Source organism: Artemia sp. Qi Xiang Cuo, chromosome 1 (assembly GCF_049724085.1).
Source record: "Artemia sp. Qi Xiang Cuo chromosome 1, ASM4972408v1, whole genome shotgun sequence".
NCBI classification, from domain to species: Eukaryota; Metazoa; Arthropoda; class Branchiopoda; order Anostraca; family Artemiidae; genus Artemia; species Artemia sp. Qi Xiang Cuo.
In genome coordinates this window covers 69,171,165-69,315,343 of record NC_142794.1, presented here as the reverse complement: position 1 = coordinate 69,315,343, position 144,179 = coordinate 69,171,165, and the positions used below count along the sequence as shown (strand labels likewise).

The 144,179-nt window shown below is 36.1% G+C and overlaps 3 protein-coding genes, 1 non-coding gene and 1 pseudogene across 6 annotated transcripts; 2 read left to right on the top strand and 3 right to left on the bottom strand.

The window, feature by feature from the left end:
* Positions 1–13,246: 13,246 nt before the first annotated feature.
* Positions 13,247–25,961, top strand: LOC148956659 (protein shuttle craft-like). Its single transcript, XM_089086531.1, has 6 exons — positions 13,247–15,810; positions 16,668–17,539; positions 18,538–18,691; positions 22,281–22,704; positions 23,893–24,537; positions 25,613–25,961. Exons 1-6 carry the CDS (start codon positions 14,061–14,063, stop codon positions 25,758–25,760), a joined length of 3,993 nt encoding a protein of 1,330 aa, XP_088942657.1. The 5' UTR covers positions 13,247–14,060; the 3' UTR covers positions 25,761–25,961.
* A 2,654-nt stretch (positions 25,962–28,615) lies between these two features.
* LOC148956658 (translocation protein SEC62-like) lies at positions 28,616–107,551 on the bottom strand. Of its 3 annotated transcripts, none has more exons than XM_089086506.1 (8): positions 107,487–107,551; positions 91,125–91,248; positions 83,889–83,997; positions 69,678–69,927; positions 57,230–57,426; positions 37,512–37,698; positions 35,919–36,091; positions 28,616–29,701 (listed from the first exon to the last, which is right to left on the bottom strand). In XM_089086506.1, the coding sequence occupies exons 1-8, from the start codon at positions 107,526–107,528 to the stop codon at positions 29,593–29,595; spliced, it is 1,191 nt and encodes a 396-aa protein (XP_088942632.1). In that variant the 5' UTR covers positions 107,529–107,551; the 3' UTR covers positions 28,616–29,592. The 3 variants fall into 3 exon arrangements, with proteins under 3 accessions (XP_088942632.1, XP_088942641.1, XP_088942646.1); XM_089086515.1 differs by lacking the exon at positions 107,487–107,551 and adding an exon at positions 101,229–101,373; XM_089086520.1 differs by lacking the exon at positions 91,125–91,248 and having other exon boundaries at positions 107,487–107,502.
* A 693-nt stretch (positions 107,552–108,244) lies between these two features.
* LOC148956657 (protein CFDP2-like) lies at positions 108,245–109,351 on the top strand. Its single transcript, XM_089091635.1, has one exon. The coding sequence runs from the start codon at positions 108,245–108,247 to the stop codon at positions 109,349–109,351; it is 1,107 nt and encodes a 368-aa protein (XP_088947761.1).
* A 5,385-nt stretch (positions 109,352–114,736) lies between these two features.
* Positions 114,737–114,929, bottom strand: LOC148956656 (U2 spliceosomal RNA). The gene has a single exon (XR_016142558.1). It is a non-coding gene; the product is annotated as a U2 spliceosomal RNA (small nuclear RNA).
* A 657-nt stretch (positions 114,930–115,586) lies between these two features.
* On the bottom strand, positions 115,587–115,996 carry LOC148956655 (histone H4 type VIII-like; annotated as a pseudogene).
* Positions 115,997–144,179: the final 28,183 nt, after the last annotated feature.

Sequence of the window (144,179 nt, the reverse complement as noted above, 5' to 3'; positions counted from 1 at the left end):
TTAAGGAATATGATTAAAATTATCATCTATATAATGATTCCTTTTAATACTTTAGTTACTAAAGGCTATAGTTCGTTCCTTAATGTAACATCTTTCAGCTCCAACGGTGGTTCAAGTTTTCTCATTCGAATTGACCATAAAAACAGGGACTCAATTCAAAGGAGAGGACGACTGAAGCATTTTTTGTACTTGAAGGGCGTGGTACAACTTGTGATGCCAAGCTATTTCCCGTTTCATTAGATTGCCACTCCTTGGACTCAATATGTTGTATAAGGGGTAAAGAATCTCCTGAAGTGCCCAATCCATCCTTGGGTTTAAGCTGCTCTGTTAAGCATATAAGACCATAATGAAGAAATTTCTCCATCACCAGTATTGGGACACAGCAAGGATGGTGAATATTCTGCCAAGGCTCTTTTGACGAATTTTCATTTTTCTTAGTGCAAACACAATCTATTTTACACAATCTATAACATTACCTATCACAGTGTTATTTGTGGGATTAATATTGATTGGCACTGGTGTTCTATCTTTTTCAATTACATTCTCTTTAATTTTGTTTGGAATGTTTGCTTTTTCTACTGAATTCCTGTTGTTTTCGAAGGGTTTGTCAGCTCCCTACGTAAGGTTTAAAGGTTCAAAAAATAAATTATCTGAAAAATTTTCTCTAATTTAGTGGGTTTCTGTTGACTGTTTACTTGTTTGTGATGTTTTTGCGATTCTTTGGCTAATTTTTGGTAATATTCTTTCTTGTTTTTTAATGTTGCCAATGTGTTTGCTTTACTTTTTAACTACGTTTCGTGGCGCCGAGATGATCTTCTGATTTCAATCTTTTTCTCTTCTTTTGGTTTTTGACATATTTCCTTTTTACCCTTGGCTCTTGTTCAACTGTTTTCAGATCATATATTCCGTGACAGTTTTTTAGCATATTTGCCCTTCTCATTTGGCTTATTTGACTTTTTGGCAGTCGCGCAGAGTTTCGGCAAACTCGAGTCTTTGCTGCATTTTTCAGCTCCTGATGGGGTCCAAATTTTCCCATTCGAATTGGCCAAAAAAGCAGTGACTCCATTCGACGGACAAGGAGACTGATGCTTTGTGCGTACCTTGAAGGGTGTGAGGCAGCTATTGACGTCAAGCTATTTCCTGTTTCATCAGATTGCCGCTCTTCGGACTCAATCTGTTGTGTTATTGATAAAGAATCTCCTGAAGTGCCTGATCCATCCATGACTTTAAGCTGCTCTGTTAAGTTTTTTCGAGAATAAGGAAGAGATCTCTCCATTAGTAGTGCTGGTACACAGGGAGGATGGTATATAATTTGCCAAGGCTCTTTTGATGGAATTTCATTTTTCTTCTTTGAAACATGATCATTTTTTTCACAATCTACGACATTGCTTATCACAGTGTCACCTATTGGATTAATATTGATTCGCGCTGGTCTTTTATCTTTTTCAATTATGTTCTTTTCAATATTCTTTAGAATGTTTGTTGGTTGTGCTTCATTTCTATTTCGATCAAAAGGATTGTCAGCTGTTTGCATAGGGTTTAAACATTGAAGAAATAAATTTTTAGAAAGTTTACGTTTTTTTGACGGAGGCTCCTCAGTCAAGTCTCTATCTTTCTGTTTGTCACTTCTAGCTAGGTTGTCGTACGTTCTTTGTTTTGAATTTTTGTTCTGCTCAGCAGTATTTTCTGCTTGATCTTCAAAATTTCCACTTTGTGGAACGGGTTTATCAATTTTTGGCCTCGGTTCTTCATGTATTCTTAACGCTCTTCTTCTTAATGAAAGTTCTAAGGAAGGATCCTCTTCTGCATACTGCCTGTCTCTCAATATATTTAGTAGGTGTTGTATCTGAGCATTAGGAACATAGGTATCCGATTTAGGATTAACACAGAAGATTTCATTGACATTCCCGTCGACTCTATCATAATTCCTGATAAATTTGTAATTATCAACTCCAAAAAATTTCAAGTATCTTGCTAGCAACAAAGCAGCTTGCCGACACTCTTTGGAGAGTAGAGAACAAGATGGGTTTCTATATTCCGATTTAGTCCTTCCTGTGCGGATAAAATATGATTGGCAATAGTTTTTCAATTCTGTTAGTATTTCTGCTTTTGATTTCTTCGTCTGGTTTTGTGTACCACGACGCAAATTTCTGAATTTGTTTAGATCAAATTTTCCTACTTTGTTAATAACATCATCATCGAATGAGTGTTTTTTTTCAACATTTGTACGTTTAAGATCATGATACTTATGATAGTCTAGAAACACACATCTATCTTCAATTTGATGTACTTTTTTATCGGTTAAAATATGCTTTTGTAATTCCTCTGCTACATTATGGAAATATTCTTTCTTATCTTCAAGTGTTATAATTGTGTTTGGTTTACTTTTTAACTTGTTTAAAATTTGTTGATCTTCGTAATTAGTCCATAAGCTTTGCTTATCTTCATATGAATCAATAATTTTCCGTGTTACCAATATTTTGTACCTTGTTTCAATTGAATCTTTAGTTCTAGCTTTTAAACAAGGTTTTTCAGTTTTACTTTCCATGCTTTTCTTGGAAATAATAATAACTGCATCTTCTAATCTGCTATAATGGCTGCCTCCATTTTCCGCTTTTAGGGCCCTTTCTTGAATAATATCATAGAGTGCTTTAGCTTCGTGATAGGAATGTGACGAAAGTTGTTCACAAAATGGTTTACATTTCTCTAAAATTTGAAAGGGTACTACTCCACTGACTTTATGACTAAGTTTATCAATTAAGTCATTTCTTGTTGATATTCTTATTTCCGATATAAATCTGCCAATTTGATTTTCTATCCATTTTTTTTGTCTATGCTTGAAAGCTGTCTCTGTTTGAAGCGTTTGCCTTATTTTATTGACATCAATATCTGATTCTAAGGAAGCGTCAGTGATACGCAGTTTATCCAGTTCTTTTTTCAAAATATGTGCCTCTTTTAAAGTTATTGAATCATCAAGTAGCCTGGGCCGACATACTATGTCCCAAAACTTACCCCAGATATCTTTAGGCTGTTGTAATCGTGGATGCTTCCTTTTAATTTTTGCTACCGTAGTTTTCCAGTTTATCTCTGTTGAATCCATAATGGACAATTCTTCTTTTATTCTTGTTGTGTCGGTCATGTTTTTTATAACCTTTCGCACACCAGTAAATTTCTTCTCATATTTTGTAAACTCATCAGTATCGTATTTCAGTTTGCATTTCAGTTTGTTGTACCATTTATATAATTGATCATATGCTAACTTCGCTTCTTCAAGTTTCTGAGTAGCCACCTCATTCACTAGAATATCGGAAATATCCGAGTTCAAATAGTGGACAGGCTTACAAAGCTTTAGACAGTCGCTCAATTCTTTGTCTTTCACAAAAACAGATGAAGAATCATTTATTTCTTCTTCACTGCTATTGCTACACCTCGCATCGTTCCACTTAAGACTTGTCATCGCCAATATTAAGTATTGTAATGTTTTAACCTATTATAAGCGATTCTACAGTTGAATAACTGTAGTTATATTTTTATTTTACTGAAAAGACCCGGTATTTTTAGAAACGGCCCAAGTTGAATTATAATAATGGAAATATTTCTCCACTTGCTGAAAACATCTTCCGTTGAACAGTTAACAGAAGGTTTTACAGGTATTAATTTATGCAAGGCTATTAGCAAAAGCTTGAATTAAGCCTCTCAACTACTTTTTCGAAGCTGTATTAACATTTTGGTTCTCATTTTTTTATGGCTTTGGCCTAGAGGTCTGTGCATAAAAAAAAGAGAAAGAAAAGGACGACGAAAAAGTAGTTCTTCCTCCCGCTTCTAGAAAACAGAAAAGACTGGCTAAAAACTCCAAACTTGAGCATTAGAGAAAGTCGGGATCAAAAAAAGAACAGTTCTTTGCCTAACACTGCATTGTATATGACTATTTCAAACTAAGGCCGAAACTGATTATTTCCTGGTTACTGTAAACTGGTGCAGTAGTTACAAAAAAATTATCATTTATACTTTAAATTTGAGCACAATCAGATGCTGGAACACCATTGGCAAGCTTTAACATATACCATAGTATGACTAACAAAAAGACTATTAAGTTTGATTAAAACCACCATAACACTTTTTTACTGGATGGTTATCAAATGGGGTCTGCTCTAACCGGTCTTGACTGTAGATTTTAGTGTTACATCAACTTACCTTTTATCTTTACCAGCCGTAAATTACCTTAAGAAAAAATTATGTCTCACTTTTTACTGACCACTTCATATAAAACTAACTAATGGTAATAGAGAGCTGAGAGAGAGCCCATTCGACTGAAAATTGTAAGTTCGAGTTCCCTTCTTAAGGGCCAAAGTGATTTTATGGCAACCTCCTCTGTGTCATTTTTAGACTATCATAAGTATCATGATCTTAAACGTACAAATGTTGAAAAAAAGCACTCATTCGATGATGATGTTATTAACAAAGTAGGAAAATTTGACCTAAACAAATTCAGAAGTTTGCGTCGTGGTACACAAAACCAGACGAAGAAATCAAAAGCAGAAATACTAACAGAATTGAAAAACTATTGCCAATCATATTTTATCCGCACAGGAAGGTCTAAATCGGAATATAGAAACCCATCTTGTTCTCTACTCTCCAAAGAGTGTCGGCAAAATGCTTTGTTGCTAGCAAGATACTTGAAATTTTTTGGAGTTGATAATTACAAATTTATCAGGAATTATGATAGAGTCGACGGGAATGTCAATGAAATCTTCTGTGTTAATCCTAAATTGGATACCTATGTTCCTAATGCTCACATAACCCACCTAATAAATATATTGAGAGACATGCAGTATGCAGAAGAGGATCCTTCCTTAGAACTTTCATTAAGAAGAAGAAGAGCGTTAAGAATACATGAAGAACCGAGGCCAAAAATTGATAAACCCGTTCCACAAAGTGGAAATTTTGAAGATCAAGCAGAAAATACTGCTGAGCAGAACAAAAATTCAAAACAAAGAACGTACGACAACCTAGCTAGAAGTGACAAACAGAAAGATAGAGACTTGACTGAGGAGCCTCCGTCAAAAAACGTAAACTTTCTAATAATTTATTTCTTCAATGTTTAAACCCTATGCAAACAGCTGACAATCCTTTTGATGGAAATAGAAATGAAGCACAAACAACAAACATTCTAAAAAATATTGAAAAGAATATAATTTAAAAAGATAAAAGACCAGCGCCAATCAATATTAATCCAATAGGTGACACTGTGATAAGCAATGTCATAGATTGTGAAATAAATGATCATGTTTCAAAGAAGAAAAATGAAATTCCATCAAAAGAGCCTTGGCAAAATATATACCATCCTCCCTGTGTGCCAACACTACTATTGGAGAGATCTCTTCATTATTCTTGTAAACACTTAACAGAGCAGCTTAAAGCCATGGATGGATCAGGCACTTCAGGAGATTCTTTATCCATAACACAACAGATTGAGTCCGAAGAGCGGCAATCTGATGAAACAGGAAATAGCTTGACGTCAATAGCTGCCTCACACCCTTCAAGGTACGCACAAAGCATCAGTCTCCTTGTCCGTCGAATGGAGTCACTGCTTTTTTGGCCAATTCGAATGGGAAAATTTGGACCCCATCAGGAGCTGAAAAATGCAGCAAAGACTCGAGTTTGCCGAAACTCTGCGCGAATGACAAAAAGCCAACTAAGCCAAATGAGAAGGGAAAACATGCTGAAAAGCTGTCACGGAATATATGATCTGAAAACAGTTGAACAAGAGCCAAGGGTAAAAAGGAAATATGTCAAAAACCAAAAGAAGAGAAAAAGACTGAAATCAGAAGATCATCTCGGCGCCACGAAACGTAGTTAAAAAGTACAGCAAACACAATGGCAACATTTAAAAAATGAAAGAATATTATCAAACATAAGCAAAAGAATCGCAAAAACAGCACAAACAAGTAAACAGTCAGCAGAAACCCACTAAATTAGAGAAAATTTTTCAGATAGTTTATTTTTTGAACCTTTAAACCTTACGTAGGGAGCTGACAAACCCTTCGAAAAGACAGGAATTCAGTAGAAAAAGCAAACATTCCAAACAAAATTAAAGAGAATGTAATTGAAAAAGATAGAACACTGGTGCCAATCAATATTAATCCCACAAATTGCACGAAGAAAAATGAAAATTCGTCAAAAGAGCCTTGGCAGAATATTCACCATCCTCGCTGTGTCCCAATACTGGTAAGGTGATTTCTTCATTGTGATCTTATATGCTTAACAGAGCAGCTTAAACCCAAGGATGGATTGGGCACTTCAGGAGATTCTTTACCCCTTATACAACATATTGAGTCCAAGGAGTGGCAATCTAATGAAACGGGAAATAGCTTGGCGTCACATGTTGTACCACGCCCTTCAAGTTCAAAAAATTCTTCAGTTGTCCTCTCCTTTGAATTGAGTCCCTGTTTTTATGGCCAACTCGAATGAGAAAACTGGAGCCACCGTTGGAGCTGAAAGATGTTACATTAAGGAACGAACTATAGCCTTTAGTAACTAAAGTATTAAAAGGAATCATTATATAGATGATAATTTTAATCATATTCCTAAAAAAAATCATTACATTAAGGAACGAACTGTAACCCATAGTAACTGAAGTATTAAACCAACCAGTTCGTGGTCATAATAAAGAGCTGTGTAATTGCTCATTTTAACGGAAATTGCTGTATATAGAAACCTTTTTGTAGTTAATTACAGTAAAGAACAAACTTCCAGCCCATAGTAACTAAAATAAGATTATAATTAATGTTAAAGATTGATCGATGATGTCATAATCGTAGGTTGTAGCCAGGTTGTCTCTTACTATTTCAATTAAGAAAAAGCCATAGGCTTCTTCCTGTTGGTAATATAGTAAGGATTTTGGAATCTATCAATAAGGGAGGGAATCCGGGTTGCAGCGGTAGCTTGTTACATTAATGAACGAACTTTAGTCCATAGTTTATATTAAAGGACGATCATTAGACAAGCACACCATTGCATATATTGGACTGAGTTAGCTATGGAGTTAAGATTATTTATAGTACCGGGAGCCTGGCGGCTTCGCTGCTGGGCCCCGACACTCGGCACGTGGCAGGCTTCTATATATAGATTCTATACATATGGATTCTGATTGTCACTTGTCTTCTAACCGCAGACAATTTGTTGTCTTTTCATACTGCAGTCTTTTCAAAGATGCAACCTACCCCTGTAACCATGATGGTTGTAACATCTGGTTATGACGTCATATAGTAAGGATCGATTTCTTGCCCTTACTAACCTATGTCTTTTCAAATTAGCTAATCAATTTCTTCAGATTATTTTTAAAACAGTTTGTGGTAACAAACTGTATAGGAAGAGCGACTTGTCTCAATAGTAACCAAAACTCTAAAAAACGGAAAATTAATATCAATAGATACATCAAAAGAATTGTATTTTTATGCTGATTTTAAATATTTAAGTTTCATCAAGTTTAGTCTTACTGATCAAAAGTTACAAGCCTGGGAAAATCTGCCCTATTTTCGAAAAAAGAGGAAAACACCCCTCAAAAGTCATAGAATATTAATGAAAATCACACCATCAGTTTCAGCGTATCAGAGAACCTTGTTGTAGAGGTTTCGAGCTCCTATCTGCAAAATTGTGGAATTTGGTATTTTTTGCCAGAAGAAAAATCAGGGATGCTTGTTTATTTGCCCTTTTTTTCTTTTTCTTTTACCAGGGGTGATTGTATCAGCCCAGTGGTCCTAGAATGTCGCGAGAGGGCTCATTTAAACGGATATTAACAGTTCTAGTGCCTTTTTAATCAAAAAAATTTAAAAATAGAATCACTTTTTACAAAAAAACTGCATTTTTTTATGTCTTCACACTGCAGTCTTTTCAAGGATATTTAGTTCGTGGTAACGAACTGTATAGTAAGAGCGACTCATCTCAATAGTAACCAAAACTTTAAAAAACGGAATTTTGATACCAATAGACACATCAATTTACAATAAAAGACAATCATTAGGATACCAAACCATTGCATATATTGTCTCATACTAATCCAAATAAGAAAAAGCCGTATGATTTTTCCTGTTTGTAATCTGGATTATTATCAAACAGTTCGTGGTGAAGAACTGTATAGTGAGAGCGACTCGTCTCAATAGTAACCAAAACTCTAAAGAACGGAATTTTTACATTTTTATGATGATTTTAAATAAAGTACCGATATAGTTCATTATAAATGGTATTTGTCAATTAGGTTTTCTTATATAATTTTCCATTATTAAGTAAAATGCAGTAATTTTTTTTTTTTTTTTTAGATAACAAAGAGACAAAACCGAAGTTCTGCTTCTGCAACACTTTAATGTCAACAAAGCCAACCAAAGGGTGTTGCAGTCAAGGGCGGATCGAGGATTTTTTTTTCTGGGGGGGGGGGATTACTAATTTTTGACTCAGTTTTTGGCTAATTTTACTGATTTTTACCTCGGTTTACTAATTTTCGACTTATTTTTGACTCGGTCAAAAATTTGGGGGGGGGGGCTCAAACCGGGTAGCCCCCCCCCCCCCCCCTGGATACGGCCTTGGTTGCAGTGCTTTATGTTGATCTAGCAGTATAAATCTAGTTCTTTATTATTCTCTTTTTTTTAATATAGCTTCCAGTACCCTTTAATCAACTTTACCTTTTCTTCAAATTTATTGCTTTTTATAAAGGTTTTGACAGAAATGACACATTTTTTAGCTTGTTGCCCACTTGACAGAGGGATGATATAATTTAAATCAAGCAATATTTTGTGTTAGTTTATCTATGTTCAATAAATCAAACAGTTTGTGGTAGAACTGTAAGTAAGGAGCAATGCAGATTAATAATGACCAAAACACTAAGAAACAGAGTCTTGGTAACAATGGATACATCAAAAGAATGAATTTTGATGCTTATTCAAATAGTATAAGATTCATCAAGGTTAATGTCACCCATCAAAAGTTACAAGCCTGAAAAAGTTTGCCCTACTATTAAAAAAGGGGGAAAACGCCCCCAAAACACCTAGTGACCTTAATGAAAATCACACCATATAATGAAAATCACACCATAAGATTTGGCGTATCAGAACCTTACTGTAGAGGTTTCAAGCTCCTATGTACAAAAGTGTGGAATTTTGCTTTTTTTTTTTGCCAGAAGTAGGATCACAGATGCATGTTCATTTGTTTTTTTGTTTGTTTTTCCCAGGGGTGATTGTATCATACCAGTTATCCTAGAATATCAGGAGAGGGCTCATTTGATCAGAAATCAAAAGTTCTGCCCTTTTTAAGTGACCAAACATATTGGAGGGCAGCTAGCCCCCCTCCCACTGCTTTTTTTTCCAAAGTTGTCTGGTCAAAATTTTGAGATAGCTATTTTGTTCAGCATAATCAAAAAATCCAATAAATATGTCTTTGAGGATGAATTGACCCTCCACTTTCCCAGGGTAAGGGGGACAAGCTATGAACTTTGCCCATTGTCTACATATAGTATTGGCTATTGGGAAGTATACCGATACTTTTTTTTGGGGGGGGGGGAGCACGTGGGAGGATCTTTCCATGGAGGATTTTTTTTGTTTGGGGAGGGGAGGAGCTGGATTTCCCAGAATTATTTGAAAATATTTAAATATTTAATAAGTTTTTTTGAAATTATTTAAAAAGTTTTTCACCTAAGTCAGGAGCAACATTGAAACTTACAGAAATCATTACGAATATGAGAAGGGTTGCTCCTCCTCATATTTCAACCTTTTGTCCCAATTCTTTAAGAGCAACTCCTGAAACACAAGGGCTGTTTAATTAGAATCAGAAGCTTTTTTAAAAGTACTAAAAACTTTGGTGTAAAGAGTGGTAGTCGTAATGATTTCTGCTCGTTTCAAGTTTTAATGCTGCTCCTTACTTTCAGGTGAAAAAAATTGTTTTTATTTATTTAATCAAGGGCCAATCCCATTGAGCTAGGTCTTACCAGGTTAGATTGCAATATGTAATTATGTGTCTTTTAAATCATTGTTTTTGGGGGATACAGTCTAAAACTACAACATAGAGCAATAACAAGACCAAGCAAAGGTAGTACGAACACAGTTGGAAAATTATGGCCTAGAAAAGTACTCTTCATGCTGTAGACCCTCCCCATAGAAGGATCCATTGATTTTATACTGGAGTTGGAGTAAAACTTTGCAACCCTAAGAGTGTAAATAAATGACTAGAAATCAACAAGCCACACTAATCTAACTCCCATTTTTTTTTAACACTTCTCACTTTCTATGAATAACTTCTGCATTTAAGGGCAAAAGGCGCCACTAAAGTGGCCATCCTTAGAAGGCAAGAGCTTTTGTTTTGAGGTCCTTAGACATGTTTACTGTGATTGCCCAACTTTCAACAACCTTTCACCCTCTTTGTTGGTGGTAATTTTCCCCTATTGTCTAAAACCATGCAAATTTTCGTTTCTAATATCTCATTAAATATGTAACTCAAACTACAAAACTGCTATATACACCTATTTGGAACCAGCTGAAAAACACTGTTTGATGTGTATAAATCTTTTAAGTCTGAATTTGCCATATTTAAAGTTTAGGAGTAGAGGTTGTTTTTTTTTAGGCACGTGTTTTCTTCAGCAAGGAAACTTCATCAAAAGGGATCTTCTGTTCTTGTATTGCAGTTTCTATCTCTTGGCAGGAACAAACAAGCCTTTTTGAAGGTCAAAATTAGTAGTTTGAATTTCCTGAGCCTATTAGATTGCCTCTTCTCTTTTTGGTATTTGGCCAGCTTGAAATAGTTTGAAGTTGAAATAGTTTCAATAGTATAAAATTGAACCTTTGACAGGAGCTCAGAAATTTTACTAATGTGATATATGACTGTCAATGTATTGGAAGCCATGAAATTCCAAATTCCTCATCATAATAATTATGCTGAAGAATGTGTGATCCCTTGTGGGGTCATACCAGGTGTTTTCTTTGCTCTCTGAATCATGTTGTAATTCATTGCAAATTTAATTTGCTCAAAAAGTGTAACTGGAAAGGAAACTGCTAAGTGATCCACTCTGGGTGTAAGCTAGAATGTAGCCTACTTTGAACTTCATGGGCCATTGCTTTTTCCAAACTTTGAACCTATATTCCACTTCATGGCTGTCAACTTATGCTTGCTGATAGATTGTAAACGTAAGATATCTTCTACTTCAATTACCTCATTGGTGTTGTTCCCAATGCTGTCAAGTTTTGAAAATTATTCAAGAGCTATCACTGAGTGGGGTCTATGAAGAAGTAAGAGATTCACTTGCATCTTCAGAATTAGTGTCCAAAGCAGCATTTTGAAGCTACCAGACTACATCACTGTTGTCACTATCAAACAGCATATCCATTGCAATTTGGGTGGTTATTGCAAAAAAAGTACTTAGTCTCTGAAAAACACAGAAATTTAGAATCATGGGCGGTGCAATAGCACTATCTAAGTAGAGTGAGGTGGGCACAATATATATATATATATATATATTTTTTTAGGCCAGGGCACTTCATATAGAAGGAGCTGTTGTAGAAAGTTCAAAGGGGCTCATCTGATTGGATATTGAAAGGGCTAGTGCCCTTTTTAATAGTCGGAAGTGATTGGAGGGCAACCAGCCCCCTCCCATGCCCGTCATTTCCCAAAAAATCCAATCTTTTTTTTATATATATATACAAGGACACTTTATAGATGAAGTTGTCAATGAAACTTTTGAAAGCAGCTCATTCGATTGGATATTGAAAGGGCTGGTGTTCTTTTTAATATTTTAAAAATTTTAAATATTTTCATTTTTCTACTTTAATAAATAAAAAAAAGATAAAATTCTAGTTTAGCTACTTTTCACTATCTTGGAAAGGAGTTAGGTTTGAAAAACGAAAGTTTGAGCAATGAATCCAGATCCAAAAACATACTCTGGGAAGGTATTGCCAAGCTTCTATGTTAACCCTTTTCTGATTTCTAAGTCTTGTCTACTTGACAGGTACTGATATCTATTGAAATTTTGACAAAACATTTACCTTAATTTTCAGTTATCAATTGCTTTTTCTCTGGCTTTAGTTCTGAAAATGCCATCCTGTTATTTGAGTAGAATTTTAAGCCATATCAATGTTTTTTTTTCAAAATTTAGGAAATTTATTTGTATATCTTTAAAACCTTATAAATTGGGATTAAGCAAAGTTGTGAAGCTGAAAACAGTTTCATTGTACTTCATTTAAACAGAAGATCTATTTTGCAATGTTTCACTTTTATAACACCTAGATTGTTAAAGGTCATCAAAGGTAAGGACCGACTAGAAGGAGAAGGAATGGAGGTAGGTACTTCAAAATGCCTTACGGGACATACTTTAGCCTGTAGACCCATCCCTGAAAGTTTAATTTTCCTAACCCAACCCCTTTCTAAAATAATGAAAAGTAGCTAAACTAGAATTTTACCAAAAAGAAATGTATTAAAACCTTAAGGAATAAATATCAGAATGTGTATATTAAACTGACAGTCCACAAACATTGGTTTTTTGTTTTTTTCCAGTAAAGTGTAAGTTATGTTCTGGTCTTGAGAAGACGTGGGGGCTGTGAGCCCTACTCATGTTAATTTTTGCTTATTTTGAGTTTGACTCGGTTGTTTATTATAACATCTGTTCATTTTTGGTTTAATTTATTTGTTGATGGTGATTTGTGGTAGTTTTACGATTAAAACATTATTTGAATTTATTTCTGCTCATTTTTGGCTTAATGGAGCTCTTTACTTTTCTTTAACAAACTTGTTTTGTGGAAAAGTTTTTAAAAATAATTTTAGCAAAAATGCATCTTAAAATAACATTGAAATAATAATTCCTTGAAATAGTTGATATGCAAAGGTTTAAAAAAGCTTTTTTTGTAAGAAAAGTGCCGCGTTTTCCCAAATATTATGATGCTTTGTATTTTTTTTTTTATTCTTAGTCTTCCAATGGACAGAGGGGGGGTTAATTCTTGATCTGTAGTCCATGCTGACGCTCAGGTTTAGGCATGAAAAGGAAGAAATCATATCAGTTTTTTTGCAAATTCTTGATTGTATTGCCATTTCTAGAGATCTGCCCCCCCCTCTCCTGCTTGGGAACTTGTACCATGATTAGCAATAGTTGGAAGGGGAAATATATTTATGGACTTAACTGATATTTGCTGTAATTTAGATATGTGAAAATGAACAAAAGAGGACACAAAATATTGTTATTACTTCCTCTACCTCTTACAAAGAAAACGAAAACTTTGGTGTAATTCTTTACTTTCCTTAATAGAAAATGGATTACTCCTTAAGGCCCTTAGTCTAAGCTTTTTGTAGGAATATGAATCAAATGGAGACACTAGGCTACTAATATTGTAGACACAAATGGTAAATAGTTTAAAAGTGCCTAGCTATTGACATGTGGGTCTTATAGCTGCACAGGAGGGTTGGATAAAAACATTCTAGTGTCACCAACAACACTGAGAAACTTTGGGGCAAGTTTTTTCCTTATTTACTTGAAACTAGTATGCAATAAATTGTAACCACAGTTTTTTCTGATTGCTGTATGATTCTTATTTGCTTATTCTGGGCAAGAACTAGACAATGAACTGTCCTGCCTGGCACCAATTGATTTTAGAATTACTTTATAATTTTTAATTTTTTTATTTTGTCTTGTACTGGGAAGAGGGGGTAAATGCTCAATCTGTCCCCTTCGAAGGCACCCATGTTTTAGGATAAAAAGGAAGAAATAATTTCATCGGTTTTTTGTAAATTTTTGATCACGTTATTAGTTTGTAGAGATGTAGCTACTAGACATTTATTAATGGCTGAAGTATGCATTTTCACAAATATCATGTACAAAAGTATTGCATTTCCCCAAATTTAAAGACGAATTTTACTTTTTATTTTTTGTATATGATTGGTCTTCTTGATGGAAAGAGGGAGTAAATGCTTGATCTGTTTCCCTGTTTGAAGGAATTGATAATGAAAAAAGATGTCAGTTCTTCTGTGAATTTTTTTATTGTGTTGTCAGTTTCCACAGATCTAGCTATTAGACAGTCATTTATGGCTCAAGCATGTATTTGCACAAAAAGCATGCACAATCATCCCCAAATGCTGTTATGCCTGTTCTTTTGTTTTTATCCTTGTTCAAGTATCAAGTATTTTGTTGTTTTTGTAAATTTTTACTGTGTTTTTATTTTCTAGAGATCTGGCTATTATCTATGGCTCAAGAAAACCTTTCATCAGGCCAAGAAGAGAGCAGAACCATGCAAGGCCACAGTGGAGACCAAAGCCAGTCAGGGACTCCAGGTCCAAGATATCCTAAAAATGGATACTATTCAAAGAATTACAGAAGCCATGGCTATTCAGAAAGAGTAGATGTATACAGAAACAATTCTGGCAGATATAATGCTGAAGATACTGCCACATTCAATAGGTATTCAGAAGGCGCTTCAAACAGTAGATTTCCAGATGGAAAAAACTATGATGAGAATGGTGATGTTGAGGTTTCTAGTAAAGATCGCAGCCAGTCAGATATTTCAAGCTCAAGAAATATTAAAAAAAACTATCATAAAGAAAGCAGTAGACATTACACTCAATTTGGCAAACAGTTTGATAAAAGAGATGGACATAACTATGGCTGCTATTATGAGGAAATAAGAAAGCATTATACAGACAGGAATCAGCAATTTAAAAAGTACAATTCATCAGGAAAAAACTTAAATGACAGAAGAGATTTTAGTCAGAGTTTGGCCAGTGATAATTATAAAGGAAGCTTTTCTGGTGCCTACAATAGAGAGGAAGGAGAGGCTGTGTATCCCAAGAGTGGTGTTTCTAGGGTAGCTTTTGTAAATAAACAAGAGAAAACTTTGGCATATGGAAATAGAGGTATTAGCAGAAATACACTACATGAAGGATCTACAAACTCTTCCTATAAAGGTAAAAAGGAGTATAACGTTCACGATTTTAACTCTAGGTCCAGTGATTATTCTGAAGAAGAAAATAGAGAGACTGTTACTTTAGACCCTTGTGAAGAGTCAGCCAGAGGTTTCTCTAGAGAAAAGAAAGAATGTAAAAGACATAACTTGGAGTATAGGACTACCTATTACCCTAAAGAACAAAATAAAGAGTCAGCTTCTGTAAAAACACATGAACTATTTCGTGATTCTTATAGAGGAAAAAAGGAATACAATCGACCCTATTTTGGGTCTAGGACCACTAATTATCATGAACAGCCAAATACAGAGACATTTAAACTAGAATCACATGACAGTGCATCTAGAGGCACTAACAGAGGTAAAAGAGGATATAACAGACGTAACTTTGACTCTAGGGCTAGTGATTATTCAGAAGGGTCAGACACAGTTGTAGTTAGATTAGAAGATGAAACTATTGAACAGGAATCATCTACCAGGGCTGTTGGTTATGCAAGCAAGCCCTTGAAGGTTTCAAAAAGAGGAGACAACAGGAGCCAAAAGAAAAGAGGGGGCTGTTCAACATCTACAAGAGATTCCAAGGAATATTCACAAGCAAATTATGGTTATGATTATGGAAACAATGAGCATAACTATGTTGGTTCAAAGAAATTTAAGGAGAAGGCTTACTTCGGTAAAAAGAAAGTTGATAAACTATTTAGAGAAAGCTCTAATGACTTTGATCAAAGAGAAAAACTGATTGATTTACTCTCAAATGCAAAATATGAGTGCATGGTATGTTGTGATAATGTTAAACAAAGTCAAGGCATTTGGTCTTGTCCATCCTGTTTCAATGTATATCATATTGGCTGCATCAAGAAATGGGCTAGTACTGCAGGTATGCAAGGAGGTAAGCAGTTTGTTTATTTAAAGTTCTGTGTTTTATTCTGTCAATGGGAGGGGTTGTTGGGGCCTGACGATTCCTTTCAGCCTCCCCCCTTCCTTATTTGCACTAAATATTTAAAAATTGTTGCAAATATATTTTACATTTTTTATAAAAGAAATTCTAAAATATTGGGCATTTCTTGTGTTAAAATGCGAATTTGCTTATGCAAATGTGTAATTGCGGTAACTGGCTTGGGAATTTTTAACAAATAGTAGAAATTAAGCAAAAGCAAACAAAGTCTGTTCTGGCCAAATAAAACACCTTGGGTTCCAGTCCCCCTACCTCTGCACACATTTGTCTTTACACTCATATATGATTGTGTAGTTTAAGATTCCTAGTTATAAAAGAAAAATTTTCAGAATATCAAATTTCTGGTATTCCAAGGATAATTTAGTGGCTTAAAGATTAAAATGTCTCATAAAAGTTCTTATTTTTCAATAATCCTTTTGATTTCAGTAAAATATATATATATATATATATATATATATATATATATATATATATATATATATATATATATATATATATATGTATATATGTATATATTATATATATATATATATATATATATATATATATATATATATATATTATATATATATGTATATATGTATATATTATATATATTTTTTATATATATATATATATATATATATATATATATATATATATATATATATATATATATATATATATATATATATATATATATATATATATATATATATATATATATATATATATATATATATATATATATATATATATATATATATATATATTAAAATACAAAAAAAATAATGCAATTTTTTTCTTTTTAGAAGAAGGATGGCGTTGTCCTGCATGTCAGACAGTGAGTAACAAAATCCCTTCAGGCTATTATTGTTTTTGCAGCAAAGTAAGAGAACCACAGTGGAATTATCATGACACTCCACATTCCTGTGGCAACTTATGTTCACGTCCTCTTGGAAAAAGTGATGGCTTATGTATTCACAAATGCAATATCCTTTGCCACCCTGGGCCATGTCCCCCTTGCACTGCTCAAGTTCAAAGAACCTGTCCATGTGGCAAGACAACAAAAACCGTTAAATGTAATGATGAGACAGAATCTACGTTTTGTACAAGAAAGTGCTCAAAGATATTGAACTGTCTTAAACATGAATGTTCTGCCTTTTGCCACCCAGATTTGTGTCAGCCATGTGAAGTTACATACGAGTTGCTGTGCTATTGTGGCAATGAAACGAAAGTTGTTCCTTGTACAGAAGAAGTTGAAGAAAGCCATAGCTTTGAATGTGGGAATGTATGTAACAAAGTCCTTTCTTGCGGCAAACATAAATGTAAGCAGAGTTGTCACCCTGGTGGCTGCCTGGGTTGCCCGTTTTTGCCTGAAGTTGTGACACATTGTCCATGTGGTCAAACCGATCTTGATAAGCTTTATGATCAAGATATAAGCAAACCCAGAAGTGAGTGTAGTGATCCAATTCCTACATGCGGAAAGTTATGCAAGAAAGGGCTTGGCTGTGGTCCATCTGAGAATCCACATTTATGTGAAGTCAAATGCCATTCTGGTCCTTGTCCAAAATGCCCAAAGGTTACAGAAGTTAGATGTAGATGTAAAAGAAATGATGTTGAAGTGCCATGTGAAGAATACAAACTAGGACGTGAAGTTTTGTGTGAGCGAAAATGTTATAAGGTAAGAAATTAACATGTTATCAGCCTTTATAATATTTAAAATGTAAAACAAACACAAAATCCATAAACACTAAGTTCTCTTTTCCGTGCTTTAGCTAAAATTAGCGCAATTTTCAATATATTTTTGCATTGTAATTTAACCTCATTGATTAAATTAATATATAAATTTTTTTAATCTTGAAGGTAATGTTACACTAGCTTTTCAAGGTTCTTCTTTGATCTTACAAACAACCATTGCTTTCTCCTATTCTTCTCATGGATTGGTTTGCTTCTCCTTGTCATTCCTTGTTTTCGTTTCCTTTTCTATTTATTACAAATTCACTTGCATTATCATTTTTTATAATTACGTCCGTTTAACTCACTGATTTTTCCGGAGAGACATAGTCCAGCCATAGCGCTGTTGTAAGAATGATTATACTCTAATATATGGGAAAAATTTATTGCAAGTTGCATCAGAATAACCCCAATTCTTATTTGTGGTAATTTCTCTTTGTTCTAGAGTTTGTTCTTTGCTCCAAATATTCGATTTCATTTCAATTTCTGTATGTTTTAGGTTTGGTTTATTCATTCCTAGTAATTTAAGTTATTTTCAAATTTGACTTGATTATTTATTTTAATTTCCTTTCGTTGTAGATTTCATTTGACCATTCATACATGTTCGTTTCAGGTTTGACTGATTATATGACCTTAATTTTTTTTAAGCTTCACACTTGTTCTTTACTGATCTTTGAAACACTATAGAAAATGTTTTTCTAAAGCTAGTTTTGATGTTTCAATGGACATCTTGTTACCTTACTGATGATACTCACTTGTAAGTTCGCAATTTTTAAAGGAGACTTTACTTTTACGGATGTTTGCTCTCACATGAGATGAGATGTCACCAAATGTGGATTTACCTTTTCTTACAAAATACTCTCCATGAAATTGACTGTTTTCTATGCAAAACGTAGTATCTGGTAGTATACTGTAGGCTTTGACTTCAAATTTTTTATTTTTTAGAAACGTCATTGTGGGCGACACAAATGCATCCAAACTTGCTGTGTTGATACTGACCACATTTGCACCATCATATGTGGACGGCTGCTATCTTGTGCAAACCATGTGTGTCAAGAATTATGTCATAATGGACCTTGTAAAAGGTGCCTCATCGCAAGTAAGTCTATGTTAATATTTTTTTTTATTATTTTTTTTAATCTTGCCATGGGTTTATTTGACAGAAACGTCCACTTTTCTGGAAGGGGGAGGATTTGATCTCATGCGTCTTCCTTAAAATCTAAAGATTTTGACTTTTTTTCCCTGAAATTCTAATATTTTCTATTTAATTAATTAGTTTTGGTGGTTTTTTTTTCGGAGTTGAGACTTCCTCCCTTTGGAACTAATTCCTGCACATGTAGGTGGGATTAGACCGCAATAACTAAACTTCCAATTATGAAACCAACAATGAAAACTACTTCTCTAAATTGATTAAGTGGAAACTTACACAACCATATACGTTTTAAAAAATAGGAAAGACCAGGAATTTAATAATGAAGATCTTAAATTTTCAACCTTGTTTTTTTTTTTTTTTTTTTTTTTTTTTTTTTTTTTTTTATATATACAAGCGCCCACCAATTTCAAAAATAAAGAACATGTGTTAAAAATCAGTAGAAAATGAGCAAAAAGGTATTGTCATGGAACCCTAGAAAGTGTAACTTTCTCGACTACTGCAGCAGAAGAAAAACACAGCTATTAATTGGCAATAAACAGGGTAAAAATCCAGTACTTGGATGAGTAAAATATAGGCTATTAGCAAATAGGAATTGGAAAGAGGTGTATGTATCACGGAAATGCTAAACGTCTAAGCTTGACTAATTCTAATTTGTTTATTATCATAATTTTTCAGTTCTTTGAATTGTTTGCTGTTCACTTACCAATAAGAGACTGATGTTTTTGGAGAGACTGATGATTATCATATTTTGCCATATATATCCCTTCCAAAAATATTTATTCCAGAAGCATCATTTTTATTGCTTAACTTGTATCAAATTGAGCACAAATATTAAATTTATTGTTTCATTTCAGAAAACCAATGAAAGAAATAAATACATGACATATTCATGTGTAACAAAGAAAGGTTGAAATCCCCTTTTGGCTAGCGGTAAATGTAAGATAATCAGTTAAAGTACACCATGGAGGCATGGAGGATAAATGTGTAATGCTGCTTAATGGAAGCTCAAGACAGGTCTTTAAATAATTTATTTGTACGTTTCGGCAACATCTTTCAGTTTTTAACTGTGAAAAAAATATTGAATTTGTCGAATTAGTTTCCTCGTATTGTTTTTCACGGTTCGGTTTGGAAACGATGGTGAATTTTTTTTTTGTATACAAACTTCCTTTTTTATAATATAGCTTTACTTTTAGTAGATGCTTCAATTTTTCACTTGTTTTACTTACAGGCTGAAACTGTTTGCTTTTAGAAATTAATTAATATAAGATCATTCTGAAATTTATTTTACTCTGTTTTCCATCCATGGAAACAACTTGTTTGTACCAATAACTTCACTCTTTTTTTTAACCCCAGGAAACAACTTGTTTCATAACAAACGTCTTTTCAATCAATCAGAAAAAATAATTTATTTCACCAGGATGAATATAAAATCTTAATAGCTTGATGTAATTTTTTTGTGGTCTGGCACAGGCGAAACGCATAACTGAATATGCGTTGTTAGAAAAAAAAAGAAGAAAGAATCATAAGCAGTCAGAACATTTTATAGATACAACATGTCATAGTAACGAATACTACTACCAGAGCATCAAGCCGCCTGAGGCCAACACAGCTACGCACGCTCCTCCTCCGTCCTAATCTATTCAAAGCCTCCCTCTTTACTTCCTCCTATTTAGTTCCCAGTTCCCTTAAATATTTCTTCGTGACATCCTCCCACCCCAACCACGGAAGACCTTCTTTCTGTTTAACCCTAGACGGTTGGCCGAAAAGGACAGTCTTTGGCAATCTGTCATTCTTCATCTGCAGAGCGTCCCCTAGCCATCTCAAACTTTCTCTCATTATAGCCCTAGAAAGCGGGATTGAACCACACTTTTCGTACAGCCTACTGTTAGAAATACGGTAAGTCAGCCGGGGTACCAAAAACAATCTATATGCAATTTCTGTGGAAAACATCTAGCAAATCATCCTCCGTTTTTTGGAGCACCCATGCTTCAGAACCATATTTGACCACTGTAGCTTCTAATATTCTAGTCTTGGTTTGCAGACTTATCTTCCAATTCTTCCAACCTTTTTCAACTGTGAAAAAACACCCTGAGCCTTGGCTATTCTTCTATAATACTTTTTATCATGAGACATGCTATAGACAAAGTTTTGAGAGAAGAACAGCGCGGTTTTAGGAAGGGTAAAGGAGTTGTCGACCAAGTTTTCATTCTTAGGTTAATAATTGAGAAGTACCTGAGTCATCAAACACCTTTAGCCCTCAGTTTAATAGAATATGTTGGGGTTGGAGAATGTAAAGAAATATATCAGGGAAATGAGAACTTCCTGGGAGGGTGTAAAGAAGGAGGCTTTGAGTAGATTGGGATGAAGAAGGAGCGTGTGTAGCTGTGTTGGCCTCTGGCGGCTTGGTGCTGCGGTGAGGTGTTAGTAGTAGTAATTATCTCTTATGCCCTTTGTTTTATAGTTGCCATATACATTTTAAAACAAAAACTAGCAGAAAGTCACAAAGAGCCCAGCGTAATAAAAATGCATTAATTAACGTTGTTTTATGTACTTTTTTTTTTAAATCCGACTATCCAGTATTGACAAACTTTTCAGAACAATTTTTTTCATTTTTGTCGGATAAATATATTTCACTAATTACAAAGAATGCTATGAGGAATATTGGAATAAAACTTATCTGCATTCATATTGTGATTTTTTTAAGGAAATGAAGGATAAGAAACTACATGTTTTTTTCCAGAAAAAGTTGATCACTTTGTTTCAAAGTTTGCCTTGTTGTGAACTTGGTCTCCAATTCTGCAGCACACCTTGGATAATAGTGGCATCAAATGTGTAAGCGGAACCTGATATTTATTTAAAACATTTGCCAAAAGCTTATTGTTGAAAAAAATGACAAAGCATCAGCCTATAGTTTTCCTCCATTTTGATTATAATCGTTTCTTTTTTTTTTGCAATTATACCTAGTTTTTTAGTGTACAAATTTAGTACTAAAAGTTGAAGCTTGATCGCAGATAAGATTTTGTTCTTCAGAGACTAGATTTCATCTCCCCATGATTTTGTTTAAGCTCGTACGAGGAAATTTATTTCGGGAGAGAAGGCAGCATTTTGAAACTTAACAAAAAAAAGAGCTAAACGTGTTTTTTTTATATAATAAAACTTCAAAAGTTGGGAGTAGGGCCAGGGATTGTGAGCTCGAAGACTTGCAATCCCTGTGTTTAATCTTATTTTACAAATTGTTCGGTTTTTAAGGGCAATAAATTGGTAAATTTTAAAAAAGTAACCAAAATACCAATTATCTAAATTTTAACACTTTTGAAACTCATTCTCATAACTTTTCACAAAAAAAAAAAAAAATAATGTGTCCGTTTTTAAGTTTTAGTGGTGACACCAATACTGATGTCCCCAAGTCTAAAAGAGTTATTGGAGGCAAGCTAAATGCCAGAACATGCTAAAAACGGATTGCTTTTTATTTCAAGGCTTAACTATGTTCCTTTAGATTACAGATTAGTTCTTATAATCACGTTTTGTCTTTTAGGCTTTGAAGAGCTTACCTGTCATTGCGGGAGCACTGTAACTTTTCCTCCTATTCCTTGTGGGGCCAGACCACCAGTTTGTGACAAGCCCTGTTTAAGACAACGTCCATGTCCTCATCCGCCGAATCATAACTGTCATCCAGATGACTCTTGCCCTCCATGCACAGTTCTTAGTGAAAGATGGTGTTTTGGCAGACACGAAATTAGAAAAAATGTCATGTGCTATCTAGAAGGGATTTCATGCGGCATGCCATGCGGGAAGCCTCTTGAGTGCGGAAAGCATACCTGTATTCGTACTTGCCATGAAGGGGATTGTCTTACTTCTGGACAGGAGTGCTCTCAACCCTGCCCAATTTCCCGAGCTTTGTGTGAGCATCCCTGTGGTAGTCCTTGTCACGAAGGAGAGTGTCCGAATACAACTTGCAGGTAAGAATAATGCTACTTTTATTTTTGAACAACTCGTAGCTACACAAAGCCACCTGATGACAACACTGCACAAAGCCGTGTCTTTTCTAGCCTGTAGCCTACCTTAAGGATGGGAATTCCTCAAGGGAAAGGCCCCGTGACAGGCAGGTTAACCTCAGTCCCTAGCACGAATTGATCCATTGCATTGTCACAAGTTTTAGAGTGCGTCTTAAGAAAAGGTCATCGTGATCTTTGCATCTTAAGTCATATTTAGAAGCGCATATGCTTTTCGAGAGAAGTGAGAGGGAAACGTGGTCCCCCTTATATTTAGCATTACCCTCAATATCATATTACAAATAAATAAATACTTTTTTTTTTCTTTAGTCAAATGAAGCTAAAGAGTTTATGAATGAGGAGGGCTGCCCCTTCAATTTGCTGCTTTTTACGGATGTTTTTTCTCAATATTTCAAGAGTGAATTCTTTTATACGGTACATGAGTAGCCTAAAGTGACAAAAGAAGCTTCCTTTAAAAAAAAAAAAAAATCACAATGCTTCAAGAATTCATATTTCCTATAAAAAACGAAATTTTAGTTCAAATGTTTTGAAAAGGCGACTAGTAAATAGAACATTTGTAATCGTCAATTGGATATATTTTTTTGTAATTTAAAATGCTATCTGGGAGATAATTGTCGATTTCAGTGCAAAGAGATGACGGTCAAAGGGGGCGACGGTGTTATCAGCTGCGTTAAGACTACCAGGTTAGACTAGACATACTACTAAACATTTGACTAAAACAAAACAACGCCCTAAATGAGGAATTCTTGGAGACAGCAACAAATCACAATTTCTCTTTAAAATTTTTTTAATTTATTTGCAACAGTTTTATAATGGAAAGGCAATGTGCTTTTTGTTGTTAAAAATAAAAAAAATGGATTTACATATCCAGGGGTGACAATTCAAAAAAATGTAGGGTGTGTGGTGTACCCAGCCCCCCCCCCCCCATCTCTAGGGGACAAAGCACTCTGGGCACATATTGTCAATTAAGTGCATTCTATTCAATAATTCATTGTCATCTTGTTTAGCCTTTTTAGCTGTTGAATTTCTAAAACGGTCATGTCTTATTCAATCTTGTACATTTCAAGGAGGGGTCACATGGTCCCCGGGCAGAGCCTTAATTGTTGTATTAATTGTATTTTTTTGCTTTTGCAGAATGAAAGTGAAGGTATCCTGTCAATGTGGACAGAGAAAAGCTGTAGTCAGCTGTGAAGACCAAGTGTCATCCTACAGAAAAATCACAACAGAGCATTTATATTCAAAAATGTCTGAATTGAATTTGGGTCAAACTGTAAGTCTTGAAAGTGTTCTTAGTAAAAATAAGATTGACAAAACAAAGAGCCTAAAATGTGACGAAGAATGTGCTAAAATTGAGCGCAACCGACGTTTGGCACTGGCGCTGCAAATTCGCAACCCTGAATTACTTCCTAGGCCTGGAGCACCTGCTTATAGCCAATTTATGAAAGATTTTGCCAAAAAGGATTTTAAATTTGTCCAAATGGTGCATGATAAACTTACGGATTTGGTGAAACTTGCTAAAATGTCTCATCAAAGAAGCCGCCAGCATTCCTTCCCTGTGATGAATAGAGATAAAAGACAATTCGTGCATGAATACTGTGATTTTTTTGGCTGCGATTCAGAGGCTTTTGACGAGGAGCCAAATAGAAATGTTGTGGCGACTGCGTATGGTGATAGATCCTGGCTTCCTGCTCAGAGCATTGTGGATGTTTGTATAAAAGAGAGTGGCCAGAAGAAAATTCCACAGCCCCCAATTGGAGGAATGGTAACTTTAAGCAAAAGGTAAGTAATTTAATCCAAGATCTTGTTAATTTTTTATGTGGAGTAAAATTGAAAGTTTATTCAGTACTAATTTGGCTTACCATGTTAAATAGCTGTTGGAATGTACTACGTATCTGTTTTTCCTTTTGTTGCACCCTGGTTGTAGTTTTCAGGCATTAAGGCACTAGACAGATTGAAATATCATTTTTTTTTATGGTTTGAACGCCTTTGTTGGTAAAAAAAAATATGGAAAGATAGTACGCATTTTCAAGTTTGGGAGTCGACGTATCGAAGGTTACAGTGTTGAGGTAAAATATTCAAGTTATATCCAACAAATTTTAAATCTCGACCTGGAGCAGTCGTGGGAGTGTCAGGTTTAGTGAAATTTATGAAATAAAATTTATTTTTCAGGTAGAAAGTTTTATGTCTTTAGCTTTGTCAATGTAGAAGGAATCAAGTTTGTCTATCTTTCAAAAAGTAGGAGTAAACTTTGGTGATATTCCTACCATAAGGAAGTTTAATGACTGTAAGTAATTTTAACAATAATACAAAAAAAAAATCTGGATAAATAATGCATTGGTTCTCAGGCACGCTTGTTTTATACTTTTTTTTTTCTTCATCATCAGAACTGTAATATGTTAAAGTTTTTGACTAAAGGTGCAAGGCCTACACATTAAAAGTTGTCTTGCATAAACTGAGTATTGGTGACCCTTAGAGCTACGAGAATGTTGGGTATCCACCTTGATATCATCAAATCCCAAAATAACAAGCAGTGCTTAAAGGCAGTAGATGAGTGAAAAATTTAGTGATCAGAATATAAACAGGAAGTATGTGGCTGTGTTTGTCTTGTGGGTTCTTTTGAGTTTTATTCAGTTCTCTTTTTATTTTTATGTTGAAAATTCATTTAAAAATCAAATGCATAGAACAAGGACAAAGATAATGTTAAAAAAAAAAACAATTAAAGAGTAACAATGTATTTCACGAATTTTTAAAGCTTAAGACAGGCTTTGATACAAAGATAAAATCCTTAGAATTTTCTTGTTTGTATAAGCTTTAATTTTCAAAGATTATATACTAAAACTCTCCTTTATTTTAGACCGCCACAGAGCAGTAGAGCCCCTGAGCCAGCACCCACACCATCTGCTGTACTTACAGGATTTAGCTATTCCAAGCTTTCTGACGTTGTTAAAGGTTTCCCACAACCAGAACCACCAGAAATTGATTACTTTGAAATGACTGAGTAAACTGTCAGTTTCTGACAAAAAATTTCTAGCAACTAGAAAAGTTGGATTGACATGAAGCATAATGTAAAAGATGACAAAATTTGAGCAGTGCCAAAGGAATCTATGGTCTTTTTTTATTTTATTTTGGAACAGTTATGTTTTTCTTGTCAAAGTATTTTTTTTTGTGGATTACATGTTGTACCAATAAATTGATAAGGGTAAACAGAAAGTGTTCGATTGTAATGGTGGAAGGACTAAAGCCTCATTCGTCCATGAGCAAGCACCCGGGATGGCAAAGACACAGAACATGAGATTGCGTACGGACAGAGCATTTGGTCTGAAATAAACAAGTAAAGTAAAAGGGTGATAGACAAGGGTCAGGTTTTGTCATATGAAAGTTATAAAACCAGGCGATGATGAGGGAGGAGGAAACTAATCCGATTTTCACTTTCATATTTGTTATGTTGAACTACACAAAGAACTGCAGTGTCTCGAATAAACCATTCGAGAAAAAGTAGAACAACGAACAAAATTATGGGAGCTCGGAGCCAGGGAAAACAGAGAACAAACTTCCACTTTATTCTATATTTTTATTCTTATTTTTCATGAATGGCGATAGGCTATTTTTATTAGAAAGGCAAACTGAATAAAATCATTGATATTTAATAGAAAGTCAAACTCGTCTAAGATGTAAGAATTCAGTTTGCATAATGCTTGCACAAGAGCTGACCTCATGCCAGGTTTTGGGGCGTCAAAATTTTCTTTTTTACAAAAATAATTGACGCACGTGAGAAACTGCTATAATGATGCGATAAAAACGAATGATCAGAACAAAAGAGAACGTTAGCTGCATTTTTGATCGGCGTTTTGTTTAAAATCTGTTTTGATGGCGGGCAAATTCACCCTTGTGCTTATTTCCCTTTTTGCTCGTGTAAAACTGACGGCGAAAAGCAATAGAACGTTGAACTTTGATTAGAAGGACGTTGGAAGTTAACCTTGGAATCAGACTGGATATAGTTTAGATAACAAAATGGACCGGCATGAGCTAGAAGTCTTGTACTATGAAAATGGCTACTTTCAAGTAAAAGGTGAAGGTTTGAAGATACTTTTAAACATGAAAAGCATTGGGTACAAGAGAAAAAAAGGACTGGCTCTTGATTTTTAGGAAGAGTTAGGGGGAACTGGTTGATTAGCCTATAGGCTAATTTTAAAGTAACCTGTTGTACAAAATGACTTAACTTTCTGATCAAAAAGGAAAGTAGGACATTCCATATTAGCCAAATAAAAGATTCAGTATGCAAATGTATTAACTTTGCAATCAATTAAATTTGCATGCTTTAGTTTAAATTTGCCCATGAATATCCGCATCAGTTTTAAGGCTTTAGTTTCTGACCTAACATAGATTAAACTTGGTTCTATCACTTGTTGGAATATTACTCCTGGCCTTTTTACTATCTTAGAAAGTAGTTGAGCTTGCTGAATACAATTTTAGGCTTAGATCTACAGTCCAACATTGGCACCAATTGCAGGAGGACACCCCCTCCTCCTTGAACTTTGAAAAAAAACCATTTGGAAGATATTTTTTTTTATGGGAAATGCCTTTTTTGGTATTTCTCTTGAAAAAAAAAAATTATCCCCCCCCCCCCAGTTGAATGCAATTTAGAAAACCCACGCTACTTTAGCCGTTCAAGCTTAATTCCTGTTTTTACTAAAGAACGCCGAACGGCCTCATAAACGTCCACCGCGCAGTAAAAACGAAAATTAAGCACTTGAACGTCTAACGTTGTCAGTTCAACTGCTTCAATGAACGGTGATCAAGTATCCCCCAGGTCTATTTTGTTCAACTTTTCAAAGTACCAAGGACAGTAAGAATTTAACGCGATTGGTGCAGACGGAATTCACGTTACCCTACATATCTTCAAAACTTTGGAGAAATCGCGAAGTCGGTTCTAATGAAAAATACCTCAATATGCAGTTATGAATAGTAGCGAGCACCAAACTTAAAAAAGAAACATGGGTCAAGAAAAAGCTAAAACATTACAGAATCAAACAGCTAAATAAGGTGTAGTTGTTTTGGGGATGTTAATACTTGAATTGTTACGGAAGAAATTCCTTGTCAAATTCAACTAATAAGTTTTGCTTGTTTTTTTTCACGGTTCAGCGTCGCAACACTGATGAAAATGTGGCACTGCCCTAAAAACTTCGTAATTGTGAACAAACAAAAGAAAAAAATATTGGAAGATCGGGGTTTTCATGTGTGAATAGACCTAATATATGTCCAGAGGGGTAAAAACGTCTTGATTTCATGTTACTGGTACTAGGTTTAAAGTAATATCAAAATCACAAGTACCTAATAGAAAGCTTGGCTCCGGCAATCCAAAAGCAAGACCAACGCTTAGTCATTCAACCAGTTCAGATATTTTCAAATTAAAAATAGGTTTTAATAAAAATTACGAATTTTTCCTTATCATATGAACGTCAGTGTCAATTTAGAATAAAGAATAAAATTTCTACCGACCATTTTTCGGGCGCCCATCATCATTGGTCTGGCCTAGATTCGGCAGGGAATAAATTGTTTTCCTTGTTGAACTTGTTTTCACATAACTTTCTAATATAGTTTTAAACTAACAGGATATCCAGGTTTTACCTTTCTGAAACCTGCATTTACACTAGAAGAAAAAAAAACGACTTGTCTTTAGTAATCAATAAGCGTACGACGCGGGTGTAAACATGACTGATAAAAAGTGAATACTTCTTGTAAAAAAAACCTTATCCTTTTATTCCTTGTAATAAATACACTTGAAATCATATAACGAGATTGCTAGAGTACTAAACATACCTACACAATGAAGCAGTACATAGCACTACGCACCAACTTTATCACAAATTTTAATCAATCCAGCAGTACAAAACGAAGACGTAAAAAGGAAAAAGAGGATCTCAAAAACCAAGGTAAATATTTTACTAAGTAAATGGACCTGATCGCCTAGTCTTTCATGGGTAGCTGGTCCTGCGAGCATTGTATATTTTTCAATATTTCCATCGCATGTTATATACCTGGTGGCTCAAGAATGATATTTTAGTTAGGCCCAGAACTTGTTCTGAGGAAAACTTATTGAAAGATAAACAGTGCATTTACAAGGGTCGCTCTTTACTTACGATTCATGAACGGTTTGATTGCAATTTTGTCGACCGAGAATACTGTTTTTTGGACCAAAAAGCGTAATAGATTTGCAAAAAGAAACTCGTATGAAAAAACCGGAAGAAATTGGTCTAGAAGAACTTTTACTTCCCGAAGAAAGGAACATTTGAAAGCAAGTTAAACCGTGAACATACTTTGCCAAGTCAGAAAACTATGGACACTATTATAAAACCTATGTAGAAAAAAAATCAAACAGCCGATATTTAGTCAGTACATGATCTGGTTCGAGTCCATATCAGTACCAGCCAGAACTGTTTGGCGTTCTATCATCGCAGTCGATTTTTTTCAAGAAATAGGCATTTCACTATCGAATCCAATTTCTCATTAAGTTCCTTGAAGTAATTCCTATTTCTGAACGAGATTCTGTTGATATCCCCTTGTAGTAGAGTCGGATTTAGCGTAACTGTCAATACAATTGGAGTCGATGTAAAAATTATGCTTCAACACAAAAAGATTAAACACCAGAGAGGGAGGGAGAGACACGCATAAGAGATGAAAATGAAGACAGGGACAAAAAAGAAACATAAGAAAGCTGATCACTGTCAAAAGTCATATAATCTTGTCCATTACCAACTAAGCTCAACAAGGAACAAACAATATATATTATGAACTAAAAAAAAATTCGATTGGAATAAGGAATCTGATTGAAGGTCAGGCGGCTCCCTCTTCTTTGTCAACAATTTCAAAGTCTTTGCCAATTTGTGATTTTTGACTACTTCCCTCAGAATCAGTTTCTGATCGGTCTCCGTCATTTTTATTACTGCAAGAGAAAAGAACAAAAATAATATAAATTCAAGTGAGAAAGATAGTGAAAAATATTGAATGGAGCCTAGCAAAAAAAAAACCAAAAAAACCTTACAATTCCAAGCAATCAGACTCAATAGTGATCGAAACTCTAAAAAATGGAATTTTGACATCATTAGATACATCAAAAGAATCAGATTTTTATGCCGATTTCAAATATATAAGTTTCATCAAGTTTAGTCCTACCCATGAAAAGTTACACGCCTGAGAAAATTTGCCTGATTTTCGAAAAAAGGGGGAAATACCCCCTAACAGTTAAACAAACCTTAATGAAAATCACACCATCAGATTCAGGGTATCAGAGAACCATACAGTAGAGGTTTCAAGTTTCTATCTGCAAAAATGTAGAATTTTGTATTTTTTGCCAGAAGATCATGGATGCGTGTTTATTTTTTTATTTATTTTTTTTCTCAGGGGTGATCGTATCGACCCAGTAGTCCTAGAATATCGTGGGAGGACAACTAGGCCCCCTCCCACGCTCATTTTTTTCCCAAAGTTACCCGATCAAAATTTTGAGATAGCCATTTTGTTCAGCATGGTCGAAAATATAATACCTATGTCTTTTAGGATGACTTAATCCCAAAAGTCCCCGGGGGGAGGGCTGAAAGTTATGAACTTTATCTAATGTTTACATATACTATAGGTTATTGGAAAGTATACAGACGTTTTCAGTTTTTTTTATGGTAGTGGGGGGGGGGGGGTCGGGGGGCTATGCGGGGGGGTCTTTCCATGGGGGAAGGGACATTGCTATGAAGGGGGCGCCGGATTTTCCAGCATTATTTAAAAAAAACGATTAGAAATTTAATTAAAAAAAAACATGTTTTTCAGCTGAAAGCATGGATCACCACCAAAACTTAAACGAACAGAAATTATTACCTTTATGATTGAGTTCGCCCCCAACTCAATACCTCGCTCTTTAAGCCAAAGGTTTTTTTAGTACTTTTATAAGAGCTATTTATTCTAATAAACAGCCTTTGTGAGTAAGGGGTCATTCTTAAAGAATTGGAACAAAATTCGAACTTTAGCGTTAAGAGCGAGGTATTGACTAGGGGAAAACCCCCTAATATACGTATTAAAAATATATGAACATAGAAGTTCGTTACGTAAGTTAATTCGTAAGTTACGTACATTTATTACTAATAAAAACGTTTGTAAATAAAATTAAACAACTTTCGAGAAAGCCATTTAACCAAATAAAAGTAAAATTAACATGCAAATTTTGTCTTAATTATACATGTACGGTGAGCCAAAATCAAAACCTGTATAAATTCAAAAACTTATAAAAATTAAATAAAAAAAACATTTTTTTTAACTGAAAGTAAGGAGCGACATTAAAACTTAAAACTAACAGAAATTATTCCGTATATGAAAGAGGCTGTCCCCTCCTCAACGCCTCGCTCTTTACGCTAAAGTTTGACTCTTACTCACAACTCTATTTTTTTAAAACAATAAAAAACTTTAGCGTAAAGAGCGAGGCGTTGAGGATGGGACAACCCTTCATATACGGAACAATTTTTAAAGTTCAGGTATGGTCACAAACCAATAAACTGCGATATGATCCTAGAAAGAGCGACGTAGCCGTGTTCACAAATAAGAGGGATTGACAAGTTTGTTTTACTCTAAAGATTTTTGGTTAGCCATGTTGCCATGTTGCCTCGATTCAGAGCCTGACCACCTCAGAGATGTTTTAATTGGGAATGGGTATCAGTTTAATAAATCCTGATTCAAGAGCATATTAAAGTTCAACAAAAATAGACGCAGATAACGCAGATCAAAAGGAAAAGTCAATTTATCTCGGGATCCCTCACCTAACAGAGGTTTCAGACCACATCGTCAGAGAGCTAAAGAAAAAGAACATATCCGCTTACAACAAACTTGGTAAAACTAAAAGTTCACAAATTTCTTACTCTTACTGCCTGTGGTATATCGGAAGGACTGAACAGCGCTTTACGGACAGAATAATTCAGCGCTGTTAATTCAAATGCTAATGCCCTCGAAAAAAAGAAAAACCTGAAAATTGAGGCTTAGCCATCGCAGAACACATTTATTACCATCTTCACCATAATGTTTTATTTAATCAATCCAGTTTGATTTTGGAGGATAAACGTGTGACTCGGTATTAAAGAGAGGTTTTTGAGATGTACAAATACCAAAATTTATCTTTAATTTTGACCAGAGATACTGGTGACCTGAGAATAAGTGATTCGTATTTTGGCTCCCTCAAACGAAAAACTGATAGTTTATTCATTCCCGAGATAAATCCTGTATCACTTTCTTAGAATGAAATGCTGCGCCCTCAACCCGTCAGATGCAAAAGGACCTGCACACAAGAAGCACTGATTAAAATTAGAAGACATACGGCGTAGCTTCCCCATGTAACTAATTGCGTTTGCTTGCTTCGCAAATAAAACTTTTTTCATTCACCATTGCCGAACGAGAGCTTTGGTTTTTGCCAATCGTAGACATTGGTGAGTGGCTCACTCCTAGAATTAGGTTTTTTAGCTTAGGAATTTTAATTTCACTAATTTTGCATTTTATTTGTTTGTCATTACTCTTGGTTTTTTGTCTTGTTTGGTTTTTAGATTTTTAATTCTTTCTAATCTACAATTTTGGTTGTTTTTTTTTCTTTTGGCTTTCCGCGTTGTTTGGTTTTATCTGAGGTATCTCGTCCCTATTTTGCGGCGTTTTCCTCTAATTTGTCTGCTAGCCAAAAAGAAGGACGACGGTTTCCTCCCGAAATATTCGGTTACTTCGTTACGGAATTATCTTTGCAGTTGAAACAGAGTGCGTCCAAGAGAAGAATGTCCGATCAGCATTAGATACTACCTGAACGTATTTCATAAGCTGAATTTTGAGCTGAAGAATATAGTTAGAAAAGATAGTGCCCGAAAGCTCGCATAATACACTGTAATGGCGAGAAAACTATCAATTAGTCTTCCCTATGTTTCTTTCTTTCTTTTATTTTGGGTGGAGGCAATGGACCTTTGTGGCCTGAACCTCGACTCAGTTATTTGAGTCCACTTAAAACGAGAAAAATAGTAACAGTAACACAATGAAGAGCTAAGATCAATTACAATTTTTGCAATTATTTCATAGTTATTTGTTTTAATTTACCAATTTAAAAGTATAATAGAATTGGATTTAGAGAAATATCGTAAATTACAACAAAAATGAATTGATCAATACCAATTAGTTATTTGAATTCTCAAAATAAAATTGGATAAGTAAAAGCAGTGTTCCCCATCTATGAATTTCATAGATGGTACTACCGCATGATTTCTATTTACAGACTTAATCTAAAAACAAACTGCTCAAATTAATCAAATTGATGGGGTTGCAACTCAGTGCAATGATTTCCTAGTTTTTTAAAAGCTATTCAATTTAAGATATATATATATATATATATATATATATATATATATATATATATATATATAATATATATATATATATATATATATACATTTGTTACAGTGAATGTCCGCAAATTAGTTAATGACGACATTAATCGGTGAATGTCCGAAATACCTTTAGGTTAGATTAGATTTAATTAGACGAGGTTGGGTTCGTTAAGGTTGGCTTAAATTAAGTTTTTAAACCATCCAAATTAACCTAATCTAACTTTAACTTTTACCATCATAGGTTGAACAAGACTGAAAAAGCTGACTCGCAGACATATATATATATATATATATATATATATATATATATATATATATATATATATATATATATATATATATATATATATATATTGGTGTATTTATTAATATATTGGTGTGATTTATTAACAAATATATAGATTGCTCTATTTTTTCTTCAATAATGTGCTTATTAGAACGTAAGATCACTCTATTTTAGAAAGGGTGCAAACGCATGGTAGAGCAAAATTCTTGAAAACTAAATAGAAGTCTTTCAAAATATTTATCAAAAAGATCAACTTGACCATTGTTCTGTTTCCATCATTTTTTAAGTATCTATTTACATTTATACTACTATTTCTGCGGTTTATGTTGTCAATTTTACCATTTAAACGCTTGTATTCATATATCGTGTCTTTTTATCTTTATTTAATAATTACCATTAATAGGTTACCTCTATGCTGAGCTATGATCGCCTTCTCGACCGAATGAATGCATTCTAAGAGAAGGTTATAGGAACTTTCGAGCATGAACATTAGATTTGAATAAATCGCATAAAAATGTGCTTGATGGCCAAATTATCAGGAAAATGGCAAGTTTCTATTAATTAAGTTTTACTGATTAAAAAAATTAAAAACTAAGTTTTATTAATAGAAGTTTTAATGATTTTTTAATAAGTTTTAATAATTAGCCCTAATCAGTTTTAATATTTTGACATTAATTAAACAGGATATCCCTTCAACTTTTGTGGCTTACCCCCACTATATATAGATAATATAACAGTAAGATCACGGCTCATGATTTTTGGCACTTCATTCTTGGGGCGTACAAACAGCTCCTCCCATTTACTCTGACATTAGCGGGTCATATGTATTTGTCAGTCACTGAAAAATGGTGCGAATTTGTATTATTCGTAATTGCAAAAGCAGAAAGAAAGTTGGCGAGCCGGATTTTTTTATGCGAACACGTTCATATCACGAAGTAAAATTTAAGAATCAGGAAATCGAGAGACATACCTATCAAGGAAAATAATCTAGCAAGTAATTATTTTAGTTTTAGTAGTTAAAATATTTGATTATCTCTTTTTTTGAACAAAGGGGCAAAATTTTTAAAACTTGTGTTTGACTATCTCCTTAATGAGCTCCTCAGTACTACAGACAATAAAAACCAAATCAATATTAATATATATATGTAAAAAAAGGAAGTGACTATATTTAATTAAGCTGCAAGTCTGCATTCATGCCCGCCACGTAATTCTCCTTAGAGGAAAAATTGATAAAACTTTGGAACTGAAGTATCAATGCGAAGCGCCAAATTTCATAATCGAATGTCATCACGTTATGGCATTGTTCAATTAAAACTTATTTTTAACTTGATTATCGTTGTAAATTCATTCTTTGTTTTTTCTTTCCATTCTTAAACCAGTGTTATATTTTACCTTTTGCATTATTACAGCCCACTGTATATACGTTTATATAAATTTATATGCAAGTGTTACAGCCATACCAATTATTTTCCTTTCCTTTTTTATTCTTTAACAATAATTTCTGGTCGTTTTGAGTTTAAACGGTCGTTTGAGTTCTGGTCGTCTGGCCATCAGCGGTCCAATTACCCTGGAACACGTATTTTGGCAGAAACTTTCTCAAGATACCTTTGAAACCAAATTGAGACTTCGAAACCTACTTGTAATTCCTAAAAAAATCTAATAATAACATTGCACTACTAATTACCGACTGGCATATATGTATTGAAATAAATTAATTTAAAATTAGATCTTTTGAAATTTAGTGTCACAACGTTGAAGCCAAGTTTGTCGTTCAAGAAAAATCTAACGTGTCTACCCGTGAAAAAATCGAATGTCACTTATGTTTATAGTTTTTTAAATGTTCCCCGGAACACTTGCATCTCGGTCCGGGTTTTTATAATGGTTGAGATAGAGAAAGAACATACGGTCTATTATTTATATATAGTGCTAACCCCTGACTTTTAAGAGTAAAAATTCTTGGTATAGACCTTCTATTGTGTTTTATAAGCACTTGAATATTAACAGAGATATTTTGAAATTGTCTTTTGTTTCTAGGAAAGCGTAATTTACTAAAAATTACCCAAAAAAGGGATATTTTTAGTTTGATTGAATTTCGATAGCTTTTGGGTCACTTTTAAAATAGTCGTATTCCTGAATTTGTCGAGTTTAACATCAACGGAGCAATTGATCAAGAATTAGTATAAATAATTTGCGAGTCTCGATTTCTTTTCTATTCTTATATTTTATTAATTAGAACAATTATTAATAATTTTATTAATTAAATTAGGAAAATGGCAAATTCATCTGTGATTTCTAAAAAGTGCATTCCAATAGGAAGGAAGGTTTTTAGTCCCCTTCCCGCCTCTAAAAAAGAGCCACGACAACACCCTTTGATTGGAAAGACTAAGAACGATTTTAAGTTAATCTCCTTTAATCAGAATTAATCGTTTTTTGCAATAAATCTGTCAGATTATTAGAAAAAAATAATTAACTGTCAATGGCAGTACCTCTCTTTTATATCTTCCACTGATTCCTTGATTTCCACATTTTGCTTGGATTCCTTTACGTTCTTGTCCTCCTCTCCCAGCACTGTATCATCGTTCTCTTCTTCTGCATCAGAGTCCTTTGCTTTCTTCTTTTTCTTTTTTGACTTGCTCTTACTCTTTCCTTTGTATTCATACTAAATATAGAACAAAACTATCAATAAGCTCATTGTTTTCCACAGATACAAGCACCATTGAGACACAGCTGTCAACCATTATAACATTGCCGTACTTGGCACCAGGTATGGAAAAAGTTCCAAATCTGCTAATAGCAGAATTCGGCAGAATCCCAAAAGCTGCCGACACTTTAGAAGCACAACTTGTGCATTGACAGGTTTTCTTTGAGCAGTAAGTATTTTTCTATGTAAAAATGCTATTTTCAGACAAAATCTGCCAAACAAATTTCACTAGGCCATGAAAATGGCCTATTACTAATATGCTACCTCACTTTTTGTACGGCGGCTTGGTACGAAACCATCTATCGCGAAGAAAATCCAATTATGAGGAAATCCAATCTGGTAAGTATTTTAATGCAGTGGTCTTTCGTACCTAATTCATACTTGTTACTTGGAGGTAAATTTTTGACCCTTTCTAGCAGAGGGTTGCTTCTTTCCTTTTTTGACTTGTCCTACTTTTTCATTTATATGCACATTACATAAAAAAAAACAGCATCAGACAAATTTATATTAATATTTACCACAGGCCCATTGGCTACTAAGACATCACTTCAACTTTGCATTCGTAATCATAGAAAATTAAGACTTATGAAGCTTACCCTTGTCTTGTTTCAATGTATTTTGGTTTAAAATTATAATAATCAGGGTTTCAAATTGCATCTTAAACACACTTTTCAGACACAAATAGTGTTTCCGTTGGAAATTTTGAGTTAAAAAGAATTGTGCATAAAGAGAATTATGTGTGAGAGAGCGAGAGAGAGATAGATCAAAAGAGAGAGAGAGAGAGAGAGAGAGAGAGAGAGAGAGAGAGAGAGAGAGAGAGAGAGAGAGAGAGAGAGAGAGAGAGAGAGAGAGAGAGAGAGAGAGAGAGAGAGAGAGAGAGAGAGAGAGAGAGAGAGAGAGAGAGAGAGAGAGAGAGAGAGAGAGAGAGAGAGAGAGAGAGAGAGAGAGAGAGAGAGAGAGAGAGAGAGAGAGAGAGAGAGAGAGAGAGAAATCAAAAAAGAGAGAGGGAGGGAGGTAGAAAGAGAAAAAAAGCATATATCTCAAATATTCAAAACAAAATAAAAATTAGAAAAACTTATACAGTGTCTTTATCCACAAGTCAATTCTGCAGAAAAATCTGCATGTACTCGTTTCAAAGATTATCGAACAACTATTTTATAATTTGATTCCATTTACTATGTACTATTTCTATAATTTAGTGCACAACATTTGTACACTTTAAATTTTTTAGGGTCCAAAATCATTACTTTTCCTCCCTATAAAATTGGAAAAATAGAGAAAAACACACTGAATTTTAGCATTGCGATCTACGTAATGTCTGCATAGGAAAGCAACCTATGATATAAGAATAAGATACAAGAAAAGAGGCAAAACATACCTGGTAAAGTGGCCAAAAAGAGGCAAAAAATCCAACGTCTTCAGTTAGATTCGGCAGTAACCAGAAATGATGTTTTCCTAAGCTTACGATCCATATCAAGCAGAACAAAATAAATCTCAACACGGCTAGTCCAAGAATAAACAATAAAAATCCAGCACCAGCTAAGCTAAGATAGTAAACTCCCTTCCTAAAACAAATGATGAAAATAAATGCTACGGCCATTGTACAAAACTATTGATCAAGTTCTAAGGGAGTTGAAACACCATAAGTGAACAAAGAAGAATAGGAAGAGAGAAAAAGAGGCAAACTCAAATAATTTTATTGTCAAACGCCTTACAGGGTCATGCCGATCAGTGGCAGTTCTTGTCATAATAAAAGATACGGCCCTAAACATATAAAGATCACAGCCATAGCCATCTTCCTACAAATTAATAAATCGACTTGAAATAAATAGGGTCAAACTAAAACCTAAGACATTGGAATATTCAACTATCTGTAAAATAAATAAATAAAATGACCCCAATTTCAAATGAAAGAAAATAAAACCTTTAAAGTCGACAAAGAGTAAAAAGAATAATGAAGTAAAACAATAAATATGTACAATTATTGTCAAGTGAGTGTAGCATTAAAAATCTGGACAAACGAGGGAACAAAACTATTTGCGTAACGCATGTGTCGTGCTGGTACCAGCTGAATTTTAGGTAACCGTTCAACTACTTGTCACGGGAGTCGGCGCGAGGGGTAAATGTCTTTGATGCTGACATCATTCTGATCAAAACGGTCATCACTGTCAGGGTTTTCTTCACCGTCACATTTACCACCCGACGACTGCGTTCCAATATATTCGATTGAACTAAGAAGGTCAGAATTCTCTTTTATTTATGTTATTGCAAAAAATACGATTTTCATGAAAAATAGGACATCTTATTTTTGCGAGTATAATAAAGACAACTTTTCAACTTTTGTGAATTTTTTAGTTTAGTTTTTTGTATGTTTCTAAACGAATTCTAACATTATATATTTTTATGTGTATATGAATATTGTTACCTAATAAATGAATCATCAAAAAAATATTTATTTGTCTTTCAATTATATTTATATGGGGTCGCCAAGAAACTTGCAATCATAATTGGGGTCGTTAATGAAAAAAGTTTAGAAAGCCCTGATATAGTAGATTCAAAACGAGTCTTCAGAGAATTGCCTACCAACATCCCTATATATATATATATATATATATATATATATTTTTTTTATATATATATATATATATATATATATATATTCATATATATATATATATATATATATATATATATATATATATATATATATATATATATATATATATATATATATATATATATATATATATATATATATATATATATATATATATATATATATATATATATATATATATATATATATATATATATATTCATATTTATATCGGCGCGTACAAACAACTCCTCTCATTTGACCTGCCATTAGCGGTCCAATTACCCTGGAACACGTATTTTGGCAGAAACTTTCTCAAAATGCCTTTGAAACCAACTTGAGACTTCAAAACCTATTTTTAATTCCTAAAAACATCTAATAATAACATTACACTACTAACTACCGATGTTCATTTATGTATTGGAATAAATTAATTTAAAATTAGTTTCTTCAAAATTAGTGTTCCAACGTTGAAGCCAAGTTTCGCGTCCAAGAGAAATCTGACTTGTCTACCCGCAAAAAGATCTGATATCGCCTATGTTTCTATCTGCAAAAACGTTCTCCGGAGCACTCGCACCCCTGTCCGGGTTTTTATAATGGGAGAGATAGAGAATGATCTTACTGCTAATTATATAAACTGTGGCATGGGAGAGATAGAGAATGATCATACTGCTAATTATATAAACTGTGGCCTGGTCATACAAATTCGTCATGTCCCGAGTTTCTGCTTTTTTATTTATTTTATTTATTTCAAATACAAACTGTACAAATAGTAAAAAACAGGAAAAAATCAGATACACATACTGTGCCACCGATATACTGATACAGGTAAAATACATGGAATCACTCTTGCTACTTCTTGGGCATCAAATTTCGATATGAGGTCAGTTTTTCTCTTTGCAAGAGACTGCTCTATTCTTGCAGATTCCACCATTTACTCTCTTTCACTTGTTCTAGACTTCACAGCTCCTTCGAGCAAAGAAACAGCTAGGGCAATGTCTATGGAACTCTTGGACTAGTCAGCCTTCTTCATTCTGTCGGTCGCTTCCTGAAATAGAGTATCTGCTACTGTTCTCTTTTCTTGCTCTGATGTTCTAAGTTTTTTCCTTTTGCTTTCCAGGTTTTCTATTTCCTTCTTTTTGTCGTTGACCTCCTGCAACCTCCGCTTGTAGTCCTCTTCGAAATCTGTTTTCTCCTTCTCAGATAGCTCTTCTATTTTCTTTTCATCCAGATATTGTTGATACAGAGACCGTGCGGAACGTGCAAGATTCAACAGCTCTTTTGTAATAACAAACCGTTCTGACTTTCCTCCATAAAGCATCAATGTTTCATATACCACGAGTCTCGCATCCAGAACGCGTTCAGACATTAACGCCTGGTCTTCACTGATAATCCTACCAGAACGCGAGAAACCGCACTCAACACCTGCGCTAATATGCGAGGTCAGAAACCCTTTGATAAGCTAGGTAAGTTCCGAGTACTTGTTGTCTCCACGATCATTCACCAGTCTAAAATAATGGCTCCAAAAATGATCTATCCGAGTAATGTTCTCACGGGGTCCAGTCTCCGTTCGCAAAAGCAGCCACTCAGGCTGGGCAACGTCTGAGCTTACTCAAATCACAATCTCGCGCGCCACAACCGCTATGTCTGCAATGATTCTTGAATCCTTCATGTTGATCGGACTCAAACAGCGTAAAGCCTCTAGAAAATCATCCTTTTCCAGAGGACATTTGTTCAAAATATGGCGAATACCCGCAAAAAAATGTTTTCACACATTGACAAAGAAAACGGCCTTGTCTTTCAGTGTTACATTTTCTGAAACTATGGGCTTTTCTGAAAAATTTTCAGCAAGGTTCAACATTTCTGGTGAGAAATTTTCAGTCTCGGTCACGAAATCTGGACCCGTCCACAAAGCGTCAGATCTAGTCTTTTGATCTCTGAGCGCAGAACGTGAATGAGAGGCTCTTGTTTCTGGAACAGTTGGGTGAAACTCATAAACAGTTCTGCTGAAGCTAGAACAAACTCGAGTTGGGCCTTCATCGTCGCACTTTTGATATAAGCCACAATCTTCAGAAATTTGGGAGTGAACAGAATATTCTTCAGGTTTTTCTCTCTGGGCACGAAGTTCAGGAAGTACTCTAAGATTGCCGGCCACTGCTGAATGAGCCTAGCAAGGGCACGTCCGATCGTCAGCCAGGGGCTTAGACATGCTTCATGAAACCATTCTCTGGCACTCCCACTTTCTTTTGGCACTTTCGATAGTCTTTACAACGCGCAGACCAGCCGTCAAAAAATTAATGCACAAGAATAACAAAGTCGGAACTTTCTTCTTTGAACACCTAAGACCTTTCAAGAAAGCGTTATGGATTATATGGATGCTGCAAGTACCAATGTTCAACATTCCCTTTCCCGTCGCTTGCTTTTTTTCGGCATTGAACTTGAACCAAACACTTTTGTTGACCTTTGGTCCGTCACTTCCAAGCGTGATCAGTTTTTCAAGTGGCAGATGATTCTGCTCAATGGCTGACATAATTTTCCTATACAGGTCATCACCTGTCGCGTGGCCCATGAAACTTGTGCATAAATGTCTGCTCTGGATTTCGTTTCCGTATAAGGATCAATATCAAACACGTATCTGTAACTCTTTCATACCAGCGTTGTTGGTTGTCTCGTCATATTCTAGTACAAAATATGAATGAATGTCCTTCACAAGCATTTGCTTACAGTAAGGATGCAGCACATCGGTGATCAGATACATGAGTTTCTTTGCACATAGGGACATTCCATTGGGGATCTTACTGGGGAACATCCTATGGAAGGTTGCGACAATATGGTCTGAAGAGTTAGCATAGATGGAACTCTGTACTGTTTGAAGTGCCCATATTAACTCAGCTTTATAAGCGGCATCACGCTCGCAAAACATGCTTGTACCAGCTAATGGTTTATCCTTGGTTGTTTCATCAACTCAAGATTGTCCGGTCAGGTGAAGCTTGAGTCGATGTAGTTGAGCAGTAACTGCGGCTTTGTGTTCTGCAGATCGCACATATTGGTTTATCTGAGCAGCCCCAGCTGTACAACCAAGATTTTTCAAGCAGAGTTTGCAAAAGAATGAATATTGGTCGTTCCCAGTCTTGCACCATTCGCCAATCCTTCTACCGCTGCAATCCGTCTTAGCAAGCCATGAACTATTAAACAAGGTAGGTCCCATACTTAATTACCAAGCATCACATGCAAAATGACATCCCACGATTAAAAGGCCATAAAACGAAAAAATGTGGATATGTCCGAAACTGGGCCGTATTCGCATCAGCCTTTTATAGCGTTCGTTCAGTCAGGAAACACATAAGTCGCAAGAAAGAACTCCAGTCTCATTAAGCAGAGACTACTAGCCTATATACTGATCTTCGCTCATTTCAGACAGGCCCAACATGACAAAAAACAAAACATAGGCTACTAAGTCAACACAACAGCAAAGCCCAAGCAGAAGCAGCTTACTAAGCCCAACACAAAGCATTAGTTAAGTTCAAACAGCTCAACAGAAGGAAGAAGAGAAAAGGGATTGAGTTAAGAAGGTTTGGTTATGATTGTAGGAGAATGATAGCGCGTTTAAGTGAAACTGAAAGGTAGAAAGAACGAGTGGATATTAAGTGGATGGAGTTGTTTGTTGAAGAGTTTATTGGAAAGATGTAGGTTATGTTTGAGGAGATATGTTGTGAGTGTGTGTCTCAGTGTAAGTAGTAATGAAATGAATTACAAAATATGAATGAATGTACTTCACAAGCATTTACTTACAGTAAGGATGCAGTGCATTGGTGATCAGGTACATGTGTTTCTTTGCACATAGAGACATTCCGTTGGGGATCTTACCGGGGAACATTATATGGAAGGTTGCAACCATATGGTCTGAAGAGTTAGCATAGATGGAACTCTGTACTGTTTGAAGTGCCCATATTAACTCAGCTTTATAAGCGGCATCACGCTCGCAAAACATGCTTGTACCAGCTAATGGTTTATCCTTGGTTGTTTCATCAACTCAAGATTGTCCGGTCAGGTGAAGCTTGAGTCGATGTAGTTGAGCAGTAACTGCGGCTTTGTGTCCTGCAGATCGCACATGTTGGTTTAGCTGAGCAGCCCCAGCTGTACAACCAAGATTTTTCAAACAGAGTTTGCAAAAGAATGAATACTGGTCGTTCCCAGTCTTACACCATTCGTCAATCCTTCTACCGCTGCAATCCGTCTTAGCAAGCTATGACCTATTAAACACGGTAGGCCCCATACTTAATTACCAAGCATCACATGCAAAATAACATCCCACGATTAAAAGGTCATAAAAAGAAAAATGTGGATATGTCCGAAACTAGGCCATATTCGCATCAGCCTTTTATAGCGTTCGTTCAGTCAGGAAACACATAAGTCGCAAGAAAGAACTCCAGTCTCATTGAGCAGAGACTACTAGCCTATATACTGATCTTCGCTCATTTCAGACAGGCCCAACATGACAAAAAACAAAACATAGGCTACTAAGTCAACACAACAGCAAAGCCCAAGCAGAAGCAGCTTACTAAGCCCAACACAAAGCATTAGTTAAGTTCAAACAGCTCAACAGAAGGAAGAAGAGAAAAGGGATTGAGTTAAGAAGGTTTGGTTATGATTGTAGGAGAATGATAGCGCGTTTAAGTGAAACAGAAAGGTAGAAAGAACGAGTGGATATTAAGTGGATGGAGTTGTTGGCTGAAGAGTTTATTGGAAAGATGTAGGTCATGTTTAAGGAGATATGTTGTGAGTGTGTGTCTCAGTGTAAGTAGTAATGAAATGAATTACAAAATATGAATGAATGTCCTTCACAAGCATTTGCTTACAGTAAGGATGCAGCACATCGGTGATCAGATACGTGAGTTTCTTTGCACATAGGGACATTCCGTCGGGGATCTTACCGGGGAACATCGCATGGAAGGTTGGGACAATATGGTCTGAAGAGTTAGCATAGATGGAACTCTGTATTGTTTGAAGTGCCCATATTAACTCAGCTTTATAAGCGGCATCACACTCGCAAAACATGCTTGTACCAGCTAATGGTTTATCCTTGGTTGTTTCATCAACTCAAGATTGTCCGGTCAGGTGAAGCTTGAGTCAATGTAGTTGAGCAGTAACTGCGGCTTTGTGTTCTGCAGATCGCACATGTTGGTTTAGCTGAGCAGCCCCAGCTGTACAACCAAGATTTTTCAAGCAGAGTTTGCAAAAGAATGAATACTGGTCGTTCACAGTCTTACACCATTCGCCAACCTTTCTACCGCTGCAATCCGTCTTAGCAAGCTATGACCTAATAAACAAGGTAGGCCCCATACTTAATTACCAAGCATCACATGCAAAATGACATCCCGCAATTAAAAGGTCATAAAAAGAAAAAATGTGGATATGTCCGAAACTAGGCCGTATTCGCATCAGCCTTTTATAGCGTTCGTTCAGCCAGGAAACACATAAGTCGCAAGAAAGAACTCCAGTCTCATTAAGCAGAGACTGCTAGCCTATATACTGATCTTCGCTCATTTCAGACAGGCCCAACATGACAAAAACAAAACATAGGCTACTAAGTCAACACAACAGCAAAGCCCAAGCAGAAGCAGCTTACTAAGCCCAACACAAATAATTAGTTAAGTTCAAACAGCTCAAAAGAAGGAAGAAGAGAAAAGGGAGCGAGTTAAGAAGGTTTGGTTATGATTGTAGGAGAATGATAGCGCGTTTAAGTGAAACTGAAAGGTAGAAAGAACGAGTGGATATTAAGTGGATGGAGTTGTTGGTTGAAGAGTTTATTGGAAAGATGTAGGTCATGTTTAAGGAGATATGTTGTGAGTGAGTGTTTCAGTGTAAGTAGTAAAGGGTAAAACAGCGTTGCCAGTTTTCGTAATTTTGTTTTTGTTTTGTTTTTGGAGTTAAATAGTAGCCGAAGTATAGTTAAAAGAGAAAATTGAAGAGATAAAGTTGAAAAGTGGTAACTTTCTTTGAGGTCTTTGTAATTTGTAAATATGTTGGTGTATTTTTTTGTAAAAGAAAGTTGTAGTGATAGATAATTTGGTTTATTTGTTTTATTATTTTTATATTAATTAGTTTATTTTGAATTTTTTATTATTATTATTTGTTTTTATAGGAGACACGTAGAGTCACCATCCGGAAGAGTTTAGATGTATGGTAAAAAATAGCCACCGTGTGAAGGGTTTCCTGTTGGAGGAGAACTCCCTTTTCCACGGGAATGGCAAAAATTTTTCTTTCTTTTTTTATTGATTGGTTTTTGGTAGTATATGGTGACTTGAAGTGTGTCCAGTTCGGCTACTAATTAATAAAAAGAGTAGGTGACGTCTAAAGTTAAACTTAGATGTATTTTGAATTTAAAATTTGTCGTCACTGAGAGGAGAGGAGGTGGGTTTTAATTTAAAAAAAAAAAAAAAAAAAAAAAAAAAAAAAGCTCAACAGTTGTAATTAATTATCGATCTACACCGAAAGACAACAGAGTCAAAAGCAAAGAAAAGCACATATTGGTTAACTTAACGAGCAGTGAAAATTGCAAATCACGAGCAATGTTCTTAATGCTCTTCAGTCGAAAATATAGGAATAATAGGGTTTTAGCCAAAATAAAGACATTTTATAGAAGTGCAAAATAAAGGAATTTATTGGAATTTGTAGGTGAGTCCAAACCCTGACTAATTCTAGCATTTACTTTATTGTGTTTCAAGACATAAGCATTAATTTACACAATTAAGCAGAAAGCACCCCATCCTTAAAATTTTAAGCTGAAAAAAAAAAAAAAAAAAATTATATAATCTCAGATTCCTTTTACTCCATCTGTAAGACATGGTTTTACTCCCTTAATTTTGGGTCGAAGTGTCTGTAATACATTTCCCGCGCCAGCTCATAGCCGCAATTCAACGACTTAAACAAAGGTTGTAAATTCGATGGCTTTCAAACTTATTGCAAGGACATCCAAACATTTCAGAAGATTACAGAAGTATATTTTTTCCCGATTTTTTTTTTTTGAAAACTTTTAACGTTCTATTTAAATCTATAAATGTAAGCAGCGGATTGAAATCGAATACAGAAATCCTGATCAATTTTCTAGTTGACTTTCCAAAAATAATCACCACCCTCATCCTTAATTTGGCTCCCTTAATTCATATTCTGGCAAATCGTTTACTTACTACTATCCAAAGAGTCGCTAAACGACGGCTAATACACAATTTTAATAATACCAACTTTTAGTTAGAAGTAATTTAAACCAATCAGAATTTTCCCTAGACTTTTTTCAGCCAATCAGGAAATTCTACGAAAAATCTGATTGACTCACAATAGGGCTGGCTAAATCTCGGCATTGATAAAATCTCATTGTGAATGTAAAAAACGTTGCATATGATTTACTTGAGGGCCCGAGCCAAAATATTTCCAAAACACAAATCAATAAGCCCTCTCCCCCCAAATTTTTTTTTATGAGTTTAAACTCAATTTCTAAGCTTTGAGGTAGTGAAAAATACTCGCTTGTATTTAGGGTTATGACAGAAAAAAATATAATCTCACACGAGGATCATAAACCTATTATGGAAACTTACCAATTATATAAGTACAATTTTGAGACAATTTTTTGCATACAACAATTTTTCTTATAATAATTGGCGGAAATCACAAGCAAAGAAAAAGCCTGTTCGTTAGTTGAGAAGTTAGATTCCAAGTAAAAAATTTTGGAAGCTCGAAGGACGGACAAATTAAGCTAAAAAATTATAATGTGATACTACTTTATAGTCAATAGTATCGAGGGTAGCTTTAGAACCACAATGTAAGACTTTTCGGGTTAGAACATCCAATATCACCTTAGAATTGCTAAAATTCATACGAACTTAAATGCGCTCTGAGGTTTCTGGTGGATGTCTTGTGCTTGGGGGCCTACCCCCTCCCCCAAAGAAGATGGAGTATAATTAGATAAACACAAATTTTACCAACGACATTGAGTTTGAATTCCAGAAGAGAGATACAATAGCCTCTTTAAATACATTTTCTGATGACAAAATTTTAGGATATTAAGGAATAAAGAATTTTCATATCAACTGATATCACATAATTTCTGAAATGAAATATGAGGTCTAGTCTCTAGTACCTACACAGTTTGGCTGTTCCCCTAACATACTTTTTCAAGTATTTATTTATTAATACTGTAAAAGGATGGTTCTGTAAAGCAGTACAACATTTCAGACTAAAATACCCATTATTTATCTTTAAATTAGATAAAAGTCATATTGCATTAGCCAGAACATTATTCTTTTACAAAAGCCTAACCAAACTTTGACACATGCTTGGAGAATTTAAAAACATTCCTGGCAGTGTCCCTTCTGACCATTTCTTTCGATTCAAGCATGACATTAAAGACCATAATCCCCAAAGCTGTTTTTTTTTTGCTGGTTTTCTCAAAAAGGGGCGTTTGAATTAGTCATCTATCAATAGACTGTGTAATAGACAAAGTAGTATATACTTCTCAGAAGAACAACATTCCTATGAAGCTGGTTCCGGTGGTATATACATTAATTTAAGAAATGCTAGTTTAACTACACGATATTCATTGAACAGCGACAAACCCCGTATTGACTAAAAACATTTTGGAACAGACTGTGAAAAAATCAAATAGTGTTAAAATAAAAACTAATTGGCATACAAGATTCAACTTTTACTTGACAACACGAGTTGTATAATAACCATTCTTATACTGGCAATAAAAAAGAAAAGGAAAAAGGCAAAATAAAATAAGAATATAAGAAAAGCCCCTTTTCCTATTATCGTTTAAAAATGTCACTATTTTAAAACAGTTCTAGGGAAAAGGTAAATGGGAATTTTAGCTTATTGTACAGTTTCACACCTCTGATGATATCTAGACCCAAATATCAATCTTTGAATATAATGAGAGATTAAACAGCAACAGTTTATTAAACCTGGAAATGAAAACATCTTTCGCAGAGTCCTAGTATGACACGACTAATACATTCAGTTAATTAATACACTTACTAAACAGTACCTGTACCTGGTAAACGGAGTTGGTCCCAAATTCCGTTCAAACACAGCTCATCTTTGCTAAATGACTTTACTAATAACTAGAGGCTTTACTATGAAGTGCACAAAACGCAGATTCAAATTGAAACTGAGTACTTGAAAAAAGTTTTGTAGGACACTGCACCTTCATATGGAATAGTATCCCCAAGTTCACTATGCCTGAAAACTCACCAGAAGACCTCTGTAAAAGATACAGACACGACTCTAGGATGAAAACTGAAGCAGAATATTGACAAGTGGCACACCAGACCCATGGAATAGTATCCCCAAGTTTACTAGGCCTGAAAAATCGCCAGAAGACCTATGTAAAATTAAAACACACAACTCTAGGATGAAAACTGGAGCAAAATATTGACAAGTGGCACACCAGACCCATGTAATAGTATCCCCAAAATAACTATACCTAACAACTCGCACGACGCCCTCTGTAAAAGTTACAGACACGACTCTAGGATGAAAACTGAAGCAGAATATTGACAACTGGCACACCAGCCCCATGGAATAGTATCCCCAATTTTACTATGCATGTAAAATCGCCAGAAGACTTCTGTAAAGGAAACAGACTCAACTCTAGGATTAAAAATGAAGCAGAATATTGACAAGTGGCACACCAGGCCCATGGAATAGTATCCCCAAGTTTACTATGCCTGAAAAATCGCCAGAAGACCTCTGTAAAAGAAACAGACACAACTCTAGGATGAAAACTGAAGCAGAATATTGAGAAGTGGCACACCAGGCCCATGGACTAGTATCCCCAAGTTTACTATGCCTGAAAACTCACCAGAAGACCTCTGTAAAAGAAACAGACACAACTCTAGTATGAAAACTGAAGCAGAATATTGACAATTGGCACACCAGCAGCATGGAATAGTATCCCCAAGTTTACTATGCCTGAAAACTTACCAGAAGACCCCTGTAAAAGAAACAGACACAACTCTAGGATGAAAACTGAAGCAGAATATTGAGAAGTGGCACACCAGGCCCATGGAATAGTATCCCCTAGTTTACTATGCCTTAAAACTCGCCAGAAGACTTCTGTAAAAGAAACAGACACAACTCTAGGATGAAAACTGAAGCATAATATTGACGAGTGGCACACCAGGCCCATGGACTAGTATCCCCAAGTTTACTATGTCTGAAAACTCGCAAGAAGACCTCGCTAAAAGTAACAGACACAACTCTAGGATGAAAACTGAAGCAAAACATTGACAAGTGGCACACCAGGCCCATGGAATAGTATCCCCAAGTTTACTATGTCTGAAAACTCGCAAGAAGACCTCTATAAAAGAAACAGACACAACTCTAGGATGAAAACTGAAGCAGAACATTGACAAGTGGCACACCAGGCCCATGGAATAGTATCCCCAAGTTTACTATGCCTGAAAACTCTCCAGAAGACCTCTGTAAAAGTAACAGACACAACTCTAGGATGAAAACTGAAGCACAATATTGACAAGTGGCACACCAGGCCCATGGAATAGTATCCCCAAGTTTACTATGCCTGAAAACTCGCCAGAAGACCTCTGTAAAAGAAACAGACACAACTCTAGGATGAAAACTGAAGCAGAATATTGACGAGTGGCACACCAGGCCCATGGAATAGTATCCCCAAGTTTACTATTCCTGAAAACTCGCCAGAAGACCTCTGTAAAAGAAAAACACACAACTCTAGGATGAAAACTTAAGCAGAATATTGACAAGTGGCACACCAGGCCCATGGAATAGTATCCCCAAGTTTACTATGCCTGAAAACTCGCCAGAAGACCTCTGTAAAAGAAACAGACACAACTCTAGGATAAAAACTGAAGCAGAATATTGACAAGTGGCACACCAGGCCCATGGAATAGTATCCCCAAGTTTAATATGCCTTAAAACTCGCCAGAAGACCTCTGTAAAAGAAAAAGACACAACTCTAGGATGAAAACTGAAGCAGAATATTGACAAGTGGCACACCAGGCCCATGGAATAGTATCCCGAAGCTTACTATGCCTGAAAACTCACCAGAAATCATCTGTAAAAGAAACAGACACAACTCTAGGATGAAAACTGAAGCAGAATATTGACAAGTGGCACACCAGGCCCATGGAATAGTATCCCCAAGTTTACTATGCCTGAAAACTCGCCAGAAGACCTCTGTAAAATAAACAGACACAACTCTAGGATGAAAACTGAAGCAGAATATTGACACGTGGCACACCAGGCCCGTGGAATAGTATCCCGAAGCTTACTATGCTTGAAAACTCGACAGAAGACATCTATAAAAGAAACAGACACAACTCGAGGATGAAAACTGAAGCAGAATATTGACAAGTGGCACACCAGGCCCATGGAATAGTATCCCCAAGTTTACTATGCCTGAAAACTAACCAGAAGACCTCTGTAAAAGAAACAGACACAACTCTAGGATGAAAACTGAAGCAGAATATTGACAAATGGCACACCAGGCCCATGGAATAGTATCCCCGAGTTTACTATGCCTGAAAACTCACCAAAAGACCTCTGTAAAAGAAACAGACACAACTCTAGGATGAAAACTGAAGCAGAATATTGACGAGTGGCACACCAGGCCCATGGAATAGTATCCCCAAGTTTACTATACCTGAAAACTCTCCAGAAGACCTCTTTAAAAGAAAAACACACAACTCTAGGATGAAAACTGAATCACAATATTGACAATTGGCACACCAGGCCCTTGGAATAGTATCCCCAAGTTTACTATGCCTGAAAACTCGCAAGAAGACCTCTTTAAAAGAAAAACACACAACTCTAGGATGAAAACTGAAGCAAAATATTGACAAGTGGCACACCAGGCCCATGGAATAGTATCCCCAAGTTTACTATGCCTAAAAACTCACCAGAAGACCTCTGTAAAAGAAACAGACACAACTCTAGGATGAAAACTGAAGCAGAATATTGACAAGTGGCACACCAGACCCATGGAATAGTATCCCCAAGTTTACTATGCCTAAAAACTCACCAGAAGACCTCTGTAAAAGAAACAGACACAACTCTAGGATGAAAACTGAAGCAGAATATTGACAAGTGGCACACCAGACCCATGGAATAGTATCCCCAAGTTTACTATGCCTGAAAACTCACCAGAAGACCTCTTTAAAAGTAACAGACACAACTCTAGGATGAAAACTGAAGCAAAATATTGACAAGTGGCACACCAGGCCCATGGAATAGTATCCCCAAGTTTATTATGCCCAAAAACTCACCAGAAGACCTCTGTAAAAGTAACAGACACAACTCTAGGATGAAAACTGAAGCAGAATATTGACGAGTTGCACACCAGGCCCATGGAATAGTATCCCCAAGTTTACTATGCCTGAAAACTCACCAGAAGACCTCTGTAAAAGTAACAGACACAACTCTAGGATGAAAACTGAAGCACAACATTGACAAGTGGCACACCAGGACCATGGAATAGTATCCCCAAGTTTACTTTGCCTGAAAACTCGCCAGAAGACCTCTGTAAAAGTAACAGACACAACTCTAGGATGAAAACTGAAGCATAATATTGACAAGTGGCACACCAGGCCCATTGAATAGTATCCCCACGTTTACTATGCATTAAAACTCGCCATAAGACCTCTGTAAAAGAAACATACACAACTCTAGGATGAAAACTGAAGCAGAATATTGACAAGTGGCACACCAGGCCCATGGAATAGTATCCCCAAGTTTACTATGCCCGAAAACTCGCCAAAAGACCTCTGTAAAAGAAACAGACACAACTCTAGGATGAAAACTGAAGCAGAATATTGACAAGTGGCACACCATGCCCATGGAATAGTATCCCCAACTTTACTATGCCCGAAAAATCGCCAGAAGACCTCTGTAAAAGAAACAGACACAACTCTAGGATGAAAACTGAAGCAGAATATTGACAAGTGGCACACCAGGCCCATGGAATAGTATCCCCAAGTTTACTATGCCCGAAAACTCAACAAAAGATATCTGTAAAAGAAACAGACACAACTCTAGGATGAAAACTGAAGCAGAATATTGACAAGTGGCACACCAGGCCCATGGAATAGTATCCCCAAGTTTACTATGCATGTAAAATCGCCAGAAGACTTCAGTAAAGGAAACAGACGCAACTCTAGGATAAAAAATGAAGCAGAATATTGACAAGTGGCACACCAGGCCCATGGAATAGTATCCCCAAGTTTACTATGCATGAAAAATCGCCAGAAGACCTCTGTAAAAGAAACAGACACAACTCTAGGATTAAAACTGAAGCAGAATATTGACAAGTGGCACACCAGGCCCATGGAATAGTATCCCCAAGTTTACTATGCCTGAAAACTCACCAGAAGACCTCTGTAAAAGAAACACACAACTCTAGGATGAAAACTGAAGCAGAATATTGACAAATGGCACACCAGCCCCATGGAATAGTATCCCCAAGTTTACTATGCCTGAAAACTTACCAGAAGACCCCTGTAAAAGAAACAGACACAACTCTAGGATGAAAACTGAAGCAGAATATTGAGAAGTGGCACACCAGGCCCATGGAATAGTATCCCCAAGTTTACTATGCCTGAAAACTCACCAGAAGACCTCTGTAAAAGAAACAGACACAACTCTAGGATGAAAACTGAAGCAGAATATTGACAAGTGGCACACCAGGCCCATGGAATAGTATCCCCAAGTTTACTATGTCTGAAAACTCGCCAGAAGACCTCTGTAAAAGTAACAGACACAACTCTAGGATGAAAACTGAAGCAAAACATTGACAAGTGGCACACCAGGCCCATGGAATAGTATCCCCAAGTTTACTATGACTGAAAATTCGCCAGAAGACCTCTGTAAAAGTAACAGACACAACTCTAGGATGAAAACTGAAGCAAAATATTGACAAGTGGCACACCAGGCCCATGGAATAGTAACCCCAAGTTTACTATGACTTAAAACACACCAGAACACCTCTGTAAAAGTAAAACACACAACTCTAGGATGAAAACTGAAGCATAATATTGACAAGTGGCACACCAGGCCCATGTAATAGTATCCCCAAGTTTACTATGCCTGAAAACTCGCCAGAAGACCTCTGTAAAAGAAACAGACACAACTCTAGGATGAAAACTGAAGCAGAATATTGACGAGTGGCACACCAGGCCCATGGAATAGTATCCCCAAGTTTACTATACCTGAAAACTCCCCAGAAGACCTCTGTAAAAGAAAAACACACAACTCTAGGATGAAAACTAAAGCAAAATATTGACAAGTGGCACACCAGGCCCATGGAATAGTATCCCCAAGTTTAATATTCCTGAAAACTCGCCAGAAGACCTCTGTAAAAGAAACAGACACAACTCTAGGATTAAAACTGAAGCAGAATATTGACAAGTGGCCCACCAGGCCCATGGAATAGTATCCCCAAGTTTAGTATGCCTGAAAACTCGCCAGAAGACCTCTGTAAAAGAAACAGACACAACTCTAGGATGAAAACTGAAGCAGAATATTGACAAGTGGCACACCAGGCCCATGGAATAGTATCCCGAAGCTTACTATGCCTGAAAACTCACCAGAAATCCTCTGTAAAAGAAACAGACACAACTCTAGGATAAAAACTGAAGCAGAATATTGACAAGTGGCACACCAGGCCCATGGAATAGTATCCCCAAGTTTACTATGCCTGACAACTCGCCAGAAGACCTCTGTAAAAGAAACAGACACAACTCTAGGATGAAAACTGAAGCAGAATATTGACAAGTGGCACACCAGGCCCGTGGAATAGTATCCCCAAGCTTACTATGCTTGAAAACTCCCCAGAAGACCTCTGTAAAAGAAACAGACACAACTCGAGGATGAAAACTGAAGCAGAATATTGACAAGTGGCACACCAGGCCCATGTAATAGTATCCCCAAGTTTACTATGCCTGAAAACTTACCAGAAGACCTCTGTAAAAGAAACATACACAACTCTAGGATGAAAACTGAAGCAGAATATTGACAAATGGCACACCAGGCCCATGGAATAGTATCCCCGAGTTTACTATGCCCGAAAACTCGCCAGAAGACCTCTGTAAAAGAAAAAGACACAACTCTAGGATGAAAACTGAAGCAGAATATTGACAAGTGGCACACCAGGCCCATGTAATAGTATCCCCAAGTTTACTATGCCTGAAAACTCGCCAGAAGACCTCTGTAAAAGAAACACACACAACTCTAGGATGAAAACTGAATCATAATATTGACAAGTGGAACACCAGGCCAATGTAATAGTATCCCCAAGTTTACTATGCCTTAAAACTCGCAATAAGACCTCTGTAAAAGAAAAACACACAACTCTAGGATGAAAACTGAAGCAAAATATTGACAAGTGGCACACCAGGCCCATGGAATAGTATCCCCAAGTTTACTATGCCTGAAAACTCACCAGAAGACCTCTGTAAAAGAACTGGCACAGAAGAGGCCAGAAGACCTCTGTAAAAGAAACAGACACAACTCTAGGATGAAAACTGAAGCAGAATATTGACAAGTGGCACACCAGGCCCATGGAATAGTATCCCCAATTTTACTATGCCTGAAAACTCGCCATAAGACCTCTGTAAAAGAAACAGACACAACTCTAGGATGAAAACTGAAGCAGAATATTGACAAGTGGCACACCAGGCCCATGGAATAGTATCCCCAAGTTTACTATGCCTGAAAACTCACCAGAAGACCTCTGTAAAAGAAACAGACACAACTCTAGGATGAAAACTGAAGCAGAATATTGACAAGTGGCACACCAGGCCCATGGAATAGTATCCCCAAGTTTACTATGCGTGAAAACTCCTCAGAAGACCTCTATAAAAGAAACAGACACAACTCGAGGATGAAAACTGAAGCAGAATATTGACAAGTGGCACACCAGGCCCATGGAATAGTATCCCCAAGTTTACTATGCCTGAAAACTCACCAGAAGACCTCTGTAAAAGAAACAGACATAACTCTAGGATGAAAACTGAAGCAGAATATTGACAAATGGCACACCAGGCCCATGGAATAGTATCCCCAAGTTTACTATGCCTGAAAACTCGCCAGAAGACATCTGTAAAAGAAACAGACACAACTCTAGGATTAAAACTGAAGCATAATATTGACAAATGGCACACCAGACCATTGTAATAGTATCCCCAATTTTACTATGCGTGAAAAATCGCCACAACACCTCTGTAAAAGTAACACACAAATCTAGGATAAAAACTGAAGCAGAATATAGACGAGTGGCACACCAGACCCATGGAATAGTATCCCCAAGATTACTATGCTTGAAAACTCATCAGAAGACCTCTATAAAAGAAACAGACACAACTCTAGGATGAAAACTGAAGCAGAATATTGACAAGTGGCACACCAGGCCCATGGAATAGTATCCCCAAGTTTACTATGCCTGAAAACTCACCAGAAGACCTCTGTAAAAGAAACAGACACAACTCTAGGATGAAAACTGAAGCAGAATATTGACAAGTGGCACACCAGGCCCATGGAATAGTATCCCCAAGTTTACTATGCCTGAAAACTTACCAGAAGACCTCTGTAAAAGAAACAGACACAACTCTAGGATGAAAACTGAAGCAGAATATTGACAAGTGGCACACCAGGCCCATGGAATAGTATCCCCAAGTTTACTATGCCTGAAAACTCGCCAGAAGACATCTTTAAAAGAAACAGACACAACTCTAGGATGAAAACTGAAGCAGAATATTGACAAGTGGCACACCAGACCCAAGGAATAGTATCCCCAAGTTTACTATGCCTGAAAACTCAACACAAGACCTCTGTAAAAGTAACAGACACAACTCTAGGATGAAAACTGAAGCAAAATATTGACAAGTGGCACACCAGACCCATGGAATAGTATTCCCAAGTTTACTATGCCTTAAAACTCGCCAGAAGACCTCTGTAAATGAAACAGACACAACTCTAGGATGAAAACTGAAGCAGAATATTGACAAGTGGCACACCAGGCCCACGGAATAGTATCCCCAAGTTTACTATGCCTGAAAATACACCAGAAGACCTCTGTAAAAGAAACAGACACAACTCTAGGATGAAAACTGAAGCAGAATATTGACAAGTGACCCACCAGACCCATGGAATAGTATCCCCAAGTTTACTATGCCTGAAAACTCACCAGAAGACCTCTGTAAAAGAAACAGACACAACTCTAGGATGAAAACTGAAGCGGAATATTGACAAGTGGCACACCAGACCCATGGATTAGTATCCCCAAGTTTAATGTGCCTGAAAACTCACCAGAAGACCTCTGTAAAAGAAACAGACCCAACTCTAGGATGAAAACTGAAGCAGAATATTGACAAGTGGCACACCAAACCACTGGAATAGTATCCCCAAGTTTACTATGCCTGAAAACTCAGCAGAAGACCTCTGTAAAAGAAACAGACACAACTCTAGGATGAAAACTGAAGCAAAGTATTGACAAGTGGCACACCAGGCCCTAAGTTTCTAGGATTCTGGTTCCACAAATTTTGCACAAAAAAAAACAACCAATGAAGCGGCTGTTAAATTTCTTTTAGCTAAGCGAATTCTTCCTAAGGGTGGCTGTACATTCATTAAAAGGTCTGAAATCATCAGCAAATTAGCAATATCTGGTGACTTAGCTTCAGAAAAGATCAATTACAAAATTCAAGGAGATAACTAATATTGTTATGAAAAGTTGCATTTGTATTTAAATTTAATTCAGTGTTAGATCATGATATAGGTACCATCAGCACCAGGAAACACCATTATCGTTGTTGTCACCTAAAGCAATTTCTTTGCTTCAAGTTTAATTACCCAACGACAGAGTTAACTGATCGAAATGATGTTTGATTCAAAGGCTAGTCAGTTGGCTATTTTCACATCTTGCGTTCTATTGCTTCGCCATTGTTAATTAGGCAATTATAGGCCAAATCTTTTTTTTGATCAAGTAGTCATTATAACAGTTATCGCAATCATTCAACTAATCGTTACAATTCATTTTAGCATTAGATTTCGTAATACACGCGCATCAGTTAAAGAAACTTATATTGATTATACATATTCAACCATGAATTTGAGTAACTAACTATTTTTCTTTATTAGTATTACAACAGATATGTGTCACTCGCTGACTTTTTTTTACGATATTATTGTGTTGTTGCATTTTCCTTCTTGGACCCAAGGCCGTTTCAATGAAATTTTTGTCAGATTAATAAAAACGTAACGAAAATGCATATAAACTTTTTGGATGAGTTTTACTTCATTAGGATTTAATTAAAGCCATTGAATTCGCATACTCAAAGAGGATTCTATGTTATTACCGCTACACTTCTCATTATCACAAACTTACGCTTATCCGCCCACAAAAACACACAAAATAAAAATAAAATAAAAGTCGTGTCTACGTTTGTATGTATAATAATGCTAACTAAAATTACCTCAATGTAGGTGGCCACAGGGGGAAAAGGCAAAATCCAATAGTGGCTAAAACTACCAAGGTTCCGGCGGCCCAATACCACAGCGGGATGGGATCGTAGATCCATACATAGGCATCAGAAGAATCTAGGAAAATTTGCTCAAGATGCATGTCTAATCGGATCTTCCTCTTCTTTGTTTCGGTTTTTCCTCCCCCTTCCTAAAATAGGAACATACTCATGTAAGTCACACAATTTTCAAACTGATAAGACAGGCGACCCTTTTTTACTTTATAAAGACTAGGTTCATACAGAAAATGCGGCTTTGAAAGAAAAGATTCGGTAATTGCAATAATGAGCAATTTGGTAGCTCTACATTTTTAAGATACACAATTTACAGCAATGAGCAAAATTCATATCTTTAAATTTTTAAGGACGGGACTAGCTTTTTAATTTCACAACTCATCTACCATGACTGTTACTGTAAAAAAAAAAAAAAAAAAAAATTAAGTTCAGCTGTATGATAAAAGTAAATTTCCCAAAATCAACCAATTGATCGACAAGATAGCTAAAATTGCAAAAATCTGCAAATAATTGGCGCAATAAGCAAATATCGTACTAGGACGAGCCTAGGGTAACATTAAAATAAAAATTACTGTTATTAGGTAAATTCTATCGAATTCCGCACTGGATAAACTGATACCCATTTTACCTAAGAGAATTTTTGTTAATATCTCGCCGTTCCCAAAGCGAAAGAACTTGTCTTGTATTTTTACCATATTACAGGAGTGGGAAAAAGGTTTTTAACTTTTGCATGATTTTTTTTTTTTTTATATATTACAAGGAATATTTTGCAGAAAATTACACGTGCTTTCACGAAAATCATAGAAAGTAAAAGGGTAAATTGTAGCGGGCTTTTTTCAAACTCCTATAAAGTAATAAAGCCTTCACAAATATGGAAAGTAGATTCTGCTTTTAGAAGCACAAACACTTGTTTATAGACGGTGGCACAGTTTTGGGAATAACGATATTTAAAAGTGTTTCAAGTTAACTAGTTTGTTATAGCACTCACACATGGTTGATTACAAGACTGAACTAAATTTCAACAATACATTCCTTTTAGAGCGTTTAATAATAGAAAAACAGAGGACCGGCTATCTTATTAAATAAGGATTAAATAAGGAGCGATCAATTAGCTTTGATGGATCCGGTCAGTAATATTGAAAACGATATCTGAGAAAGAAACGCAATTGTTAAATCTACCACATAGTTATATCCTATTCTTTCATACTGCTGAGATAACTGCCAAAAACCGTTTGTTAGGCCGTTCTCCAAGGGAAGACCATTATGTGCTCAATCATACTCGGGTCGTACTGATCTAAATTGCCCTGCAGATTCTTCGTTTTTATGGGCATTTATCTCAGAAGTGTGAGGTTATACAGAGCGTGCCCCATGTGTGGAGATAATGTAGAGGATTTAATTTATTTCACGGTTCTTTGTCCCGAATTACAGGATATAAGAATATAATTATTTTCTAGTAGTTTGGGGTCAAGTCAGAGGCGATTTTAGGGGGGACAGAGGGGGAACTTACCCCGGGCGCAGAAATTTTAGGGGCATAAAAAAAAAAAAATCTAACATTTATAACAATTTTGTAATCTTTGGAATTTTATTTTGATTTTAATAAAGTAGAGGGCGCAGTTGACAGTAAGTGTAAGCAAATAGAATCCGAAACTTTCATTTTCCATATGTTTTTTCCCATATAAAGTAAGAATTTTGTATATAATTTATAATAAATTATATAATAAGAATTTTATAATAAAGTAAGAATTTCATATTAAGCAGAAAAGGATTTTCTGCAATAAGAGGGGCGCTAACACCACCTTTTCCAGCACCAATATTACAGGCGTGATCAAAATATATTCCGGGGATTAAAGAGGGTTTAGATATTAATTTTTACCAAAAAACATCATTCATAATTAATATGAAGGCTAGGGAGGGGGGGGAGCTGGTGAATTTGGCCTTATAATTGCACTATTTGAGGCTTAAAGCATACTTCCTCTACTTACACACATCAACCGGTCTTCTTACTTAATGGCTTATGCGCAACTATATGCCACTGTGCATAATTTCATCAAGCCTTAAAAGAATAAACTTAGTTAAACGAAGCCTAAAAACAAAAGTCTATATTAACCGTTTATTTCGTATGGACTACGTGCATCTCCAGGAGAGAATGCGCCACCGCGCAGCATTACTTTCTCTTAAGCTATTAAGCTCAATACACAGTTTTCAATAATTCTAACGGATCGCTTATCTAAGAATTTTCACTTGATAGTTTTCCAGCACCCTTTGGATCTAAATGGTCACTTTATGCCACAACATGGCTGAACACGCCGCCTTGCAGTGGCACACTTTTTTTGCTACTCAACAATATAAATAGAAAATTTAAAATTCCTTTCTAAAGAGCCTTCTCCTAATATTCTAGGATCTATGGTTCAATACGATCACTCCTGACGAAAAACAAAAACAAACAAACAAACACAAATCTCGGAAAAATGAGAAACTTCACATTTTTGCAAATAAAGCTCTTGAAACCTCTATAGCAGTTCTCTAAATGCCGAAGTTGAGGGCGTAATTTTCATCAAAATTACTTACACTTTTAGAAGTGTTTCGCTCTTTTCCGTAAATGGAGCAAATTTTCTCAAGCTCAGAACTTTTGTTGGCTAACTTTCCACTTGGTGAATTTTCTATATTTGGAATTACCAAAAAAGTCGATTCTTTTAAAACGTATATTGCTATAAAAACTTTTTTTTGCTACTATTAACACGAGCCACTCCTTACTTATATTTGTTGTCATGAACCGATTAATACATGGAAAATGAACATAAAACTCAATATTTCGAACATCGATAAAAACAAAATTCCTAGTAACGTTCGCCGCCGCCTTCAGAAAAATATTCCTGACAATGCTCAAGATGATTAAACCTTTTGCGCCAGTAAGCATGTGGATGTAACCTTTAATGTTACAAAGAACACGTTTTTTTTGCTATAAGGAGGGAGCTATCCGCCCGTAGCACTTATAATCTTTCTTAATCCAAATGAAGGGAGACTTTAGATTATTTACACCTCCCCCTTCCAGAATCTCTTTTATATTTATATGTAGGCTCACGGAAAGTTACAAAACTTGGGCGAAATAATGCAGCTTTGAGGCATCAGGCCCCTGCCACCTACATACTAATCCACCGGGTCTCCTCCTTTACACATACCGCGCAATTATATATCACCATATTTTATTTTATCAAACATAAAGTAAATCAACTTGGGTAAATATATTTCTGTATATAACTTAGATAGGCCTAGTCAGTGAGTTACACATATTTATAAGTAGTAGGCTAAATATGTCACTGAGTTATATGTTTCTGTATATAACTTATATAGGCCTAGTCAGTGAGTTACACATATTTATAAGTAGTAGGTTAAATATGTCACTCAGTTATATATTTCTGTATATAACTTAGATAGGCCTAGTCAGTGACTTACACATAATTATAAGTAGTAGGCTAAATATGTCACTGAGTTATATATTTCTGTATATAACTTATATAGGCCTAGTCAGTGAGTTACACATATTTATAAGTAGTAGGATAAATATGTCACTCAGTTATATATTTCTGTATATAACTTATATAGGCCTAGTCAGTGAGTTACACATAATTATAAGTAGTAGTCTAAATTCGTCACTGAGTTATATATTTGTGTATATAAATCATATAGGCCTAGTCAGTGAGTTACACATATTTTAAGTAGTAGGCTAAATATGTCACTGAGTTATATATTTCTGTATATAATTTATATAGGCCTAGTCAGTGAGTTACACATATTTATAAGTAGTAGGTTAAATATGTCACTCAGTTATATATTTCTGTATATAACTTAGATAGGCCTAGTCAGTGAGTTATGTATATTTATAAGTAGTAGGTTAAATATGTCAATGAGTTATGGCCTTTGCAAAACAAAAGTGATCCGTTTATCTGGCCTCCCCCAGGCCATTCAGCGTGTCCCCAGGTGGCGATAGGGGAACGCTCTACAGATATGTAGGGTACCTCCATAGGAGGCACGGACCAAGGGTGGGACCTTGTCCCTGGGGGTCCATAATAGAAACTGGGGCACCTTCGCCCGGGGTTATAAATACAGGTGGAGGAGGAAGAAGGCGCCTCAAATGTACGCTCCAAAGGGCCCACTGATTTGTCCACAAGTTCAATGAGTTGCAAACCTTCTCCCAGTAATGGGTTAAATTGCATGGTGATGCAGAACACCATCGTGGGAGGATCCTCTCTAGGAAGACAACTGTGGCAGGGCGTAAGATCCAGATCTAAGGAAAACGGCCTCTGCAAAGGGCTGCCTCGGCCCATTCGGGGTACTTGCAAGACTGGGGACCTTATAGTCAACTCTATTCCCCCTTGAGGAGTGGTACACCTCGAGGAAATTATAGCCTAGTACACGACACAGCAGTCGCACGGGAGTCTGACTACTGGACAATTAGTCGGGGATTGGTATGTTTTGATGGGCGTCTTTGGTCTGAAAAACCTCTTCCTAGCTAATTTATCTATTATGGGCTGCCTCCCCGTAGTAGCATAATATTTGTAGGCATGAATATATAATGAGTCGGAGGTAATAGGCTTGAGAATGTCTGTGCAGGATTTTGACTCTTTTTGATAGAAGAGCATCGCCAAGTGCTGAAAACCATGTTGTGACCAAGATAGGCCCAGGATTGAACAAAGCCTCCATCCATGGAGGTCCCAGGTACTTCTTGCTGTCCGGTTCTAAGCCGGCTTAAGCACTTGGGTGTAGACTTGAGAAGATAAGTGATCCCCGTCCTGCACTGGTATCCGGGATCATTGTTTTTCCTGAGGCGAAAAAAATTTCAATGATTTAAAGAACATGAAAATTAGAACTTGGAATGTTACGAAGTTAAAAAATGACTATCGTATTGATATTTTGACCTACGAATTCAGACAATTCGAAATGAACTTATTGGGAGTTTCGAGAACTGATATCTCAGGGGTAGAAATTCTAAAATTATGGGATATAGAATTTGTTTATTCAGGATGGAAGAATGGGATACACGGATGGGGAGTATGGCTGTTGAACAACAAAGAAGCTGCTATGTATTTCTTAGGTTAGGAAGGTACTAATAATAGAATACTAATTGCTCATTTTATGACTAGAAAGTTCAGGGTGTCAGTTATAGTAGTATACGCCCCTGTAGAACCGACTGATGGAGATACTAGTGACTCAGATGAATTATAGTTACAGGAGCAAATAGACAAGGTCCCAGGTAGAAATATAATGTTATTACTGGGAGATTTTAACGCCCAGGTTGGTAGAAATAAGGATAGATGGTATCCCAGCCTAGGTATATTTGGTGTAGGAAAAGAAAACAGTAATGGATACAGACTTTTGCAATTGTGTAGGTATAACAATCTAGTTATAACCAATACGGTGTTTGTTCATAAAATGGCTCATAAGCTAACATGGTATTAACGTGATGGTAAGACAGCAAACCTTATTGATTATGTTTTAGTAAACCGAAGACTGACAGGATCAATACAAGATATTAGGGTATATAGGAGTGCTATTATTGATATTAAAAGTAAAAATCACCATCTAGTAGTGTAAAGGTTTAATTTAAAGCTGAAATATCGGAAGGGTAATTACCTCCCGGGAAGTTATGATGTTAGTAGACTCCAGGATGAGAATTTGAGAGAAACTTTCCAGGAACAGTAGAATACTAAACTTAAGAGTTTAAAATTTGATAATGTGGAAGATGGTTGGAATAATTTTAGAAAAATAATTTGTGAAGTTGCTGAAGGTGTATAAGGGAAGAAAGCTAGAACTGCAGCTAAGAATATTAGTGAACAAGCTTTATGTTTAATAGAAAGGAGAAAGGACTTGTACAAGAATTATCTGAGTGATAGATCGCATGAAAACAAAAGAAATGTAAAGAAAGTGGAGAAAGCATTGAAATATGAACTAAGGAGGTGTGAGGTGGAGGCCATGGATAAAATTGCCGAGGATTTAGAAGATGCAGCTAGACGGCATAATAGTAAAATATTGTACTGGTACGTTAACAAATTGAGAGGTAGTAGTCAATCCGGACTTGTCCCAGTTAAAGATAGGAGTGGGTTGGCAATTAGCGATAAGGAAAAAGCTAAAGCGAGATTGGCCGAACATTTTGAGAACTTGTTTAACCGAGATAGAGTTGCAGGAAAAAATATAGAGGAGAATGAAAAAGTTTGTGATACCTTGGATGTGAAGGAAGATTTGTTTTGTGAGGAGGAATTAGCAACAGTACTACAAGGATTAAAGAATAATAAGGCTCAAGGTGCTGATAGGGTGGTAAATGAGTTTCTTAAATATGGTGGTTCTGAGGTTGGAAATAAGTTATTGAAGATTATGAATATGATTTTTGAAAAAGGGGAAGTACCTAACGATTTTAGGAAAACCTTAATTAAGCCACTTTATAAGAAAGGTGATAAAAGTGAGTGTGGTAATTATCGAGACATTAGTCTGGTCTCTGTAGGTAGCAAATTGCTTAGTAATATGATACTTTTTAGACTGAGAGATGCCGTAGACAAAGTTTTAAGAGAAGAGCAGTGCGGTTTTAGAAAAGGTAGAGGATGTGTTGACCGAATTTTCACTCTTAGGCTAATAATTGAGAAGTTCCTAAGTTTTCAAACATCTTTGGTCCTCAGTTTTATAGATTATGAGCAAGCGTTCGATTCAGTTGATAGAAGATCTTTATTAAAGGTTTTATCCTTGTATGGTGTGCCAGACTTATACTTTAAATTGACTAGCGATATGTACGGGAATAAAACCGAAATAGTTAGTGTAGGAGATGATGTTAGTAGTTGGTTTTGTATTAAATCAGGATTTAAGCAAGATTATGCTCTCTCTCTCTTATATGGATAATTTTGATGGACTTTGTATTAAGGAGCACAGGAAAGGCAATGGGAGACCACGGAATCAAATGGGGAGGAAAAAGTCTCCTGGACTTGGATTATGCTGATGATTTAAGCATCCTAGATGAAAGTGTGAGCAAAATGAATGAAGTTTTAGAGGTTTTGCGAGTCCAGGGTGCTAGTATTGGTTTGAAAATTAATGTTAGGAAGACTAAGTCACTAAGGCTAGGAATAAGTGAAGATGAAGAGGTGACGCTGGGTAATGAAAAGATTGATCAGGTGGGCAGCTTCACTTACCTTGGTAGTATTATTAGTAAAGATGGTGGGAGCAGGTAAGATGTTAAAAATAGAATAGCCAAGGCCCAGGGTGTTTTTTCACAGTAAAAAAAAGTCTGGAAGAATAGGAAGATAAGTCTACAAACCAAGATTAGAATATTAGAAGCTACAGTGATGACAGTGATCAAATATGACTCTGAAGTATGGACGCTCCGAAAATCGGATGAAGATTTGCTAGATGTTTTCCAGAAAAATTGCTTAAGGATTGTTCTGGGTACCCAGTTGACTGACCGAATTTCAAAAAATAGGTTATACGAAAAATTTGGTTCAATACCGCTTTCTAGGTCTATAATGAAAGAAAGGTTGAGGTGGTTGGGGCATGTTCTGCGGATGAAGGGTGACAGATTGCCGAAGATTGTTCTCTTCGACCAACCATCTAGGGCTAAACGGAAAGCAGGTCGTCCCCGTCTGGGTTGGGAGGACGTCATAAAGAAAGATTTAAAGGAAATGGGAACTTCGTGGGCGGGTGTAAAAAGGGAAGCTTTGAATAGATTGAGGTGGAGGAGGAGCGTGCGTAGCTGTGTTGGCCTCAGGCTGCTTGGTGCTGCGATGAGTTGTTAGTAGTAGTAGTAGTAAATGACGCTTTAAAATGAATGTCTATATTAATCGCTTATTTTGTTCGAACTATGTGAGAACGAATGTACAAATGCCTGTAGACACTTTAAGAACGAACAGGCCACCACGCGCCATTGCCACCTTTGAAACCGAAAAGCTCAATACGTTGTTTTTCAATAAATTAAATCGAGTGGCTATCTCAGAATTTCTATCAGAATTGATAGAAATTTGGACCTCTTAGGTGTAAAATTGTAAGTTTTGTGCGACAAAATGGTAGAAACACCACTTTCCCGTGACACAATCTTTATGGCTACTTAAAAAGAGCACTAGAACTTATAATTTCAGGTTGACTGAACCCCCAATTTTTAGTTCAGTACAATTGGATACGAAAAAAAAAAAACAACAACAAATAAATATACATAAAGTGATCCACATTTTTGCAGATGGGAGCTGGAAACTTTTACAATAGTGTTCTCTAATATGCTAAATGTTGTGGTGCAATCAAACATTTCGTGGTAAGGAACAGTAAGCAAGGCGCGACTGCGGCTAATAAGGAGGTTTGATGCCATTGAATACATCAAAACAATTGAAATTTTACGCTGTTTCGAAAAATATAAAATTCATTAATTTTAAAGTTACCAATAAGACGCTACAAGCCTGAGAAAATTCACCTGATTTTCGAAAAATGCCCCCCCTCCCCCAATATAAAACGGCAAGTAATCATGATTTTTCCGAGGGATGATCGAACCAATGATCCAAAAAAATCGAGTAAGTATTCATTTAAACGAAAATCGAAAGTTCTAGAGCCTTTTTTAAGAAGCCAAAAAGATCATGCAACGAGAAAGTGGTGTTTTCTATTATTTTATGGCACCAAATTATGATAGAAACTAGTTTCCATTTTGATGAATAAAGACACTATCTGCAAAATGTGATAACTTTCCTTTTTCTTATAAAGTGAGTGAATATATGTGTATGCCTGTAACAATAAATATATATGTGTGTATATATGAATGTAGGATAAAGCATGCCGAAATAGGCCTGAGGGAGCAAAAACTCCCCTTATATTGAGAAGTTGATAGTTTAATTTGGATAGTTATAATATTAATTTATTTTTAATACCACTACCATGGTAATAAATTGGAGTTACAAAAACAAAAAGAAACCACATACAAAAGAACGTTTCTATGACAACAATAAATATAACAAACAGCAACGCAAATCAAAGTAATCCTGCGAGAGGATGAAAATAACCTAAACTCAGGCAAGCCTCTTCTTTTAGCATGGCATCTAGCTATGTATTGGCATCTAGCTTGGCACTCTATGCCAACAAGGCAGATATAAAAGGTAATTACAGTAACGGAAATACAATGCTCTAATGTCCTGCATATGACTAGTATAAAAAACTGGGTGCATACCTGACAGAAAAAGAATGGAATGGTCACAATATATTGAGTAAAGTCTAGCCAACGCCTTACGAGAATATCGGCCACAATTAGGGACAATTTTTAGTATAACCTGGTTTAAGTTTATTTTCAATTTAGAAAATTACTCAGAGCGACATTTGCAATTCTTCAAGAACGACTGCTTAAACAAATTGGCTATTTAAGCACTAAAAATCTTTTAGCGTAAAGATCGGTGGTTTTGAAGGGGACAGCCCCTCTGATACATGGAATATGTTCTGCTCGTTTTAAGTTTTAGTGTAATTTTTTACTTTTATTTGAAAAATTTTAGTTTTTTGTTATTTAATTTCTCATCGTAGATCACTTGCCTTTTTGTGTGTGTTTTCCCCCTTTCACGAAGATAAGGCAAATATTCTCTTTGGATAGAAGTTTTTGATAGGTAACTTTAAACTTTAAAAATTTTACATGTTTAAAATCTCCATAAGAAGTTGATCTTTTTTATGTATGATTCATGATCTTTTTTATGATCTTTTCTATTACAGTTTTTATCCAAGATTTGATATGGCATAAGAGCAATACGATTATTTTCCTTCCATATCTAGCTAAAAAATTGGATTAACTAAAAAAAAATATTTCAGCATCTCAAACTTTAACTACAAGTAAGGTATTTCAATTTCTCTCTCTCTGCATGATTCTCAGGGAGAAGGGGGTTTAACTTCAGAGATAGACAAAGCTAAAGTTTCCTCCATCACTATCAATCCTGAGCAAACAATTAGCTTATTTGTAGATTCTAGTTTCGACGGGTTTAACAGAACCGGAATCTCTTGCGGTAAATCTTGTTACATTTTGAATAATAAAGTATTTTGGATGAAGCCTGTGGTTTAGAAAACCGATATTATAAGTTGATTGAATGTTGGATAAATGTGTTGTCTGGTAAAAATCACTGAAAATCACATGTGCAGATTGTGGAAGCGGTGCCCATTCAGGACGAAGCTCGGAAAGGGCTCAGCTCTCCAAGAAAAATTTGGATTATGATCTGACGTGTCTGATCATAACTTTTTTTCCGCCAGGATGGAGCAATCCCCCTCCCTCTGGGCTAATTGAAACGGCAGTGCAAAACCCATAGAATATACAACTACGAACTGTTTAATCCACCAACTTTACTAAAATTTGTACAGAAATAAGTAAAGCTGTCCCTATGATCGATTTTCTTGGTAATTAGCATCACCTCTTCATTATCATTAATTGTGACATAACTAGCGACACAGTCTTTTTAACCCAATTTCTCAATCAATTCTTGCACCCAGAACGCTGGAAACCTCCAAAAACCACTTCCTTTCGCTAGCACTTACCTAGGACAATCATACCTCATGTATAATCTAAGCTCTAAAGAGTTTCGCCTTTCCGTTCGACACCATGTTTTTCCTTAGCTTTTGGTGTGCTCCCTAGGATAACGACCATAAAAAAAGGGACAGGATTCAACTATATTTAACTGCAGATTCCACGTAGAACCAAATCCTAACTTCATATCTTACATTAACGACACCAATACCATTCTCGTTCGTAGAACTAATCACTTAAGTGTATTTATCTGATATGCGCTACAAGGAAAGAGCCTTCACGAAAGCTTTTATATTGGCTGAATCAACTGGCTGTTTTTAATTTATAAAAGTAAGGACCAAAGGGTTCTGATCTGGGTCTGATGATCCAGATGCTTCCCAATTATCAATATAGGCTAAGTTTGAAAATTTGGCAAACAGGTTCTCTTCGCTTCCAAAAACCAAACTGTTCTTTTTTTTAAAACATTATCTACATCATTTCCTAATTGAATAAGTATCATTACGCTATGTAACTGGGTTAGTAAATATATAAAATCAATGCCTCTATAATAACTTCCCTTGGTTTTATCATCACCTTTTTTCATAAACGGGCTTAATTAAAGATTTCTTGAGATATATTTAAAAGGCATATTTGAAATTGTTGACTTTTACATATTCGGAATTAGCATGAAAACCAGCATGAAGAGGGTTTTCCAATATACTGAAAACATACCACAGAGTTCTAACAAGATGTTTGGAAGTAAATGGGCTTACTCATGGAAAATATTCTGAGGAACCCACAGGTATTGGAAGGTCCATCTAATAATAGCGAAAAAGAAAGATGATCAGAGAAAAGGACTTTTTGAATATAATGACCAGAAGGGAGTAAGAACCACAAATATTTCATATATTTTTTATTTAAAAATCGATTATTGGATTTAAAAATCGCTTAGATTGGAAGATTGGAGCCATCTGTTGTCTTGTTTCAGTTCTGTGATTTATTGAAAAACTTTGACCACAGTCAATAACCTTCAAGTAAGTTTACTCGAAAACGTTTCAGTTATCATGTGGCAGACAACACTTGGCAGACGTTAAGTATTTATTGATACTCTCATAAGAGTTGGAGAGTGCCAAGTAACTTAAAAGAGAGCTAAGTAAAAAAAAAACTCAGCCAATACAATCGATTATGCAGCCTATGATAGCCCTTCTCTTGGTTGTCATGCTAGAGCATGGTTGCAGAAAGGTCGGTTAAAGCCCCTCAGCCGCGTGTTTCATCAAACAAAAAAATTGAATTGCTGCCAACACCGGAACTCGTTGACCCTCATGTACATGACCCCCCCCCCCTCAAATATTTCGACTAAGCGTTGGTATGAAAAATCAAAGAGAGACCTTGGGAATTCCTGCCTCTATGTGCCTTCATTGCTGTTCAAGCCCAGCTGTAACCTAGTAACCTTGGTCTCCTACCGTCCAAACATGTTTTGACTGACAGGACTTTGACCGGCTAGAATCATGCATGGCAGGTTCTCTGACCAAAGGATGCCAATCAAGATGACTCAGTCCGTTTTTAAAAACTCGGACATAACCAGTGAATGATCCAATTCACCAAGAAAAAAGAAGAAGAAGAAAAACACTTTCAGGAGGAGCAAACTTAAGCCATTGCTTTAAATAGATAAGACAATTGCTAAATACCATGAATTTCTGAACTATCTAAAATATTGTGACTTGATTATTAAAAATAATTAGAATGTACTTTAAAAGTCTAATATTTAAACTAAATATATCTAATGTCTCATACAATATAAACTCAATTTATTAAAACATACTGTGAATTGTCTGTGGGCCACTTTAAGGTAAGACCGAAATTTGAGCAAAAAACTAACAACAAATTGTTTTATACGTTTACCTTCTTATACCCTTCTTTTGGTTTCCCTTCTCCTTGACTGCTTTCTGCATCTTCGCCCTTCTTTTCTTCTTCCTCCGCCTCACTTTTGGATCTCCTTTTCAATCCCTTATTTTCCTCTTTTTTCTCCTCCTTTTCAACTTTTTTCTCTTCTTTTATATCTTCCTTTTTCTCGTCTTTCCTTTTCTTTTTTGTATGAACGTCGGAGACGGCAATTTTTTTTGCTCTATGAAAAAACTTGTAACGTAGCATGCTAAAACAAAAAAGTAAGTGTGGTAACCTGTCCAATTAAGCAAAAATAATTTAATATGAAATAAAATATTTAAGACGCAAAAATACAAGATGCTAAGTTTGGAAATACCACTTGTTATTAAGATAAAGGTACACATCCTGGAATGTGTGGGCTTGGAAAGGAAATTGAGAAATCACCGCTTCCTTGATAAGATAAGCTATTTATTTCAAAAAGATCACAATCACAAGCCCACAAAGGGCCGAATTCGGACTTCGGAGTCGACATTATAAATGGTTGCACTAAAACTGCCAAAAATGCAAAAAACAACAACGAAATAGAAAAATCATTATGAACAATCATTTAACAGTCAATAATTAAAACTTTAAAAAGTCAATTAAAAGTTAAAAAGATAAAAACTGGTAAAACTAAACTTACACAAATACGAATCGGAAAAAGAATTAGAACGGACATAAAAGAAAAGGAAGGGGGGGAATAAGCGAATATACACAAAAAAAAGAGCGAGACATAAATGCATATAAATTAAAAGAGACACTAAGAAAGTGTCAATAATCCAACTACAGTAAGTCAATAAAAGAGTTAAAAAATAAAAACTGGTCAAGAAGGGGCGTGGGCAAAAACGGGGGGAAAAAAGAAACACTTCAGGCTTTTATATTAATTTTTCTGTAAAACAGGGGAAAAAAGTTCTTTTGTATCTCGAAGTAACGCAGTAAATGGGGGACAAAACACGGATTAGCTAAGAAACAGATCGAGGCGGCCTTAATCTGGATGGGGAGTGACGTTTGGGGAAAATACTTGCCGTCCGAGGGTTTGTTATGGAATTTTGTGCAAAACGGAGGCACAAATTATTTCTTCGTCGCTCGAGCATCTCTAGTTTTGAAATATTTAACAAATACAAATATGGTATCTTGCCCTCTTTAAAAATAATTCTTAGAGCTCTCTTTTGGATATTTTCAATTTTATGTGTTGCTTCAGTTGAGAGGCCAGAGTGCCACACAGGACAAGCATACTCTAATATGGGACGCACAAAAGAAATGTATACTTGTAGTAAATGTGATTGGGGGGCAACTAAATTTATTTAAAAGTTTAAGGAGGGAAAGCGAGGAGTTCGCTTGTCGTAGGATATTATTTATATAGGCGTCCCATTTCAAATTAGAATAAATTGTAACACCAAGGACTTTAAGTGATGTGACAGAGGTTTCAGGAGATACAGGAGCAAGAAAAAAGGGAGGGAATTTAAGGAAAGTTACTGAGACTATTGCAGATTTAGAAGGGGTAACTCTCATGTCAAGGGAAGAGGCCTCACAGGCATTATCTTGGACTTTGCCCATTAGGTTTCTAAACATGTTTTTATGAAATATATCTAAAACTGTCAAGTCATCGACTAATTTCCACCTATTGTTATAAAGGTCTGAAAGGCTGTTAATCATAAGGGAAAGACGGAGAGGGCCTAGAATAGTCCCCTGAGGAATGCCATTAAATATGGGGAGATGATCTGAGAAACAATTTAGATATTTAACTGCTTGAGATCAATTAGAGAGAAAAGAGGCAACGAGCTTAACAAGGACAGTTCCAATGTGGAATTCCTTTATAAGTTTATCTATGAGTAAATTGTGGTTAATCAAATCGAAAGCTTTCTGAAGATCAATAGAAATCAGATTAAGCCAAGTGTTAGGTTTTTCAAGTAATTTACCCATGGTATCAACAAAATGGATCAGGTAATGAGAGGTTGACGTGGATTTGTGATTACCAAACTGTCTAAGATAATTGAGGGGGAGGACTTTCATCTTAAGCCAGTCTGCGAGAAAACTTTCATACAATTTTGAAAAAATTGACGTGAGGGTAATAGGACGAATGCCATCAAAGCCAGGCTTCCCATTTTTCTTTTTGATTGTGGTAATATAGCCTTGTTTCCAATATTGAGGGAACTGTCCAGATTTGGTAATTTCATTAAACCTTGCTATGCACGTCAGGGGTCGGATTTGATGTGGTTGATATTTAGTATAAAAGATTAAATTTTTGGACCGAGGGTCGTACTAATCTATTTGTCGGGCTGACCTCTGTGAGATTTATTTTTGGGAATAGCTTGGAATATAGTAAGTGTTTAAGTATCTTATTGTATTGTATTTTATCATAGTATTATTATAACTCTTGATTCTCTGGGACAGCTAGGTCCCGTATATATATATATATATATATATATATATATATATATATATATATATATATATATATATATATATATATATATATATATATATATATATATATATATATATATATATATATATATATATATATATATATATATATATATATATATATATATATATATATATATATATATATATATTATATATATATATATATATATATATATGTATATATATATATATATATATATATATATATATATATATATATATATATATATATATATATATAGCCAGACCTTGTATCGTGTATTACATCAATAAAAGTATTATGTTATACCAAACCTCTCTACAACGTTATTTAAGCTATATATATATATATATATATATATATATATATATATATATATATATATATATAGTATGATATATATATATATATATATATATATATATATATATATATATATATAGCCAGACCTTGTATCGTGTATTACATTAATAAAAGTATTATGTTATACCAAACCTCTCTACAACGTTATTCAAGCTTCTCAACCATACCAGTCGGCACGCTTCTGATAATTGGTCAGGTCGAATCTAAGGGTCCGCTACCCAAATTTTAATCACCTTAGGAACGTAACTATAGTCCTTCCAAGGGCAAGGTTTAACTGCTCATTATACCCCCTACAAAGGGCAGAATAACACCCAACCTAAACCTACTTTACAACATAAGTTACATTATTTTTGATAAAATTCTAGGCGATGAACTTTTCACAATCTTGGAAAGTGGCTAAGCTAGGTGAATGAATCTTTCAGGAATAATTCTAATACTATGCTCCGTGTAGCATCTTTTGAAGTTTCTGCCTCCATCTTTTCCAGTTCAAAGGGCACTGACCTTTGTCAACCTTGGACACACTTTGCAATGAAAACTAGTATAATTTTCAGAAATAGACTTCTGGTGCAAATACAGCTGAATTGAAAACATGTTGAGCCTCATAGCTCTGGTGTATGAAGATTTACACGACTTTGATCAGTTTGTAAAAAAGTGTCTTAAATTTGATGCAAGAAACCTGTACGATGTCTTAAAATCTTATTGAAACACTACTGGAACCGTAGGCAAACATCGAGGTACAAAATACCAGGAAGAAAAAAAAAACAATTTTATTGTGACAATACTTTCATGTATGTCAGGGAGCTTGAAACTTTCACACTAGGTTTCTCTGATACGCTGAATCTGATTTTCATTAAGACTCCTTGACTTTTCAGGGTGTTTACCCACCCCCTTTTTTGAAAACCAGCCAAGTTTTCTCAGGCTGGTAGGTTTTGATGGGCAACACTAAACTTAATTAATCTTATATATCTGGAATCAGCATAAGAAGCCAATTCTTTTGAATATCAAAGTTCTGCATTGAAGCATCCATTGATATCAAAGTTCTGTTTTCTGAATTTTAATTACTATTAGCCCGAGTCACTCCTTACTTACAGTTTGTTACCATGAACTGTTTGATATCTCAGTCTTCATTTAGTCTTCAGAGTGTAAATACCTTTTTGCATTCACTCCCTTTGGACTTGAATTAATTAAAAACTTTGAACATGAATTAATTCAGCGACTCTCGCTAACTGATCTTTCATCAGCAATAATATTTGACAATATATAAAAGCCTAATTCGGTTCAAAAACGGGCAAAGAAAGTATGCCAAGAATGCAGATTAAGATTTACTATTAACTTTATTCAGTGTAGTAGCTGTGAGTTTTACTTCCATGAACATCGCTCCGGTATAGAACGTTCTAAGTGGTCAAAACATTGTCTTTGCCTAGATTGTACTACAAAAGAAGATACTAATAACAAGGTAGTACCTTTTGATGACTCTGCGTTGTCACATTCAAATCCTGTCTACCCTTAAGACACCTCCACGTCTCCCATCGGGAAGTGACCTAGACAACAATTTGAAGGAATTGTGGTCATCACAATTTTCGTCCCACAAATCAATCCCTTGCCAAAACAGTTTTATGCCCCAGGACAGTCCCCTTTCAACCACGTCCGATTTATCTTGCCAAACCAATTTTGTTCCAAAAACAACTAATGTTAATTGCCAAACCACTGGCCAAGATACAGTGTTCAAGAAATCTACTTCCTGCCAGTTCGACTTGCTAAACAACGTTCCTATTGTACATAAGACAAGACACATCCTACCTCCAATGCAGCGGTTATTATTGATGAGTGAAATTGAAAATATTATTATAGAAATGTCCACCCTAACCACTTCAAAAAGTGTTAGAGTTGGTAACCCCCAGTCTTTTCCAATACAGGAAAAGGAGAAATCCCCAATTTCTGTTAAAACCAATATTAAAACAAAACTTATTGATGATAATGTGACTCCTGATAACATCATCAAAAATCAAAATTTAACAAAAGACAAGGTCAACGACAAAATTATAGATACGAATTCAGTGATTTCCGGTTCAACTAAGATAAAAAGACAAGTTCGTGTGTTTAAAGTATTAAAATGTTTTGCTTTTAATTCCGTCTTAGGAAAAAGTGTTCAATGTAAAGTTCATTTTGAAATTGACCTTAATTATACATGTAAAACCAGGTGTGAGTTCAATACTAGTGATGAACTATCCAGGAAGCAATTTAATCCTAATAAAGGTATATGCAAATATGCCTGGAGAGGGTTTTGCAAGAAGGAAGAGTCGTGTAAATACCTTCATTTGTGCAAGAATTATTATTTGAATAAATAATGTAGAGTCCCTGGGTGCAAACTCATGCATTACAGGGTTTGTTACAGTTTTATAAGTGGGCTTTGCTTCGGTGAATGTAGTCAAATCCACTTGAAATATGGATACAAATATTTTAAAAAGCCCTTAAAGTGCCGAAAAAAAATTAAACCCACAGTCAGCATGCCCTCCAATTCCTTCTCTCATCAGTTTGGACCTGGTAAATAGTGATTTACATTAAGCCTTCCCATCATTACGTCAAAGATCAATGAGATACCGCAAGCAGTACAGCTCAACGATAACCAAGTCTCCCATCTCCAACAGTGCCAAGAAAAATCTGTCAAAAAACAAGAGTCATAAAGGCTGTCATGTGAAGCACCAGTGTCCATTAAAATAACAGCACGAGGTCAGTCAGGGGACTTTAAGACCCCCGTCGTAATATACCATAGTGAAGAAGATACTACTTCCATCCATTCGTTACCAGGCACCTCAAGTTATGGAAGCATCGAATTGCGCGACTCTAGTACGAACTAGGGTTCTAGATCTAACTCTTGTCCCCCCCAAATCTCAACTTAAAAATATTCTCATAATTTTTCCGCTGTTCTCCATTTTTCTCAAGCCCGGTCCAGCCCCGCCTTTTAATCCTGCTTCTCAAACGAATCCCAGCCTTCTTCCCGAAAAAGATGCCCCTCCTCTAGATCTACGTTCCTCCCACCCCCCACTGTCTCCCACAAATAACAAACAAAAAATTTCCCTCTTTAGTAACCGTTTTACTTTTCAAAAGTTACTTGTTACGAACGCCGAAAGCCTGAATTTCGACGAATTGATCGAGCTAGAGACCCCCTGTCAAGTACACAAAATTGATGTAATTGCCGTAACTTAGGTCAAAGCACAGAGCCCTAATTTATTGAAAATTAATAACCATTCCCAATTCATAAAACTTCGTCCTCATGATCACCCCCTAGGTAAAAAGGGAGGTGGAATGCTATTATGTGTAAATAATTATCTCTTTCCTAAATTAATTCATGCTCCCAACCTTTTCAGATTACGATTAAATTATTTGGGTAAGTGTAAGACCCAAAGTTTTACCACGCCCCTTTAATTTGATTGTGTTTTGCTGCTTCTATTATTCCCCAAGTCAAAACACTGCACAAAGACAGCGATTCTACCAACAACTGGATAGTAGTGCCGACTTTGTCGGCACTGATGCTAGTGTTCCAAAGTTAAATTCCCTTTTTAGCTCCCTAAACTTAAAACAAATAGTAAAAATACCAGCAACAAAAGTAAATTCTACCCTTGATTTGATATGCACCAATATGAAGGCATTCTATGTCCCTCCTGTCCCCGTTAGGAGAAAGTTATCATTTTTGTTTATTAACGAAGCCTCTCAGCAGCTTTAATCATACTTTTCTGTTACTGAGTTCTCTTATCGCCCAATTTCCAATGATGGCCTTTACACATTTGGATCTTGGATTACCAATGAAAACTGGCTGGCTCTCAAAGGAAAAAATGACATTAATTTTAAAGTCTCTGAATTCCAAAATCAGATTAAAACAAAATACATAAATTCCTTCCCTGTGAAAAAAAGTAAAAATATGTTCTAATGACAAACCATACATCACTAGTCATTTAAAAAAATGAATTAGAATTAAATTGAATCTACTAAAGAGTGGTAAAACACCCGAAGCGAGCTCACTGCATAAACATATAAAAAAAGAAATACGTAAATCTGTTTCTTCATATTACAAATGCAAAGTCCAGGATTTATTTTATACAAAGCCAAAACAATGGTATAACAGAATAAAGAAAATTTGTGGGAAAACACATAATAATATAGATTTCCATTTCCAAGAAGACCCTTCAGTTACAGCCAATGATCTGAACAGGTTTCTTTCTTCCATAGTTCAGAACCTCTCTCCCCTTTCTTTTGACACTCCTTATGATTTGTGCTCTCTCAATTTTTCCATTATTTCGCCCTTGGATGTGGAGGCAAAAATTAAGAACATTAAAAAGTGTAGTACATGTCCACTAGACATCCCGATTGCATTAATTAAAGCCAAGGCCGTATCCAGGGGGGGTTACCCGGTTTGAACCCCCCCCCCCCAAAAAAAAAATTTTTGACCGAGTCGAAAATTAGTCTAAAAAATACCTGTAAAGACAAAACCTTACCAGAAAAAAAATATGCTCCCATACTAAACCCTATTGCATTTTGTGGGTTAACGGTTCTGATCAGCTTACGCAATTAGGTAACCGTAGGTAACCCCATGTTCACCTGACCTTGCATAGTAAATCAGGGTTAATAATATGCGCTTTGATCAGCTTACGCAATTAGGTAACCCCATGTTCACCTGACCTTGCATAGTAAATTAGGGTTAATAATATACGCTCTGATCAGCTTACGCAATTAGGTAACCCCATGTTCACCTGACCTTGCATAGTAAATTAGGATAAATGGGCGCTCGAGGTATGGTATAAGAGAGTGCAAGATTGTCAGTTCAGTTCAATTTCGGACTTGGCTAAGAGAAGAGCGATTTTCAACATGAAGAGGAAGTGTGACATTACGTCGTTTTTCGCGCCCAAGCGGACCAGGGATGTTTCTGACAGTGGCATTAGCGGGATGTCTGCGGAACATTCAAATACACCTGTGGATCTGAAGGGCACTGGAGCCATCGTTGAAGCTTCTGAATCACGCACACTGGAACCAACCACGAAGCAACACGCACTTGCACCAACCCAGTCTTTGTCGTTGTTTGCAAATGACATCGGTCGTTTTGTCAACAAATCATCCAGTCTCGATTCAAATTCTAAACTTCGTTTGCTGAAGAGCCCTTGGACTCCAAATGTCTCCTACATTTTTCCAGTATCCGAAAAATGAAAGCTGAAGTTTCAGTTAACTTGGCTCGCTCGTTTCAGTTGGTTGTCCTACTCTCCGTCTGAGGACGCTGCTTTATGCAGATTTTGCGTTCTGTTCTCGTCAGAGACAGCTGGCAAAGGCTGCCACCAGCGCTTGGGGAATCTAGTCACCAAACCATTCAGGAACTGGAAGGATGCGATAGAGTGCTTCACAGCTCACCAACAAGCAGAGTTTCATAGAAACTGCATCGTATCGGCTGAAAACTTCATTTCTGTCTCAGAGAAAAGGCAGGACAATATCGTGCACCAACTAGACGCGGCGAGGAAAGCGCAGGTTCAAGAAAATCGCCAGAAGTTGCGACCAATTGTTGAGACGGTGAAATTTTGTGGGCGGCAACAGCTTTCCCTTCGTGGTACCAACGATTCCGGCCCCATTTCGGTCTCGGATCCAGAACCTTCTCACAATGATGGCAACTTCCGAGCACTACTGCGGCTGAAGCCGAGACACGGTGACGATGTTCTGAAGAACCACCTTCTTTCTGCGGCGGGAAATGCCACTTATTTGTCTCCCATCATCCAGAAGGGTATTATCGCCGCATCCGGGGAGCTTCTTCAGCAGTCTATTGTGGAAAGAGTAAACGCAAGTCCATACTTTTCGGTGCTTGCCAATGAAGCGGCGGACGTTTCGAATACTGAGCAGCTGTCTGTTTGCGTCCGCTACACTTTCAAAGGGAACTTGCATGAGGACTTCCTTGGTTTTACCCGTTTCTGATTTGACTGGGCAAGGTCTGGCTTCATCAATCCTGCAATTTCTCGAATGCCTTGGTCTTAATCTGAACAAGATGGTTGGTCAGGGATATGATGGTGCAGCAGCAATGAGTGGGCATCTTAGGGTGTCCAGGCCGTTGTACGTGAAAAGTATCCGAAGGCGCTTTAGGTCCATTGTAGTGCGCACAGTCCCAACTTGGTCATCTCTTCTATATGCTCTATTCTGGCGTTTAAGTATTTCTTCGGTATCTTGTCACAAGTCTACAGTTTTTACCTTACTTACCCACTCAGGACACAGAATTTAAAAAAGAAGATCAACGAAATACTACCGGATTCGAGGAAACATACTTTAACCGGACTCTGCGAAACAAGATGGGTGGAGCGCCACGATTCAGTCGTGCGTTTTCTTGAGCTGTACCGACCAATCCTGCAATCCCTGGAAGCTCTTGAAGAGAACGGACATGCAGAAACTTCTGCAAAAGCGGCGCAGTTGCTGGACACGATGAACCAGTCGCAATTTGTTGTGTGTCTCCATGTGGTCAAAGAGCTTTTCTGCCTTATGCTTCCATTGTGCAAGACTCTTCAGTCAGTTGACTGTGATTTGGCAGCTGCATGCAGGCACGTGGAAACTGTCCTTTCAAAAACAAAGGAAATACTGCTACTGCTTCGACGGCTATTTTCGACGAAGTTCAGCGTTTTGCCAGTGACTTAGGACTGGAGATGACTCGTCCAAGGACGAGAGGTAGCCGGAGTATACATGCAGACGATCCAGGCCTTATCAACCAATATAGAACCTCGCTCTTTTGTCTTTTCCTGGACCACTTCATTTCCGAGCTGAAACAACGATTTGTGCTTCACCAGAAACTTCCAAATCTGTCAAATCTCAGCGTCCTTTCTCCTGCCAAAATTGTTTCTGTCGATCTGAAGGCATTAAACCTGGAGTCATTGGTTGAATTGTATCGCGATATTCTTCCTGAGCCAGACTGTCTGAAGCAAGAAATTGAGCTATGGCGCATCAAGTGGGAGAATGTTTCCGTATCAGAGAGGCCTACTTGTGCTGTGTCTTTGCTTCAGGCATGCGACGCCACTTTTTTTCCAAATGATTTTCTTCTTCTGGCTGTTCTTGCGACGTTACCTGTTAGCACTGCTACTCCGAAAAGAAGTTTCTCAACGCTCAGAAGGATCAAAACCTGGCTGAGAAATTCAACAGGAGAAGAACGATTTGAGCGGCTTAGCCTTCCTTGCAGTCCATAGGGACGTTGACATCTGCCCTAACAAGGTCATCGACATTTTTGCAGGGAAGAAAAATCGTCGCCTGGATTTCGTTTTATAGATATTCGCCCTTACTTTTAGCTAAAAAAAAAAACTAAAAAATATATAGACTACTTCTAGCCTACTATTTGGCTTCTTTTTGCGCAAAAAAAATTAAAAAATAGCTTGTAGTATTTAACTGTATGTTAATACTTGTCTTGTTTTTGCGTTACTAAAAAAAAAAAAAAAAAAAAAAAAAAAAAAAAAAAAAGCCCCTTAGATACGAAAGTATGCCTAGTGGACGCGTCCTCATTCGCAAGGGGCGGACTAACGGTCTCGAGCTAACGTAATGTTGCTCGAGGATGTTAGACAAAGTCCACGGGAAAAAATCGGGTAACCCCCCCCCCCCCCCGAACAAGAATCCTGGATACGACCCTGATTAAAGCCTTTGTTGACAATCTCTCAGAGCCTTTGTCCTTAATTTTTAATGAAATTACCTCTACTGGTAAATTTCCAAATTGTTGGAAATTAGGTTTTATTACTCCCGAAAAAAAGAAAGATAACAATCAAGATTTTGATGGTGTCCGTCCCATTACTCTTACTCCAGTTTTTCCAAAGTTATATGAAAGCTTTTTAGCTGAGTGTTTGAAAGTAAAGATAATCCTAAATGTTGACCAAAGACAATTCGGAAACCTACGCTCTACATCTACTACCCACTATCTTGTTCACCTTGTGTACACAATATATAAAACACTCGAAAAACCCAATACCTGGCTCAATGATATCACTGTTGATTTGCAAAAAGCTTTTGATTTAATCAACCACAATATACTATTAGAAAAGCTATCTAATGACTTTCAACTTGACCTTTATTTAATTGGAATAATTGCGTCTTTCCTCTATAATAGAACGCAAGTCGTGAAATACTTGAATGTATATTCTGATCCCCTCCCACTTTGTAATGGTGTGCCTCAAGGAACCCTCTTAGGTCCATTTTTATTTCTTACAATTATAAACAACCTTGGTGTTTATTTTCCGGATAGATGGAAATTCGTTGATGATCTGTCTTAGAGACATGTTTCAAAAATTCAAAAAGCAGCCCGATGGACAGCTTGGAATCGATATCAGCCGAAGCTCTTACTGATGATATGAAAGTCAACCCTTTAAAGTCAACCGTTCTTACTATTAATTTCCTTAAAACTCCCCCTTCTTTCTCCTGTCCAATCCCCCCTGAAATGTCTGTTACCACTGCGAAATTACTGGGCGTTACCATTTCAAGCGACTTAAAATGGTATTGTCACATTAATGACAACTTAAAACGTGCAAATACCGCATTATCCCCTCCTAAACTCCTTAAAAAATTTAAATACCCTAATTGACACTATTCGAGGATTTTCCTGTCATTTGTACGCCCAACCCTTGAGTACGCCTGTCCTGTTTGGCATCCTGGCATTTCCATTGAATTTCGGACAGAATAGAGGCAGTCCAAAAAAGGTACCTAAGAATTATCTTCAATGAGGATAAAGTACCTTATATTTCCTTTGTTAGGAGAGCTAATCTTGTCACCCTTAAGGAAAGGAGAGCAAAAATAACCTTGCGTTTTGCTAACAATGCCCTTCATAACCCTCGAACAACACCTCTTTTTCCTGGTCAATATTCACACCTTCAGCCTCACCTCTCGCGTTCTGTGTCAACAAAAATCCCCCTTCTTGCCCGAATAAGAGTTTGCACTGAAAGATATAGAAGAAATTTTATCCCTTACATTGTTTCAACCAGTGAATCTCCGCAGCCTCCCACCCTCACTCACTTTTTACCTCACAGTTCTTAATTTTAATGCCCATTGGCAAACTTGGAGGTTTTTTATTTATGTTTTTTAGTCACTAACTAACTTGTTTTTGATTTAATTTTACTTTATCCCCTTGTTAATTTTACGAGTTTTCGTTTTTTTTCGGCATTCGTTTTTTACTTTATCCCCTTGTTAATTTTACGAGTTTTCGTTTTTTATTGGCCTTCTAATTTTATGAGTATAATTTGTTTTTGTTTTTAACATTTTTACGTATTTGACATTGACCCTTTTATAATTTTCTGTTGTTGTTTGATTGTTTGTTTTTGTTGTTCTTTATTCACTTTATTTGGCGCTTAAGTGCGAATTCGGCCCTTTTGGGTTTGTGATAGCTGTTTTTCAGCAATAAATCTTATCTTGTCCCTTAAAATCCTATTCTAATTATTCATAGTGTTCTTTTTTTCTACATCTAGACATAGAAATCAGACTCACACCAAAATTAAGGAAAACATTCTAAAGTCAAAACACCTATATTCTATGGAATCTCTTAAGCTTTAGAAATAAGGAAAGCGTGGTAGGAGCTTGAAAATACCTTCCAAGGATATGGACTATGCTCTGAATCTACTACTGAAAGTTTCTTGCATTTAACTCAACTAATTTCAAAAACAAAAAAGCACCGATCATTGAAAATTTTACCTCAAATTTATCAATTTAATGTTTGTAATCGCTAGGAATATTCCTGCAAACCATAATAGTCGATCGAAATTTCCAAATAGTTGACTGTTCTCCCAAAAACAGATATTGAATTGGGAGTTCAAAATTTCTATCAATTAAGCTTTAACAAAAAATTCAACTAGGAAGCAAAAGAAGATACATAATTCTGATACCCAAAACGCAAACAAAATCTGCACTATTCTGTGACGTATGATATATTCCAAAGTGTCTAAAGTGCTGGTTTATACTAAAAATTTCAGGGAAGGTACAAATTATGCAAAACGAATCAACGTGACTGGAGCTAATTTTTTCAAATATATGGCTCTTCTGAAATATATTTTTGTTTCAGCACCACTACAAAGTCTATCACGATAATTGAGGGCTTTTTGAGTAAAGTAAAAAGAGTTGACGTATGAAGCAAAGAAGAAAAAAATAATTAATTAAAAATAAAATAAACAAGGCGATAAAAACGAGGGATGCAGATATACTTAAACATTTCAAATTACTACTTTACTCTGAAATTTTCAAAGTTCGTGAGAAAGAATATCCAAGAAGACTTCAATCATCTTGGGCAAAACGTGACAATTCTTGACGCTTTTTAATACATTAAAAAGCGCCAATAGGTCTTTCGTTTTTACTTTAGACATTAGCTCCACCAATGTCTCCAGAGGGTCAAAGGCATCATAGGGAAGATTGTAGTCTTTCCTCTAATTTAAAGCTGCAACGGGGTTTAGAAAATCGTTGTGATTGGTGCAAGGATATTCTCGGTCTACATCTACGATGGCATTCCTCAGGTTGGCAAAGTAGTGCAGTATTTGAAACACGGTGGTCTTCCATTCTTAGAACATGTTCAAAGTATCTTCATTTGAGGAATCTTATTACGACGTTGGTCAAGACAGTTCATCGATCTTCGCGTGAATGGTTTGATCATCTGAAGCTAGTAGAAATTTAAGATTATTCACAGGCAAATGTTACCGAAATGAATGATTCTTCTGTCCAGTTAAATGCGAGCACTTCTTCTGATGTCTTCTGATGACTTCTTCTAGTGTTTGCTATGATGCTACCTAGGTCTTTGACATAGATTATCTAGTAAATGTGCTGGTCGCGACAAGTTACACTTAGAGGTGAGTATTTTGTTGCCAAACTTTTCATTTTATCGTTGTTTTTTCCTAGGCCTTTTCGATGACTTTCTCTCATCCTATCGATTAAGTGTCGCAGATGCAATTACTACAAATTGATGACTTCTAAAAAAAATTGGATTTTCTATGCCTTAATTTCATTCACGACTGATAGAATAATTCTAAACTTGGGTTTTTTCCTCCTTCTAAAAGGATTTCAGGTTTTATGTCTATTTTAAATATCACATTTTAATACTAAATTTTATTTTTAGCTGTATTTTTGTAAAACTCCTGTAAGACACCCTAGCATCTTTGGAGTCAAACATTTGGAGTTGCTTACTACTATTAAGAATATATATTTCATGTCATATTTTATTTTAGGTTCGAATATTGCCACTGAGTTTTGAAATTCCATTTCTTGTTAATAATAAAAAAAAAAAAAAAAAAAAAATACTGGCAGAGAAGAAGTCAAAATACCTACTCATTTCACTCAACTAAAAGTAAAAAGTACTTTAAAACTTGCACAGCTGTATATCCCGAGTGCTTCAAGTTTGTTCTGAAGTAACACTCCACATACAAATACAATAAAAAGGCAGAAGAACTTACAGGTCTAGGTAATCAGTAACAGCGGTTCTATCAGGAAAGGTTGGAAGTTCTCCCTCTTTTTTTTCGTGGGCCCATTTTGATTCCATGAGAGCATCAACTGCTTTCGACCCTGTAAGAAAGTAATATGAAGCCTCCGGCAGAGGGGACGTAGACTAGGCATGGTTAAAAATTGCTTTCTCAAACAACTTTCACAAATGTTTAAAAGATAAGTAGTTACGTTGGGTGAAAGAAAATTTTAGGGACTTTACCAGAGTTTTGTGTTTGGGCGAAGCGAACAAATTATTTTCCCTCACACCTAATCCTAACACTCCAGTCTTTTTTCATTTGATGCCTTTCATCTGACATTTTTTAGCTAGTAGTGTCATAAAATTAATTTTTAACCGTGTCGTGATTTTTTTTTTTTTTTGGTTGAGACATAATGTCGCTCTAAATTTGAGTTTCCGATTTCACTGAGTTTGCTGAGGTCCAAGGTAGCGTTTCAACTTTTGAGTGAGATTACTGGTATGCATGGTAAATCTGCTTATTATGAACCAAAGTAGAAAGGTTTCTCAGTCCACTGAGTCTTGTTAAATGTGGAAAATAATATGCATACTATCTTATTTCTAAGGAATTCTAAGGGTCTTGCTGCTGAGAGTACCTGGCTTTGATGTTTTTCAAAGACGCATTGAAAATTAAATCACATGTGGTTTCTGTCTATATTATAAAAGGCTCATAGTTTTTTCAGAGGAAGCAAGGTACCAGCTACCTTGCAATCAACATTCACCACAGATAGATATAAGAAAGTATTGCCTCATTTACAACTTATTTTTTGACGAGGTTTATTCTGTATAGCTTGCAGGAGTACCAAAAAGATCAGCTCCTCCCCCTTTCACAAAGGGATTGTATTCTTGTTCGTACAGTCTCATCTTTGACATGTGGATATTTTTTTGGGCCCTACCAGTTTAGATTGATTTCAAGTGGACTATATAATAGAGTCATTTCATAAGACTTAAGTTTCCACCTAGGTACAATCTGCCTAGGTACAAGGTGATATAGAAAAATGCCTTCATATACGCTCAACACACCTTTTGAGGATAATGCTATATACATAACTATAATCTTTTTTAACGAGCAACAGTGTATGTATGTATGTATATATTTTTTTTTTTTTAACATTTTCATTAAAATAATCTAGAAACGAACAAAAATGATAAAAAAACGATGAGAAAAATTCGTTTAGAGCCTCAATTTTGGAAAAAAAATCATACGAGTGAAGTCAGAGCAAAAGCTACATCATTTTTCCCCCCAGGGGTGGTCGTAACGTTTTTAGTACTATGATGCTGCAAAACTACACAAGATGACAAATGACTCTGAACAGCTGAAGAAAAAGCCATGGAACAAGAAACAGCAAAAATCATATTGAATTGCAAACGAAAATGTTGCACAATGAAATCTGCGATTAGAAGACAAGGTAAAATTAAAATGTAATGAAGGAACACGTTAGTTTAGCGTTCGTGAGTAAGTGAAAGATAAACAGGAAGGAAAGATTGAATTCACACCAGAATTGCGTAATTCAATTGCAATAGCTGATTCTTCCCCCTAGAATAAAGAAGTGTTATTCCAGCATCTGAAAAGATACACAGGAAGGAGAATCCCCGCAAACCACCCTGGGATGGAATGAAATTATTTTGGCGACAGTCAAGGAGAAACGGGAAATAGGAAAATTAATTCATGCCAGAAAGTCACGTGAGTGACACGCACATGATTCACCCATTTATATACACTTAAAGTGCATAAATTACATCATTTTAACTTTTGTGTTAACTTGGCCAAGAAGCCAAGGCGAGGATATCCCAGGATACCAATTTTCCCCAAAAAAATATGGAGCCGTTTTCAAAAAAAAATAAATATACAATTATTACTCGTTTATAAGGATAATATATATATATATATATATATATATATATATATATATATATATATATATATATATATATATATACGTATATACATATATATATATATATATATATATATATATATATATATATATATATATATATATATATATATATATATGTATGCAGTATTTATTTTTCCCAAGATGTCATCTTTACCCTTGTTGTTGCCCTCTTGATGTTATTATACTCATCTTCAACATAAGTTTTCTCTTTCATGAAAGAGAAACATCTAGTTGTTTTTTAGCACAAACAGCGACAGTTACAATAATTTGCATCTTTGTTTTTTTTTTCATCGCGAGTAGGCCTATCGTTAGATTCTAAATCATTTAGACAAGCGCTGATAAAAATTTGAGCATACCTATCAATTTTTTTTCTATTGGTAGCGTTCCCATCGTCGATTCACTTTATTACACACAGCAAGATAAATAAAAAAAAAAAACCACTTGAGGATTCACTTTATTACACAAAATAAAATCAATAAAAAAAAAAAAAACAAAACCAACATTAGGCTACTGTCATATCGAAGATGGTGACAAACAAAGACCAGGAAACCATGCATTAAACATGAATTGAGTATATACAGACACAACAGAACTGGTTTCATACAAGTTTCGTCAGGGTACTTTTGATATTATTAGTAACAGTTTGTTCGGAGTAAATGAATTTCTGATGAGTCTTCTTGGTTGCGAGAGGAATGTTTGAAATGTATAATTATATGTGCATAATGTAAAGAGCCCCAAGATATATTGTAATCAGAAAAGTATTTTCCAAGATCCCAAGCTCAGGACTGAAATCAAAGATCTTGGGGAAATTCCTACAAGTTGGAGTCCTGTAAGAATGTATACGGAAGAGAAATCGTAGGTTAATGCAGCCAAATATTGACAGGTGCTTTTCATTTTTTTTACTGAAACTTGGCCTTTTATTTCAAACTAATTTGCCAGATCTCAATATGAATTTATATTCAACATGAAAATTTGAATTATTCGCTATTTATCCTTTCTATATTTGCCAGGTTATTTCACTTTTAGGTTATAGATCAGTGAACAAAGAACGGAAGATGTAATGTTGAGACATCTATCCCAACTCACGACAACGGCAGAATATATCGAAATTTCCTGGTTTCAGTAGTACTTCAAGCTTCAAAATCTTTTATTGGCTGAAGGACATTTGAGTAAAATCATTCTTTGTAATAATATTATTTAAGATCTATAGTAATCATGGGTTGTAGGAACCATCTCAAGTTTAGATTGCTTTGTGTTGCAACCCCAAAGATTGGCCTACTCACGATGAAGAAAACAAAGATGCTAATTATTGCATCTGTCGCTGTTCGAATAAAAAGAAAAGACTAAATGTTTCTCTCTCATGAGAGAAAAATTGTGTTGAAAATAAGGATAATAACATCAAGAGGGCAACAACAAGTGTAAAGATGACATCTTGGGGAAAATATATTGCTTATATATATATATATATATATATATATATATATATATATATATATATATATATATATATATATATATATATATATATATATATATATATATATATATATATATATATATATATATATATATATATATATATATATATATATATATATATATATATATATATATATATATATATATATATATATATGTATATATTTAGACCGGGCTTCACCCTGGCTCGGCACGTGGCAGGCTTGTATATATTTGGATTTCCCTGTCACTTGTCTTCTAACTGCAGATAATTTGACCTTCATCTTGACGTCATGGCGTCACCATAAGTTTGATCAAACTACTCTGGGAAAAATGCCAGTTCTTCCTTAAATTCGTAATCTGTCTGGATCGTTTTTGAGACCAGAAATGTCAGCATGCCAGTTTTCAGAAGAAAAAAAAACTATGTAGACGATTTCAAGCAAAAATAAAGAGATATATACACAATTAGAAGCCAGCCCTGGCACGCAACAGGCTTGTATATGTTTGATTCTCTAATTACGCATCAGTATAATCATCGCGTTAAGCAAATCAGCAATTTAAGTTGAATTGAGAAATTCTGGCTTGAGTCGAATACCTCCTTCCTGTTAATGCATCAAACAATTTATAGGATTTATTTATATCCATTTTATAGGATTTATGCTTTCCTGGGACTCCTTGTGCTTCTCACTGTTGCTTCTCTTCTAACTTAAGATTCCGTTTACGATTCGATATGATCATCCCTGTCACTGATGAACTGCAGGTTTCTTTGTCCATTATTTTCATTTTGGATTCGTTGTGTTGCTTGCTGTCGTATGTCATCTAGCCGCAGATCTCGTTGTGCTTGATTTTCTTTCATTACTACCTCAGACATTTTCCCATGTCTTTTGCTTTAACTGCTCGGATTCATTCAAAATCCTGTTTATTTCGCATGACGTCAAAGATACCAAAAACTCCTTTCCCAGCTTTTCCCTGGTGGTTATATTTTACTTTAATTATGTCATTATATATTTCAGCAACAGCGAGGAATGTTCCATTGTTTATGCCCTCTGACATATCCAAATCACGGATTGGCATATTTATCCTTTTATTCTTTATTTTCAATTCATAGGGTGGCAAATCAACAATTTCAATTAAACTAAGAAATTCGGGCACGGATTCAATTCCACATTCCTGTTTATCCTTTACATACGTTAAAACAGCGCATTCCTTTAGTTCTAAGTCATAGAGAGGCAAATTAACAATTTCAGTAGAATTGAGAAATTATGGCTCCTAACGTTTTTATGGAAGATGTGGCTTTTTAAACGTTGGAGGAGGCTTTGAATGTAAATTGAAATTTCTAGTTCCCTTTTTAAGAGTCAGAAATGATCAGAGGGCTACTAGCCCTCCCCTTACTCCATCTTTTCCTTAGATGCATCAAATCAAACTTTTGAAATAGTTATTTTGTTCAAAATAGTCCAAAGATCATATAACAATGCCTCCGGGGTTTAAACATCCTCCCAGAGCCAGGGGCAAGGGTTGTAAGTTGTGATCCAGGGGGATATAAAGTTTCTATTGAATGGGTGGTCGTATAAACTCTGAAGGAGGTTCATTTGACTGGAAATTGAAATTTCGAATTCCCTTTTGAAAAGTCAACAGTGATCTTAGGGCAACTAGCCTCCCTCCAAACTTTTCCCCAAATGCACCAAACCAAAATTTTGAGATAATCATTTTATTCAAAGTTATCTAAAGATCATATAACAATGCCTCCGGAATTGACACCCCCCCCCCCGAGCCCGAAGGCTCTGGGATAAAAATAATCCAAACATCATATGTAATGCTTTCAGAGTTGAAACAACACCCCAGAGACCGGAGCAAGGGTTGTAAGTTATGCCCTGGGTGCATATAAGGTTTTAAGGAAGGGATGGCCAAATAAACTTTGGAGGCGGCTCAATTGATTGGAAAGTGAAATTTCTAGTTCCCTTTTCAAGAGTCAAAATTGATCAGTGGGCTACTAGCTCCCACCTCACATCCTCTTTTTCCCAAATGCATCAAATCGAAATTTCGGAGTAGCCATTTTGTTCAAAATAGTACAAAGGCAAAATAACTATACCTCTGGGCTTAACAATCTCCCCCTCCCTGGGCCCCATGGCAAAGACTATACATTATGCTAGTTGCCAATTTTTAACACGTAAGGTTAATATGGAAGGGGTGGTTTTATAAACTTAAAAGGAGGCTCATCTGAATGGAAAATGAAAGATCAATGTCCCTTTTTAAGAGGCAAAAGTGATCGGAGAGCAACCAGCTCCCCCTCCTTTGCACCCTTTTCCCCAAAATTGATCCGATCGAAATTCTGAAAAGGGGAATATTGAAGAACTTGAAACTTGGGTACACAAAAACGTACAGAGATTAATAAAAAAAACTTTCCAGAAAAGAAGTTTTTTAATGAAAAGTAAAGGCCATACTAAAGTTAAGATCAGAAGAAACAAATTTCTGTAATAATTCAAACTCAAAACAACCAGAAATTACTATTAAAGAATAAATGAAACCCCAAACAAGCATAAATTAACAATCATAGCAAATAAAACATATAATATGTACTAATAAAAATTAATCTTATACAGGGTAAACCTAAAATTGAATATGTAAATCAAGCTTAAAACGAACAAAAATCTCTACAAACAAAAGTTTGGCTACTGCTCTCTTCCTTAAGTGTAAAGGTTAAGGAAGTAAAAAAAAAACATTGGCACTTTACTGAAAACTATATGCGTCTTGGACAGTCTTGTAAAAACTAGTAAAATAAAACGGAATGCTTGATATATAATGATATTAATTGCTGAAAAGTCATTAGTTCATGGTTTTCTCTACTTCAATTTTTAGTTTTTTTGTCAATGTTGTGATAAGCACAAAAGAAAATATTTTTAAGGTAATTTGTTTTCAGTAAAGCATAAACGACACAGTAGGCTTTAGACTTTTACAGTTAGGGAAGGGAGCAGTAGCCAAACTTTTGGTTATAGTGATCGTGTTTGTCTTAAGTTTGATTTGCATATTAAATTTAAGTTTTACTTGTTCTAAGATTCATTTATTCATTTATATTAGCACCTGTTGTATGCTTGTTTGCTATGGTTGTTTATTTAATTTCTGAACGCTTTGGGTTTCATTTATTTTTTAATAGTAATTTCTGGTGGTTTTGAGTTTGAATGATTATAGCAATTTGTTTCTGCTGATCTTAAGTATATGGGCTTTACTTTTCTTTGAAAACTTCTTTTAAGGGAAGTTTTTTAAATTAATATTTTAAAAAAAATGTTTACTCTAATATCTACAATAACTACTTATCAGAGCTAAAGAAATCAAAAGACCTCCATACCAACAAAATAGTTTATCGTGAGAATTGGCTCAAACAAAAAAAAATTAACAGCAACTTTTATCCATACATCTAAGGAACTGAAAACAAACTTCCCAGACATCATCTAATACATTAGTTTGCAAATATAAAATTTCGTTTGAAAAGTGAGCATCATATTGGCATATTGGCTAATGAGTTAGATAAGGACAGAACATTTTTATCCATTGGAACCTAAGAGTTGCAACACTACCACATTAATTTGATGGTTTATCATTTAAAGTAACTTAGAAAACATAATTTAAGGGACAACTCTTAATTGTATGAATGAGGAACTGAAAAAAAACTTCTCAGTTAACATCTAATTCATTTCTCTTCAATTTGGAAAGTCTAGTTGTGCTCCTCCTCTAATAGCAAATTGGCAAAACAGGTTAGCTGAAGAGATTGCTAAAAACAGGTCACTAAATCACCACAATTTATACATATTAGAACCTAAGGAATTGTAAGACTTGCATACCAATAAAGTAATCTACTTGATGGTAAAGAAACTTCGTTCGCTTTGTGGGTACATTCTTCTTCATCCACTTTGCAATCTGTGTCATTACTTTTGGTGGTTTATCCTTAGGATAAAATGGTCCCTCCTAAAATAAAGATATGGCTAAGAATACAAAAAGGCATGCAAAACAACATACCCCAATATAAATATGATGCAATGAACATAACCAGACATTCAATTATTGATGCAGATTACACTGAATATGTATAACTAAGAAAATGACTAATATTTCAAAGACACAATAATCGAAACATACATGCCCAGTTTTCAAAAATCTAATGAACACAGCATGTCATTTGCACAAAGCCGAAATTTTAGGAAGCAGCATACCTGCACGCGTGGTAAGTATATTGGTCTAAAACACACCCTTCCTCAAGAAAAATCTGGCCCAAAACAACGTCTTTATGTTTTGATACTCCTGTAGGAAGAACCTCCTAATATTCAAAATTTTAAAACAGAGGATAGTTGCCATGAGTAGCAGCATAGCATCAGCTGAAAGCCCTATGAAACCTGATATAATAAAAAGTACCGAGAGCCCGGCAGCCTTGCCGCCGGGCCATGGAACTCCGGCAAGCTTCTATATATAGATTCTAACTGCCGCTTGTATTTTAAACGCAGACCATTTTAGCATTTTCTTGATGTCATGACATTCAAATAGACCCTAAATTAGAAGCGATACATTTTTGAAATTCCATTTTTGTATTAGACGTTTAACTTTTTCCTCGGTTTGTCTTTTCGGCTGTCCACCAACAAAACCTAGTATCTACATCTGAGTAAGTTCCGAGAAAAACGCAAAAACGTTGTTTTTTAAAGCTGCTTCTTTTGCAATACCATTTTAAATGTTTTGAAGTATCACAAAAATAGAAAATAATTCACTGATTCCAAATATACCAATAATGAATCCATCGTATTTTTTAAAACGTAAGAAAAATTAGATACTAGGTTCTGTCAATGTTTTCCTAGCAAGGTCAACACTAAATTCCAGTGACAGAACCTAATATCTACACCTGTTTGCCTTAAAAAGAAATGATAGTAATACTCCTAGCGCCTTCTAACATACCGAATTTCAACAAATTTAAGGGTATTTGAACAAATGCACATCCAGACTTCTATTCTTCTTCATATGGGTTATCTTTTCAAATCTGGAACAGAAGTGATTGGAAGGTTTTCCCGAAATTGACACCTATTGCTTGGCATTATTGGGCATAATTTCTTCAATTTTTCTTTGGAAATACCTCTTGGTTGTTGAATCTGTTTCAGGTATTTTCTTATGGTTGAATAACTTGAAGACACTCAGAAATATCAACTTCATCATTCTCAAAGTTGGTGTGATAAAACAGATTTCGGGATCCTTTACGGAACTTAGCTCCAACAATGTCTTTTAAGTGAGGCAGCTTGACCTTCTTTGTGCTAGCTCTATTTTTCCAGGTCTAATTTTGGAAGGAACTGTCCATTATGATAGCACACATTTCTTTCCATGACCCATTGACACAAGTCAAAAAATCAACAAAATCATAGTATCTTTCCCATTTTCTCAATCTTTTCCTTAATATTGCCGTGAATTCTGTCAGCTGCATTATAAGTGTGCCCCTTTGTAAGGCACCTGAGAACAATGTACTTAATCCCAAAATCTTGGTTGGCTATTTGTACAAGGGATGTTTATAAGACTCAGTTATTATTCTGGCCTGAACAATTATCCATCCAGAATATGAATATTTGACGTCTCTTTCACTTGTTGTAGCGATTAATGAACAGAGAGTCAACACTGCTCTCAGCTCTTGTTGAAAACTACCAAACGACATTAAAAAATGGAGTCTTTATTTCAGGGCAACTTTGGAAGCAAAATAGCCTTTTGGAAGTCCACTGCGTATAATCTTTTTTCGGGACTCTCGTTTTCGCTTGTGTCTTCCTGATACTTGTGGGTAGCTCTCCAAGCCATATCTATTTGTAGCATCCACTCGTCTTTCCTAGAACTATCAAGTTCCTGATCAGGCAACTCTTCATCATCTACCTCAATGTTACTGCCTTTTCCAAATATCGCTCACATGTTGGGCAAGCAACAAACATTAGCCTTTTCAGAGAGATTTCAATGGTTACCAGAAGCCGTCTGTATGTGTCAACTAAAATATGAACGTCAGGGTACTTCTGTAAGAAATCATCAAACATAAACTGGATACTCAACGATGAAGGTAAGTACTTTATATTTGGTGCATTTTTCTTCGGTAATGTGGGGTACATATACATAGCTTGAAGCTGTTGATATGTGAAGTAATCTTTTCTTTGATTTCTACCAAGATCTTGAGCAGAGACGTTTTTTTCCCACGGTTTTCACGGACATTCTGACCAACAATGCTGCTTTTTACTTTCTCACACGATTCAGTAATAAATGCATCAGTTTGTAAGCCAAGGGTTTTTTGAAATGTTTTCTTGCATAGTAGGATTTTTTTAAACACTGTGAGGTGCTTGCATACAGGAAGGTGTTCCAAGGCCTTTGGAAGAAAATAAAATATCGATTCATTTTTTTGAATTGCTTCTGTGAAACTGTTGAAGCACAGTTGTAATTTTCCAAAAAACTCCTTTTTTGTATTCAATAATTGTAATTGTTACTCAGGTTAAACTCAAATATAATTTTCCACCACGAAAATAAATTTAGCAGATTATTGAAAAGAGCCTCTAACCCCTTTTAATTGGTGTCAGATCAAAATAAATAGTATACCACTGAAATCGTAATGGGCAAAAACCCTTGACTGGAGGTTTACATCCCCTCAACAAACACAATGTCTTTCTATTAGATTTCATCATTTATAGTAACTGCAACTGCAAGTTTTTGTTTTTTGGCATTTCCAACAGACATTATATTATATTAATAACTGTTGTGTTGGAAACTCGACAATCTTATTTATGCTATGTATGACATCATATAACAAAATACTTATATGATGTCTTAAGATATGCTTATATGAAGTAATAACATAGTACATGACATCATTTGCAAAAACCAAAACTTAGACTCTTAACAATTTTTCTCAGACTTCTGAACTATCTAGATCATTTTTTTAAGCAAGAATATCCCAAGATACCAATTTTCCCACAAAAATATGGAGCCGTTTTTGAGAACATAAATACATACATGTATGATTATTGCTCACATATAAAGATAGTATACTATCATATTGAGTATTTGTTTGGGTAATTTTAATGTCCTACCAAAATAGGGCAAATATAGATAATGAGACAAACTCTTGGGGTGGACTGTTGGAAGTTAAATTTTTGAAGAATATGCAGAGCCAGCATAGGTAGGCAAGACATATTCCTTTACCTGTTGAAAAATGGTATTTTCTTAAGCCAGCTTGGGTTTCTGAAACTAGGTTGTTTATTTCATCAAATCATAGCCTTTAATTTTTTTTTTTTTTGTTTAGCTAGGTAAACAAGACATCCAAGTAATGTTCTTAAACCCAAAGCAGGACCCAAGAGACGGTTTACGAGCCCTACTTGCCACCTTATCCTCCCTATAAGACCATAAAAATTCTATTAAATCTTGAATTTAAAAAAAAGGTTTCAGGTGGGTTCCCCCTCTGCTTCTATACTACTAAAGGTATTGACAGTTCCCAAGAATTATGACAGGTTTAGAGCCAAATTTGAATTAATGTTGGAATGTTAGAACCTATTTTCACACAATATTTTGAAGTGTCAAAGTTTGGATGCATGATTTTGTAAAGTATTTTCAAGATTCCTACTTGGGCTGAATTTCTATTTTTGAGCTTGATTGTGAATTTAGTTGCTTTAGAGTCAGATCATGGATCACAAGAAGAAAAATTTTATTTTATCCCTTTTTACACAGGTAGATAAACTAAATCTATTCAAGTGGATAAACCATCTTTCAAAGACTCCAGTTAATAGGACTCTTAATAAATTACATATGCAAAAAAGACATCAGTTAAAAAAGAGTAGACCTAATGTATTTTTGGTTTCTCATTTAATACTCTTTCCAAATATAAAATCACTACTATGCAATTACATCCAAGCCCCCCCCCCCTCTCCTAATGGGACCCGCTTACTGTTGGAGTACTATATCTGAAATGAGCATTGAATAATATACATTTTTTTCCATCTGATCCCAGTCAAATGCCAAGAAATTACCACCTAGTCTATACACCCCAGATTTTAATGGTTTTTTTTTTGAAAATTGGGTCTAGAGCCTATGTTGATCAGATATACAAAGGCTATTCAATAAGTACAAAGCTAAACCACTATAGCCCATAAACGAATTCATCAATCAATGCAACAGCTTTAGTGTGTCAAGTTGGCATATTAAAATTTTGTTTCTTGTCAGCAATTTGAGAGTATCATGTAAGTGTAGCTTGAAATGTACTCAATTAACATTGGCGAGTCTGCTTGAGCATTGTGCTTCAGAAGTACAGTATTTTGTGATTAGATTTTTAGCTGCAGAGTATCATCAACAAAAAGAGATTTGACCTACTACTAACAACTAACTATAGAAACAATCCATCTGATGTGCATGCTCCTCCCTGACCCAAATCTATTCAAAGCATCACTCTTTACCCACTTTCATGAAATTTCAACTTACTCAAGAATGATTTTAAAAGTGTAAAGGATAAATTATTTGAATCATTTAATCTTTGCAAATGGAAAAAACAGTAGTAAGTAACCATGTAAGTGTCTGTGATGAGAATCCCATTGGACAACAGTTGAAGTTGCAATTTCCTCCCTCAAATCATGCTCAAGACACCAATTCAGGGAAACATGCATATTACTCTTGAACAGACAGCTAAGAGGAGCTTATAAGAGCACTGGATTTATTCACAACAGGGGTTATACAGACAAAATGGACTGAAAAAAAGGACATTAGGGGGTCGAAAAAAGTGACCAAATAGGGACCAGACTCGGAACCACCTTTTAAGTAGATAACTGAAAATAACTGGGATGCCAAGCACTATTCTCTTACTTTGTGGATTTACTTCAATAAAGCTACTTCAAATAAAACTAAGTCTTTTTCCTTTTTATGTTGAGCCTTTAGAGCATCTAACATAGTCTTTACTACCTGTAACCTAACCAAATTGTTTGATTTGACAGCATCATCTTGCCTTTTGGTTGCCTCTTCAAAAAGCTTATCTGAAACCATTTTCTGCACTGACAGCTCTTTTTTCTTTCTATCCACATCATTTTCTAATACAACTATAGATTCCTTCTCCTTTTCGAGGTTTTCTTTCAATGCACTAGGCTCTTATTCTTTGCACTGCTTTCTCTCTTCTTCTTCATTTCTTCAGCTTTTTGAGCAGCTAAGCTTTTAAGATATTTGTTCTTACGCCAATCAAGCCAACCATGCATAGGAAATAATCTCAGAAGAGATGGAACACAATTCTAATTCCCCTCAATATGATGTCTGTGCATCTTTGATAGTCAGTTTGGCACTGAGAGTTCCATCCAGCATCAACATCTGATGCTGGTTAAATGCATTGTTTGATCTGGAGAAACCACGTTCTGCATTTGCACTTCTATTTGAAACTACAAGACTAGCACGTATGATACTTTTCAAATTATGATAGCTCCTATCCTTGTTACATTTTCAGGAGATTGGTCCAACAACTGTCAACTTGTTGGTCACGTAGGCCTTTAGGTTCATCTTCCAATTGGAATTACCACTGCCCATCTTGCAATTTATTAACATCATTACTAATTGGTAACTGGCGTGTTACAGCTAGTACACCTTAACAGTCAGAAGATCTTTTCTCAAAGAAGGAACTAGGAAGATCATGTGGAACAGCACATCTTCCTTCCATGTAGAGGGAATTTTACTGTCAGATGTTTGGCAACAGCAATAAATGTTGGCAGACACTCAACAGAAATGCAGCCTTGGCCTTTTAATTCACACCTTCCAGAGCAAATTATGTTCCAGTCTTGAGAGGGCATGGGGAGCATCAGCCCTACTCATGTTAATTTTTGCTTGTTCTGAGTTTGACTCAGTAGAATATCAAATCTAACTAAATATGTTACCTAAGTTACTGCTATGATAAAAGCTGAATGTTGTATAGAAGAGCAGCTTTGTTAGGCTACTTGACCAGTAAAATATCAAATCTAAGATTGAATCGCTTAAAGTGACAGTTAAACACCATTAGTAGAATGACTGCTACACTAGATTTATTTAAACATTGTTATGGACTATGTAGACTACAGTTGTGTTCTTGGTTTTTAATTGTAATCATTCAGCTTTTATTCTATTAGCTCCAATGAATAGGATTAAATGTGGTTCTGATGAACAATGTGATACAAGGCTAATTTCCCTACCCCAGCTGAAAATTCAGTCAACATTGAGCAGCATGCTAGGACTTAGAAGTACGAGTAATTTCTGGTCCATTACCAACATTTTAGTGCATTTATAACATTTATAGTGCATGATACCAGTTCACCCATTACAATCAAGAACGCAAACACTAGGCATATATCAGAAGGATTTCCTGTCTGAAGTACCTTTAAGGGACTTTTTTCTAATTTAACTTCAATAATTTGGAGCCAAACTCTAAGTCAGAACCATGCAGATTATTTTATTTGGCGTTTTGCTTATGCTGCTATGATAACTCAGCCCCAAACACACAAAAAAAGAAATACAAAATTATATCCCATAGGATAATCTATGCCATATATTCTACCTGAGTTTTGAAATAAAGGTAGGATATTCCAGCATGTCTTATTTCTTAATTTGGGAGATATTAGCCAGACACTCAATAATGTGATGCATAGTGGCAACCCATTCTTGTCTGTAGAAAAAGTAAACTACAGCCAAAGTGATGTCTAGTGGTAACCTGAAACCCCAATAGTGACCTGATGCATGAGAAATGCTAAATAAATATGTTTGTAAAAGAATATAGAAACTGATAAATAGGAAGGACCACAAGTGCTCCTTTGGCATATATTTGAAAGATAATTACTATAATGTTTATCTGGTAAAAACAGAATGTTCCATATATGAAAACATTGTCAAACAGGTCCTAGTAAAACATAATTTATTGGCTTATACACAGAGCAGGTTACAGATGGCTGAGCTGATAGCCAAATTTGTATACCTGTAAAAAATTACAGATATAAAAAAAACAAAAAAAGCGCTTTCAATCTATCCAAAATGAGACAATTATATTTATTGACCATAAATAATTATGTTTAATGGACATAAACAAATTTAGTCCTAGGGCATATACAAAATTCAGCTGATTTTGAGGGTTTATCATAATTTTCTGTACTTATTTATCACCAACTACAATGCCAAATAAACTCAATAAAAAAAACAAAACAACACATATCAGCAAACCGATCATCTCTGTTATACCAAAATTTGTGAGGATTGTAGGCTTCCAAACCTTTTAACTTGCTGGAGGTTTCATAAAAAAAAAAAAAAAAAGTAGCATATGCCTGAAACCTACCCCTTCAGAGCAAAATTAAAAAAAACAAAAAAATTAAAAAGCCTTATTATGGCCAGCCCATTGAAAATTTTGTAATTCTAAGTGAATCAGTGTATCTTCCTGACTTGGAATACTACCAGAAAGCAGCATCTATCTCAGTATACCTTGGACATTTATCCTGAATGTATACTGAATTTTTAAAGAAAAATGGATTTTCAAAAACAAGGTAAGATGTATTTTTAAGATAGATATAACAGTTGAAAGAGTTGGATCTTTATCATAATAAAGATCATATGCACCATGCAAGCAATGTTATTGTTCTTATTACAATCATCACTTTGAGTACAGTATTTGTAATCTGTATGTCAAAGTTCTGTCCAGTTAATTGAAATATGTATCTAGATAGACAGTATGCCATCAAAATTTAGCCCAGCCTGTTGGCAACCATTAACTTTGTAAGATGCATTGATAAGAAAATTGAACAGAGAGCAGTTTTAAGGCACCTAAGCAGGTATAGATAGTATCTAAATCTCCAAAGAACAAGCATTTTAGGGATTCCCCCTGAATTCATAATTATCATGTAATCTGCCTTTTTTTTCCAAATTAGATTTGCTGTCCCTACAAGAAAAAATACAAGGCATATGCATCACATTGATGCAAGCTTTTATTTCTTCTATTCTTGTGTCTTGTTTGGTTAACAGGAGAGAGGCACCAACCAATCTTTCATTGCTTCATGCAATTTCTTCTTTCACAGCAACAGTAATTTCAATTACTCAGCCAGACAAAATTTCTACTTTCAGCTAGAGCCCCTGTGGCCTATTTGTTTTACATTATATTATTATTATTAAAATATTAGATTTTACTGATTCCATTGATAGTTACTAATCACGTATCAAAAGATCCAACAATGACAAAGAATACAAACCAGAGATTGTCCAAACAACTTTACACTCCTTCCAACCAGGGGTGCAGCAAGGGGGAGGGGGCTCTCCTCAAAATTCCAAGGTATGGGTGCATAGTACCAACATATTCAAATTTAGCTAATGTTTTTAGTTTAATTTAGCTTGTGTCAGCATTTGTTGGCACATTGGACAATATTGTCAGCACATTCTTTATATCTGCCCCCAAACTCAAAACCCAAGCTGCACCCCTGCTTCTGACTCAAGATTCCTTATGAGTAAACTTGAACAAACCCCTTTTGTAAGCTGCATTTACACCCTAAAAACCTTGTTCAAACATTAAAAATCTGGCAATGTCTTAAGAAATACCTTAGAGGATAATTAGGGATGCCCTAGAGGAGCCAGACATGAAAGAAGAGGAATCCATAGGCCTTTAAGTGTATCAATTGAACTTTTCTCACTTTTAGTTCAATGGCACAATAAAAAATAGAATAAATGACTAGATTGTACAAGTTAGCTGCATTTATACAATTGACCTTATTTTCTTTTGGCTAATTTCACATTGAAACCTGGTTTGTATAGCCAATTAAAAAAAAAAAATGACTTTTGTAGGTAGTCTAGGGCCAAGTTTTTTTCAACAGGAGATGAACTAGAAAGTAATAATGATGTGTGAAGAGCATTTCCTTAAGTAATAAACTAAAAATTTGAGTGCTTGGCATATGCCCCCCCCCAGGAAAATCCCCCCACACATAAAACTAAGCAGCCACAGAGAAAGTATGGCAAATAAAAATAATGAAGGGAAAAAAATGGAATTTTAGAATATTCTACCAGTATTCTAAAATAAAGATAGAATATGTGGTGCAGAATGCCCTAACATATTTGTTTTTATTTTATTTCAAATTCTTCTTTTTTGTGTATTTCAGGGGGTTGATTTATAATAGCGGGGCATGACCAGAATACTTTTTTGTACATTAGTCCCTTTGACCCAAGGACACACTATTGAACTCCCAAGATCAAATACATTCCCCTTTTTCCACTGTAAAATATATCTATAATGAATTGACATTTCAAATAATTTACAGTCCCTACACCATGGGCTAAAGGGTTATGTCATTGGTGCTTAAATACATTATGTACATATGTATAAATACATTGAATATAAATAGGGAAAGATAAATATTACTAATTAAAATCACTGGAAACAAAGCTCCTGGAGGACATTGTCCCCCCCCCTCTCCGCCCAAGAAATTTCCTGGTGAGGCTTATGATGCTCTGTCTTACCTTTTTTATTCTTGTGCTGATAGACCTGTGAAGGCAATATTTTATGCAACATAGAAAAAGATTTTGGCAGCAGAAGAAGCACTATTATTCCTGCCCCCTTCATTAACAATAATAAAGACATAGACCAGAAATATTCATGGAAATCAAGAGGGATTAGATATCTATTTCTACCCCCCCCTCATCCCTAGAAATCATTCTACATACATCCTGAGGATCAATGTCAAGTGGGATATCTTGGCATAAATATACAAAGTCTCAATTAATAGTCTTTCTAAATAAAATATTGATAGCCTACACTAACAATGTGCCCTCTCCCTAAAATAATTCTAGATAAAAGACATAGACCAAGACCAGAAATATTCATGACAAGACAGTTATCAGTTGCTTGACAACAGCAACTAAACTTGTCAATGTGAAAATTGAATACAGGCATATTGGCTAAATTTGTGAGATAAAACATTTATTAGTACCTATAATTATGATTTTCAACTAATATTTATCCTTAGGTGGCATCTTGAGTGACTTTCCTAGTGTGTGATTTTGCCTATCTGAATTTTGATGTTGGAAAATTTTTGTTTTCAATTCCCAGGGGACTTGTCCTTTGTTTGATATTAAACAGCTGTTTTTTGTTTGTAAATTAGACCAGCTGAATTTAGTGTCCTTCTCCTTCTTCCAAATTTGCAGCCAGCAAAAAAGCGCAATTGCCAAACACTAAATACTAAAAACACCATTGATTACGTTTGCTCGTCCGTTTTTGCGCATTTTTTGGTGGATAATTTGTGCAGAAGGGAGCAATAGCAAACAAACAAGAGGCCGAATTGGTACCAGCGGGATTTTAATCCTTAAACTGCTGGGAACAGGTGATTTGAGTATTGCACTTCCCACATTTTGTCTACCTCAAAAATTGTCAAGGCAATAAATTTAGCGTTCTGAGCATCAACAATATACAATACTTTCATTTGAGCGTCAGGAGAGGAAAAGCTAGCAGAAGAGGCGAAAGTACCTGTGGCAAGCGCTCTAGTGGTATCTGCCGAGAGTTATTTGTCCAAGTGGCGCCGATAGAGTAAAACCACAGTGCGCTATTCGTCCTATACTTGTAAAAAATGCCGCCAAAACGACCTCGCACGAGTCCGAAAAAAGGAACTGATCAGTGTGCAGCTTGTGGTTGTAATTTAGATGAAGAATCAACTGTGATGAATTGGGTTGATTGCAATCGATGGCTTTGTACAGATTGTCTTGAAATGACTGAGCCGGAGTATGCTCTCTTAATAAAGATGACAAGGTGTATTAAATACAAGTGGCATTGTCCTATGTGTAAAGGTGACAAACAAGCAAGACTAAATGCATCGGATATCCAAAATGCTATTACCAAATCCCTTGAAACGCTTCAACCGGCCCTAACGGTCATTCAGGATCTTGATGTGAAAATTATAGATGCCGTCAAAATGTCTCTTAGTGAGTTTAAGATTGAAGTGATCAAAGACATGGATCGTAGATTTCAAGCCATTGAGACACGGATAGATACCCTCGAGCAAACGTATGGCGCCGCTGTCGACCAGGAATTGCTGAATAGTTTTGTAGTCTTGCAGGTGTAGGTTTTAAAAAGCGATTTTGATAGACACTCAGAGAAAAAAATAAAGCCGTTAATAGTCAGAGATAACGACAAACAGAGCCGTAAACTGGACCGTGCTGTTTGTAGAGTGCCGACAAAGCCAGACGACTGACAATTTCTTCAGCAGTATATGTCTCAAGAGTATAGCCTTCCAAATATATCCGTCATAAATCCCCGTCGCTTAGCTAACCCGAATAACCAAACTAGCTCAAACTCACCAATAATTTTTTCCATTGTCAACCTTGAAACAAAGAAAAAAATTCTCCAGAAGTCGTATGAAAAGAGAGGAACTGGTAGAATTCAGTTCAGAAACGACGTATCCAAAGCAGACCGGACTAAAAGAGCCAAGCTATATGAAGAGATCCAAGCTTGGCGAGCAAATGGAGAGACGGATATTGTGATTTGGGGTGGCAAAATCGTATCAAAAAACTTGCTACCTCCAGCTCCTCCAACTCAGATGGAACTCTAAGTGGGCTGCCAAAACCTGTACATAGTATCTCTTCTAGTGCATTATTAGATGTAAGTGATACTTTTGCTAGCGGGGAGTCAGACGATTGTTTTTACAGTGCTAGATCTGGACAAACCATTGATTTACCGAGTTCTGAAAGATCATCAACTCCCTCTGATAGTGGAAGCTGTGGGAAGATTAGTGCCCTTAGTGTTATTTTCAGCAATGCTGACTGTCTAACTTCAAAGTTTCAAGAAATTAAGTGTGTTATTATATCAGGCGCTTCATATATTTATGTCTTATATGAAGTCAGACCAAAAAGGACTGCTATCCCTCTGACAGAACAACAGATATAGATACCGGGATACAAAATAATTAGCAACCTATCAAAGGAGGAAGGAAGGGGAATCGTCCTATACATCCGAGATACTTTCCAGGTAAGAAATATTAATACTGAATATGATTATGAGCCTTACCTAGAACAAGTGTGGATATCAATAAACCTACATGGTGAGCCAATACAGATTGGTACGATTTACAGAAATCTGAGTTCCCCTAATTTAGAAATGTCCCTTTTTGAAGTAGTAGAATCAATTGATAGAAAAGTAGCGCTGACAGGAAACCTTCTCATAGTCGGGGATTCTAACCTACCTTTCGTCCAATGGATAGATGGGTGTTGCTATTCTGGACAGAAATCAGTTGTACCATTTCTTGAGTGTCTAGATAACTATTCACTTTACCAAGCTGTAATTTTTCCGACTAGGCACCGGGATGGCCACCCCCCGTCATTGCTGGACCTCGTAATAGTAAACGATCATGAAGCGCTCTTCAACGTGGCCCCACTACCGCCCTTTAGTGCAAGCGATCACGCTCCCATATGATGCTCCCTTAGACTGTATCCAGAAAAATCAGTTTTTACCGAACATGTGTATAGAAATTACCGTCTGATGAAGCAAGAGTTGGCGGGGCAGGATTGGTCCTTGATCACAGAAAATGATGTTGATAAATCGTGGAATATGATGAAGAAAATACTGCTAGAGGTCTCAGAGAAAAATACTGCAGTAAGATGGGCTCGTAAAACCAAAACGCTACCATTTATGACCAAAGAATTGAAGAGAGCAAGAAATAAAAAGAAAAGGTATTGGAGACTATATAAACAGAATATACACAATAAGAACCACTACACAAAATATACCAAGACACGAAATAAAGTCAGAAATCTATCCAGAAAGTTATTTGAACAGCATGAGGAGGCTGTAGCAGCAGCAAGCAAGTTAAATCCAAAACGCTTTTGGAATTATGCCTCAGCCCGTAAACCTGGTAGACACTCTGTTACGCGACTTAAAAGATAATGACCATATAATAGATGACCCAATAGAAATTGCCAATGCCGTAAATAGGCAGTTTACATCTGTATTTACTCCACCTGATAATGCCCCTCTTCCAGACCCCCTCACCTCTACCAGCATAGCCCCTATGCCCCCGATTACAGTTAATAGGGTAGATGTAGAGGCACGCCTAAAAAAGTTGACTCCAAATAATTCGGTGGGACCTGATGGTGTACACCCAAGGATTCTTAAAGAATTGCATGTTGAACTATCAGGCCCGCTCACTCACCTTTTTCAGAAATCCCTTGATGAAAAGTGTATCTCGCAGGATTGGCACATGGCCCACATAACCCCCATACATAAGGGTGGCAGCAAAGAGGACGCAAGCAATTACCGGCCAATCAGTATCACCTCTGCAGTTGGGAAGCTACTAGAAGCGACTGTTAACACTGCAAACCTGAAACACTTGACAACCAATAAATTATTCTTATAATGTCAACATGTCTTTAAGTCTGATTGGTCAGTTGAAACAAACTTGATTGATTCTTATAATTATATCACCGATCTTCTAGACCAGGGGTTCCCAGTTGATATCATACTACTTGATTTGGCAAAGGCATTTGACAAAGTCTGCCATAAAAGACTTCAAATCAGGCTCCAAGCTATTGGGGTGAGTGGTGGTGTGGTTGAGTGGGTGGATGCAGTTCTTAACAGATAGGAAACAGACGGTTAAAGTATTTGGGGAGGATGGAAGGACGTTTTTCTCCGAGGTGGCCGCTGTTGGAAGTGGTGTCCCCCAGGGCACGGTTTTGGGTCCGACTTTATTTAATATATATATAAATGACATGCCAAAAATCCTAAATAACAAAGTAAGCCTCTACGCTGATGACTCGAAACTTATTGGTCGTGCAGACACAGCGGTATTAAGTCGATCCAACTGGACCTCGATACATTCACTCACTGGACTAATATTTGGAGGCTTGAATTCAACGCATCAAAATGCAAGACTCTCCACCTTGGGAAGAAAAACCCACAAACTCAGTACCATATGGATTGTAGGGATGGGTCCCAAAATGCCATTTCCAGCAGCCACGCGGAGAGAGATCTTGGTGTCCTGGTAGATGACAATTTGAAATTTCATATTCATGCACAAGCGACTATTGCAAAGGCTAATCAGACTCTTGGCTTAATCAAAAGAACGTTCACTAGCAGATCTCCAACTGTTATGACCAAGCTATACAAGAGTCTAGTTCAACCAAGGCTAGAGTTTGGAATGTGTATTGCATGCCCAATCAATAAGACAGACCAAGCAGCTCTAGAATCAGTCCAGAGGAGAGCAACAAAATGTATTAGAGACCTCTATGATGTCCCTTATCCATCCCGTCTCCGTAAGCTTAGAATACCATCTCTAACATATCGTTGCAAACAAGGCAATGTGATAACAGCATACAAGCTCCTAAATGCTGAGGATACCATTCCTGGCCTTTTCCAACCAGACAATTCAAACAGAACTCGTGGTCATTCTCAAAAGCAATTCCAAACACGAGCCAACACCAGACTAAGGAACAAGTTCTTCTCAAATAGAGTTGTCAGCTTGTGGAACTCCCTTAGTGAAAAAACAGTAACCTCTACCAGCATGGATGCATTCACGTCATCAGTGGATAGGGAGTGGCTCAACAAACCATGGTGCACCAGTTGAGACGCCACAGATGATGATTAACTATCATCACTGAAGCTTGCGGACACAGGATTCGTCCTATCGCTAGCAAGTGCTATTTAAGGTAATTTAAGGTAAAAAGAAGATCTAAAACAACTATGTTCTTACTTTATATTCTTATTAATCTGCCTTTTACATTTCTTCCATTTTTATAACATTAAAAAAATATTATCACCTAACTGATCTCAATTCTATTGGAATTGATAGCCCAGAGCTTTTGGTGGGTTAAGAACAAAGCAGCTTATTAATAAAGAAGTACATTACATCAAGGAAGAAGAAAGTATGGATAGTGTATAATTAACCTAGTGGTTGGCCCCTTGTTAAGGAAACATACCAATCAAACAAGAGTTGTACCATGCCATTAGCCCTATTTCATTTGATTTTCAATTTTTCCGGTTGCTTTTCTGACAATTTCTATTTTCCTCTCAATAGTTCTAGATATAGCCCTAGGAATCTATAAAAAAAAAATACCAAAACAAAATACTAAAACAATAAAATTCTTACTTTATAATATGCAGTCTGTTTTTGTTAGCCTAAACAAATTATCAAGTTTCCTTCAATTGCTATTTGCTTTCATAAATCATTTCAGATCATGTTTTATCTAAAATTCTATTGTATTAATTGTAAAAAACTAAATCTTATCAAGTCAACAACACAGAGACCCATTTTAACAAAAAAAGGCCATCATTACAAGAAACCAAAAATGACATTTGTTATCAGTGTAAATTCAATTTTAACCTAACCTTTTTAGCCTTATCTAAATATGTAGCCTGTATTATATATTTGGCATACATTTATTGATTCTCAATTATATTGCCATCATGGTACCGCCATCACTTCAATTTATGGGTAAACCAATGTGACAAAATTTATAGGCCTAGTAACACAGTTTTATGAGCTGTAGCCTATATACAATACAAGGGTATCTTTAAGGGTCTGTAAAGGGCTTAAAATTAAATTTTTAACAGAAATCAGTGTCATAATTGGAATCATGACAAAGTTCTGCTTATAGATGTAAATTTGTTGTTTTTTTTGCAGTAAATTTTTACAAAATCATATTGTTGACTTACAAATAAAGTAAATATACCACTCAATGCCTTTTTTATGTTCTTTCCAAATGTAATAAGGTCAATATATACCAAATCATATTATTAAGTTTCAAATAAAGTGAATACACTATTTGATGCCTTTTTTTATGCTGATTACGAATATAATAAGCATTTCTATTGGAAATTAATTTCGCCCCCCCCCCTATATAGGCTACCTAACCTAACCCTGAATTTGCATATATAGGGGGGGGGGGCTGAAATTCATTTCCAATAGGCTAGAAATGCTTATTATATTTGTAATCAGCATAAAAAAAAGCCATGGAATGGTGTATTCACTTTAGTCCTAACTCAATAATATGATTTGGTAGATATTGACCTGTAGTAATCATTTTTGTCAGAAATGAATTTCACCCCACCCGTATATACCAATTCAGGTATATATTTGCACATTAGTGGGGTGGGGGTAAAGTTTAAACTTATCTCCCATTTAAATCAGAAATAAAATTTGCCACCACCCTGATAATTTGGTAAAATTATCCTCTGTGTATAAGAAAAAAAAAAGAACTTAACTGACATCAACATCTTTTTTCTTTTTTAATTTCTTCTTGTCCGCCATTTTAAAATTAAATATTTTCTTTCGTTTCTTTCCTAATACTCTAATAGCTATTCCCCTGCCAGCGTTACCTACATGAGACGATCTGTTTGACAATAGGAAGCCGGTTGAAGGTGGCAAAATCGAGACGATTTCTGACGCTGGTTTTGTTCGGAATAATGGTTGAAAAAATTTGCTCAGCATCTATGGAACCATGAGGAAAAACAAGTTGGCTTAAAGTGAAATGCCCGAACAGAGGAAAACCCTTTTCAAATTTATTAGCAGTTTCGAAACAGATTCCTATTCTCATTAAATGACTCTTGTGTTTCAGGAGTTGTTCTTAAAACTTGCAAACCTTGGAGTAGCCCCTAAGCTAGTATCTTTTATTAAATCCTTCATAGAAGTGCGAAGTTTCATCGTTTGTGTTGGTTCAGCCTTTTCACCCCAAAAGACAATAACCAAAGGCCTACCTCAGGCCTTCCACTCCAACCTCCCGACCTCCTTGGTGGGAATCAGGGCCTGATAAGCACGAGTGCTCCCAAGCTATGGTTGACGCCTCGGAGCGAGGATCCACGCCCCCATCCCTAGCGAGTGGGGAGGAGAGCCATAAGTTGCACCTCACAGCGATGGAGTGGTGTAACATTCTATTAGTAGCCTAGCCTGACAAATAGAATGGCTAAAGCAACGGGGCGCCAAGGGTCTGGGGAGTCGTTGGTCAAGCCAATTCCTATGAAACACCAATGGATGTTGAAGATCAAATGCAGAGAGATACTACTATTACGGTGTTCGCGGTAGCCGACGCGGACCAGGTCAGGGTGGTGCCTGGCCCGACAAGTATGCAACCCGCCCGATCAAGAAAACATATGAATATTGGCGCGTGGAATGTCCGTAGCTGCAAGCTGGAATCCACGCAGCTGCTCCTTGCAAGGGAGCTGCAGAAATATAAAATCAACGTTTGTTGTCTGTCAGAAACGAGACTTAATGATGTTCTGTCCAAAAAATTGACCGTTTCCGAATCTGACTCATTCCAGTTCTATAACTCGGGTCCCAATGATGGTTCCGGCCAGCAAGGAGTTGGGTTCCTAATAGATGGTCCTACTGCATCATGCGTCACCTCTTGGGAGCCAGTGTCACCAAGGATCGCCATGATCAGACTGAGAGGCCACATTAGCCACATAACCATAATTGCCGTGCACGCTCCGATAAAGGACAGTAGTAATGCGGTCAAAGATGCCTTTTATTATGACCTACAAAGAATCATCGACAAGACACCAAGGTGTGACATACTCTATGTAGCTGGAGACTGGAACGCCCGGCTTGGCAAAGTAGACCTCGAAACAGCAGCAGTTATTGGCCGCCTCACCGTTGGTGACAGATGCATCAATGGAGAAAGGCTCTTACAGCTAGCCAGATACAACAACCTATGCGTCACAAACACTCTCTTTGAGCACAAGAGACTCTACCTCGTTACATGGCGTTCGAACGACGGCGTAACAACAGCCCAGATCGACCACATCTTAGTCAGCAGAAGATGGAGGAGCTCCTGCACAAATGCCCGGGTATACAGAGGAGCAGACACAGGATCTTTAAATGGATCCGACCACTATCTCCTCACTTGCAAAGTCCGTCACCGCCTTAGTAGACAAAAGCGACAGACGGAAGGAAAGCGCTTCGATGTTTCGAAACTAAGATGCCCGGAAATCAAAGCCGACTTTGAGTTAAAGCTAAGCAACCGGTTCAATGCCTTGAATCGTCTCTCACTCGTGGATGAAGAATGGGCACAGATAAAAATTGCAACACAGGACGTAGCTGAGGAGGTGCTTGGCCACACAAAACGAAAACAGTGAGCCTGGATCTCTGAACAAACCATAGAACTAGTTGAGAAGAAGCGACCCCTCGTGGGAGGTGCAAAAGAACCCTTAAAAGTAGCCCGCAAAGCAGTTAAACAGTCACTGAAACTGGACAGAGAACAGTACTGGTCAGATCTGGCGAATGAGTTGGATTAAGCGTCCAGGAGCCACAACAGCAGGAAAATGTTCAAACTACTTAAAGAAGCGACTGGAAAAACTACTGTAACGGTTGACACACTGAAAGATAAGTCCGGAGAACTCATCCGAACAGAAGAAGAACGCACGGAACGCTGGCGAGAGCATTTTTCTGAGCTACTGAACCCTGTCAAACCCCCGTACGATCTACCTGCCTTCTCGAGTGCTGCTAGAGAGCCCTACGCAGTAAACCTCGATCCACCAAGTATTGCGGAAGTACAAAAAGCGCTGAAGTGCATGAAAAACAATAAAACTCCTGGAGAGGATGGGATCCCTTCTGAAATGTTCAAGGCCTCACCAACTCTACTATGCCACCTAACCGACCTTTTTGTCCAGGTGTGGACAACGAAGACCTTCCCAAAAGACTGGAAAGTATCAGTCCTCGTTCCGCTATACAAAAAAGGAGATAAGGCCATTTGCGGAAACTATAGAGGTATCTCCCTGATCAACCATGCCATGAAGATCTTCTGCGTCATTCTTTTGAATCGATTCAAAGACGCACGTGACAAGTTAACCCGTCCTGAACAAGCAGGCTTCAGACCAGCCAGAGGCTGTCCAGAACAGATATTGACGATTCGCCTCATCCTTCAGCAGTTCAGCAGGTTTCATCTACCCCTTCTCATCGCCTTTATTGACTTTGCAGCTGCCTTCGACTCTCTCATCAGAGAGGAGCTATGAAGAATTATGGCTGAAGACGGTGCGCCACAGGATATCATTGAGATACTCTGAAGTGCGTATAAGGACACTGAGACTTGCGTCCGTGTTTCCGGCAATCATACTCCTAAGTTTCCAATGGAGTTTGGGGTAAAGTAGGGATTCCCCCAGTCGCTTATATTATTTAACTACGTGATAGACTGGATCATGAATAATGCAATGAGAAACAACAGCGGAATAGTCTTCAGACAAATAGCTGGTTTCTTCCAGACCCTGATAGATCTGGACTTCGCAGACGACGTTGCTGAGCTGGAAAATACCGCCGACAGCTTACAAGGCATGATCGACGATACCTATGAGGTCTCAAAGCGCATCGGACTGGCCATCAGCGGCGCAAAGACTAAAGTATTGGCTCTCAACCAACCTGCTTCTTGCCAAGTTACCCTCGACGGTGAGCCAATAGAAAACGTTGAGGAATTCAAGTATCTTGGCTCTATCATAACACCAGATGGCGGAGCTGAAAGGGATATCTCTGCCCGCATAGCAAAAGCCTGGAAAGTCTTTACTAGTCTGAAAAAAGCATTATGGACCAGACGGGAGATCTCAACCAAAACAAAAGTCAGAATCTATGGTGCAACTGTTCGAGCAGTACTACTGTATGCTTGCGAGACATGGCCGATCAAGACTGAAGATGCGAGAACTTTGTACGTATTCGACCACCGCTGCCTTCAATACATCCTCCGCATTAAGAGATGGGACAGGATTTCCAATAGTGAAGTAAGGAGTTGCTGTGGCCAATCAGAAGAGCTATCGCTTATCATTAAAAGACGTAGCCTGAAGCTCCTCGGCCACACATTGCGCCGTCCCGAAGGCACGATATGTCGAGACGTCCTTGTCTGCGAACCAGCCCCCTCCTGGAAACGTAAACCAGGAAGACAAAAGAAGAACCTGTGGCAAAAATTCAAGGAGGACCCGGAACCGTGGGGAGGTTTCAGGAGACACGGTCGGAGATGGGACAAAGACTGGCTGAAGATCGCTGGAGAAGCTGCAGCCGACAGGTCCAAGTGGTCGTCGGAAGTCATCCCAAGATCCTTTGGTACCAGGCAGGACAGTTCATCGTCTGGTTCCCGCCGAAAGAAAAAGAAAAGTAAAGTAAGTACCTCAGGGAGCAGTCCTCAGTTGCCTCCTATTTGCCCTATATCTCTGGGACATGAACCTACCTCACACGAATCTACAATATGCTGATGATCTAGTGCTATGGTCATCTGGCAACACCTTCCAGATAGCACAGTCAAATCTGCAAAAGTCACTTTTCCAGTTTGAAAAATTCTCTCAACATTCAGATTTACCCATTGCACCCACCAAGTCAAAAATAATCCAATTTCACCGGAAGCGAAACCATGTTAATGCAAAACTAACTCTAAATAAAACAACTATTCCAGAAGATAATCATATTAATTACCTAGGTCTCATGCTTGACCAAAAACTTAATTTCCACCTCCACATTTCAAACACATTAAAATATGCTATAGAAAAGCAAATATACTAAAAAGACTTTTTTCCACACCCTGGGGTTGTAAGGAGAAAACCTTACTCCAGTTTTATAAATCCCATATAAGACCCCATATTGACTATGGGCTCATCGTCTCTGGTGCATGTGCAAAGACTCAGATTCAAAAAATTGAAACAACACAAAATGATATAATACGTCTCATATTTGGTCTTAGGAATCCCACAAGCACCAAGTTTCTACTTATGGAGAGTGGATTAACAACAATAAGGTAGAGACTTAGTTTTCTCTTGACAAAACATCTTACAGAAATTGAATCAAATAGCTCACACACACTACATAATTGGTTAAGAAATCCAGCCATGTATAGAGGCATGGCAGATCAGTATGCCAATATTCAGAAGAAGTTCCCCCTACCAGCAAAGTCTATTGCACCCACTTTCCCCCGATCCCTCCCATGGAATTGGTCAAGTCCCATAATAAATAATGAGTTCTCAAAGTGGAATAAAGATTTAACCCCCATTGCTTTTGTCCAGAAAAAAATTGCTGAACTTAATACAATTACCTATAAAAATCACTTCTAAATATTTTTTGATGGGTCAAAAATGAATGAGAAGGTAGCAAGTGGTGCTTTCCTTCCTCACCTGAAAATTGCAATGGGCGAGAGATTATATAATAATCTATCTATAATGTCTGCTGAGTTAAATGCCATAATCATGGCATTAGAACACCTTATAGAAAACCAACCTTTGATTGCAAATTCAAATAATATTATCATATATTCCGACTCTCTATCAAGCCTTGAGTTGCTGGCCTCAGCTCCTCAATATAAGTTGGACATTGACACTAATCATTTTCTCAGTATTATTGATAATCTTGCTTCAAGTGGCATAAAAACTTATTTTCAGTACATTCCTAGCCAATCTGGCATAAGTGGTAATCATCAGGTTGATGAAATAGCAAAAAATGCTATAAATATTAACCAGCCAAGTGGGAGACCAATCCCAATTAGAGATATTTACCGATGGAGGCTATCAGATATTAATTTTAATAAGATTAATCCTATCCTTTCGCCCTTTCCCAATAAGTATCTTTCTAAAATTTATCATAGAATTCGTTCTGGTACAAATGGACTAAATTTCCTTGCATTCTCATGTAAGTTTTCTAATTCAAGTGGTTCAATTCCCCTGTCCCCTCTTTGCAGGCATTGTGATATGAATAATGAAACAATTGACCACTGCCTATTTGAATGTAATATGCTGACGTCTGCACAACATACCTTGCTTTGTAAACTGTTAAAATGCCTCAAACACCACAAAATCTCACTATCAGCCAAGAGCCTAGCCAACTATACCTGCACACAGAGCATAGAAATCGAAATCTATCTTCTTATATTTGAACTCCTTGAGTCAAAAGATCTACTGAAAGATATCTGAGAATATCTAATAAATAAGAGACAACCAAGACAGTAGCTCTGTAGCCCACAGAGCGAAGCAAAAAGAAGAGGGCTAAATAGTACCAACTGAATAGTCCGCCTGCTGTGAATTAAAAGAAGAAGAAGAAAAATGGAACAAACAGTCAAAGTTTAGCACACAAACCAAGGTATTGAGGAGGGGTGACCCCTTCACATGCGAAATATTATTATTCGTTATGAGGTTATATGTTGCTCCTAACTTTCAATTGAATAAAAACTTGTTTCTTATTTAATATCGATAGTTTTTCAAATAATGCCGGTAAATCTGGTTCACCCTCTATAAGAAATTCTTTCCCTCTCGGGAAAATCCTCCCTGGATAGTTATTCCCATGTACAATGCAACCTCCCCCGTAAGATTACTTTCGGGCCATTCCATCCTCGTTGAAAATTCTCCCCCGTCCCTTTGCAAAATTTCTTGCGGAAGATTCAGCCTCAAAAATTCTCCTTAGGATACTTTCATTTGAAAAAGAATTTAAGTTTTAATGGTTTTTCCAGTGACTCCAAAAATCTCCTTTTCCATTGAAATTATCTCCTGGAAATCGAAAAACACTGAAAATTTCCCTTGGGACATTCCCCCGGAGTACCTCCACATACAAAATTGAACAGGCAAAGACAAAGTAAGTCAAATAAAAATGATTTTGTATAGAAATTTTGTAAGTCTCCCCAGTAAAAAATTTTCCCTGGAAAGTTCACCTCCCCCCAGAATTTTCCTCTACAAGAAAAAATATCCCAATGGAGACTCATTCCCAACACAAAAGCACCCTTCTCCCCAAAAAATGTCTGCACAATGTACTGAAAAATGTACTTTTCAATAACAAATACTATACGTAAACAATTGGGCAAATTTTTTAACTTAAAGACCTATCCATGGGGCTGAGGGGGGGGGGGTCATGCTATTTCCTAAGGGATAATTTCTCGGATTTTCAACCATGTCAAATAAAAAGGCTATTTCAAAATTTTGATCGGACAATTTTTGGGCAAAAGGGGCGCGGGAGGGGGGCTAGTTGCTCTCTAATCTTTTCGGTCATTTGAAAAGGGCAGTAGAGCTTTTAATTTCCGTTCAAATGAGCCATCTTTCGATGTTTTAGGACTATTGATTCGACACGATCACCCATGGAGAAAAAAAAACGCATCCGTGGTCTTTCTTCTGATAAAAAAAATACAAAATTCCATATTTTTGCCAATAGGAGTTTTAAGCCTCTACAGTATGGTTTTCCGATACGCTTTAATCTGATTATGTGATCTCCATGAGTATTCTTCGCTTTTTAGGGGGTGTTTCTCCCTTTTTCAAAATCAGGCAAATTTTCTCAGGCTCGTACCCTTTTATGGGTAACACTAAGCTTAATGAATCTTATGTATTTAGAATCAACATAACAAGCCAATTCCCTTTATATATTTATTGATATGAAAATTCTGTTTTTTAGAGTTTCGGTTACTATTGAGCCCTGTCGCTCCTTGTTTACAGTTTGTTACCGCGAACTGTTGGCATTCGAGTTGAAAACTTTATTCAGGAGATTGGCATGGGGAATGGGCATCGATTACCCATGGACATGGGTGCGCAAATTCCAGATATGCTGCAGAACCGGTCCAACGCATGTAAGGAGCGTACCCTGCCACTACGTCACTAAAATTTCCAAAAAGTGAGTTTAAAATTATGGGCCGTATTTAGGAACTGTATCAGATATTAAGCCAAAAAGAACAGCTAATATACTTTGGTCTCAGCCAAAAGGCCGAAAAATGACACTCAACTAAATTCTGTGAAAGAACATTTCTATGAATACGGGTTAAAATGTTTGTCAAAAACTTAATTTTGATGTGCACCAATAAAATAACATTCAAACAACCAGTCATTTGTCTGTAGGTTTTTCTAAACAGTGTAACAAATTTTCCACCTTCTCGAAGTTCACTTTCAGGGGTGAAGGCGCTAATTTGACTTTGGAGCATTGGTCGATGGTTCTTTAAAATATCAGATCCTCCAATGAATACTGTTTACAAAACGTAACTGGCCAATTCAAAATTTTGACGAGATTTTTCAAAATCAGTTGTCTTTTTGTGGTTTGCAACTTACGTTTTTGGCTTCATCATTATATTATCATTACCTTATAGTCAAGTTACAAAAAATTTTTTTGTCTTGGAAAATCTTGCCAGTTTTCATATTTGTTTATAAATTATAAAAAACTATTACCAATATACTTATTCAAAATTTTAAGGTCAAGTGACAATTTAACAAGCGCATGAATAAATTTTCCCTAGTTCCTACTTGCTCTATGCAAATAAGACAGAACTGGCTATTACAGTAAAATAACAATCGTTATTCCTGTGAATAAATTCCATTTTTGGAATGCAGCTGGAGAAAACAACTGTTTCTCGACATTTAAACTGAAGAATAAGGAAATTGTTCAAAGAACATAGACAGGAAAGTGCATATGAAATTGTTGGCCTTTAAAAACACCATTTAGCAGGGAGGGGGTGCAATTAAGACGTGAATGGAAACCATAAACACCGAAGGCAGACAATGTCCGATCTTGACGCTTCAGAGCCTGGACTAAATCCATTACAGTTGCAGCCTTTCTCTTGGCATACTCTGTGTAAGTGAAAGCATCACGAATAATAATCTCTAGAATCATTTTAAGAATGCTGCTGGTTTCCTCGTAAATTATGCAAGAAATACGTTTTACGCCACCACTGTGAGTACGTCTTCTGGTAGCTTGCTGTGTTATTCACTGGAGGTTGTCACCAGGAACTTTGCAAAGATGTTTTGTGCCTCTTTTTTTTCAAGCAACTTTAATCCTTTTCCTCTTCCTGTCATATCATAGGCAGCGCAATCGCGATGCCTAAGTAAAGAACGATGTTGGCACAATGTATTATTTTTTTTCTTTAAGCCAGGGCACTTCGTACTGAAGGAGTTGTCATAGAAACTTGTAAAAAGGCTCATTCGATTGGAGATTGGAACGGCTAGTGCCCTTTTTAATAGTCGAAAGTGATTAGAAGGCAACTAACACCCCATCCATGCCCACCATTTCCCCAAACACATCCAATCAAAATTTTGAGATAGCCATTTTGTTCAGCATAGTTGATTTCCACATAGAAAATATATTTTTGAGGAGGACACTCCCCCACAACCCTCAGGGCAAGGGATTTAAGTTAGGCCCTGGGGGCATATAAGAACGATGTTGGCACATTGTATTATTTATTATTTTTTTCCTTTAGACCAGAGCACTTCGTATCAAAAAAGTTGTCGTAAAAACTTCGATAAGGGCTCATTCTATTGGAAATTGGAGTGGCTTGTGGCCTTTTTTAACAGTCAAAAGTGATTGGAAGGCAACTAACACCCCTTCCACACCTACCATTTTCCGAAACATATCCAATAAAAATTTTGAGATAGTCATTTTGTTCAGTTCAGTTGATTTCCAGATAGAAATTATATTTTTGAGAAGGACACTCCCCCACATCCCTCAGGGCAAGGGTTGTAAGTTATGCTCTGAGGGCATAAAAGGTTTTAAAAGAATGTGTTGTCGTAGAAACTTCAAAAGAGGCTCATTCAATTGGAAATTCAAATGGCTAGTGCCTTTTTTAATAGTCGAAAGTGATTGGAGGGCAAGTAATCCCCCTCTCACGCCTAGCTTTTCCCCAAACATATCCAATCAAAATTTCGAGGTAGCCATTTTGTTCAACGTAGTTGAAATTTCTGGAAATTAGGTCTTTGAGGATGACACCCCCCAGCCCTCAGGGCAAGGGTTGTAAGTTATACCCTGGGGGCATATAAGGTTTTCTATAGAACGCGTTGTCGTAGTAACTTCAAAAAGGGCTCATTCGTTTGGAAATTGAAATGGCTAGTGTCCTCTTTAATAGTCGAAAGTGACTGGAAGGCAACTAACACCCCTTCCACACCCACCATTTCCCCAAACACATCCAATCAAATTTGGAGATAGTCATTTTGTTCCACGCAGTTTAAAGTTCTGAAAAGAATAAATTTGAGCAGGACACTCTCCCCACAGTCTTCAGGGCAAGGGTTATAAGTTACATAATTGCTACTTTACTAAAACAAATACAAATGAACGTGAATTGTCAGTTTAATATACATATACTGATATTTATTAGTCAAATTGTTAATATTATTTGATTTATTAAAGTCATAAAATTAAAAACATTTAATTTTTTCAGTAAAGTGAAAATTATGTTCTGGCCTTGGGATGGCATAGGAATTTTGAGCCCTACTCATGCTAATTTCTGCTCGTTTTGAGTTTGAATCGGTTATTTATTGTAATTTCATCTATTTATGGGTTTCATTTATTTATCGATACTGATTTGTGGTAGTTTCGCGCTTGGTTTATTGTTTGATTTTATTTTTTCCTTTTTGGTTCTTTTCTTTTCTTTGCAAAACTTGTTTTGTTGAAAAAGTTTTTTTTAATTAATTTTATACAATGTGGTATTTAACATCTGTAAAGGTTTCGTCAGAATGACGAAATTTGTGGAAGGTCCGATTAATTTATATTGCAAAAATCCTTCCCCACCGAATACTCCTCTTTCGCAAATTTGGCGCTCTGCATAAATATAACCGGGGTAAAATGGCACGATAACAGAAAAGGTTGAAATTCTTAATATATTCTTCAAATTATTGAAAAAACAAGTCATACATTCGGTCTGGTGTTAAACCAAGTCCAAACAATCTAATTAAAAAAAATAAGAAACACGCACAAAACTCAATGAGACCAGCATAAAAATTATAGTATGGCTTCTTGTTTACCAGATTTTCACAAATCAAAGCTAGGAGTAAAACAAATAATTTGAGAGCATTAAAATAAAGTTGCTAGCCCTTAAAAGGGCTGTTAGAGAGGGTCTGCCAGACAGGGCAGTAGTAGAAGGGAAAAATCCTTTATTTGGAGGCTATGTATTTTATTACAGATTTAGTGTCTTCGCTAACAGCGTGCTTGGCAAGTGATTTCAGAAAATGTACGATGGATGCGTGTTTGTTGGCAAATTGGCAACGAAAATAGATATTAAATTCCAACTAAAAACACAAAAGGTAAAGCAATAAGAAACGAGACCAAGCATTGAGGCTTATGTGTCAAATTTGTATTCTAAAAAAAATAAATTGTATTTCATTCCAGTCTTATATTGTAAAGGGGCAGAAATATTGTTAAGCTGTAAAGCTTTTTCCAGACTAACGGAATTTGTTGATGGCCTGTTTAATTCATAATACAATAGTCCTGCCAAACAAAATGTTTCTCTTTCGTGAACTTGGCAATCTGTATAAATATAACCTCAAGGCATTCCTTATTTTGTTCATTTTATTTTATTAAAAAGATGCATGCGATCAACATAGCAAGGACAAAATAAACTGCACGAAAATCAACGGATGGAAAGGCACTTAGAAAGCAGTTTACGAACAAAGCAGCACGTAAGTCGGCTCCTGATACTGGTGGGGTAGAACAAATTACCCAGATACAAGCCTTGAGCCGTAGTCCTCAGTGAGATTCGTCGCTATCAGAAGAGTGCCGAACTTTTAATAAAGGAACTGCCCTTTCACAGACCTGTATGAGAGATAGCTCAGGATTTCAAAGCTAACTTAAGGTTCCAGAGCTCTAACGCGATAGTCCCACAAGAATCCAGCGAGGTGTGTCTAGTTGAACTTTTTGAGGATGCCAACATGAGTGCCATTCACGTCAAGAGTGCAACCATCATGTCAAAAGATATTCTATTTGTCTATTATTATTATTATTATTATTATTTTATTTATAACCCACTGTACAATAAATGTAAAATAGTGGAGTAATACAAACACAAAAAAAGAAAAAGAACAGCGACAAATCTAACCACAAATATAAACACTAATAAAAAAAACGGATAAGACTGTGATGTGGGCCCAACCGAAAACTAGCATCCTGACTGATCTTCGCTTGCACCATTTCAAGCGAGGACAGAATTTCTGTTGCGCCATGACGACCAACAAGCCGCCTATTTCACACAGCAAGCGCCAAATATAATAGGAACTTACAATATCTAAAATAATTACCCTTCATTTTTTTAAGATCATATTTATTAAAAAGCGCATACAGCCCAGAAGCGGATAAAATCGCATGGTCACAGAAACTACAGTAGAGTTTAGCAAGACCATGCCTATTAAAACGTCCACGGTTTGCAACAATTTTCCCATAACCAGCTTTAAGCTTATCCTTCGAATCACAAATAAATTTACGTCGGATACTTCCTACGGATTCACAGATGGAAATACCAAGTCATTTAATAACAGAGACCCGAGGTACCGTAAAGGTATTGCAAGCAAGGGGAGTAGCAGGGGGATTAACAGCGTTAAAGAGTAAATATTCACATTTCAAAGTATTTAATGATAGGCCTATTTCAATAAGCATAGATCCCACCATGCTAACATTCCATTCAAGCCTCCTTTTGGAACGACTAATCAGGAGGAGGTCATCAGAATATGCTAAATAATACACTTCCGAAAAACCAAAAAAACAACTGGAGGGAATCTTATTAATCACACTCGAAATACAAGCATTAAAAATATAAGGCGAAAGAACTCCTCCTTGCCTAACCCCGCTTTTAACAGGAATATTTCCAAAAACACATCCATTCAATTTCAATCTCACATATGAATTCGAATACCAAAAACATAGCAGAGAAATAATCAATGGATTTATACCAAGCTGATGTAAAGAATAAAAAGCCTGAGGGTGCACAACACTGTCGAAAGCTTTAGATATGTCTAAAGCAAATATATGTAATGATTGACCTTTCGTTTGTTCATCCTTAAAAAGGAGAGCAAGCACCCGATGTGCATAATGACAAGAAATCCCCTTTCTAAATCCAAACTGATTAGCATCATAATTCACAAAATCAATAATATAAGGAAGAAGCACATATTCAAAAAGTTTGCTAATATTGCAGGCGACAGTAATAGGCCTATAAGAATCACATTTATTTACGTCTTTTCCTCTCTTTACAATTAAGGTAACAGTACCACATAGGAAACTATCAGGCACTAAAGAACAACAAAGACACATTTGAAAAAGTAGCTGCAAATGTTTTACTAGTTCCCGAGAATCTTCCCGTAAATGAAAAACGCTTATACCATCAATATCAATAGACTGAGACTTCAGCCGCCTGATCGATTCAGTAATTATATCAGCTGACACAAGAAGGACGTGCTTTTGTTGCATTTTTTCGGGAAGGCACTTAGCAAGGAGTTGGGAATATCGGCTATGTACAGCGAAATTAACACGGGAAAAAATATTAGAATAATGTTGGATCCAAGCTGATTGCGGAATATTATCACTCTTATAGTCAGTAAACTTAGAAGAATTCGTCACAAAATTCCACTCTTTCGAACTGTTTGGAAAATTAACTCCAGCTTCACGAACGGACCGCAGTTGTCTTTTATAAGCCGTTTTCGTTTTACGTTTAATATCAAAAACAGTACCACGAGAGGGACGCCCACAAGCAATCCAAATACGTAACCATAGCTTGGCCTGACTTTTCACTTTTTTCAAAAGAGGGTCATAATTCCAAACAAACTTTCGCGTGTTAGACCGAATACGTTCAATTGGGACAGCTACTTGTTCAGTTTTTTTCAAACATAAAAGGATTTGATGATAATACGTATTCAATTGCAAACGAGCACTAGGTGAGCTAACTCCACAACAGAGGAGGTTATAAGGCACATTAATGGTACTCAGCAGGCTTGCAAGCGTGGCCACATATAAAGGCCAATCACAACGATTCCAATTTCGCCGTTGAAACCACTTTTTTTCTACGGATTGGGGAGCATTTATTACTAGTTTAGATGTGACTGACACACACAGAGATATGGGTATGTGATCATAATCTCTTTCATCTTCATCAACATGGACAGTTGAAGTTGTAACACCAGCAGAGCATACACAGTGCTATGCCCATATATGGTGTGGGCGTAGGAGTAACACCCCCATCTCTACTGTAAATACACATTTATTATTACGCACTCAACTACTCGAACAGCTAAAAAACTATCACAAGAAAAGAAAACACTAGAATTAAGATTCGATGCTACATAAGTAGCAATACCACCGGAAGCTCTGCCTTTAGAAGCACTACGTTTAGCTGGAACCGAGAAAGTTTTGAAAGTGGAACTAATGTCAAGTAAACTAAGGCTGTGGTTGGTCAGGAAATGTTCCTGCAAACACAGAATATCATGATTATGAAGTATTTTTTCAAGAATAGGTTTTTTTTTTATAAGACCACCATTAATGTTCCAAGAGAGAAAACGAACATCCATTAATCTACTTAGCTGCCCGTTTATCGGTTTGAGAGTTGCCAGGGCATTTGATACTGTAACATGTGTGATTAAACTCTTTACATGTAATGCAAAACATGTTCCAAACACATGGATTATCCCTTGTGGAAGAGTGCTCCGAGGAACCACAGCGAGAGCACATTTCTGCGTTCTTACAATCCGCAGCAAGATGTCCTTGTTGATGACATCTGAAACACCGTCTAGGTATGAATATGAAATTCTTGACAGATAAATTTTCATAACCCACCTTCACAGAATTCTTCAGAAAGGAATCGAGATCACTCTGTTGTTCAAAATAAATCTTGTAGACACGTGACTTGCCACACTGCAAAGCTTTGACACACTTTGGAATAATTTTCTCTAGATCTTTTTCATTCATTTCTGTCGGAACGCCTTTTATTACACCGATGAAGGCGGGAGATTTAATAGAGGCTAAAAGGCCAGGTTGGAACTTTTTCATCTGGTCAGCAATTGAGGAGGCAGCGGATTTACTTTTTACGACAATTTTCCATTCTGATGAAGAACGTTTCACTTCTGAAATATCATTTGCAGCTTCAGGACATATTTTATCAATAAAATCTTTACTTAATAGTGGAGATGAAAGATATATATATATATATATATATATATATATATATATATATATATATATATATATATATATATATATATATATATATATATATATATATATATATATATATATATGTATATATATATAACCAGTGGCGTCAATTCACAGCAATTTAATGGGTGGGGTGGGGGTGGGACATTTCTCAAAATCTAGGGAATGGGAAAATTGATCGGTTTCTTGCGATTTGTCCAACAAAATACAAAAAAGGTATTTTCAGTAAAAAATACCCCCAAAAGATATTTTCAAAACATATGGGGTGTGATGGGGAGAGTGGGTTGTAAAAGCATGAAAAGGTCGTCAATGGGCGCATGCTTCACCAGCAGGAAGTATTTCACATTTTCTTCCAATTTCGTTACGTCTTCTGCCCTGGTCATACGCGTGATCAAATGATGGGAGAGAAAATTAAGAACTGTTTGGACTAACTTGAAGCATTTCTGGACGATTAGCTGCATAGAACATTCACTAGAAAAAACGAAATATAAAGTAAACAATAAAAAAACAACAGACATAAAAACAACATATAAAAACATATAGTCATTAGAAAAAAAAAATATTGTACGCACTTGAACAGCTGAAGCACATAGATTTTAATGGAACAACTATCCTTCTAAAGTAGATCAGATCTAACAGATTGTGGTAACGAACTGTAAGTAAGGAGCGACCCGGATCAATAGTAACCGAAGCTCTAAATAACGGAATTTTATACCAATAGATACGTGAAAAGAATCAGATTTTTATGCTGATTTCAAATATATAAGTTTGATTCAATTTAGTCCTACCCATCAAAAGTTACACACCAGAGAAAATTTGCCTGATTTTCGAAAAAGGAAGAAAGACCCCCTAAAAGTCATAGAACCTTAATTAAAATCACAACATCAGATTCAGCGTATCAGAGAACCCTACTGTAGAAGTTTCAATCTCCTATCTGCAAAAACGTGGAATTATGTATTTTTTACAAGAAGAAAGATCACGGATGCGTGTTTATTTGTTTTTGATTTTTTTTTTCAAGGGTGATAACATCGACCGAGTGGTCCTAGGATATCGCGGGAGAGCTCATTCGAACGAAAATTAAAAGTTCTAGTGACCTTTTTAAGTGCCCCCCAAAAATGGAGGGCAACTAGGCCCCCTCCTATGCTCATTTTTTTAAAGTTACCCAGTAAAAATTTTGAGATAGCCATTTTGTTAAGCATGGTCGAAAAATAAAATAACTTTGCTTTGAGGATGACTGAATTCTCCACAGTCCTCGGGGGAAGGGCTGGAAGTTATGAACTATGCCCAATATTTACATATAGTATTGGTTATTGGGAAGTATATAGACTTTTTCAGGGAGGTTTTTTATGGTTTTTAGGGTGGGGGGGCTGGGGTTACGTTGGAGGATGTTTCCGTGGAGGGAGTTTTCATGGGGGAAGGAACATTGCTATGAAGGGGGCGTCGGATTTTCCAGCATTATTTAAAAAAACGATCAGAAATCAAATAAAAAAAATAAGTTTTTCAACTGAAAGTAAGGAGCAACATCAAAAATTAAAACGAGAATAAATTATTACGTATGTGATTGGATTCGGCCCCTAGTTAAAAACTCGCTCCTTACGCTCAATTTTTTTTTAGTAATTTCATAAGAGCTATTTATTCTAATTAAAGGCCTTTGTGATTAAGAGGTAAGTTTTAAAGAATTGGAACAAAATTCGAACTTTAGCGCAAAGAGAAAGGTATTGACTAGGGGGCAAACCGCCTGATATACGTATTAAAAGTAGATGAATATAGAAGGTCGTTACGTAGGTTAATTCTTAACTTAAGTATATTTATTACTAATAAAAACATTTATAAATAAAATTAAACAACTTTCCAGAAAGCCATTAAACAAAAAAAGTAAAATTAATATGCAAATTTCAGTTTAATTATTCATGCACGGTGAGCCAAAATCAAAACCAACGTTCATTCAAAAATGTTCAGAAAATGAATAAAAAAACAAGTTTTTTTTTAATTGAAAGTAGGGAGCGACATTAAAACTTAAAACGAACAGAAATTATTCTGTATATGAAAGGGGCTGTCCCCTCCTCAATGTCTCGCTCTTTACGTGAAATTTAGGCTCTTTCTCCAGACTCTATTTTTTAAAACAATAAAAAAAACCTTCAGCTGTTCACAGTCAGCTGTCATGCTTAAGGCCTTATCACAGTAAAATCGTGTGAAAAATAAAAAAATTTTCAGTAAAGTGCAAATTGAGTTCTGATATTAAGAAGGTATGGGGGACGTTAGCCCTACTCTTCCTTGAGGCAGTTTCTGTTCCTTTCAGGTTTGACTAGGTTATTTATTGAAATTTCTGTTCATTTTCGGTTTCATTTATTTATTGATTGTAGTTTATGACGTTTGGAACTATTGAATATACGAGTTATTTTTAAAATACACACTTGAGATATTATTTGACTTTATTTCTACTCGTCTTTGGTTTAAAGTAGCTCTTTACTTTTCTTTGAAAAACTTATTTTACAGGAAAAGTTTTTTAGAAGGAATATCATACACCAAGCTGTACAAAAGTTGTTTCTCTCGCACTTTCTAGTGGTATACTGAAAGAAAGGCTGGGGTAGATAGGACACGTTTAAAGCAGTTTGTGGCAATGAACTTTACGTAAGGAGCAACTTGGCTCAATAGTAACCGAAAATCTAAAAAACTGAATTTTGATATCCATAGAAACATGAAAAGAATCAATTTGTTGTGTAAACACCCTCTAAAAAGTCAAGGAATATTAATGAAAATCACACCATCAGATTCAGCGTATCAGAGAACCCTATTGCGCTGCAGGAGCTTCAAGTTCCTATGTAGAAAAATGTAGAATTTCGCATTTATTTTTTTGCCAGAAGAAAGATCAGGAATGCATGTTAATTTGTTTTTTTGTTGTTTTTTTCCCCAGGGGTGATTTTATCAAAATAGTAGCCCTAGAAGATCAGGAGAATGTGTGTTCGAACGAAAAGTTATAGTAACCTTTTTAAGTTATCAAAAAGGTTGGAGGGCAAGTAGCCCCCCTCCCACGCCCCTTTTTCCCCAGAGTTGTCCAGTAAAAATTTTGATACAAGTTATTTTGTTCAACATAGCTGAAACATCCAATAACCAAGTCTTTAGGGCAAGGGCGGATTCAGGATTTTTTTTCGGGGGGGGGGATTACTAATCTTTGAATTTTTCGGGGGGGGGGTTACTAATTTTTTCATCAAGTTTTCGACTAATTATACTGATTTTTACCTAGGTTTTACTAATTTTCGATTTATTTTTGACTCGGCCAAAAATTTCGGGGGGGGGGGGTTCTAACCAGATAACCCCCCACTGGATACGGCCTTGCTTTAGGGGCAAAATGTCCCCCAAAGGCCCTTGGGGAGCGGCCTGTAAGTTATAAAATTTGTCCATTGTTTTCCGATAGTATTTGTAATTGGAAATTATATAAGTATTTTAGAAGGGGACGTCGTGCATGGAATGAGTTTTAATAGGGAGAATTTTCCGTAGGGAGATAGAATTTTCCAGAGGTGAACCTTTTAGGGGAAATTTACACTGGGGAGATTGACAGAACTGTTGAAAGGAATTCTTTTTATTTGTCTTACTTTCTGCTTGAGAACTCAATTTTGCATGAGGAGATGTTCCGGAGGAATTCTCTGGTGGCTATTTTCAGCGGATTTGGATTTCCGGGGAAATAATTCCACGGAAGGGGGATTTTCAGAGTGATTGGGAAAACGATTACAAATTAAAGTCCTTTTAAATGGAAGCACACCAATGAGAATTCTTCAGACAGAATCGTCCTTAAGAAATTTTATGGCGAGGGGGAGGATTTTCAGCAAGGATGAAATCGTCTGGAGGGAATGGCCCGGAGGTATTTCTACGCAGGTTGTATTTTACGTGGGAGGAACTTTTCATGGAGGAGTTTTCCGCGAGGGGGGAATTTTTCCTGAAGGGTGAGCCAGATTTACCAGCATTATTTGAAAAACAATCAGAAACTGAATGAAAAAAAACAAACAATTTTTTTCAACTGAAAATACGGAGCAAAATTAAAACTCAAAACAAACGGAAATTATTCCCCCTGTGAGGGGGGCTACCCCCTTCTCATTACCTCGCTCTTAACGCTAAAGTTTGACTTTTTGTTCCAATTCTTTAAGAACAACTCCTGAAAAATAAGGGCCACGTAATTAGAATAAGAAGCTTTTTTATAAGTTCTAAAGTAAACTTTAGCGTGAAGAGCAAGGGTATTGAGGAAGGGGCACCCCCCCCCCCCAAAAAAAAAAAAACTGCCCCAACCCTGACCTCAATGCAATTGACAAACTCCATAACTGACCCAACAATGTAAATTTTGTCCAGAATGCTCCAACACTATGAACGACCTTGGTTATAGCAAATATTTGGGCACAGATAAAAAAAGAAAATCATGGTGTGCGTGAAAATAATTTCGTAAATGATATTGGTCTGCCATAACAAAAGAAAATAAAAGAAATGGAGATCGGGAATGGAGTTTTTAAAGGTCAACGAAATTCTGGATGAGGAAAACAAATATTTCGGTACGACAATTACCTTTTCTTCAGTGCCATGAGGCAGAGGAAGTTAGAAGGAAACATGATCGTATTTTCTGAACGGAAATGCTAACGAAACAGCTGTTATGAGTCGGAAAAAAAAATTAAAAAATATACATCATTGACTGACTTTCTTGGTTAAAATTTGGATTCCTTTTTTTTTGACAGTTTCGGCATCGCTCTTTTTTTTACCGTTTTGCAAAAAAAAAAATATTTCCAAAGAGAAGTAGAGCGCCGTATTCAAACCTAAAGGCAGAAACTAAGTTAGGTGCTGCGGTGACTTTGTTGTTAGTAGAAGCAGTAGTAAAAAAAAAAAAAAACAAAAAAAAATAATTAAATTACAATTAGGGATTATTGATAAAAAAAGGGCTACCCCTCTCACAATCCCTCAAAAAGACTTGATTTTTTATTTGCGCTCTAATGGACGACATATATTTGGGACATTATGGTTTTAATTTACCCACACTTCAGCAATTAAAAAGAAGAAAATCAGAAGGAAGAAATATTTCTAAAAAAAATTATATTTTTGACTGTCAATTTAACTGTCAATAATAGTTATATTGAAGGGATACACTTTTGGTCAAAACTTACGGCTTCATTATGTCCAAAAATCTTTTGATTGAGAAGGAAAAAGCTTCCATAGCTATATATATTTACAACTATGGTTTACTCCATACTTACCCCTTTACATTGTCATTACGATTATACAATATCTACTTTGATTTAATGCCAAAATTAAACTTGATAAGTTTACGACAGTAACCAATCAAATGACAAGTCCTACAGCTGTAAAGAAACCACGAGAAATGCATCCAAATAATTAGAAAACATCTGCAATCATTGACAAACACACATGGAACCACACCTATTTTATCACTTTTTAGAAATTTGATCCTCCCCTCCCTTCTGGGCATGGCCCCTGAAGTCTCAATTTTAAACAAATCTGTTACTTATGAAGTTTGCTGTTTTGACGATTCCCCCATCCACCCTAGGAATAAATTCCAATATACGTGACGGATTCAATCTTTTGTTTTCTTTTTTTAACAGATCCTATATTTTTCGTAAATTTTCTTCCAATTACAGTGAAAAGGGATTAATCAGTTCTACATTATGTGCCCATAATATTGTTTGAAGAGACAAGAGTGTACCTTTAGCACTGGATCTCCGGCAACTTTCCATTTGAAGATATCGTAGACAAGTGAAATTGCCTGAGCTAAGATGCAGCGCTAAATATACTTGAATTTTCATTTGATAACGACCTAAGCTGGTCTCGCACAATCTTTATAATGCCTGAATAATCACAACAAAAACAACAAAAAAAAAACAGATGCAGAATTTAATATTCCAACCCAAAACCATATTTAATATATTGTTTTGGTAAAATAGAAAACCATATTTCTACTAAATCACGTGTCAATATAGAAGGAATTAACTTCTCTCAGATCAGCTCCGGAAATAAAACTGATCATTATTTTGTATTACTTATATCAAACAGTTCGTGGTAACGAACTGTAAGCAAGGAGCGACCCGGCTCAATGGTAACCAAAACTCTAAAAAACGGAATTTTGATGCCAATAGATACATTTAAAGAATCAGATTTTAATACTGATTTCAAATATATAAGTTTATTCGAGTTTAGTTTTACCCATCAAAAGTTATGCGCCTGAGAAAATTTGGCTGATTTTCGAAAAAAGAGGAAAAGACCCCCTAAAATTTATAGAACCTTAATGAAAATCACACCATCATATTCAGCGTATAAGAGAACCCTACTGTAGGAGTATCAATCACCTACAAAAATTGAACAGAACTCGTGGCTGATTATTGATGATTTGGCTGAATCCATTGAACAGTTCTCACAGGAAATGCTACAACTGTTCACCGTTCGCTCCCACCATGGACACATTTCCATAACCCTAGTTCTACACAATCTGTTTCATCAGAACAAATGCACGCGAACCCTTGCTTTGAATTGCACTATCTATATTATATATCGAGTTGTTCGTGATTCTAGCTCGCTAATAACTCTCAATAAACAGATATACCTCGGCACCCCTAAATTTCTGTTGTCAGCGTACACTCAGGCGACTAATAAGCCCTACGGTTACATTTCGCTGGATCTTAATCAGAGCACGCCCGAGGATATACGTGTAGTCACCGATATTTTCGACAATGAAATTACAGTATATCATCCGGTGAACAGTGGAAAAGGCTATTATTTGGCGTTATGACACTGAAGAAACTACACGAATAACGGCATTTAGTTTCCGTTTTAAGAACTTATAAACCTTTGCTTAAGAAGGCCATACTCAAACATGGTGTTGACAATGATTTCATTAAGCTAATATTTGAACTTTGTTTAAATTTAACTGAGGGCATTGTTCAACTGCCAGAAGGTGTTAGACAACAGACAAAGCAACATCGTTCCACTGTACGCTCTTTGGCTTGTAAAAACAAGGAAAAAAAATTTAAAAGAAAACGGCTCCTTCAGGCGGGCGGTAGCTTTTTTACACTTCTACTGCCAATAATTGCAGGACTTGTAAACAGTTTTCTCTAGATGGCAAAACCATATAAATTGACACCATTTGAACTTGTCCTCTTGCCCGTCAAACATTTTAATGACAATCTAACCGAATTCATTAATAATGAGAATATTGCCAATGATTAAAAACTGCTTTTACTTCAAGATGCATTGCAACGTGTGGAGAAAAGTAAACCTTATCGTGAGAGACCCACCGCCCCCACCGTTACCGATCCCTCTAAACAGGAAACATTTCCTCAAGATTCTGCAGCAGCAGTGCAATCAAAAGAGAAGAAATTGAATTCAATTGTATTGAAAATTGGAAATCTATTGCCACTGACCTATGGTGAACAGAGTAAAAGAGTATTATCTTATCTCATGTTGGAAACTGGTGATGAACATCAAGTTCAAGTCGAAAGCACAGGGAAACGAATTATAATTCAGGGAAAAAGTTAAAATCTAGTTGATTTAATTTGTGATATGGTGACGAATCGTAAAGGACTTTTATCCTTTCACGCTCATCTATACACCTTTTTAAGCGTATCAAACTTTCCAAAAAGTCTTATTGGTAATAAGCAAATTCTAAAGAAACTAAGAGAATATAGTCCTCAAACAACGCCAACACCACCATTTAAAAAAGAAGAAGATTCAATATTTGAAAATACTAGCAGCATCAGCAATGATTTTAAAACACCTGTGACTGCTAGTCAAAAGCGAAGACGAATTGATTCACCCTCCAGTGTGCAAAAGGGGAGTGGACATTGCACTACGTGTTTGTGTTCAAAATGGATGAAGTTCTGAAAGGTGTCTATGAATATATTGGTGAAGCCGGAAGTTTAAGTTCTCCCAAAACCCTTTCTAAAGATGTCTCCGGCACCACATTGAAAAAGGCAAAAGAGTATCTAGGGAATGAACCAAGTTACACACTGCATCAGAATCACAGGCTTCGCAGCAAACAATATCGACAAACTAAAGACTTTTTCCCTCTGCATATAATGCAAACGGATCTTTTAACTTTAGACGCAGTTCAAAGGCGTCACAATGTACCCTACAAATATATTCTGGTGGCAATCAGTGTCTAGTCGCTATGCCTATGCCATTCCATTACGGTCAAAGAGAGGTAATGAAGTTGCTTGGGCCATTGAAAGTATTCTTGAACAGGATTCGTAAAGAAAAATTCAATCGGATCGTGGTAGTGAATTTGTTAATCCCCAAGTACAAAAGGTTCTATTGAGATATAATACAACACTTTATCATAGTCACAGCCCGATAAAGGCTACATTGGCTGAACGATTAGTAAGAACGATTCGTCGATTAATTTCAAGATATCATACCCTGAAAAATTCACCGGCTTTGATTCAAGAAATAGATAAAATCATGCGGATATATAACCATCAACCTCATCGATCTCTGTCCAACTCAAGCCCTCAGGATGTTCGTTGCAGTGTAAATACATTTGATGCTTTTCTAAAGCAATATTCCAATGGTGAAAAAGAAAAAGAAATGTGAAGAAGAAATTCAATGTTGGTGATGCTGTTCGAATTAATAGAACCACCAATATTTTTGAAAAGGGGAATTATTTATGGAGCACCGAACTTTTTAAAGTGTCCAAAATCCTGGACACCGAGCCCACTACAAATCGAATGCGAGGCACCAAAGATGATGATATTCTTGGTGGTTTTTATGAATATGAACTGCAAAAAGTTTGAAACACTAGTGAAATTTATCAAAGTGAAAAGATTTTAAAGAGTCGTACTCGTAGGGGCAAGAGACAGTTGCTTGTTCCCTGGCTAGGATACAACTCAGATTTTGATTCTTGGGTCAGTGCTGAAGACATTGACAATGCCCAATGGTTTCTATGTGACTTTCATGTCCAATGTTTCAGATCCTCTCTACAATGATCTGAAGAGAACAAGTGATTTTTGGACGAAACTCTCCCCCACCATCAAATTAGATGGAAAGTATGAAGTGGCTCTTGTCGACTGTATTCTCAAAAATACCTACGACATCCTGAGAAAGGATCGTAAATATGAAATAAAAATTAGACCCTATGATTGGCCGCCACCACCCTCAACTGATCAAGAACAAATTCTAAAAATCAATTGGATGGATTATCCATATATTGAATTACCCTACGAGGATCTCACCTGTATGAGTGATTTATGTTGTTCTATTAATAAAAGAATTTCCGCTCGTGAAAAAGGAGCTTTTCATTTCAACTATTCAAAGGAGGAGGGTAAGATCTACATTAATTCATCTATTGCCAGTGAAAAGGTAAATCTGAATGATAACCTAAAGGATGTTCTTGGCTTTAAGCTCAATATAATCAATGGTAAAAGTGCCGGAAATACTAATTTCATTTTTGCTGACTACCCGCCTGCCTTCTCCACGGACGCTTGTATATTTCTCTACGCTTCATTTGTGGAAACATCTCGGGTTGGTAATTCAAATGTTTCCCTCTTACGATTTCTTGAACGAAAGACCAATCGAGAACATACTCTCCACTACAATATAAAGCCTCTTCATTATATTCCTGTAAACATTTCCTATTTGGAACTCTGTCAGTTAACACTAAGAACTAAATTGGGTGATCCCATAGCAATTTCAAAAGGTTTGGCAGTGATTACATGCCATTTTCGTCCCATCGTTCAACAACAAGATGTCTAATAGAAAAGTGGTATTCACTTGTCCTGATATTGACTGCTATGTTAATACTCTTGGCCCAAGACAACAAGGCAATTGAATGGACTATTACAAAGGTTGCTCGTCAATTTCTGGCTACGGTCTTGGCAGTTGGTTTGCTAAGCTGTTTCGCTCTTCACTACCACTGGCTAGAAAATATTTTGTACCGGCTGTGACTGATTTTGCATCCTCTACACTATACGATTGGGGCTCTGGCAAGGATTCTAAAAAAAGCGCTACGGAAAATCTTAAGTCCAGTGCGTGAACCCTTGGCGAGAGATTAAAACAAAATGGTAAAGGCTTAAAAAGCTCAAGAAACAATGCATCAATCATCAGTCTCCACTCAGGTAGGAAACGAAAGACATCATCCCTCTTGTCAAAGAAAAGAAGGAAAAAGCCGACACTTAGTGTAAACAGAAGAAGAAGCCCCAGGAAGAAAATTGTTAGATCAAAACTATAGTTCTTCTCTTGAGATATCCTACCTGTCTCATAAGGATTCTATATCATCAATCCCCATCTCATTGAATCTATTCAATGCAGAAAATGTAGATGTGCACGTCAAGCGTGGAAATTCCGAACGATTTTATTTTCTACAACCCCACATCGATAATATCCACTTTCAAATTTATTCCAATGAAGACCACTTTATGGACATGTCTTCAACATTTATAGATTTAAAAATGAAAGTCCAGAAATCTGATAATAAAATACCAATTCGGGCCGATGGAACATCCTATGAAAATTGTATATTACATAATTTGTTTCGCCAAATTAGTGTCTACATCAATGGCACGCTAGTGAGCACAAGCAATAATCTCTCAAATTATTCAAGCTATATGCAATTCATGCTGATGACACCCAAGTCATACAAGGAGCTAGTGTTATATAGACAAGATTATATTTCATCTCAATCTAATTATCAAGTCTTATACAAACTTTCATAAATTGTAGATGAATAAACATTTATTTCAGTATCTTTTTTATTATATTCATAGCAGCTTTAACACAAAAAGAAACTTTTTAATTTATCTAAAAATATCAAAAAATTATTGTTCTGTCTGCAACGTATTATATTTCATCCAGCTTTCTGAATAACAGCGTACCATCTGGTAAATCTTATATCAAACTAATTTTAGGGAAAAAACTTTCAGATTTATTTATAAGAAAAATTTATATCTCAAGACATTTAGGTTGACTACAAATTCCATTATGATAAAACAAAGGTGTTTTTTATTATTTTACGAAAATTTTTCAATTACGCTAATTAATAGTATATGTTGCTTCTACAATTTTACATTTCCTTCTTTCTCTTTTAATGAATGACCTCCTATTTCTAGTCCCAAATGTGCTGCCCTTAACTAGATTTGTGCTTGCCCTTAATCCCTTAACTTGACACAGATACTTTTCCAAAATTTCTACAAAAATTCATAATATTCGTTAATTTGCTAAATCGATAAGTTTATGCCAGAAGCCCTCAATTTCACCATTACTCCTTAACTCACGCAATTACGATCAAAAATATTTATCACATTTCTCAAGTCTTCATTGCTTAGATACCTCAATATTTTTTCAGCACATATATATGGTAACTTGGCATAGCCGTTGAAGCTTCTATTGGCCGACTCAAGTAACTCATTCCTTTTCATATCCTTTCTGAAGTTACGCTTTAGCATGCTAGCATATAATGGAAACTCTATTTCGTAGTTTAATGTGTTTGAAGCTTCCACTACATTTTCATTCCTCATGCATGCTGCTAAAGAGCTTCCTCCTTTTGCCAAAATGTCATAAAATGATATAGTTGAATTAACAATTTTCTTTCTTTTCATGTTGGCTAGTTCTACCTCACATCGATCCCGAAAATCCCCTTCATCCCCATAAAAATCAATATAGTCGAGATCCAAATAGCTCTTTATATAACTCATTTCTTCATGATAATTTTCATTTTCAACATCTCATTTAAAAAACACAATCCAATGCATTACTGCATGCCGGACAAAACCCGATAAAGAATATGCCGCACTCTTGACTCGAACCAAGGACCTTAGAACTTACATCGCCTAACGCTCCTACAGGCTTAGCTACTTTGGCTTACTATATATTTATATATATATATATATATATATATATTATATATGTATATAATATATATATTATATATATATATATATATATATATATATATATATATATATATTATATATATTATATATATATTATATATTATATATATATATATTATATATATTATATATATTATATATATATATATTATATATTATATATTATATTATATTATATATATTATACATGTTTGTACATGAGTGTACATGTTTGTACACACATGTACACACATGTACACACATGTACACTCATGTACAAACATGTACACACATGTACACACATGTGTATACATGTGTGTACATGTGTGTATATGTGTGTACATCAGTGTACATGTGTGTACTCACATGTACACACATGTACACACAGGTATACACATATACACACATGTGTGTACATGTGTGTACATGTTTTTACATGAGTGTACATGTGTGTACACACATGTACACACAGATACACACATGTACACACATGTACAAACAGGTACACAAGTGTGTACATGTGTGTACATGAGTGTACATGTGTGTACACACATGTACACTCATGTACACACATGTGTGTACATGTGTATACATGTGTGTACATGTGTGTACATGAGTGTACATGTGTGTACACTCATGTACACACATGTATACACATGTACACACATGTACACTCATGTACAAACATGTACACACATGTACACACATGTGTATACATGTGTGTACTCACATGTACACACATGTACACACAGGTATACACATGTACACACATGTACACACATGTACACACATGTACACACATGTACACACATGTACAAACATGTACACATGTGTGTACATGTGTGTACATGAGTGTACATGTGTGTACACACATGTACACACATGTATACACATGTACACACATGTGTGTACATGAGTGTACACGTGTGTACACACATGTACACACATGTACACACATGTACACACTTGTGTACCTGTTTGTACATGTGTGTACATGTGTGTACATGTGTGTATCTGTGTGTAAATGTCTGTCCACACATGTTAACTCACGTACAAACATGTACACACATGTACACACATGTGTGTTTATGTTTGTACATGTGTTTACATATTTGTACATGTGTGTACATGTGTGTACATGTGTGTACATGTGTGTACACACATGTATACAATCATGTACACACTTGTACACACAAGTACAAACATGTACACACATTTACAAACATGTACACACATGTGTGTACACAGATTTACACACATGTATACACATGTACACACATGCGTGTACATGTGTGTACATGTGTGTACATGAGTGTACATGTGTGTACATGTGTATACATGTGTGTACATGTGTGTACATGTGTGTACACACATGTACACTCATGTACACATGTAAACACATGTACACACATGTACACACATGTACAAACATGTACAGATGTGTGTACATGTGTTTACATGAGTGTACATGTGTGTACACACATGTACACACATGTGTGTACACACATATACACACATGTACACATATGTATACACATGCGTGTACATGTGTGTACATGTTTGTACATGAGTGTACATGTGTGTACATGTGTATACATGTGTTTACATGTGTGAACATGTGTGTACACACATGTACACTCATGTACACATGTACACACATGTACACACATGTACAAACATGTACAGATGTGTGTACATGTGTTTACATGAGTGTACATGTGTGTACACACATTTACACATATGTGTGTACACACATATACACACATGTACACATAAGTACACACATGCGTGTACATGTGTGTACATGTTTGTACATGAGTGTACATCTGTGTACATGTGTATACATGTGTGTACATTTGTGTACATGTGTGTACACACATGTACACACATGTACACACATGTACACACATGTACAAACATGTACAGATGTGTGTACATGTGTGTACATGAGTGTACATGTGTGTACACACATGTACACACATGTACACACACGTGTGTACATGTGTATACATGTGTGTACATGTGTGTACATCAGTGTACATGTGTGTACTCACATGTACACACATGTACACACAGGTATACACATACACACATGTACACACACGTGTGTACATGTGTATACATGTGTGTACATGTGTGTACATGAGTGTACAAGTGTGTACACACATGTACACACATGTACACACATGTATACACATGTACACACATGTACACTCATGTACAAACATGTACACACATGTACACACATGTGTATACATGTGTGCACATGTGTGTATATGTGTGTACATCAGTGTACATGTGTGTACTCACATGTACACACATGTACACACAGGTATACACATGTACACACATGTGTGTACATATTTGTAAATGAGTTTACATGTATGTACACACATGTACACAAATGTACACACATGTGTTTACATGTGTATACATGTGTGTACATGTGTGTACATGAGTGTACATGTGTGTACACACATGTACACACATGTACACACATGTACACTCATGTAAAAACATGTACACACATGTACACACATGTGTATACATGTGTGTACAGGTGTGTATATGTGTGTACATCAGTGTACATGTGTGTACTCACATGTACACACATGTAGACACAGGTATACACATGTACACACATGTGTTTACATGTTTGTACATGAGTGTACATGTGTGTACACATATGTACACACATGTACACACATGTACACACATTAGTGTACACACATGTACACACATATACAAAAATGTACACATGTGTGTACATGAGTGTACATGTGTGTACACACATGTACAAACATGTGTGTACTCATATGTACACACATGTGTACATGTTTGTACATGTGTGCACATGTGTGTACATGTGTGTATATGTGTGTACACACATGTACACTCATGTACACACATGTACACACATGTGTGTACATGTGTATACATGTGTGTACATTTGTGTACATGAGTGTACATGTGTGTACACACATCTACACACATGTACACACATGTATACACATGTACACACATGTACACTCATGTACAAACATGTACACACATGTACACACATGTGTATACATGTGTGTACACACATGTACACTCATGTACAAACATGTACACACATGTGTGTACATGTGTATACCTGTGTGTACATGTGTGTACATGTGAGTACACACATGTAAACTGATATACACACATATACACACATGTACACACATATATAAACATGTGTGTACATGTGTGTACATGTTTGTACATGAGTGTACATGTGTGTACATGTGTATACATGTGTGTACATGTTTGTACATGTGTGTACACACGTTTACAATCATGTACACACATGTACACTCATGTACACACATGTACACACATGTGTGTACATGTGTGTACACACATGTACACTCATGTACACACATGTACACACATGTGTACCTGTTTGTACATGTGTGTACATGTGTGTACATGTGTGTACACACATGTACACTCATGTACAAACATGTACACACATGTGTGCACATGTGTATACCTGTGTGTACATGTGTTTACATGTGAGTACACACATGTACACTGATGTACACACATATACACACATATACACACATGTATACATATGTGTGTACATGTATGTACATGTTTGTACATGAGTGTACATGTGTATACATGTGTATACATTTCTGTACATGTGTGTACATGTGTGTGCACACATGTACACTCATGTACACACATGTACACACATGTATACAAATGTACACACATGTGTGTACTTGTGTGTACATATGTGTACACACATGTACACACATATACACACATGTACACACAGGTATACACATGTGCACACATGTGTGTACATGTTTGTAAATGAGTGTACATGTGTGTACATGTGTACACACATGTTTGTACATGTGTGTACACACATGTACACACATGTACACACATGTATACACATGTACACACAGGTACACTCATGTACAAACATGTACACACATATGTATACATTTGTGTATATGTGTGTACATCAGTGTACATGTTTGTATTCACATGTACACACATGTACACACAGGTATACACATGTACACACATGTGTGTACATGTTTGTACATGAGTGTACATGTGTGTACACACATGTACACATTTACACACATGTACAAACATGTGCACAAGTGTGTACATGTGTGTACACACATGTACACACATGTGTGTACATGTGTATACATGTGTGTACATGTGTATACATGTGTGTACATGTGTGTACATGAGTGTACATGTGTGTACACACATGTACACACATGTACACACATGTACACACAGGTATACACATGTACACACATGTGTGTACATGTTTGTACATGAGTGTACATGTGTGTAAAAACATGTCAAAAATGTACACACATGTGTTTACATATGTATACCTGTGTATACATGTGTGTACATGTAAGTACACACATGTACACTGATGTACACACATATACACATGTACAAACATGCATACACATGTACACACATGTGTGTACATGTTTGTACATGTGTGTACATGTTTGTACATGAGTTTACATAAGTGTAAATGTGTGTACATGTGAATACACACATGTACACACATGTATACACATGTACACACAGGTACACTCATGTACAAACATGTACACACATGTACACACATGTGTATACATGTGTGTACATGTGTGTATATGTGTGTACATCAGTGTACCTGTGTGTACTCACATGTCCACACATGTACACACAGGTATACACATGTTCACACATTTGTGTACATGCTTGTACATGAGTGTAAACACATGTACACACATGTACACACATGTACACTCATGTACAAACATGTACACACATGTACACACATGTGTATACATGTGTGTACATGTGTGTATATGTGTGTACATCAGTGTACCTGTGTGTACTCACATGTCCACACATGTACACACAGGTATACACATGTACACACATGTGTGTACATGTGTGTACATGTGTGTACATGTGTGTACATGAGTGTACATGTGTGTACATGTGTGTACATGAGTGTGCATGTGCGTACACACATGTACACACATGTACACACATGTATACACATGTACACACATGTACACTCATGTACAAACATGTACACACATGTACACACATGTTTACACATGTGTGTACATGTGTGTATATGTGTGTACATCAGTGTACATGTGTGTACTCATGTACTCATGTACATGAGTGTACATGTGTGTACACACATGTACACACATGTACACACATGTATACAAATGTGCACACATGTACACTCATGTACAAACATGTACACACATGTACACACATGTACACACATGTGTACATGTTTGTACATGTGTGTACATGTGTATACATGTGTGTACATGTGTGTATATGTGTGTACATCAGTGTAAATGTGTGTACTCACATGTACACACATGTACACACAGGTATACACTTGTACACACATGTACACACATGTACACACATGTGTGTACATTTGTGTACATGAGTGTACATGTGTGTACACACATGTACACTCATAAGTGGTTTTATAAATAACGCAATAAAGTGGTTTTATAAATACTTTGTATCACTTATAAGATAATTGAAGGTTCTAATTGAAGGTTCATGTCCTTCAATTAGCGAGGTCAAGCATTGACTTTGCTAATTGAAGGATATGACCTAAATTCATGCGAATGTATTTTCATCGTATTTTGCATATTTTCGTTGTATAACACACTGAAAAGCCATATTAAGAGCTATATTTGTGAGTTTTTCACTGACAATTCTATTTTTAAGCCAAGCCTTGACCTCCCTAATTGAAGTTATAAACGCGTTCAGTTCTTTTATTTATGCTTTGTATCACTGATAGAACTCTTACTGCATCTTTATAACACTTATTAACGCTTTTAGTGCTTTTATAAATTCTTTGTATCCTATATAAGACTCTTACTGTTGCATTACAACACTTACAAACGATTTTAGTACTTTTAAAAATGTTTTGTGTAACTTATAAGACTCTTACTGTTGAATTATAAAACTCATAAACACTTTAATTGCTCTTACAAATGCTTTGTATAACTTATTAGGCTCTTCCTGATGCTTTGTAACACTTATAAAAATTTTTAATTGTATTAGATATTATTTTTAACCTATACAAGAATCTTACTTATGTCTTATAACACCAAACACCGCCTAACCCTACAACCACCGACAATCAAACAACACAACGAAAATAAAACAACCTTCAGGCTATGCGGGGGGGGTGGGGTTAGTTTGGGTTGGTGGGTCTAGTGTGGTGTGTTGGGTATATTGTGGGGTGGTGGGTATAGTCTGGTTTGGTGGGTATATACTGGTTTGTTGGGTATAGTCTGTTTTGGTTGGTCTAGTTGGGTTTGGTTGGTATAGTATTTGTCGGTTTTTATAGAGGTTCGGGGTTAATAGTTTTCGTTGGGTTTTGTATTTAGTGGTGGGGTGGGTATAGTCTTGTTGGGATTGTAAGATTTGTTGTAGATAGTCTGTTGTGGTGTGTATAGTTTTGGGAGTTGGTTATAGTCTGGTTAGGTGGGTATAGTATTTTGGGCGTTGGAGAGACGTGTTGTGTGTTGATAGTCTTTTTTGTTGTGTAGTTGCGTTTGATTTTTTTATAGTCTTGACTGGTGGGTATAGTCTGTTGTGGTTGGTAGTGTCTTTTGATTGGTTGATAGACTGGTTTTGTGGGGATAGTAAGGTTAGTGGGGGAGTTTCTGGGGATGTGGTTGATGTAAGGTTTGATGTGTCGTGTCTGGATATTGTGTAATAGGCTTGGTTGTTGGGGATTGTCTGTATTGGTGGGTATAGTCTGGTTAGGTGGTTATAGTCTGGTTTGGTGGGGATAGTCTGGTTTTGTGGGTATAGTCTGGTTTGGTGGGTATAGTCTGGTTTGGTTTGTTTAGTCTGATTTGGTGTGGATATACTGGTTTGGTGTTTATAGTCATGATTGTTGTGTATTTTAATTTTTTGTTGTTTTATTCTGGTTATTTGGGTATAGTCTGGTTTGGTGTGTTGAGTCTGGTTTGGTGGGAATAGTCTGTTTTTGTGGGTATATTAGAGTTGGGTGGGTATAGTCTGGTTTAGTGGGTATAGTCTAGTTTGGTAGTTAGAGTGTCGTTGGGTGGGGAGAGTCTGGTAGGGTGGTGATTGTCGTGTTTTGTTGGAATTGTCGGGTTTAGGGGGGAGCTTCGTGATATGTTTGGAGATTATTGGTGGGGTTGTAGTGTGTTTGGTTGGGTATATGGTCTGGTGGTTATGTTCGAGTCTGGTTTGGAGGGTAACGAAGTTCTTGGTATTTCTAGGGTGTTTTTGGGGGTAATGACATTAGGGGTGGATCTATTAAGGTGATTATTGTCATTAATGTTTGTTTTGATCTATTATTTTTTGGTTTGTATATTCTGTTGTTTATTTTAAAGTCTGGTTTGGTGGGTAAAAACTGTGGTTGTGTGTTTTGTCTTTATAGTTTGATTAAGTGTGGTTTGGTGGTATTTGTATTGTTTTGTAGGGATGTTAGGGCTTGGGGGTCAAAGGCTGTATTGGTGGGTATAGTCTAGTTTTGGTGGGTATAGTCTGGTTTCTTGAGTGTAGTTTGGTTTGTTGGTTAGAGTCTGGTTTGGTGGGTATAACCTTGATGTATTGGCATATTCATGCTTTGTTGTTATTGCCTGACTCCTTGCTCTTCCTTAGAGACATTTTTTGTAGCCTGTTATCACTAATTATCGATATATTTACGTTTCTATATGATTTGTATCGTCTTGCTATATATACATGTAGCTTTTAAACAAAAATAAACTTGTTCAGTTCTTTTATTTATGCTTTGTATCACTGATAAAACTCTTACTGCATCTTTGTGTACATATGTGTACATGAGTGTACATGTGTGTACACACATGTACACACATGTACACACATGTATACACATGTACACACATGTACACTCATGTACAAACATGTACACACATGTGTATTCATGTGTGTACATGTGTGTAAATTTGTGTACATCAGTGTACATGTGTGTACTCACATGTACACACAGGTATACACATGTACACACATGTGTGTACATGTTTGTACATGAGTGTACATGTGTGTACACACATGTACACACATGTACTCACATGTACACACATGTACAAACATGTACACATTTGTGCACATGTGTTTACATGAGTGTACATGTGTGTACTCACATGTACACTCATGTACAAACATGTACACACATGTGTATACATTTGTGTACATGTGTGTATATGTGTCTACATCAGTGTACATGTGTGTACTCACATGTACACACATGTACACACAGGTATACACAAGTACACACATGTGTGTACATGTTTTTACATGAGTTTACATGTGTGTACACCCATGTACAAACATGTACACACATGTACACACATCTACACACATGTACACACATGTACACACATGTACAAACATGTACACATGTGTGTACAAGTGTGTACATGAGTGTACGAGTGTGTACACATATGTACACACATGTACACTCATGTACAAACATGTACACACATGTACACACATGTGTGTACATGTGTGTACATGTGTGTATATGTGTTTACATCAGTGTAAATGTGTGTACTCACATGTAAACACATGTACACACATGTGTGTACATGTTTGTACATGAGTGTACATGTGTGTACACACATGTACACAAATGTGTGTACATGTGTATACATGTGTGTACATGTGTGTACATGAGTGTACATGTGTGTACACACATGTACACACATGTATACACATGTACACACATGTACACTCATGTACAAACATGTACAAACATGTACACACATGTGTATACATGTGTGTACATGTGTGTATATGTGTGTACATCAGTGTACATGTGTGTACTCACATGTACACACATGTACACACAGGTATACACATGTACACACATGTGTGTACACACATGTACACACATGTACACATATGTACAAACATGTATACATGTGTGTACATGTGTGTACATGAGTGTACATTTGTGTACAAACATGTACACACATTTTGTGTACATGTATATACCTGTGTGTACATGTGTGTACATGCTTGTACATGAGTGTACATGTGTGTACACACATGTACACACATATACACACATTTACACACATGTACACACATGTACACTCATGTACAAACATGTACACACATGTACACCATGTGTATACATGTGTGTACATGTGTGTATATGTGTGTACATCAGTGTACATGTGTGTACTCACATGTACACACATGTACACACAGGTATACACATGTACACACATGTGTGTACATGTTTAGGCTTGCCTAAAAAATGGGAGGTCATATTAAGAGCTATATTTGTGAGTTTTTACTGAAAATTCCTTTTTTTTAGCCAAGCCTTGACCTCCCTAATTGAAGGATATGATTTAGATCCATTCGAAATGTGTTTAGTCGTATATCGCGTACTTCCTTAGGAATATACAAATAAAAGCCATAATAAGAGAAATAGATTTGAGTTTGACCCTTAAAATTCCATTTTGTTGCCAAGCATGGACATCCTTACTATTATGTTAGGTCTTAGACCCATTGGAACGTATTTTCATCGTATTTTGCAATTTTCGTTGTAAAAAAACACTAAAAAACCATATTAAGAGCTATATTCGTGAGTTTTTCACTGAAAATTCCTTTTTTGTAGCCAAGCCTTGACCTCCTCAATGTAAGGATATGAATTATAACCCAGTGCACTTTAAATCCTCTCTATGTGCTTATTTTCCCTTGAAAAAAAACACTTAAAAGCCAAATTAAGATATTTAAGTTTGATTTTTTCAATTTAGCTTAAATTTTTTTAGCAAATACTTGAACCTCCTAATGGAAGGTTATGAAATGGTAAAATAAGACCGTAATTTAATCGTTTAGTTCGTATTTTCTTTGGAAAAAAAACACTTAACAGCAATATTGTGTTATATATTCGGATATGTTTCCCTTATAATAAAAGTCTTAATCAAAGACGGGTCATCTCTCATGCTAAGATCGGAAGTAGAAAAATGGTGACGCACTTTTATATTGTTTGGCTTACGTTCGTTGGAAAATACACTGAAAAGCCATATTAATACCTATAATCGTGTTTTTTTCCATTAAATTTCAATTTTGTTGACCAGCCCTGACCTATCTAATGAAATGGTATAAATGAAAATCATGTTAATATGATTAATTCTTTTTTTTATATTTTTAA

What these genes read in the sequence shown, in the direction of transcription:
- LOC148956659 (XM_089086531.1), top strand. Translation starts at nt 14,061, where the DNA reads ATGTATTTGCACAAAAAGCATGCACAATCATCCCCAAATGCTGTTATG. An exon ending in GTGAGCGAAAATGTTATAAG is followed by an intron (nt 17,540 to 18,537) that starts GTAAGAAATTAA and finishes TTTATTTTTTAG; the next exon opens with AAACGTCATTGTGGGCGACA. An exon ending in ATGGTAACTTTAAGCAAAAG is followed by an intron (nt 24,538 to 25,612) that starts GTAAGTAATTTA and finishes CCTTTATTTTAG; the next exon opens with ACCGCCACAGAGCAGTAGAG.
- LOC148956658 (XM_089086506.1), bottom strand. Translation starts at nt 107,528, where the DNA reads ATGGCGGACAAGAAGAAATTAAAAAAGAAAAAAGATGTTGAT. An exon ending in GTTACTGATTACCTAGACCT is followed by an intron (nt 69,928 to 83,888) that starts GTAAGTTCTTCT and finishes TTTTTGTTTTAG; the next exon opens with CATGCTACGTTACAAGTTTT. An exon ending in GTGGAAGATATAAAAGAGAG is followed by an intron (nt 29,702 to 35,918) that starts GTACTGCCATTG and finishes TTTCTCTTGCAG; the next exon opens with TAATAAAAATGACGGAGACC.
- LOC148956657 (XM_089091635.1), top strand. Translation starts at nt 108,245, where the DNA reads ATGGATGTTGAAGATCAAATGCAGAGAGATACTACTATTACGGTGTTC.